This window comes from Ictidomys tridecemlineatus, unplaced genomic scaffold (assembly GCF_052094955.1).
Source record: "Ictidomys tridecemlineatus isolate mIctTri1 unplaced genomic scaffold, mIctTri1.hap1 Scaffold_212, whole genome shotgun sequence".
Taxonomy (NCBI): domain Eukaryota; kingdom Metazoa; phylum Chordata; class Mammalia; order Rodentia; family Sciuridae; genus Ictidomys; species Ictidomys tridecemlineatus.
Window position 1 is genome coordinate 2,377 of NW_027521824.1, and position 140,299 is coordinate 142,675.

Genomic DNA, 140,299 nt, shown 5'->3' on the forward strand with positions numbered 1-140,299 from the left:
GCTCGCTGGGATGGAGTGTGGCCAGCCATTCTATTCAGATATGTCTGTAGCTTCCAGTGTGGCTTAATGACATTTAGCCCTCAAGGCCTTCTGCCTATGCAGCTTCAGAATGCACACTATCCAATTTTAGCATGTCATCCTGAGGGGTCCTTCTCAGCTTCTCCTAAAGTGAGAAGTGCCTCCCTGCAGAAGATCCTTCTTGGAATGGCCCCAGAGGCTGTTTGTGCCACATGCCCATAGAGTCATCATGGGAAACCCTGCAGTACAGCAGCCAGAGTGTCAACCTGAGGCCATCTGCCAGGCCTTCTTCACCAGCCTAGTGATCAGGCCTGCCACATAACCTCACAAGTCTCAGTTTCCCTTTTTAAGCTGGGGAGTGACAGCAATGACCAAATAATGTATGTACTTCACATACATGAATCTGTAGGTAACTGTCACCTGTGGCACATAGCACATCTCACCCTGCATGTTGTTTCCAGCAAGTCAGGGCTGCCTTGGGCTGCAGCCAGAGTCATCTGTGCTTAGGGCACTAGAGTGAGCAAGGATACCCCCTGACTCCTCGGAAGGGCATTTGGTGGGGTCCATCAGATGAGAGAGGTGCACACCCTCTGACTAATGGCTCTGCTTCTAAAAGCACATCCTGGGTTGGATGCTGTGCTGAGTTTTCACACACATGCACACCATGTGGGCCATCACCACACCTGGGACAGGGAACCCCCAAACATTTCCTCTTGCTGGGTTGTAATCCCTCCCCTCCTCTTTGTCTTTCATACTCCCTGACACCTACTGATCAGTTTTCGGTCTCTGTAGATTGATTGACATTGTATAAGCTTCTAGCGGAATGAAACCACATGACGTGTTCTTTTCTGTCTGGCTTCTTTCACTCAGCATGTTTACTTTGCATTAGGACCACATGCACAGACAGTGATTGTTTTTGCTGCTGAGTAGTCTTCTGTTGTGTAGATATACAATTTGTTTATACATTCCTCTGTTGATGGACATTAGATTTCTCCCAGTTTTTGCCTACGCCTCTAAAACAGCTTTATATTACAAATAAAGTCCTTGTACAGAAATACTTTCTTTTCTCTAGTGCAAATATCTAATTGTGCAATGACTATGATTATGTGTTTGACCTGGGAAACTGCCTGCCTCTCGTCCACAGCGGTGTAACCTGTCTCCTTCACACTGGCACTGGGTGGTCCAGTTGCTCCTCACCAGCATCTGGTGTGGTAGGTCTTACTTTCAGTCCTTCCGACAGGTGTGTAGCAGTGTCTCATTGTGGCTTTAACGTCCATTTCCCTAATGACTAATGATGTTGGACACCTTTTCATGGTTTATCTATACATCTTCTTGGTAAAGTGTGTGTGTTCAAATCTTCTATTTCATTCTTGATTACTTGTTTTCTTATTGAGTTAGAGTTTTTTATATATTTTGGGTAGAAGTTCTTTGTAAGATACTTATTTTGCTTTTCAAAGAGTTTTTGTTTTTGATGAGGTCCAGTTTTTTCGGTTGTTTTTGCATTTGTTTGTTTTCGTGCTTTGTTTTGTTTTTGGTACTGGGGATTGAACCCAGGATTGCTTTACCATTGAGGTGCATCCCCAGCCCTTTTTATTTTTTGAGATAAGGTCTTGCTAAGTTGCGGAGGGTCTCACTAGGTTGCTGAGGCTGGCCTCAAACTTGAGATCCTCCTGCCTCAGCTTCCCCAGTCACTGGGATTACAGGTGTGTGTCACCATGCATCACTCAGTTTTGTCTTGTTTTGATTTGTATTTTATTTATAAAAATCTACAGAATTTTTCTTCTGTATTAGCAATTTTCAAATTGTTGGTTTTACATATAGGTTTGTTTACATAAAAAATTTTTTAATATTGTACATGATATGTATGGATTTCAGTTTTTATTTTTCCCTTTAGGAAAACACATTTGTTTCAAATGAAAAGACCATTTTTTTCTACATTGGATTGCCTTCATCTATTTATCAAAAATAGGTTTTGGTGGCTCTGTGGTACAGCATATGCCTAGCATACATGAGGCCATGGGTTTAATTCCTAGTGCTGAAAAACAAAACACAAAAAAAATAGATTGTGTGTGTGTGTGTGTGTGCATGTATTTGTCTCAGGTCAGTGCCACACTATTTTGATGACTTAACTTTAATGTAACTCATTGAAATTAGATAGTCCTCTGCTTTCATTTTCTTTTTGTTTGATTAATCTAAGTTCATTACATTTCTATAGGAATTTTAGAATCAGCTTGTTGATTTGTACAAAGAAACCTGTGAGATTGTGATTGGCATTGATGTGATTCTGTAGATGAATGTCAGAAGAAGTATACTACTAACCACGATGGTTTTCCCAATTGTAAGCAGGGTCTTTCTCTCCAATTCATAGGTGATCGTAGACTCTTGGTAGCACTTGCAGGTGTCAGTGTACATCTTCCATGGCCTGGTCATATTCTCTCTTAGTTTTCATGGATTTGGATGCTGTGTAAGTCATATTTTTCAGATAGCTCTCTGGTACTAGTTTCTGGGGAATTTGAATACAGTCAGAACATACTAGAGCTACTCAATTCCTCCTAAACATGGTGAGCCTTTTTTTATGGTTTAGTATGTAATCTAACTTGGAAAATTTTTAGATAACATTTGATAAGAATGTGTATTCTGCTGTTACAGATGAGTAGGTGTAAATTTTATGAAAGTCAGACTGTTGATAATGTTTTCAAGTGTCTGTTCCCTGATTTGGCTAGTTATGTAGTGACCCTGACTAAGGACGTGTTGATTTCTCCCACTGCCCTGTTGGTTTTGCTCATTTCTTGTGAAGTTGTTTTGTTTGTACTTATGTGCTCCAGATCATATACCCTCTCCTCTCCTTCAGGGATCTTTTCACTTCTGGGAAGCAGCCTACTTGGCAGTAGGTTATACTCTGAAGTGCATTGTCTGCTTGAAGCAGCCTGTTCACTTTCACTTCTTGGTTTCCTAGTGACAGCATTATTTCTTTTTGTGTTTCATATTTTAAGTGTGTTGTAGTCAAAAGTCTATAACTGGTGATACATTTTAATCCAATTTCATGGTCTCTGCCTTTTAGTTGGGGTGGTAGGCGCATTTACATTTAGTACAATTACTGAAATGAGTAGGTTCCATCTTGCCATCTTTTCTTTTTCTTTCTCACTCTTTGTCCCATCGCTTCTTTGTTCCTGTTTTTCTTCCCTTAAAAAAAAAATTCAGTGATTCAAAAAAATTTTTTTCACTGTTACTTCAGAGTTATTTCAGAGTTTTAGTGTACATCTCTGACATGGTGCTGTCCAGGTATACAGCATCCAAGTGATGCTGTATACCTTCACATATTGCATAACCACCACACTGCTGTCATCTTCTCCTTGATGTATGCTACTGTTGTACATTTTACTTCTATTGTCTTAAACTCAGTATGTTTTTGTTAATGATTTAATTTTTTTTTAAAGCTATGAAAACCCCCAATATCTGCCCTGTATCCACTGCTCCTCACTCCTGTGCTTGGATCCTTGTTTTCGTCCACTACCTCCTCCTGCCTGCCCAAGGGCTGCCCTTATCATTTCTTGGAGAGCAGTTTTGCTAGCAAAGAATTCCTCTGTCTTTATATGTTTGAAAATCAACAGTCCTTCTGCATCCCAGTTTCCAACCTCTGCGATCTGTAACAGTTTTTCTATACCGCAGTCTCCAAACTCTGGTCTCTGTCACGTTTCTTCTGCACCCCAATTTCCAACCTCTAGTTTCTGTAACAGTGTTTCTGCACCTCAGTCTCCAAACTCTGCTCTCTGTAGCAGGCCTTCTGCACGCCAGTCTTCAAAATCTGCTCTTTCCAAGGATCCTTCTGCACCCCAGTCTCCAATCTCTGATCTCTGCAACAGTCTTTATGCACCACAGTCTCCAACCTCTGCTCTCTCTAACAGTTTTTTTGCACCCCAGTCTCCAAACTCTGCTCTCTGTGAGCGGTGAGGGGAGCAGGGGCAGGGAAAGGAGCCGTCACCATCTGCCACCTGCTGAACCAGGGACACTGGCTGCCCAGGAGACCAAGCGGACCCGCCGTCTCCAGTGAGCAGAACACCCGGGGGATGGGCATCCCCACGTGGCACAGGAGTCCCACAGAGGGAGCGGCTGTGCTCCCGTGTGCCACTCACTGTGAAGCCTGTCACCTTTGTGGCTGAGGGCTCCGTGGGAGGCAGCGAGCTCGCAGCAGGTGGCGTGGCTGCTGCAGGGTAGGTTCCCTGAGCGTGTGGCTATGTGCTTGCTGCCCAGGCTCCCAGGGTGGCCACCATGATGCCATTTTGGAAGCTAGGAGGAGGAAAGGGCCGGGGAGGCCGAGGGCAAGCTCCAGGTGGCTCAGGGCTGTGCCTAGAGATGCTCCACAGGCCTCTTGGGTGACTCTGGGCGGGGAGAACCCAGGTGGGGCCGCTGAGAAGGGTCAGCGCTTCTTCCTAGCACTGCACCAGCTCCCCGGGGTGCTGGGGTCCAGAATCCACGAGACAGACTCGCTGGAAGGGAGGAGATGACAAACCCACCAGGAATCAGACCAGAGGCGGTGTGCGGAGAGCTTCCCGAGCCCTCTGCTCACGGCCCGTACATCCCGCAGTGTCACCCAGTGCGGGGCTCCTGACTTCTCCAGACCAACGACACTCCAGGTCTTCCGATCTTCCCGTAGGCCAAGCTCTCCTCAAGCGAGCGCACTCGACCCTGACGGCAACCTGGGGGGCTCTTGGGCTGTCCCCAGAGCAGGCCCTGAGTGGCCTATCCCAGAGCACTTGCTTATTTGAGAGGGTAGGAGGAAGGCAGAGGGAAACAGAGCATTTGGAAGGGACATAGCAAGCCAGTCCCCACTGTGGTGTCCAGAGCTTAACCCCACAGGGGGCCCGTGGGAAATGGAGCCAAATGCTGATAAGGTGGTGTACTATGATGGCCAAGAAGACGTGGTGGTGGTGAAGGTGGTGGTGGTGGGAGTGATGGTAGTAATGATGGTGGTAATGGTAATAGTGGTGATTATGGTGGTGATGGTGATGGTAGTGGTGGTGGTGGTGATGATGGTGATGGTGATGATGCTGATGAATGTGGTGGAGATGATGATGGGGTTGTGGTGAACATGGTGATGGTGATGGTGATGACGGTGATGGTGGTGGTGGTTGTGGTGGTGTTGATGGTGGTGGTGGTGGTAATGTTGATGGTGATGGTGGTGGTGGTGATGGTGGTGGTGATGGTGGTGGTGGTGGTGGTGGTGGTGGTGGTGATGGTGATGACGGTGATGGTGATGGTGATGGTGATGGTGGTGGTGATGGTGATGACGGTGATGGTGATGGTGATGATGGTGGTGGTGGTGGTGGTGAATGTGGTGGTGATGATGGTGATGAATGTGGTGGAGATGATGATGGGGTTGTGGTGAACATGGTGATGGTGGTGATGGTGATGATGATGGTGGTGGTGGTGATGGTGGTGGTGATGATGGTGATGGTGATGGTGGTGATGATGGTGATGGTGATGACGGTGATGGTGATGGTGATGATGGTGGTGGTGGTGGTGGTGGTGGTGAATGTGGTGGTGATGATGGTGATGAATGTGGTGGAGATGATGATGGGGTTGTGGTGAACATGGTGATGGTGATGATGGTGATGATGATGGTGGTGGTGGTGATGGTGGTGGTGTTGATGATGGTGGTGGTGGTGGAGGTGGTGGTGGTGGTAATGTTGGTGGTGGTGGTGGTGGTGGAGGTGGTGGTGGTGGTGTAGGTGGTGGTGGTGGTAATGTTGGTGGTGGTGGTGGTGGTGCAGGTGGTGGTGGTGGTAATGTTGTTGGTGGTGGTGGTGGTGGAGGTGGTGGTGGTGGTAATGTTGGTGGTGGTGGTGGTGGTGGAGGTGGTGGTGGTGGTAATGTTGGTGGTGGTAGTGGTGGTGGAGGTGGTGGTGGTGGTAGTGGTGGTGGTGGAGGTGGTGATGGTGGTGGTGATGATGGTGGTGGTGGTGGTGTTGATGATGGTGGTGGTGGTGGAGGTGGTGGTGGTGGTGGTAATGGTGGTGGTGGTGATGATGGTGGTGGTGATGATGGTGATGGTGATAGTGATGGTGATGTTGGTGGTGGTGGTAATGTTGGTGGTGGTGGTGGTGATAATGTTGGTGTTGGTGGTGGTGGTAATGGTGATGATGGTGAGGGTGATAGTGATGATGGTGATGGTGGTGGTGATGGAGGTGGTGGTAATGGTGGTGGTGGTGGTACTAAAAATCTCTCTTGTACGAGTTAAAACATGTGGGTTTAGGTGGGACTGCTGACTCCACAGACTCAATGCTTGGCTATTGAAAGCCCAAACAAGAGACTCTGTGAAACTCTTAAAGAACTGCCAATATGAGAAGACACAAATACATACAAAGATCGGAGCAAATGTTGGTCTTGTGGATGTCCAGCCTCCCTTGATCTACCTGCATGGGCTCTGGGCATGTCTGAAATGTGCTGGTTTTCCCAGAGGCCAGGGTCAGAGTGAGAGATGACGTGGTACCCTCAGGGGACAGGGCTTCCTGGACACAGGCCCTCTGCTCACCAGCACCTTGTGACCCTGAAACCCCTCTCCAGGGCCTTGGGGTGCCCTTTGAAGGGCCCCTGATGTAAATCTCTGCTGACACCCTATTTGCCATCTGCCTGAGGTTTCAAAGTGCCCGGGAGGGCAGTCCTCCCAGGCAGGCGTCCGTCTCCCTGGGTCTGAGTCAGTGGTCGCAGGACAGGCCAGCCAGCACTTGCTCACTGGTGGGAGCTGGGTCATGACCTGGGGCGTGAGCGAGTGTGCTGAGGACCAGGTCAATCCTGTGCTGCTCACCAGCCATGCAGCAACAAGGCCTGGCCACCTGGAGGCCAGGCCAGGCGGGGCCCAGTGTCCCCAGCCAGCCTCCGCTGCCAATGTGGAGCTACCAGTGTGCAGCCACCAGCCCTGGTCAGGGCCAAGCTCCCTGACCTGGGAGTCAAAGGGAAAAGCCTTCAGGGTCTCAGAGGAGATCAGCAGCAATTGCTTCAGGGAGTGCAGAGAAAAACGTCTGCGACTAATAAAGAGAAAACCAGCCGTGAGAGCCCCGGAGAGCGTTCAAGCTGCCCCCGTCTGTCTCCTGGGACCCGGGACAGTGCTGAGTCCAGGCCCATCAGCCAGGATGGTACTCCGAGGAGCAGAGGGACTTGAGACACTGGCCTGGGGGAGGGAAGTGAGGCTGAGGGAAGTGAGCTCTGGGTTTCTTGCAGGACAGGGGCATAGGCTTCCTGGACACAGGCCCTCTGCTCACCTGCACCTTGTGACCCGAAGCCCTTCTCCAGGAAGGCCTGCAGCAGAGTGACCGGCATTCTAGTGTGCCCAGTCCTCAGGGGACTTTAGGCTGTGGGACTTTCAGTTTCAAAGCTGGGGCAGTCACAGGGAAGCCCCAGGCTGCAGGACTTGGGCTACAGCCTGGAGTCCTGGGGCTCAGACAGGCTGGTGGCTGGCAGCTGGCTTTCCCCCACTGTGGCCAAGACTCCTGACGGGAGCAGCTCACAGGAGACAGGCTGACTTGGGGCTCCTGGTTTCTGAGGTCTCCCACCATGCAGGGCCACTCCACGCCGCTGGCCTGAGAGCATGGCAGAGGAAGGCCACCAGCCCCTGGCGGCAGGGAGGCGAGAGCAGGTGCCAGGGACAGGTGCCAACGCCAAAGGCCCCCAGTGACCCTCCTCCTGGGGGCACCTCTCACTCTAACTGAGGACAGAGACTGAGCTCTCCCTCTGCGGGAACCCCATGTCCCCAAGTGGCTCGTCCAGCCCTGCCCATGTCACGTCCACTCGGAGTGTTTGGTTCTGCATGAGCCTGGTGAGCCCTTCGCCTGGGGCTCCGTGTTTGAATCAGCCTCCTACAGGGGGAAGGAAAAAGGCCAGGTGGACCTGCCAGAGGGTGTAAAGCAGCCCTTGCCAGGTCGCTGTGGTCCAGCGGGAGAGTGCCACGTTCCCTGGAGGAGGACCAGGGAAGGGTGCCTCTTCTGTCCCTGCCCCTCGGCCTCCCAGGAGGAAGCTTGTGCAGAGCCGTGCCCTTTGCAGGTCTTCCTGCCGGCATCTGCCTGTGGACGTGTGGGAGGGAGGGCGGCCGCTGGGCTGGCCTCGGTCTGGTTTACTCAGATGTGAGACTGACAAGGAGAAGACTGAGGAGAGAACCCGTCACTCACAGAGACACAGGCAGGGCACCTCGCATAGGGACATGCCGGGAGGGACGAGGACAGAGCCACCTGTGCTGTGGTTAAGGATCCTGTGTGGGACAGGGTTGTTTCTGTATCTGGCCTGGTACGCCCAGGACAGGTGGACCTTGGCTGTAAGTCAGCAGAGCAGGTGGGGGTGGGCTCTTGGGAAAGGCCTCCAGGGGCTCCTGGTTTCTGAGGTCTCCCATCATGCAGGGCCACTCCACTCTGCTGGCCTCAGGGCATGGCAGAGGAAGGCCACCAGCCCCTGGCGGCAGGGAGGAGAGAACAGGTGCCAGGGACAGGTGCCATCGCCAAAGGCCTTCGCTGTCTCTAGGTATTGGCTGCCTGTAGGGCATGTCACATCAGAGAAATAGAAACCTACAATGGAGAAGAGGAAACCTGACTTGCAGACTGATGCTCACTTCCCAGTCCTGGGGCCGCACATGGCTAAGATGGCGCCTGGCGATCAGCCAGAAGGCGTTATCGTGGGTTATGACGAAAAATCGGACCACCTCTAGGATAGGCTCAGAACCCTTCCGCCCTCGTGGGCAGCTCCGTCTCCCTCACTGCCTGTAGGATGGGTGTACACGTGAGCTCTCCCCACCCTGCTGACCTTTATCCTGATTGGCTCCTGGGCCTCATATTAGCTGTGTGTGCTTCCTCAATAAACGAGCTCCAGCCTTGACTGGTCTCCCTGATGCGTCTGATTGTCCTCTGGCGAGGGAGGGCTGAGTGCGGGCGGTCAGTCGGCCCTCTCCTTTCTTGGCTCATCCTGGCCAGGGCGTGTTCTTCCCATCTCTCCCGCAGGTCGGGAGGGAACAAGGGCTAAAACCCCCAACATCTGGCGCCCGAATAGGGACATGGAGAAGTCGGTTCACCAAAGTGAAAGTATCGGGGAGCCAAGCCAAGCAAGTTCCGAGGTCAGGGTCTCCCTGAAGAGACGGGGAAATCTCACACTAAGCATGGTGCTCCGGCTCTTAAAGCGCTGAGATTCAGGCTCAAAAGGCGAGGTTTAGAGATCTCAGATGCCCAGGCCGAAAGGACTGGGAAACCTTGGCACACACTGCACCCAGGTTGGTGGATGCCAGTCTTTTGGATTGGCCACCTGGGACCGAGCAGAACAATTGATGAGGAAGAGGGAGATTACCTTAAAGGACCAACTAATAAAACAAAAAGGCGGAAGCAACCCCCATGAGTGATTAAGGTCAGCCATGCTTACATTATTTCAAATTTTTCCCAAGAGCAACCTCTGACTGCTTTCCAGAGACATTGGTCTAATCAGACACCTTATTTAAAGGTAGAGGTCCGATGGAGGGACCCCTTACTGGATCATAGCACGGTGCTGATCCCCTCATTAGTGTAGGGAGGGGATTTGGATGTGATTCCCGATTGGGGAGCCAAGTCCAATTTGGGTCCCCGCTAGAGATCTAAAATACTGTTTGCCAGAACAAAAGTGATTTCCCAAGAGCACCCCCTCTTGAGGTATGATTCTTTATTTTCTCATTTGAAATGAAAAGACCATTCTGGACGCTTTGCCTGGTTGTGACTGGACTCCTCATTGTCTCCCTCGTGGCATTCATGTTTGTTGGGGGATACATGCTGTGGGGAGGCACACTTTGATGCTGTAAGTGGTGGTAAGCCAATTTGTTGGTCCTTATATGCCCCTGCCCCCAGGAAAGAATGGACCCTTAAAGGCTACTGCCATTCCTGTTTGGTGGAATATAACCTCACCTCTCCCTAGTAGATGCCCTATACTCCCACCCCACTCAGAAGTCCTTTTGCCCTTGGTGACCATGCCTAATGTCATCTGTCTCACTAGAGACAGCACTCTAGATGTGGGGATGTTGAATCCCCTCTGGTATGGAGGCAATAGGTTTTTTGACGGATCAGTAGGTGGTATGCTCTGTCCTCCTAAGGGTACTGCCTTCCTTTGTGGGGATATGGCGCACGGTGTCCTACTGGGTAATTGGAGGGGGTCTGCACTGTGGTCCTCCTCCTCCTGACACTGGGATCCTCCTTAATGACCAGTCCCTGCCTATACTGCTGGTGATGATTCCCTTTCCAGGCCCCAAAGAGCCATTCATGCTGTTCCTTTGCTGTTGGGCCTGCGGGTGGCCACAGGGATGGGTACTTGACCTCTGGCCTCGGTACTTCTTCGCAGATGTACAATAAGCTTTCTCAGCGGATGATAGGTGACATGCACCATGTTGCAGCCCTATCTTGGACCTGCAATCTCAACTCGACTCCTTGGCTGCAGGAGTCCTCCAAAGCCATCATGGCCTGGACCTGCTTATGGCCAGAGAGGGAGGACTGTGCCTGTTCCTTCAGGAGAAGTGCTGCTTCTATGCCAGTCACTCTAGTATTGTTCAAGATAAGATTATAAGGTTAAAAAGACCTTGAAAACTGTCGGAATGAGCTGCAATAAAGCTTTCTGTGGACTGGGCTAAATGGGTGGCCCCTTTACCTTCTCCCCTTGGTAGGCCCCTTGGTCACTATAATGCTTGTGTTTTGACATTTGGACCTTGTGTAATCAACAGGCTCCTCCAGTTGCTCAAGGATCGAGCCAAAGCTGTTCAATTGATGGTGGTCCGGCAGCGATAGGCCGTCTTGCGAGATACTGACTGGGAGCCCTGTGAGGTTGGCCATGGGCCCTACCAGGATGTGCAGGTGTAAGTCAGAGGCAAGAGGGTCTTCTTCATAGGCCTAAGTCACCTCCCCTCCTTGAGGTTTCCCACTGGGTCTGCCGATCCTGCAGGTGAACTGCCTGAAGAGCCAGAGTGGTAGTCAGTGACAGGTAAGAGCCCCAGAGGGGGACAACCTAAGACAGGCACACTCTCCAGTGAAAGGTAGACACTGGCCAATAAAACAAAACGGGGGAGATGTAGGGCATGTCAAATCAGAGATGGAGAAGAGGAAACCTGACTTGCAGACTGATTCTCACTTCCCGGTTCTGAGGCCACACATGGCTAAGATGGCGCCTGGCGATCAGCCAGAAGGCATCATCGTGGGTTGTGACGAAAAATCGGACCACCTCCAGGTTAGGCTCAGAACCCTTCTGCCCTCGTGGGCAGCTCCGTCTCCCTCACTGCCTGTAGGATGGGTGCACACGTGAGGGAACTAGGACTAAAACCCTGGCAGCCACCCTGGCAGGGGCAGCTCCCTAGGCCCCGTCCCTTCCTGGGCACAAGCTGCACTGGGGTCTGCACACGGTGGCTCATGGGGTGTGGGTAGCATTGTGCCCTGTGCCGAGGAAGACGCTGTCAGTGGGCTGTCCACAGTCATATTGCTACAAGTGGCCCCTCAGGTCTATTGTTGGTCCCTATCCCCTGCCTGGAGTCCCCGCCAGTGACCTTCACCAAGGTCCTGGACGGGGAGTCCACCTCCCCCCTTGTTCCACCCCTTCCCATCCCACCAGAGTCGGGGTTGTGCTAAGCTGATTGACAGCTTGGTCCCCTCTGCAGAAGGGCTCCGAGTGGCCCCCAGGTTCAGGCGCTGGGAAGCAGAGCCGGTGCTTGTCGAGTAGGATCTGGGGCTGCCAGTGCCAGCAGGGACCTGGGCTGGGAGAAGCACGAAGCGCGTCCCACAGAAACCAATACCTTGCTGTTAGATAGATGTGGCCTTTTAAGTGCAAGGGAGTGGGACTCGTTGCTCCCGGGGATCCTGGTGTGGATGAGATGCTAATTTTTCCCAGGCTCGCTCGGTTCCTGTGCCTGGAATTGCACAGATGGATGGGCTGCGTCTGGACAAAGGCACAGCAGGGCCTCCAGGGCATGGAGCACCTGAGCCACCACCTGAACTTCATTTCCAGGCTCCTCCATTCACCACCTCCGCAAAAGCGCAGCCTCCTGTGTGGCTGGTGCTCACTGGTTTCTCCATAGGCGCCCCCCACCCTCGGGGAGCAGCAGGGCAGCAGCTGACACTTGTCCAGGAAGCCCAGGGATGTAGGACATGGGGCCGCTTCCCCTCCTGGCCGCATATAGAGCTCTAGCCCTGGCCCCCCACTCCCCGCACTGCAGCCCCACCCTGGAGGAAGGAGGGGTGACCCAGGGACCCGGGGGCCATGAGTCTGCCACCTCCCTGTCCAAGGAGGCAGCTGGAGACTGGCCCCTCTCCTCTGACCACATCTTTGTTGCTTGGGCTTCCCTCTAGGGCCCCAGCCACACAGGACAGGCAGGGTGCCCTCGTGGGATCCCTCTCCACACGAGGCATTTGAAATGACTCCCGTTTCTCTCTAAGCAAAGGCCAGAATCCCCACGTGGCCAGCAGGGCCCCATAGCATGTACCATAGCTGCTGTCACCAGCTGCCACAGGCTGAGGGACTTGAAGTCACGGGGGCTTACTTTACAGTTCTGGAGGGCGGAAGTCCCAGGACCAAAGCGTTGGCAGGGCCAGTGCCTTCTTGAGGTCCAAAGGGGACGCGCCTCCCGCCTGATCTGCAGCCCCCAAGGACACCAGCGCGTCCTCAAGGCCAGCAGTGGCCTGCCCGCGTCTCCCAGGCTGGCTCGGCTCCCATCGAGAGACCAGGAAACAGTCTCTGTCCTCAGGTGTGGTTTCTCTCTTCCTCTGCTGTGCCGGGAGGCCATCACACACACTGTCCCCTCCACAGCTAAACCTCCCCGCCTGGGGCCAGCCATCAGCATCGATGTCCACCTAGGAGTGAGGGTCCCCCTGTGGCCATGCTGGCTTACTCCTGAGTGATGGGCACTAAGTTCTCCTAGACCATCATGGTCCAGGGCAGGGCATGGCCCACAGGCACATGAGGGACAGGGGATTTGCTCTATAGAGTCCACGAGCTGCCAGAGCCGGGGGACATCCGAAGTCCCCCAGGTGGGAGCGCCCAGAGAGAGCTCCAGGGGGTGGGGTGCTATAGCAAGGACAGAGGCAGCCTGCTCGGGGAGGCCAGCTCCAGCAGGTGGACCCAGGCTCAGGCCAACCTCCAGGGACGGATCAGCTCCCCAGGTCTCATGGGCTGAGGGCCTGAGGGTGGTGGGCTACTTCCCCCAGGGTGCCCCCCGAGGTCTGTCTGGAGGTGAGAGCAAAGGCTCATCTCTCCCACACTGCCTGGACGTTGTCACTGGGTTGGCAGATTACAGGGCATAGTGGATTCTCTGCGCCCACCAAGGTGCCCCCTCTCAGGAGGGGGCCCTGGTCCGGGAGCCTGCTGTATGCTGGACCCTCATGGGCTGTTACTTCCTATGTATAGCAAATCCCATGTTCCTGCAGGCATGAGTGTGTGTGTGTGTGTGTGTGTGTGTGTGTGTGTGTGCATGTGCGTGTGTGTGTGCACACATGTGCATGTAGCTCAGTCTGGAATCAGGACATGGGAAGGGCAGTCACAGACTAGAACGGTGACTACCTACATGTCACATGGCTCTGGCTGCGCAACACAAGGGTGACTTTCCCCACAAGATGGAGGTCTGCTGCTCCCTGAGCATGGCCCCACAGTGTCCTGGGCTCTGATCAAAGCCAGGCGTGGAGGACACAGTGGAGCTGGTGAGCTAGGTCTCTCCCTCCCTGACCCCACAGAAGTGCAGTCTCTCCTGGTGGTCATCCTGGCCAGCCCGGCCTGTGGCCTCCATCTCTGGCTCCGGCTTGGAGGGAAGAAGGGGGCTGGATGCATGTCACTCATCATGGTGCCCATGAGTGGTGGCCTGGGCTTCAGTCTGAGCAGGAAAGATAGGCAAGGAAGAGGAGGCGTGGGGGCCTGCTGTGTGTGGACCCAGGGCCAGGCAGGGGCCACAGTTGGCCAAGTGAGTGCTGCCCTGGAGTGCCGCTGGGCTGACCGACAGTAACCCCAACTCTCATTTTGCTAAGGGGTAGAGGCCAGCTGCAGAGAAGGGTCCCTTGACCCAACCAGGGTCAAACAACTTCCAGGATCGCAGGAAGGCTGGCTCCAGGGGGAGCTTCCAGGCCCGTCTGCACAGTCGTACTGCAGAGGGACGGCCAAGCCCACTGCTGTCCAGCATGGTCAGAGTGGGTCCACACCTCCGCTCCCCGGTGTCCCTCTCTGCTGCTGTCTGCAGCAGCCCCTGGCCCTCGGCACTGACTGCAGACCACAGGAGGCCCACCTGAGCTCTCACCTGCAAGGGGTGCTGCATCGCACTAGCCTTCCTGGCTTGTAGGCACAGTGGACTCTGCAGCAGCCAGTAGGCCATGTCCACACAGCAAAGTCTCAGCTCTCAGCACCTGGAACACCCGATGGCATGTGGCCCTTGGGCACAGAGGAGGGCAGAGCAGGCAGCCCTGGTGTCCCTGGACTGGAGTGAGCAACTGAGGCCCAGACAGGCCCCTGAGCCTGCAGTGCCGGGAGGTCTCAGCTGGCCTCCAAGCCACATGCAGAATGCAACCTTCAGGCTCCCTCCTACGGCGGGGAGGGCGAGAGGGACAGAGAATCAAGTGCCATCGGGCGCTCCTGGCCCCCGGGGTGAGCTCCGGAACACAGCACAGACAGCCATCATTACTGTGGCAGAATCCGGCCGCTGGGAGTCTGGGGCAGAGAACGGAGACAGCGCTGGACAGAGCAGACCCAGAATGGGAGTGGACACGGGCGCTCTGCTTCTGCTGGCTCAGGAGCTGCTGCGGGGCTCCGTGCAGCCCGCACCCTCCCAGAGCTGCAGGCCTCCGCGCAGGGCTGCCGGGGGAAGGACCCGGTGCTGGGAGGACAGCGTGGGCCTCAGGTCCTCCAGTGGCGTGGCCGGCTTCTCCAGCTCCCTCCTCGTGCCCTTCCAGGGCTTCCGCCAGCCTTTCTCCAAGTGACGTGCTTCTCTTAAATCTGGTCCTGTTCCTCCATGACCCCTGGTGGCTGTGCCAAGGCCCTTGGGCATCGCTTGTCTGGGGGGTGGTTTAAAGGAGGGCCTTTCTCTGTAGTCTCTTCAAGAGCTGCGAGACCTTGGTAGAACCTACCAGAACCCACTGGAACCTGCGTCTCTCTCACCTTCCCTCCAAGTCCTCTCAGCAACCATCTGGACCTTTCTGTAGAATGTGGACACTGGGCCCCTCTGATGTGGGAGCCAAGGAAGAGCCTCCCTGGCCCTTACAGATGCGGCCCAGGCTGCTTCCTGTCCCCATGGAGGAGGTGACAGGCCTTTGGTGATGGCAGCACGTGGCCTGGGGGTTGAGGGGTGTTCATCTGGTAAAAGGGACCCCACATGCAAGTTGCCTGCTCGGAAGCCAAGTGCCAGCGTCAACCCGGGCCGTGACTGGAGGAGGCAGGGGCCGGTGGGAGCCAGCTGCTCTCCCAGCAGCGTGGGGACCCTTCAGTGGCCCACAGGAGAAAGGTTCCTCCTGCTGCAGCTGCTACAGCGTCTTTAGGGTGGAGGGACAGGGCGACGTGTCCCCAGCCCCTGCTGTCCCCTCTCCTTTGGTGGGGGTGCAGCTTTAGATGGGAGCATCCTGTGTCTCAGGGCAGGTGCGCCTCGGGGAGAGGCTGGGGGGCCTCCCTGGGGAACAACTCCACTTTCTGTGACTTTCCTGGACCTGAGAGACCGTCCTGTGCCTCCCATTGACAGGGTCAGTGCCGGGGAGGGACACAGCGGAGACCACGCCTTTCCCTTCCTGAGTGGAGCCTGCTGCGGGGAGCCGGTGGCAGAGGGGACATGAGCCAGCTGGAGGCCTTTGAAACATGGGCTGGAAAGGCCCCAGCAGACAGGGCCTAGCCAGGCTGTCACCGCCTGGGCAGGTGTCCTCGGGGACAGAGACGCAGCCCTTCCTCAGAGCTCACACCACAAGGGGGCTCGACAGGGAGGGACGGGGAGAGTGTGTCTGACCTTGTCTCTCGCGGTTCAGTACAGAACTAGGGATACAGGTCCCTCTGGGCTTTCTGGACAGGACTCCAGGGCCCTGCCGTCCAATATGGTGGCCACTAGCACAAGAATTTAGATGAATGAATTAAGTCAAAATTAAACTCCTCAGCCACTCTGGTGATGCTCGGGGCTCAGTGGCCGGGTCGTCTGGCAACAGCGCTGCGTCCTAACCTTCCTCCCCACCTGCTTTACAGTCCCTGACCCCCCGCACTGCCCAGCCAGTGTTCAGAAGATTCTCTGATTTCTAAATTCAGGCCTCTGCTCACACACTGATCTGGTTCTAGTTCCGTCTCTCTTTGCACAGTTCTGTGGATTCCAGTGATGAGCCCTACACACCTTTTGCTATGTCTAGTGTTATTATAAATGGTTCATTTTAGTTCATTTCCAGTAACTGCTGTAAGTTATAGAAATGGCAGTTTTTGTATATTAGTCTTATATCTTGCAACTTTACTGAATTTACACCTTGATTTTAGCAAATTCTCTGGGTTCTGCGTATTCCATCAATCATCTGGGCAGGAGGGAAGTTTAGCAAGACATTGCCATTCCTCGTGCCTCGGCTTTGTGGGATGCTGTTGGCAAACCTTCACCCCTCCTCCAGGCACTGAGAGAGAAGAGGACCTCCCTGCCCAGCTGGACTTGGGCTTGGCCACGGGACCTATTCTGGCTGACAGAATAGAGTGGACCTGAGGCAAGCTGAGGCCAGAAATTCACTTGTGCAGTTAGGCCTCTGTGGTCTAGGATCTCAGGAGAAGAGCTTTGAACTTGCACCTGACCCGCAGTCTCCAGCTGCATGAAGCAGAGAAGTGGAGCCATCTCCTGGTTCCTGGCTGGGTCAGCCAGACCAGTCACCCTGTGAGGTCATGAGCTCAGGGTATGTGCTAAGCTGAGAACCCAGGGGGGTTTGTTACACAGCATTTATGTGGCTGTTGCTGACTGATACAGCAAAGCTAGACTTGAGTCTTTAACCTATTATGTGCTCCCGTGAGGCGACTGGTTCCTCTCAGCAGTGTCAAGCTCCGTGCCCTGCGCTGGAGCTAAGGACTGGGGCCTTCCAGAGCTGGTGCAGGCAAGCCAGGGTGCTGCTTGGCAGCTGGCAAGGGTCACGAAATGTGGGGTTGCATCCTGTCCTGTGTCCAGCCCTCAGTGCTGCCCTGGGCAAAGCCGGGGCCTGGTCTTTGGAGGCACTCAGGCCCACCCCTGCTACCCAGAGACACCGTCACTGATGTGCCCCACCTGTGCAGCCTTCTGCTTCCAGGGGCCAAGTGCACCCTCCCCTGGGCACACAGGAGAAAGAAGTCCTCCAGCAGGACACCGAGGTCCCTCTGAGTGAGGCGGCTTGTGCCCACCCACCTCTGCTTGGCTCCCTTGGTGTTTGGAATGGCCCAGCTCTGCAGTCCCGGCTGACGAGACTGTCCATCTCTGTGCCCTGAGAACTGCCCCCTATCTTTCATGGTCCACTCCCAGAGGGGACGTGGAGGGGTCACCCACATGTTGATGGGGATCACAACAGCGTAACGAAGTGGAGGCTGGCGTGTGAGATGCCACCTGGAGACGTGGCTCCCGGGGAGTGGGAGAGCATATGGAACCAACCTCCAGGACAGGCCAGTGTGGTGGGTGGGCGGCCCTGGTGACCACGGGGGGCCTAAACTGAGCACTTCCACCTCAGGAAGGAAAGCGGGTGCTGTGGGACCCTCTGTTTCCAGCCAGACAGAGTTGTCCGACTCAGCGGGAGATAAATACCAGCCTTCACACTCCAAAGTACTAGTCCTGCTCATAACTTTTCAAACAAGGAATAAAGACGAGGAGACACATAAAAATGGTTCTGTCAATTTGGCCCAATTTCAAATTATCTAATTAGAGGAGAGCCAGAGCTTCCTATTTCTAGAAGCGTTTACTGAGGTTGTTTCCCAGCGAGAGGGTGAGATGAACAGAGGGAGGGCCGGTGGCACAGGGTGGGGACAGTCAGGACCAAGGGCCTGGGCAGCCATGGCCCAGCACGTGGAACCACCAAGGCTTGTGACGCCAGTCAGGGGTGATCTGTCCCTCTGCCAGTGAATAGCAGATGGTTGGCTGGGACGATAACGCCCTGCTGGTCTGTTGCACTTAGACAGAACATTCTGGATACCCGGTATTCTGCAGCCTTCTTACTCTTCCACGACACCTGGGCCACTCCCTCTCCAACTGTGCCCTTCTTGGGACAAGGTGACACATGCAGTGAGTAGGAGAGCATTCACCATGCGCAGGTGAAGGGCCTCACCCCCGTTCCCGTTAGGACCCCCTCCAGGCGCCAACCTGTGCCCCATTCCCTCCCGCCATCTTCCAGGCTCTGATTCACCCCAGCAGTTGGGGTGTTGAGGGGCGTGGGGTGACAATGTGTCGGGAAGTGACAGCATCGGTGCGAAGAAGCCCCTTGTCTCAGGAGGCTGTTGGCCATGGCCTGACCACACCGGGCGGCAGGATACTGCCACGTTCCTTCTCCGGAGTCCGTCCAGGCCCACGGGGCGGTGCAGACCCAGGTGGACAAGAGCACCCCTCAGGACCTCTTCCACGGTCCGACAGCAGCTTCCACATGGCACAACTTCAGCCGCCAAGGGGGTCTGTGCTTGTGGTCACCCTCCAGCTCAGGCAGAGCCCCAGCTGCCAGTCCAAGCCACGGTGTGTGCGGTGCCCACCTGTGTGCCCTCTTCCTGGCAGATAGTCCCTCTGGCCTTGGAAGAGGGACCTGAGGCTCCTGGTTGAGCCTGTACTGCTGTCTGGGGGCCCTGCTGGGGGGTGGGGGCACACTCAGAAGGCTGCCCACCCAGACCAGGTCACGTTCATGTGCTGGGACAGGTGCTGAGGCAGAAGCACTGGACACAACGGTTCCAAGGAAAGGCTGCTCCAGCTGGGGCAGGAAACAGGTCAGCGGTTTCCAGGGTGGGTTCCATGTGCGGGAAGCCCTGGGCGTGTGGGAAGGCCTGGTCCCTAACAGAGCAGGTGTGGGGCTGTGCCGAGGGACAGCAGTGGCTCAGGTGGGCGGAGCAGAGGCTCCGAGAGCAAGGCAGACCACAGCTGTTTCCCAGAGGTTGTGGGAGGGGACCCCTGGTGGTGGCCCCCGCCCTCACCTACCTGTCTCATCTGTGCCTAGCAGCTCGCTGCACACCTGGGGGTGTCCTGATGTGAATGTCACCTGTCACACTCCCAGTGGGGTGGAAGGCTGGGATGTTGTTTGGTTAGATAGCTCTGGGCTGCAGGGGTGAGGTCAGAGGAGGGGGCAGGAGATAGCGGCCAGGGCTTTGGGCAGCCCCAGGTGAGCAGGGCGGGGGACATGGAGGTGGGGAAGGACCTGGGAACATCTAAGAGGGAAGACTGGCCTCCTGTAACCAGGGTCCGGGAAGGAGTACTCAGGGAAGCTGAGGAATTAGAAGCCACATCTCCGGTCTGGGGCTGGCCTGAAGCAGGGAGGGAGCCCAGTCGCTGGCCGAGGCCCAGGGTGCCTCTCTGAGGGCCCTGCGGAACCACGGCTCTGGCTCCTGGGGGCCCACGGCTGCCTCTTGTTTCTGACCCTGAGGAGAGCTCCTTCCAGAGGACTGAACCCCACTTTTAGCCTCTGCAGGGATCGTACAGCCCACCCCCAAAGTCCCTTCAGTGGGAAAGACCCTGAGGCCCTCCTGGGCCTGTCCAAGTGACGTGCTTTCTGGGGCTGGATGGACATTCTGCTCTGTGGGGCGGGTGGTGACTCGGGACTGAGCGCGATCTGCCGGCTGCAGGAGCAGGGTCCTGTCATTTCCCTCTGGAGTCTGCGTGTCCACTGTGGGCAGGGCTTAGAGGGGCCCTGCCGCTGTGCTGGGCGGCGGGAGGGCAGTGCCGTCCTTCTCCTTCAACAGGGCTGCTCCACGGCGTTTCCGAGGATCAGTTTTGAAATGTGCAGTGATTAAGGACTGTCCTGGCCACGCGGCTCTTCTGCCAGCAAGACACAGGCTGATAAGGGCCATCTGTGGAGGTGATTCCAGTGGGCCCCACGTTGGCCACCGCAGGGCCAGCCTGGCCTCATCCGGTCTCCAGCCCACTCCTGTGGTCAGCCGAGCCAGCCTGTCCCTGTGGTCTGAAGGCACATCAGCAGAAGTCACCCAGGGGCACGCAGGGAGACTCCTTGTCCCCCTAATGGGGATTTTAATCCTGCAAAGCCAACAGCCCGGGGAGGGGCGGCCACGCAGAGCAGGGGCCTCGCAGCCAGGGCTGAGGCACGTTGTGCAGAGCCTGCCTCTGAGGAGAGAAAACGGGCAGGAAGAGAAGGGGACGAGGATGAGGGGGACAGCAGAGAAACAGGAAGGGGACCGGCTGAGTGGCAGGGTCTGCAAGACCAGCTGAGGAAACAGTGATGCGAAGAGCACCTTATTCCAGATGGGACATGAGACAGGTGACAAGGAGGGCACACGGGGTGGGAGTGGGGGTTCACTCTGCGTGTCCCTGGGGGTGCCATGCATTTGGTAGCACATGGCTTTGGGTGTCTGTGAGGTCTTATTTCAGGGGATCAGCTCTTGAACTCTCTCTTGGTGGGCCTCACCCAATCAGTTGAAAGCCTGAAGAAACCTAAAGGGTGAACCTCTTCTAAATAAGAGGGGATTCTCCTATGCCTAAGAGCCTCCAGACTAGGTCATCAGATGTTTTCCTGCCTCAGACTCGAAATGAACAATAGCTCTTACAGGTTCCGAAGACGCTGGCTGAAAAACACTCACACTATCACTGTCCCTCCTGGATCAGTGATGGCCGAGTCCCTTTCCAGATCCCGGGTGTGCCTGCCTCTGTAACATGGAGCCCAAGGCTCCCGTAGCTCTTTCTGTGAGTACAGTGTATAGGGGAAAGCATTTTAACAACGCGTCTCAACTGAACGCGTGGACATCTTCCGGCCACTGTTTCCCAGACGGCGCGGCAACTCAGCTCTTCACGACCCCCGCTGCGTGGGGTGGTGCAAGTCATCAGAGATGGCCTACTCGTGCGGAGCTTCTAAGCCAGCGCTGTGCCTCTTTACGTGACGGGCCTGCGCCTCGTGGACTTTGGCGTCCGCAGGGGTCCTGGGACCAGCCCTGCAGCCCGCCAAGGGATGGCTGTGCCTGCTCTGCTGTGGGCTCGGTGTCTCTGGGCCATGGCTGCTGAGGGGGGCGGGGGAGCAGGTCCACCCTCAGGCCATGGGGAAGGCCGGACAGGACGGGGAAGCTGCTCTTCTTGGGGAGGAGCCGGCCCCCCAGCACCATTGGAGAAGGAGGGTGAAGCAGGAGAGCAGAACACGGAGCTCCGGAGGAGACAACAAGGACAAGAGCCGTTGTCCCCCCGGCAGCGCAGCGGCCAGCCTGCGGGCAGGGCGGAAACTGGTTTGGGGAGGGTTCTGTTCCTTTGCCTTCCCAGAGAGGAGCCAGCCAGTGGGTAATGGCCACAGGATACAGAGCGCATCCTCCCGTTCCACGAGGGCCTCATAGCTGAGGCTCCCTTCAGTGTGTCTAGTCTCAGTCATCCTTCTGTCAGGAGGAGGGACAGCGCTGGTCGGCAGGCGACGGCCCTGCAGAGGAGCCGGGAGCAGGGCCTCCCGTCCCTTCCGGCCTCCTCCACAGCACACGGCCCCCAGGACTACCCTCTCTGCACCACTCCTCAAGGGCCCAGGTGGCCTTTGGGACTAGGGGGCAGGGGACTTTCCCAGGAGCAGCTGGAGGCCTGGCATGGTGCACCTCCTGCCCAGTCCACATGTCACAGCTGCGGGACCGGCCCAGGCATTGGTGACGACCCCCACAGCAGACCCCCGGCACACGCCTGGAAGAGCCCTGCTGTCTGAGTGGTGGCAGGCTCTGTGGCCAGAGGGACAGGAGCAGCCTGGGGTACTATCCACAGTGACCAGCCCAGGAGGCCATCTGCCTATGATGACCAGCTCTGAAGGCCAGCCTATCCACAGTGACCAGCCCTAGAGGCCAGCCCATCTGCAGTGACCATCCCAGGAGGCCAGACATGCCCAGTGACCATCCCAGGAGGCCAGTCATCCATAGTGACCACCCCAGAAGGCTGATCTGTGACTAGTCCAGTGGCCACTCCAGGAGTGGCTCTGGCAGAGGAAGGAGGGAGGTGGGCCCAGGTGCAGCAGGGGGCAAAGGGTGGGGGAGGTGGACGGAAGCTGTGGGCTTAGGTGCGTGACGGGGTGGCCAACAGGTGGGCCTGGGGCAGCAGCGAGAGTCCGGGATTCCCGGGTCCCTGGTGAGGACCTTTGCCAAACTGAGGCCTGTGGAAGCCAGGCTGCTCCAGGCAGGTGGCTTCAAGACGCCTGAGCTCTCCTGGTGGGGATGGCCTGTCCCTGTCACCCTCGAGGGGTCTGGCATGTACTGGACAACAGTGCTGCAGGAAGCCAACAGTCCTGTGCTGTGAGGGACGAAGCTCCCCGGAGCCGGGCAATGGCTAGCAAACCCGTGTGTAAAGGAGACCGCATCCACCCAGTGGGCTGGGGAGGCATGACACCAAGCAGCCAAAATCGAGCCTGGGGCAGGCTGTGGGCAGCAGGGGCCAGCGCTGCGTCCACTTCTCAGGCGGTCAGGCCTGCTCCAGCCACACAAGGAGCCCAGTTGATTGGACAAGCTCCCAAGAGCGCTAAAGGAGAGGCAGGCCTGGCTGCCCCGCCCACTGCCGCCCTGCGCACAGCCAGGCCTGGGGGCTTCTGCCCGGGCACAGCGGCAGTCCTGTAGGGCCGAGGTCATTTTAGATTAGGAAATTGAGGCTCAAGGGTCCAGACTGTGCCTGAGATTCACTTCCATGGCTTCCCGCAGAAGATCCATGCCTTCAGGGAGGGGGTGCACTCAGCTGGGGACTTGTCACCGGCCTCCCTGGACTCCTGGTTTCCCTGCAGGAAGAGGGAAAGGGCTTTGAGGGGGTGGGGGAGGGCAGACGGGCTGCAGTGTGACCATCCCCAGGAATCTCTGACCACGGCATAGGTCATCCCTCCAAGGCCAAAGGCCTCTCCTTCCCAAGAGCCCCACTTTCTGCTGGCTTCATATGGAGCTCACCCCGATGTGCCTCCCAGGTCTGTCCCCCACGCAGCCTGGCAGTGAGGGGCCGTGGTCTTCTGCCTCGCTGGCACAGAGGGTCCACTGAGCTGTGGGTGAGTTTTGATCTTGGACAGACAACGTCCACTTCCTAGGAGCAGAATCATCTAACGGCTCTAATCTCCGGTCTGTTGGTTTCATTATTTAAACCAAAATGAAATGTGACCCAGAGTGAGAAACAAGACCAAATGTGCGGCCGAGAGCCGCGACGAGGCAATTACAGCCCAGCCGGCGAAGCAGGGCCCCCTCCCGGGACAGGATCAGGAGTCCCCCAGGTGGGAAGGAGACATAAATGGCTATTGCCAAAGCGAGCCTGTGGGAAATCTCACCATAATGGCTCATTTGGGGAGAACAAATCAACTCCCAGGCTGTTCCGACTGCGGCCGTCCAAAGCTGGCGGCCTGGCAGCTGCGCCCTGCCAGCTCATTATCACACGACTCTCATTTCCAGCCCTGGAGGGCTTTGTCGTCACTCTCCAGAAGCCCAGGATGACTCTCTGCCAAGCCAGAGGGTGAGGCCGGAAGTCCTTGGGGGGCATGTGCCTCTGAAAGGGAGGGTCATTGGGGTGCCCGGTGCAGAGGTTGGGACCTCTGCTGTGGTGTCCCACACGTCATTTCCAGGTGGTGGTGGGGGGCCCTGGAGGTAGAGGGTGGCATGGCGGGAGTGTGGGGTCTGAGGAAGAGCAGGGTGGAGGCAGGGAGCCTGGGCGGGGAGGAGGGGCCTCTGTTCTCCTCTAAGGGCAAGTCGACTTCAGCTCACCTTGACCCCAGGGTCTTTATCCAGTTGGTCCCCAGAGTCCTCTGACTGCTACTGTTCTCCACGTCTCTCTCCACCTGCCTCATGGGCCTCCCCATCCCTCTCTCCAATCCCAGTGTAGCCCGTCTCCCAGAGACTAGCTCAATTTCTATCTTCCAGGATACAGCAATTATGATAATGCTGAAGATGATAGTGATGGAGGTGATGATGTCAATCAAAGTGGTGGTCATGAAGATGATGGTGGTGGTGATGGTGGTGGTGGTGGTGATGGTGATGATGAAGATGATGGTGGTGATGATGTCGATCAAAGTGGTGGTCATGAAGATGATGGTGGTGGTGGTGATGCTGATGATAAAGATGATGGTGGTGATGATGGTGGTGGTGGTGATGAAGATGATGGTGATGATGGTGGTGATGATGGTGATGGTGATGATGAAGATGATGGTGGTGATAATGGTGGTGGTGGTGGTGATGAAGATGATGGTGGTGATGATGATGGTGGTGGTGGTGATGCTGATGATGAAGATGATGGTGGTGATGATGGTGCTGGTAATGATGATGGTGGTGGTGGTGGTGATGAAGGAGGTGGTGGTGGTGGTGATGATGATGGTGGTGGTGGTGATGCTGATGATGAAGATGATGGTGGTGATGATGGTGCTGGTAATGATGATGGTGGTGGTGGTGGTGGTGATGAAGGAGGTGGTGATGGTGGTGGTGGTGATGAAGATGATGATGGTGGTGATGGTGAAGAAGATGATAATAATTACACTACTAAATCCCTGACACTGTGCTTACCAGGCGTTCTGTGTAAGACCTCACTTAATCCTCATATTATTCCTGTTTTACAGGTGAGGACACAGAGACCTGTAGAGGTGACTGCCCATATTCATCTGACTCCCTGCTCTGATGGCCTGTCACCACGGGCACTTACTCAGGCTGACCCTGTCCACCTTCTGACACCGGGAAGCATGATGTGTATCTTTGGTGGCCAGATCTTCTTTCTGCTCATCTGGGCTGCCAGTGTCCCGCCCACTCTTGCACCCCGCCAGGCTGTGGGGGTGCCTTCCTGCGTATGTGTCACAGGAACAGGGGCAATCTTGACCAGAGGGGTGGAGCAGAAGGGGGGCGTTGGGGAGCAGAAGATGGTGGCTTGTGCCTGTACAAGAGGGCAGACCGCGAGGCTGAGGCAGCGGGAAGGGCGAGTGCACACGCGGGAACCCAGGGAGGGGAGGGCTCCCTGGGTGGCATGGCGGCAGCAGTAGTGAACTTCACCAGGGGCACCTTTACCCCAGTAGGCCCGGCCCACCCTGCCAGCCTTCCTGGGGCTCCCAGATGCGGGCCTCTGGTTTGTATTTATCTTCCTGTGTCCTGGAGAGGTGACTGAGGGACGCTTTAGCCTCTACGTCCCTGGGGACAGGAGGACTTCTGAGTCGGACAGGAGGAACCATTTATTTTGCTTTGCTAAATGCCATGGGCCCCTTCCCGTGCCCACGTTGACAAGCATGTGTCAAGGTAAGCATCACAACAGTGCTGGGCAGGGAGGGGGGAGGGGAGGGGCTGCCCCCGGACGCTAGAAGCCTCACCGATTTCGGGAAAAACTCACTTGAAACTGTCACCACCAGAAAAGCACTCGTTTTAATTTATTCCTCACCTGAGTTCACTGGCTTGGAGAGCCCTGCTGCGTCAGACTACTCCTGGTGCCTCAGAGCAATCCTGTGAGGGACATGAGCATCACGTCCGCCCTACAGAAGAGGACGCTGGGCCCAGAGAGCTTCAGCAGCTTCCCAGGGCCACAGAGCTGTCGGGGCGGGCTCCTCTGAAGATGTGCCCCCCACCATTCCTCTCCGAGGTGCCTGAATCCAGGCACACGGACTCCTACCTCTAACTGGAGGGACCACACCTTAAAACACAAGGGGAGTCCTGAAGGACAAGCTACGGGGGATGGTTGGTGCCAGCCGTCTGTCCAGGTCAGGAAAGCAGAGCCACCAGCTGGTCCTGCAGGAGCCGAAACCAGGCAGCCCTGCAGAGAGAAGCCTGGGCCTGGGGTCTCCTCCTGGGAATGGAGACAGGAAGCTCAGAGCGTGTGCTCAGGGAGGGCAGGGCAGAGACTGGCCACTCCTGACCTCCAGACACTCCTGCTGTTCCTCTGAGGCCACATGCCAGGGGCCATCTCCTGGGTGAGGTCAGTAGGATGGGTCTCCAGAGACTCTGGGCTGGGGGCCACAGGGCCTTGGAGCTTGACATCCTTGTCTCCCCCCAACTGTGGTCAGGCACTGGCAGGCAGAACTGTGATTCTCCTGAGCCACGTTGCCCCCTCCTCTCTCCATCTCTTCTCTGCCCTCACCCTGAAGGTTCTCCCGAGGCTTCTACCTCTGCCTGCAGGGGGAGTGCTTGTTGGGGCTGGTGGCAAGGGTAAGGAGACTCTGGGCAGATGGGCAGTGGGACGGGTAGGTAGCTGTCCAGGGGGCTCCCTTAGTAGGGACCTGGGGCTGGCAGGGGATGAGAGGGTGCCTGTTGAGAGAGGTATGGGGGGACAGAATTTGGGAGAGCAGGTAAGAGAGGAGGAGCCCGTGCCAGTGACTGTGGAGGAAACTGTGCCACGGGAGCCGGAGGGGAGGGGAAGGGATTGAGTGCCGCTAACCGTCTCCAGAGCCAGAGGCTTTGCTCTTAGCACGTGCTGGGGTTTGAATGTTTCTCTCTCCAAGCTCATGCAGAGCCTAATGCCCACTGAGCTGGTGTTAAGAGGTGGGTCCTGCCTTTGTGAAGGGGATTTATGCCCTCACTGAAGCGGCTCAGAGAGGCACTTGGCCCTTCTAACTCTCCATGTGAGGAACAGTGTTTGCGCCTCCTGCCACGTGAGCACGCAGCAGAGGGGCCACCGTGAAGGAGAGCAGCCCTCAGCAGACGTAGGAATCATGTCTTGATCTTGGGCCTTTAAATTCCAGAACTCTGAGAAATAACTACCTAGATTACAGGATTTTGTTAGGGCAGAAGAAACAGGGTTTGTATTAGACTGAAGGGTGTCCCCCTAGACACTGGAACCTCAGAATGCGGTTTTATTTGGAAAGAAGGTCTTTGCGGAGGCAATTACGGCAAGGCTTGAGATGACATCATGCCAGATTAAGTGGTCCTTAAATCCAATAACTAGTGTCCCCATAAAAGCTAGAGAAGAGACCACAGCGGAAGGCATGAGAGATGAAAGCAGAGGTGGAGGTGCTGTGCCTATAGCACAGGGCGCCGAGGATGGCCAGCATCCTACTTGGGGTACACTGCGTACGAGCTGTGCTTCTCCAGAAGGATACCCAACCCTAACTCTGTGTCTCACTTCCTGCCTGTGAGATGCAGGATCCATATCACTGAGTCATTTTGAGGGTTAAACAGATTTTTTTAAAATCTATGTACAATGCTCAGTGGGCTATCTCAGACTTAGCAAGAGTCCCCCCCCCCATTGTTCCACCTTGTGCCTCAGGAATTATTCATCCTGTTTCACTTTTGATAAATCTGGGACTCGGGCAGGGTACCTGAAAACCCCCACAAGATCCCTTGTTCTTCTCGAGTCTTCTCCTTGGAGTAGAAAACACCTCATGGGTTGGCTCTGACAGGAATCCTGTTGATAAATTTTGAATGCAAAGAAAAACCAACACATTGTCTTCAGTAAGTAGCCAGGTTGAAAGTAGAGACGTGTGGAGCCAGAAAATGCTCAGGGGCCTTTATTGAAATAGATGACTGTTGGGGTTTGCATCTCACATGTATCCCAAAGTGCATGTGTAGAAGGCTTGGTCCTCAACAGAAGGTGCTGTTCACATGTTGGAAACTTGAGGAAATTAGGCCATTGGGAGAGTGCACTTGAAGGGGGTATTGTGTGCCAGTCCCTCTTCCTCTCCTGCTCTCTTTTCTTCCTGCCCGCCATGAGATGAGAAGCCTTTCCCCACCACGTGCTCCCCACAATGATGTCCTGATTCTCCAGAGACCCAAGGCAATGGGGCCAAGTAACCCACAGGACTAAAACTTTGGAAATCATGAGCCAAAATAAACATTTCCTCTTTGTAAGTTAATTTTCTCTGATATTTTATCCGAGTGTTGGAAGCCGACTAACAGAAAATCAGTGCCAGGAGTGGGTCTGTGGCCTGATCACGCGTTTCAGAAAGCGTTGGAAGTGGTTCTCAGGAGGAATTAGGAAATATTGGAAAGTGTCCTAGGAAAAGTCTTAGATGCTGGAAGCAGAGCTTAATGGTCATGTCTGTGGGAGCTCAGAAGACCAGGATGCTGACCGAAATGTGGACAGTAAAGACTGTGCTCATGAGGTCTCCTATGGAAAGGCAGAATCTACTAAGAATTAGATTAGAGGCCATCTTCATTACCTTCTGGCAAAGAACTTGTCTACATGTCGTCCAAACCCTGAGACTTTGGGTGAAGCTAAATTTAAAGGTGATGGACTAGTTTATTTGCTGGATGAAATTTCAAGGCAGCCCGGCATTCAGGCAGCGACATGGATATTGATGATATCATTTGGCCATATTTACAATGAGAATCAGGATCAAAAAGAAAAGCAGAAAGATTTGAAAAACTTTCATTTTTGCACACGTGTGCACACACACACACACAAAGTGTATATATAGTTGCAGATAAGGAGAATGTGGTACTAAGTATATTAGCACCATTAAAAGGAAAGTGATTAATTTACATCAGGACAATAGGAAAGAAGCTTGGAGGGTGTCTCAGGAATCAGCGAGACAAACAGCAGGCTCAAAAACTTGTTTGAACAGAGAGCTCTGGGGCACCCTGCGTGCATGGGGTTACTAGGAAGCCCTTGTGACTCTGGTGTGCTTGGCTTTGCTCAGCCACCTGGGCATTCAGTGTTTGCTGCACCTGTGATCCACAGAGACCTGGCTACTGCTCCCACTGGTGCTGGACATTCGTGTCATCTATTTGATAATTGTTTTGCATGAATGAGGAATGCAGGAGTTGTAGGGTCATGGAGATTTCCACCAAGATTTCAAAGGCAATTCTGGAAAACCAGGCAGTATGTGATGGGGTTGGAGTGCCTGTGGGCAGTTCCAGGCAGGGACATGCATGCAGCCATGGGAGTGAGGCCGAAGCAGGGACCACGAGAAGTTAGAGATGCAGGAACATGTGACATCTGCCAAGGGAGACAGTGGGCACGAGCAGAGCAACCTGAGAAAGAGCCAGCAGGTTGTGGTGGGGGTCTCTAAGCCCCTTGGCGCTCACATGACACCACTGTGTGCCATGGGTGACAGATGTGGAGCGACAGGATTCAACGTTCGCCCGCTGGGTTTCAGTCCCACCCTTTCTCTCTATGCCCCATTCCTCTCTTTGGAATGGGAATGTTCACTTTGTCCCATTGGGCATGTAACTTGTATTTTTTTTAATATTTATTGAGGCTTGTAGCTCAGAGTTTTCCTTGAGTCTCAGAAGAGAAATTGAGTTTGAACTTCAGAGAATGCTGGAACAGTTAATAACGTGGGAACTCTTGGAGGTGGACGGAATGCCTTTTGCATTTTGAAATAGACATGAGTCTTTGGGGGACCAGGGCTGGGAAGTTATGGGTTGGATTTTAAATGTCACCCAAAGGCTCATGAATTAGACTTGGCCTCCAGCCAATGATGTTCTTGGGACGTGCTGGTAATTTCAGGAGGGGAACTTAGTGGCAGAAGTCGTCACTGGAGGTGTGCCCTTGAAGGGACCCTGGATCCTTCTTTTCATTCTCTTTGCTTCCTGGTCACCACGAGGTGACTTTGCTCTACCACTTGCTCCCTGCCATGCTGTTCTGGTTCACCCGAGGCCCAGGGTTACAGACAAGCCACCGGGGTGTGAACCTCAGGGACCAGGGGCCAGAATGACTCTTTCTTCCTTTAAGTGGATTATCTCAGACATCCTGTGATAGAAAGATGACTGACAGGGACCCTCAAGTCAAAGGTGGGCCCTGATATGCCCACCTCCTGCCCCTCCAGGCCTGGGGTAAACTGAGGGGGTAGACCCAGGAAACCCACCCCAGAGGAGACTCCAGCGAATGAGGATGAAATTCTGGCCTCAGTCCTGAACTCACTGGTGGTGAATGTGGGTCTGCTCGTGTGGTCAGCTGGCCCATTGTTTCTCTCCCCCAAGCTTGGGACTTGTGTGACCACGTGCAGGAGTTTGGGGAAGCTGAAAAGACCCAAGAAGATGGAGGCTGAGTAGCGGAGGCTCCCAGGGGCAGCCATGGAGCACGTGGAGACGAGGGTCTTGTCTGGGGCGGGGGAGGGGTTAAGGGAGCCAGGAAACTGCTCTCTCCTGGGGCAAAGGGTGAGCCATGCAGCTGAGCACAGGAGCTGGGGTTTCTCTTCCTCTAGAAGCACCTCTGTGAGCAAGGAAGGGTGTGATGGGGGAGAGGCGTGTCTTTCTCTCCCTGACCTCACCCCCTCCCCGCCCCATGGACCCAGTCTTGCAAATTTTGCCTTCCCACTTGCTGTCAGCCCTGAGCTGCTGCTGAGAGACCTGGCATATGCAGAACTGGGTTCTGGGACCAAAATTTGTGGTGCCAGTGTCATCGTACCAAGCTAAGAGGGAGCTGTGGCTTGATCTATTTCTTTCTGGCTTCTTGTTAGGGCCAATGTGTCCACCAGAGTTCACATGCTGAGTCTGAACCCTGGAGCTCAGACTGGACTGCAGAAGGACCCAACCTCGGAAGGTGCAATTTACACATTAAACTCCGTCATGCTGCAGAGTTGGAATCATTCGGTAGAAGCTGCACTTGGAACGTTGAATCTGATCCTTCCTGGGTTGGTGGCATGGGTGAGGTCCTGTTTTGCACAGCTGGGCAGTTTTCTCAGCCCTGCCACCACCAGGGGAGCAAGTGACCCTCTCCAGCGTGCCGTGCTGCTGAGCAGGCTCTTGGGTGGATCCGGGGCATTTGATGCATTTCGACTCAGTGTATTTTCAACTTACAATGGACTTATTGGGGGTGACCCCTTCATACGTCAAAGGGCTTCTGTATTTGGTGTCTTTCCAGAAATGATTAAGCGGTCACCAGGTGGCCTCACCCTACAAGACTGGTGTCTTAAGAGGGACAGCCACGTGAGGGCTCAGGAGGGGATGTCCACGGAGGGGCCTCAGAGGAAACCAGCCAAACCTTGATCTCAGACTCCCAGCCTCCAGGACTGGGTTGTTGAAGTCATCCAGACGAGGGCACTTGGTCATGTGGCCCAAGCAGATGGGCTTTCCACCCCCCCACCCCCACAGGTTGAGGCCATTAGCTCTCAATCTCTGGTCGACACCATAATCACCTGGAGGCTTACTTAAAGGGCAGATGCAGGGGCCTGGGGCATGGCCGAAACCTGCATGCTCACTGGTGCATGCTACTGATGCTGACACTGGACCTCGAGTGGGATACCCTGACATGGGACGACAGGGACTTGCCGGGCCACCCTCATGTCCCTGGTCCCCACAGTCCTGCCGGCTCCTGCCATCTCAACTTCAAAACGGTGAGGCTGAATGTCTTTAGACTCTGTTGGTTTTGCCTGCAGGGCCCCAGGCAGGGTCAGGGGATGCTGTGGCCAGCAAGCCACGGGCTGAGGATGCGGTGGAGGGAGCAGCTTTCTCTCTCCCTCAGGACACTTTGTAAAGTCAGAAAGCAGGAAGGGGGTGAGAGAGCCACGCTAGGCACAATCCCACACGGAGACCCTTGTTTGTTGACGGAGGGGTCAGACAGGGGACAGGGGGCTGTTATCTCTGGAGACCTTTGACAAAGTTTTCCTTTGAGGAAGCGCTCGGGGGCCGGGCCTGGGTTTAATAATGGAGCCTTCACACAGGAGAGGTGAGGTCTGGACGGCTCTGTCTGCTGAGAGCTGTCTAATCCTAATAAACGGAGCCCTGTCCTTCCCAGTGTGAACAGTCCTGGCGTTAGATTAAACATATCAATCCTGTTTGTTACCTTCTCTGATCCGCCAGCTGGCACCTGGCCGGCCCCTGGGGATCTGTCTTCGATGGCCCTACACAGGAAGTGACAGGGTTCAGCAGCAGAGACCGGGATAATTGCTTGTGGTGCGGCCCCGGGGGGAGGTGGCCACAGAGGGTGGATGCTGTCACAGAGACGAGGTCGGGGAGCTGCAGCTCACTGGGGATCCTGTGATGCTTTGGCAGAAAAATGTTTCTGAAATAGATGCTGCTCCTGCCCCTTCAGGCTGGCAGCTGTCTCCAGGCTGAGCTGTGGGGGCCTGGAGCACTGCTCCTGGGGTGGGAGCTGCCTGGCTGCAGCCCCCCTGCAGGGTACATCCCCGTTGACCGGTGGCTGACTCTGTGGCCTGTGTCAAAGGGCCAGCACTGCACCTCGGGGTGTGGCCAGTGTGGGCAGCTCCCACTCCAGCCTCCAGTCACGGCCTCTTCCTGCTCAGGCCCCTTGCAGCGCCCCTTCCCCTGAGAGAGGGACTTGGTCACAGGCACCCAGATTTCTCTCCTCCCCATGGCAACGGCCCCTCCCTCTTGCATGGCCCCTCCCATGGCAACGGCCCCTCCCACTGCAAAGTTGCCCCTTTCTCTCTTACAATCGTCCTCTGAAGCGAGTTGCTCCTTCCAGGCAAAGATGGTTTCCCTGGGCAGGTGTGTCACGGCAGGTGTGTCCTAGGCTGCTGGCCCCGCCTGGTCACTGTTTATGCTGTACCTCCAGGTGTGCCCTCCCTCAGCCAGGCCCGGCCCCCTGGGAGGTCCACACTGGGACAGAAGCTGGCCGGATGGAGGGGTTGGGCCAGGGGCTCTCCCCATCCAACTGGAACCTGTCAAACCGGGAACGGCACCTGCTGTCCGAGTCTTGATCTCAAATGTGAACACAGAAGCTTGTCCCCAGGGCCTGGCCCCTGGAGGGACCTGGTCATCACAGGAACTTTTAGGTCCTGATCAAAGACACTGAGGGCAGCATGTCCTTGAATTAGCCACCCAATGTGTGCACGGTCCTGGGCGGTTCGTCCTACAGGCCTTGGCCTGGCTTCCTCAGCTGCCCTGTCCCCAGCCCCCTGTTTCCTCCTGACCCACTGACTCCAGCCCAAATCCAGTCTGTGTGGATTCCATCAGGGTCTCCGCTGTGACGGGGGCTGGCCTGGGACAGGGGATGGCCTCCGCTGTGACGGGGGCTGGCCTAGGACAGGGGATGGCCTCCGCTGTGACGGGGGCTGGCCTGGGACAGGGGATGGCCTCTGCTGTGATGGGGGCTGGCCTGAGACAGGGCCTGGCCTCTGAAGCCTCAGGGGCTGGCAGGAGGTGCTTCCTGAGATGAGGGACAGCTGAGGGACACTGCCCTGACCCCAACAGTGGAGCGCTGCAGAGGCCACCTGCTGCTTCCCAGAAGGGCAGTCTGTGCAGGTCTCCTCTGAAACCCATATGGAGACTTGCGCATCCTGTGAGGGGTCCCCAGGGGGGTGGGGGGACAGGGCTTCTGTCACCCAACAGCAGTGGGTGAGGCTCCCTGTTGACACTGGTCATTTTGACTCTCTCATAGCATGGAGGCAGTGAAGATGGCAGTGGACTGGTCATCCAGGAGTGACGTGCACTTGTGATTTCCCTGTGCCTGCCTTGGGGGATGCGGTCACCCTACCCCTTCCCTGGCTCCAGGACCCCACGTAGAAGTCGTGAGTATCTGGCCCCGAGCCCTGGTCTTACTTGAGGCAGACACAGGTCTGAGTTCAACTCCTTCCTCCTTCTGGGTCTGCCTGACCCATCTGGGCTTGTCACGGGCACTGACCGATGGCCAATGGATGGCCACCTTCTCCTGCCTCCCTGGAACGGCTAGAGGTCAGCATCAGCCAACAACTTCCAGGGGCTCTTAGGGCTGAGAAGAGGAGCCTGGGGTCTTTAGTGACCTGCTGGTCCTGTCCCGGCACTACCCGGGCATTGGGGCCCTTCTTCCTTCCCGGACGCTTGGTTCCCTGCGGGTTGTGGCCATCAGAGGGGAGCAATTCCTATTTTTTATTATTATCATTTGCTGCAGACGGACCAGTCACTTCATAAACGTTAACAATGACAGATCACCAGTGCCAGCAACACCACAGTCACATGATGACGGTCATTACCCAAGGGCGGCTCCATGGGCCAAGCAGCAGGAGCCGCCACCTAGCCAAGGCAGGATGGGTGCCTGAGCAAGAGCCCGGGGACGAGGGGGCTTGGCCATGCCAGGAAGGGTCCCTGTCCTCCACCCTCGGGGACAGACGGGGAGTAGGCAGGGGAACGGCCACCAAGGTCCCTATGCAGGTTTCCTGAGCTGCCATGTCAAGTCCCCATGCACTGGGCAGCTCACACCAGCAGAACCCATTCTCAGGACCTGAAGCCCCGGTGTGGGCTGGGGTGGTGCTGCCGAGGCTGGGAGGGAGGATTGAGCCCTTTCCCAGCCTCTCTCCAGGTTTCAGGTGGCTGCTGACATCTTGGAGACCTGGGCTTGAAGAGTGTCACTCCTCCTCTGCTTCTGTCCTCGTGTGGCCTGCTTTCCTGGGTCTCTGTGTCCTTTCTTCTTCTGAGGATGCCAGTCATTGGGCCAAGGGCCACGAAATCCTTTATGGACTCAGCTTGATGACATCCACAAAGACCCTGTTTTCAAATAAAGCCACATCCTGGGATCTGGGTGGACATGATTTTGTGGGACACTGCGCTGCCCACTACCATCACTGAGTTAAAAGACGTTCACCTGTCCACGTGGGCACCATTGCCGGCCACATGAGCTGGTGGTTTGCTCTGTTTGTCACACGGGGTGGACATAGTGGAGGGAGGCCCTCCCAGTGTCCGTCCCTCTTGCCTGAGTCCAGGTCCTCTGGATTTTGAGGAGGCTGGGAACCTCCTCCCTTGAGGATTTCTGGGAAGACCAGACACACAGGCTGGGGAAGGGAGAGGCTGGCCAGCCACCCCTGGGACCACAGGGTCTGCCCCGTGGGGGGACACGCAGGCTGGTGGGGGGGAGGCTGGCCAGCCACCCCTGGGACCACAGGGTCTGCCCCGTGGGGGGACACGCAAGCTGGTGGGGGGGAGGCTGGCCAGCCACCCCTGGGACCACAGGGTCTGCCCCGTGTGGTGACACGCAGGCTGATGGGGAGGAGGCTGGCCAGCCACCCCTGGGACCACAGGGTCGCTGAGCAAGGATCCAAGTCAGAAGCCTATTTAGTGGCTGGGGGACCCTCCAGAGACCCCAGTGACTACAGCAGCAGGGTCTATGGGAGGGAGGGGCCTCGGAGTTCTCCTGCTCTAATGCGTAAACGGTCACTCCATGACCACTTTGAACACAGGTCACAGAAGGACCAGTTGCCCCAGCCTGACCAGTAGGAGTGACAGCACATTCTTCACCAATCAAAGCTCCACCCTCACCCACTGTCCCAACCTTCTACATTCAAACAATGAAGACAGCAGACACCAAATTACCCCCACTCTCCAGCAGCACCCAATCCAGAGCAAAGCCCTGCGTCCCCCAAACCCTCAGATCTCCTAATGTGACCTTAAATCTAGAAGGCGCTCTCCTGACTCTCAGGGACGTGCCATGCCCCAGGGCTCCCCACGGTGTGTGATCCTTCTGTTGCCAGGAGCCATAAGCCCACGCTGACCACGGTGAGTTCCTGCTGGTCTGTGCTGGCAGGACCTAGACCTGGGGAGACGGCCATGTGGGCCCTGCGCTGCCTCGACGCTGACCCGTGTCCTGCATCACCATCTTGCGGGATCCTCCTCCTCGGGCTTCTGGTGAGTGCTGTAGGTGGGAACCCTGTGCAGGTATCTCTACTTACATGTGTGTTTTAGAATTTATCAAATACCTTAGATGGGGACACTGAGGCACAGAACTGTGCCTGGCTCTCCCCAGGGCAAACCGGTCAGCTGTGGGCCTGTGGTCCAGGAGGACAGCCCGGTGTCCACTCTGCCTGTCCTGTGCTGGGCTGCTCAGCACCTGCGGGTCATCTCCTGCTGGTAGGAGTTAAGTAAGCACTTGCTGGACGAGCGGAGGCAGGAAGGCGGGCAGACTCTCCACTGTGGGGCGTGGAGTTGATGCAGCCCCCAGGAGAGTAACTGGATTATGGGCAGTAAAACTGAAACCGCTCACTTACTGCCACCCTTGGCCTCTCTCCTGGGACGGTGACCAGAGGCACATCCACACGCCTGCTTAGAGACCCGCAAAGAGCAGCCTGGCAGCCCCGTCTAGGGAGAGCCGGGGTGCCAGGCCAGGCTGCACCTCTGCAGGCGGGGAGTGGAGACGGTGGGGGCTGGGGGCTGGGCGAGGAGAGGGAGGGGCACGAGAGACAGGAGAGACAGCGCCCGCCCAGGAAAACACATGGACCCATGGACGTTTATCAACGTGGATGGGCCACAGTCAGACCCTGACAACAAAGCAGCTTGCTGAGTAGTCGCAGGATAGGGTGCTGTTTGTGAAACTTGCTGAGTACTCCTGACACCCCACGGGGCAGAGGGAAGAGGCAGGCGGAGTGTGAGAGGTGGAAACAGGGGCAGGAAGGAGGCAGAGGGGGCAGAGGCTGGCCGTAGGGCCTCGGGGCTCCCTGTGCTGCACTGGGGTCCCGGGCAGGGTCTGAGGCAGGGGGTTCTCTTTCATGTGTTTAAGTCTTTCCAAGCTGAAACCCTGTTAGAGAGAAAGGGACAGAGTTGAAGGGGAGTTTGTGGGCAGCGGGGAGGGGAGAGCCATCCAGCAGAGGGGCGGAGTCAGCACTGCCTCCATGGCTGGGGCCAGCGGGAGAGGGACCGGGCTGTGGACAGCAGCCACGCAGGGCCCTGGAGACTCAGCACCTTGAGGATTTGATCTTTATTTTGTGTGTGATGAAAACGGGAGGAGCCTGAGCACAAGGGCCAGGGGGAGATTGGCATTTTAGGGTTTATTCTGCTCGTGTCCTGCAGCTGCTGGAACCAACGTCCACACCAGGGGACTCTGAACCACAGAAGGCTCTTCTTTCAGAGGCCCAGAAGTCCGGAGTCCAGGTGTGCAGGGCCAGCTCCCGCTGCAGGCACTGGAGGGTCCTCCTGCCCTGCCCAGCTTCAGTGGCCAGTCCCTGCTGCTCTTGGTGAGGAGCTGCGCCGCTCTGCTCTCTGCCTCCTCTGTCCTGTGCAGGGCCTCTTCCCTGGGCCTCTTCCCTGTGGGTCTGAATCTTGTGGATCCTTCATCTGCCCAGAAATGACTCAAGTGTGCAGAGCAGGGAGGGGCTCACAGAACCCGGAGGTGACTTAGCTGTCCTTCAGGCCCTCTTGGCCAGCTCTTGAGAAGGACAAGGGGTGTGGAGAGCAGAGAGCAGCTAGAGAGCAAGGAGATGAGGAGGGAGGGAGGGAGGGAGGGAGGGAAGGAGAGGGAGGGAGGGAGGGAGGGAGGGAAGGGGAGGGAGGGAGGGAAGGGGAGGGACGGCTCAGCGCTGGCCGAGGGGCCAGGTTGGGAGCTCCACACAGGAGCCCCCTGCAGCAGGTTGGGTCAGGCTCGGGAGGAGCCGACCAGCCAGCCCCTGGCCTCTCCCACAGGAGGCTCCTCTCAGTCTGGCGCACCCTCCCTCTCCGTGTCCATGACATTTTTGGGTCCTGTTCCTTTCTCCAGGGCCCCCTGAGCTGGGGTACAGTCTGGGCCAGCCACCAAGTGCTCCCTTGGACACGTTGGTCAACTTCCTCCAGTCTCAGGAGAGTTTAAGCACCTGGGGTCAGAGGTGAGCAGGACCAAGGCCCTGGCTGGAACTGGGGTCCAGGTGTGTGTGGGCGCTGGACAGATTAGGGGAGGTGGGCCTCAGCAGGGCAGCCAGTGTGGGCCAGGGCCTTGGGGCCGATGCTGAGAGCGGTGGGTCTGGAGGGGTGGGTAGTTCCCCAGAACTCCACAAGGACAGGAAGGCAGGGATGGTTTACTGGCTACTCTGTGTCCAGCACCTAGAACAGCACCTGGGACACGCGTGGTGAATCATCCTAAATGTCAGCTGACCAAGCCAACGAATGGGTGGAGAAGGGGAGTGACAAGCCGCCCCCACAGGCCAAGCTGGGCTGCTACAGGTGTGCTTGGACCTGGTGGGAGTGGACGGTGTCCAGAGAAGCAGGGAGAGCTAATGCTAGTGGCTGGTACAGGCAGTAGGGAGCTGTGGGAAGTGATGGAGCAGGGGAAGAGCAGAGCTATCCTTTTAGGTGACAAAGGAGTCAGAAACCTGGCCATGAGCTGTTGAGATGGCTTGGATAGAGGCTCTCAAACCTGCGCCCAGGTGACACCGGGAGGCTGGCAAGTAACAGAAAGCCCCATTCCACGCACCATGGCAGCCACCACCTCTGCCTGCCCAGCATCGCTGCCGGGACCTGGAGGAGGACTCTGGAGGCGTTTCTTGGACACCTGAGTTTGCTGGCTACTCTGTGTCTTTGCAAACGTCCTTAGGAAGGGGGGGTCACACTGGATGAGAGGGGCCCTAATCCAGCGACTGGTGCCCCTTTAAGAGAGAGGAAGGGGCGCAGAGGGAGAAGGCGGTATAGAGACGAGGGCAGGGGCTGCAGTGAGGCCCATGGACAGGGCGGGAAGGGTCCTGCCCAGAGCTGTCAGGGGAGCCGGCCCTGCTGGCCCTGGACGTCAGAGGCCCCCCAGGATGCAGGGCGGAGCTTCGCTGTTTTCAGACCCCCCACCCGCCCAGTGCAGGCACTGACAGGGCCACCTGGCTGGTCACAGCCACCGGAGGACCCTGCCCTGTGCTTTGGGTACTGCTGTCGGGCTCTTAGTCTCCTTGGACCTCGCTGGGTCCTGTGCGCAGTCTGCAGGCTGTTTTCTTATCTTCTTCGAGGCTGAGGAGACGCAGGGAGGTGCAGGCGGGCCCCGGCCATCCACCCTGGCCACCAGCTTGGCTTGGCACACAGGCTGCGGGGAGCTGTTGGATCGTCGGCTGCGAGTCCCCCACTGCCACGGGTCACAGGCAGGGCTGTGATTCGACTGTCCGTGAGGATCGGGTGGGCCTACAGAGTCACAGTCTGTTTTGCAGGGATGCCCTGTGAGGTGCCCCAAGGTGGGGGGCCGCATCCTCCCCTGCCAGGTGGCCCAGGCACCCGCTGATAGTGGAGCTTGCGCAGGCTCGGGAGCCTGTGATTATCATTGAAATAGCACTGTGTACTTGGTGGTTGGACACGGCCCCACTGTAAAGAAAACACATGGGGCCGTCAGTCAGCACGCGGGGCAGAAGGTGCCTGCCCAGGACAACCGCGGGGCTTGGAGGAGGTTCCTGCACCCCTGCTCCAGTCTGAGGGTCTTCCTGGCAACCTGGAGGGACGACTCCATATGGGTTGGAGGACCGACAGGGCAAGGTCCACCCAGGAGACTCAGGCCCGGGGCCTCTGGTGGGCGCTAAACAAGGGTGGGCGGTGGAGGGCCCTGGAACCCGGCTGCCCTCCGACCCTGTGGCCCAGGGCCGGGGCCGGAGGGCGAGCCCAGCACCTTCCCAGCAGGCTCCGCGTGCTCACTGCCCTCCGCAGTCCTCTCCTGGTGTCGTTCTGGGGCCCAGCGGCTTGGTTCTCTCAGGAACGGGGGGAGCAATGCAGGCTCCCAGGCCTGCCCTGTCCAAGCCCTGGGTCAGAGTGCTCCTGCAGGGATCGAGTGGCGGGACTCTCCTCACCTGTTCTAGACACACCTGGACCAGATGTGCGGGCTCTTCCTGCCAACGCCACAAGGTCATGGGGACACATCAGAGTCAGGGCCCTGGACATGACCTGGGCTTGTAGCCACGGCTGAGAAGGGCTCTGGGCAGTGCCTGGATGGGCTGTGGCTCCTCCTGGGGCCCCTCAGAGACAAGCTGACCCCTCCTGCTTAATCCCAGTTTGGGCTCATCTAGAACTTTCTTGTAACTGTGTTCGTCAGGGCCTTAGCCGGCCCCCGGCTGGCCTCGTCAGAGCTGTGTCCCAGCTCCTGCGAGCTCTCCATTGCTCTCGGCTCAGGCTCAGACCACCATGTGCCCTGCTGTGGGGGGTCCCTCCGGCTCTCCGCCCCTGCTTCCCCTGCAGAACCGAGTCTGGGTGGAAGTGAGCAGAGGGCACAGTGGATGGCGGGTGTCCTTAAAGAGACAGAAGGGACACAGACACAGAGGAGAGGCCAAGAAGATGGAGGCGGAGACAGAGTGAGGTGGCCACAGGCTACGCCAGGCCTGGACCCCCAGGAGCTGGAAGAGGCAGGGGACGCATCCCTGGAGTGTCTGGAGGGAGCATGGCCCTGTGACACCTTGATTTCAGACTTCCGGCCTCCAGGCACCAGAGGAGGGCTCTGTGCCGTCCAAAGGCTACAGGTTGGTGTGATGTGGTGCAGCAGCCCCAGGACGCTGACGGGGCTCTGTGCTGCTTTGGCCAGGACAAGCCCTGAGTGAAGCTGGGAGGGGCAGGTTTCAGAGGAGGCTCTGGAGAGGGCCTGGAGAGGCATTTCAGCTGCCCCTAACATCACAGGACGGGACAGGAGAGAGGTCTGAACGGAGGTGACCGCCTGTCCCGCCTTTCTCGTCATGGGGCGGTGACACTGTGAGCTCTGGACTAGGACCCTGCCATGCTTTGGAACAAGCATGGGTGGGGGCTTGTGAGCCTGGGTGTCTCTCAGGCTGTGGAGAGCTGCCCTCTGGCCATGTGAGCTGGCCCTGCTCCCGTGGGGTTTTGCTTAGTTAGGGGGTGACTTGGGTGCCAGCTCCCCTTGCAGCTGATGTGGCCCCAGGGCTGTGTTAGAGCCTGTGGAACATTAGTGCATGTGGGTGGAACCTCCCGGGAAGTGACTCTAAGGGAGAGGCACACATTCTTCCTTTGTGCCTTCTTCATGCTGGCTTAGATGCAGCTGAAATGGCTTGAGCTAGAGCAGCCATCTTGAACCACAGGGCTCTCTTGGGAGACAAGACTGTGGCGAGCAGAGCAGCAGCAGGCAAGGAGGGTCACCCCTGGGACTTCATGCAGCAAGGCTGCCAAACAACCTGGGCAGCAGAAGTAAAGCTGTCCCTGTGTAGCCTCTGCTGTTTGTGCTGGACATCAGGGGCTCCCAGGACCTAAAATCATGAGCGTCCTCAGCCCTCAGAGCTAGGCTGCATGCAGTAGGGTCTCAGAATACTTCTTGGATCAGTGAAGGAGTGCACAGCGTCAGGTGCTGCCGTCTAACCACCGGGGATCTTTCCGCTGGGCTCATTTTGCATCTGTGTGTGACAAACAAACACCGGGTCATGGAAGCTGAATCCCCGTGAGCATCGTGAGGGTGGCTTGTGGCCCTGAGAGGGGAACTGACCTCACAGGTCCGTCCAGGGCGGCTCTGGTCAGGACGCATTCTGGACTCTGGGATGCAGCTCCCTGGCCACTGGGGAATGGGGGTATCTCCTGGCCCCTCCCGCCAGCCCATCAGCTGGCCTGTCCCGATCTCCAGGTCCTGGGATAGCTCCCTTCTCTGAGCTGCTCTGGGGGCATCCGCTGCGCGTCCCACGGGCTGTGCTGTGGCTGGACGGTGTTAGCCAAGGCTGGGGCCCCATGACCCCTGTGACCTTCTTCCTCCCACCAGGTCCCCCCTGAAGGTTCTGGCCTCCAGCAGCACCACACTGGGGACCAAGCGGTTCCAGATCAGAACCCAAGAGACAGTGTCCCCCCGGGATTCCGCATCTGGAAGTCCCTGTGACTCTGACCTACTGGGGACACCATACAGAGGTCAGCCAGTCCCCTCTGTGGGAAACTCATCAGGCCCGTGAGGGTGGCCCTCCTCCCACATGAACAAGTGCCAATACAAAGGGACATTTGGACACAGACGACTGGGGAAGAAGGACTTCAGCCATGGCCACTGTCAGGGCCCAGGCCACTACGGCCCCAGATGGACCTCCCCCTGCATCTTGGCCTTGGACCTCTGCCTTCCAGGCTAGGACAGGAGAAGTTCCTGAGGTCAAGCCCCTGGTCTGTGGCACTGGTTTCTGTGGCCCTGGAAACTCACAGGGACACCTGGGAGGGTTCCATCCTCAGCCAGCCGGGAGCCCGCAGGACGTCAGGAAATGCAGGACAGGCCGCTCTGGGCTTCCCCCGTCACGGCCTTTAGTTCAAGGTGAATGACAGGACACAGCGGAAGCTGCCTTTGGTGAGGAAGAGAGGCTCCATGGCCCACGTGTCCCTGTCCCCACCTCCAGTGGCTGCTGAGGCCATCTGCGGTCTCTGGGCTACTGGCCAGCGTGGACAGCTGTGTCTGGGACACTCTGGGAGCCCTGCTCATCTTTTCCAAGCACAGGAGTCACCTGGAGCACCACTGGCAGAAGGAGCGTCCCCTCCCCCCGCCATATGGCACCGTCAGGTGACAGGTCTGGAATATGACGCCAGTTCTCCATGGGACATGGCTTCCCCTCAGCTAGGGACGCCTCTTGCCACACGCCCTGTTGACAGAGGCCCTGGGCAGGGCAGGCGTTGCTGTCCAGCTCTGGGTTCTGCTCCACGCTGATGCTGCGCTGGACGTAGCTGGGGTCTTCAGGGTCTGGTTTCTGCAAATTGAGTTCTGGAACCATCTGCGCCTGCCCAGGCCAGGAGGGCCGCTTGGCCAGTGCGGCTCAGGCTGAGGACTTTGTAAAGTGAGGTTCTAGCAGCTTTCTCCTTGGGACGTGTGGCCAGGTGCTGGCCAGGGGCTGGCACACAGACAGATAAGAGGAGGGCCCAGTGGGTTCCGTCCCCTCCCAGGTACAAGTGGCCAGCAGTTCTCAACTCAGGGCCTGCTGGGACGGCCCACAGGGTGACCCACAGTACGAGGCCCTGCCCAGCTGGTGCCAGGTTCAGGGTCAGTTTTGGCAAACGTGTCTGGCTTTGCCCTGTGGAAGAATTTAAGAATAAACCAGGGACCATTCCAAGAATCCAGGTGGGAGCGGCCATCACCCCACGCCGGGCGAGGAGGACCCAAAGCAGGAGAGAAGGAGGAGAGCTGGGCGGTGGGCAGGACCCACCCATATGTCCCTGAGATTCTGGGACATCACATTCCTCCTCCTGCTTAGTCCCCGAGGATGGCTGTGTCCCTGGGGCTTCTCCAAAGGGCCAGGGAGTGCTCTGGCCTCCCCACCTCTGGGCTTAAAGGCACCGAGGACTCAGCTGTTCTCCTGGGGTTCTTTGGGGTGTTCCAGGGACCCCAGATGCCCAGAGCTGTGTCCAGGACACAGGCATGGCATGCCCCAGGGAACCAGCAGGGTGATCCCCGGGAGGATGTGAGTGGACACAAAGGCCCATATAGAGGTGGCCGCTTGGCTGCCCCGTCCAGGGAAGGGTTCCTGAGGGGGCGGCTCTGCCACAGCTGAGGGCCACAGGCGTGTGGGGGAGGAGGGAAGAGCGGTCCAGGGCCAGCGTGGTGAGACGGCCCATGCTGGGCTCTGGGGGGTGGGAGGGCCGCGGGAGGCAGGAGTCTGTCTCCCTGCAGCCGGTTCCCAGGGCTCTGTGCCGGAGGTTTCTGAGCACCTCCGAGGCCAGCCCCTGCCTCCAGGGTGGAGGACAGACTTCGGGCTCCCTCCCTCCTCAGGGCCGGGGATCCCCTCGATGGGGGATAATGGCTTTCTCTCTCTCCGTCTTCCTCAGCCGCCCAGGCCCTGGCTGCAGTGCCTCTCCACTGTAATCAGAACTTTAATCTGAACTACTTCAGAGCACTTCCCAGCCTGCAGACAGGCTGATTTACAGAGGAGCAAATGCCACCAGAGCCTCGGTGGCTGCTCTTGGAAGGCTGGTCTCGTAGACCACGTAGACCACACTTGCTGGGCAAGCAGCAAGCTGGCCAGGGGGCGGTGATTAGGATACTGGCCGGGAGGCGGGCGGGGAGGGGTGGCGAGAAGTCTCACATTTCCTGGACATGGCCTCGGCAGGCTGGAGAGGAGGATGGGGTTCCCGAAAGGTCAAGCCGTGGGGATCACAGGAGCCTCGCGTAGGGCGTCTGCCACTTCTAGAGCATGGACAGAAACCAGAAGGACATCCTCCTCTCTGAGGTCGCCTGGAACAAGAGCCGGGAGCCAGGTCTTGGTCGTTCGGAAGACGAGCGTCTCCTGTCCTGAGGGCAGCCGCGCCTCGTGCAGTGGTGGGCGGGGGCCGAGCCCTTCCCAGAGGACCCGGAGGGAGGTGCTCGTCCCCGAAGGCCTCAGTGTCCTCGTTAAAACCATCCCAGGGCCTGGCTGACCCGTGTCCAGGACTCACTCTGCCGGGTTCTACTCCAGTTGCTTCATGGGCCCACTCATGGGGTCCTTCCGAATCAGCGAAGCTGGTGCCATTATGTCCCCACGTACAGGGGGGGAAGCTGGGGGACAGGGAGGCCAGTGACTCACCCTCAGGTCCCACGGGTCCTCTGACGGCCATTATGTCCCCACGTACAGGGAGGCAAGCTGGGGGACAGGAGGCCAGTGACTCACCCTCAGGTCCCACAGGTCCTCTGACGGCCAGGAAGCCTATTGCAGAGTTTAGGCAGGTTCACTCGGAGCTGGTGGGACGTGGGTTGTGCAGTCAGGGCAGCAATGTCCTCCTCACAGAGGGGTGCGTGTGTGTGCGTGTGCGCGTGTGCGTGTGCATGTGCACGTGTGCGTGTGCGTGTGTGTGCGTGTGTGCGTGTGTGTGCGTGCGTGTGCATGTTTATGTGTGTGTGCGTGTGCGTGCGTGTTTGCGTGTGCATGTGTGTGTGTGCGTGTGTGTGCGCATGTGCGTGTGTGTATGTGTGTGTGTGTGTGTGTGGCCGGGAGTGGGGGAGTTACATGCGATGGGGAGATGTGTGGAAAGCACCTGTTATGGTTTGGATCTGAGGTGTCCTCCCAAGCTCACGGGTGACACAACCCAAGAAGGTTCAGGAGACATCACTGGGCTGTGGGAGCCTTTCCCCAGTCGGTGACCTCATCCCCGACAGGGATGAGCTGAGTGGTCGCCGAAGGCTGGCGGGTGTGGCTGGAGGAGGCGGGCACTGGGCTGCGGCTGGGGGGTGTCTGACTTTTATCTGGTGAGTGGGTCCCCTCTCTGCTTGTGTCCTGGTCACCATGGGAGCCACTCCTCTCCACCACACTCTTCTGCCATGATGTGCAGCCTCACCTGGAGCCCCGAGGAATGGAGCCTGCTATCCGTGGATTGAGGTCGCGGAAACCATGAGCCCTCAAATGAACTGTTCCTCCTCTGCAGCTGGGCTGGTTGGGTCTCCTAGTCCCAGCAGCAAAAAAGCTGACTCAAGCAGTACCCAGCCCAGAGTCTGGGGCAGGGTCACCCCTTGAGACATGGTGGTGATGGTGGGATGTTTATGGTGATGCTGGTGGTGACAGTGATGATGCTGGTGGTGATGGTAATGATGATGGTGGTGATGGTGACAGTGATGATGGCGGTGATTTTTATGGTGATAAGGTGATGATGGTGATGCTGGTGGTGACAGTGATGATGCTGGTGGTGGTGGTGATCATGATGGTGGTGATGGTGGTGATGGTGATAGTGATGATGGCGGTGATGTTTATGGTGGTAAGGTGATGATGGTGATGCTGGTGGTGACAGTGATGATGCTGGTGGTGACAGTGATGATGCTGGTGGTGATGGTGATGATGACGGTGGTGACACTGATGATGGCGGTGATGTTTATGGTGATAAGGTGATGATGGTGATGCTGGTGGTGACAGTGATGATGCTGGTGATGGTGGTGATGATGATGGTGGTGATGGTGGTGATGGTGACAGTGATGATGGTGGTGATGTTTATGGTGGTAAGGTGATGATGGTAATGCTGGTAGTGACAGTGATGATGCTGGTGGTGACAGTGATGATGATGGTGGTGATGGTGATGATGACGGTGGTGACACTGATGATGGCGGTGATGTTTATGGTGATAATGGTGATGATGGTGATGCTGGTGGTGACAGTAATGATGATGGTGGTAGTGGTAATGATGGTTGTGGTGATGGTGGTGATGATGATGGTGGTGACAGTGATGATGGTGGTGACATTGATGGCAATGATGGTGATGATAGTGATGGTGATGCTGATGATGACAGTGATGATGATGGTGGTGATGGTGATGATGATGGTGATGATGACGATGCTGACAGTGATGATGGCGGTGATGTTTATGGTGATAAGATGATGATGGTGATGCTGGTGGTGACAGTGATGATGATGGTGGTGGTGGTAATGATGATGGTGGTGACAGTGATGATGATGGTGGTGGTGGTAATGATGATGGTGGTGACAGTGATGATGATGGTGGTGGTGGTAATGATGATGGTGGTGACAGTGATGTTGGTGATGATGACGATGGTGATAGTGACAGTGGTGACAGTAATGATGGTGGTGACTATGGTTTGGGGATGAGTTGTGGGGCTGGGGTACATGCTGGAGGTGACCTGTGGTTGTGTTGATGGTCTGGAGTAGGCAGGGCTCTCAACCTCGGCACTGTCCACACTCGGGGCTAGATCTCTGTTGTGGGGGTCTGTCCTGTGCCCTGTGGGCTGTCTAGAAACCCTGGAATCTACCCATTCCCAACCAGTAGCATCCTTTCCTCCCCAGTTATGACAACAAAAATTGTCTGCAGGTCTTACCTAATGTTCCCCAAATGACTAGTCAGCCCTGGTGCCAGGACGAAGGGACAGCAGATGATCCTCAGGCCTTTGACCTGAGGAATGATGGGTGCTGCTGACCACTGCTGGAGGGATGTTGGTCTCTTATTCACTGCAGTGACCACAGCACCTAGAACAGGGCCCAGTCCAGAGGAGGTCCCCAGTGGGTGAGGTCCTCAGTGAGTGGGATCTGGTGGACCAAGGGCTGTGTGTGGCGGGGCCACTGGAGACATCTGTGGGCTATGCGTCTCATTTGTCCCTCAACCTGATGGGAAGCTGTGAGTTCATATGCTCAAGGACACCGTGAGGTCACACTGCAGCAAGTGGCAGGGCTGAAACATAAATCCAGGTCACACAAGGCCCAGGTCTGTCTCAGACACTATGTTTTATCCTGGCCTAAAATCATGGGCATGAGAAGCCGTGTGGACATAGTGGTGTCCCTGGAGGCTGCCCCAGGAGACCACTGAGCTGGCCGTGCCCCTGGCTATATGAATGACACCTGCCCATCTTTCCTTCTAATGGACGGTGGCCTCCTGGAGGAAAACCTGCTTCTTTGAAAGCACCTGGAGCTCTGGCCAGGCTGACCGTCCCCTGTGCCCAGCCTCTTTTGAGTCTCACAACCAGGGCTGGTTTCTGAAAGCTCAGCAGAGCCCTGCTGTTGGACAAAGAGCAGAGAGACTCGATCCCCACCATGTGTGACCAAGGACGTGGAGCCAGGCAAGAGGCCGCAACGGCAGCGAATGGGGCCATTGTCGGGGGTGCCCGCATGCCTGGAAACACCTGGAATCTCCCGTCTTTACTCAGGAGCCAAATGCATTTGCCTCCGGAGAGCGAAGTCTGTCTCCTGGCAGAGAGGAGAGGAGCCAGTGGAGAGAGGAAACGCGTTTCTGTTCACCCGGATCGCGCTTACACACAGCTCTGGACAGCACGGGGGCCGAGGGGTCTCTTCCCAGGGCTGGGTCCAGGTGGGCACTGACCAGGCTGCAGCTGAAGGGCCAGCACAGGCTAGTGAATGGGCTGTCAAGTGCACAGACCCTTCAGATGACCTCCAGAGGTGCAGACGAGGACTGGAGGCGTCCTGAGCCGATCCCCAGCTCTGGCCCTTGGCAGCCGCCCAGGTGTGACTACTTTCAGAGACGAGTGGGAAACTCTCCGGTCTACTGTTACCTTGCTCTAGCCTGGGTCAGTGGGGGGCCCTCCTGGGCACTGCTGCTCTCCGGGAGCAGGGCAGTCTTCCCGCTGAGCAACTGGCCTGAGATTGGTGACTCCCCTTCTGGGGATCTCTCCCGCTGACATGAACCTAGAGGCGAACCAAGCTTTGGATAGGAACAGGGTCAGAGCAGTGTCCCTTAAACCAAGAGCAGAAGTGAGAAGCTGATTCCGTCAACCGGCTCCTTCCTCCTCTTCCTGGCAGAGAGACCTCTCCACAGCACGTCTAGCTCACCAGCTCACCAGCTCACCGTCCTGCACTAGTGCCCTAAGCTCATCTCCGTGAGGGTGGATGGACTTCCCAGCACCCGCCCGTCTCCTGTGAGCCTGCGCGCTGCTTCTGTAGTCAGAGACACTGTGGGGTGCCACCCATCAGGCCGGGCTGCCCGGTCTCCCTGCTGGCCTCTCCGGCCTCCCTGTTTGAGGGCTGAAAACACATGGTCAGTTGAAACAATGATCCTTGGAATGGACGCGATCGCCTCGGTGCCTGATTCTCCAAGTGACGGATGGTCAATTCCTCTCTTTTCCCACTTTTCAGAACCCTCTTCTCTGGGTGGTCCCTGGGCTGGGTGTAGTGATTTCATCATGGCCTCCAGGACTTGGGGTGGGGTGGGCTGCCCAGGTACACCCGGAGTTGGCATTGGTCAAAATGCCAAGATGAGGCTGCGGGCAGAACTCGGGTGAGTGATGCCCCATCTCCTAAATCAACAGGTGGAGCAGAGAGGGTCGGGCCAGGGCCTCTGAGGGCTCACCCTGGATGGGGGCTCAGTGCTCTTTCTGCCAATCTCTCTGGGAGAAGCCAGGTTCGTGCCAACAGGGCGCGGTGTGTTTGTGGGACGTGTTTTCCCTCCACCCGAGGCCAGTGCCCCTGACCCCACTGCCCTGGCACACTGGGGGGCGGCCTGGGCAGTACCGTTTGCTTCCTACCACCTGGAGGCCAAGTCCAGGATGTGGGGGGTGCTTCATCCCTGGGCCTCTCTCCTCAGCCACAGACAGGTGCTCACCCTGAACCCCAGGGCCGTCCCTCCGTGAGCCTGGGTCCTGGTCTCCTCTTCTGATAAGGGCTCCAGGCGGACTGGTGGGGGCCACCCTAGTCCACATGACCTGGCCTAAACTAATCTCCTCTACATGACCCTACACCCAGCAGGGCCTGGGGGTCGGGAACTCAGCCTAAGAATTGGGGGGGGGGCACAATTCAACCTGTAACCCCCGCTGAGCGAGTTTTGATTGTTCAGCAACGGCTCCTGGCGCTTCAGCCCATCTACTTAGGTAGATAACAGCGCCTTTTGAATATTTAAAAATGGATTTTCGAGTCTTCAGGTTCCTGCACAAGGCTGGGGAGGAGGAGCTCTCATCTGGAGCAATGTTTGATAACCGACCCTGGATTCTGAAGGGAAGGGGTCGTCACGAGGCTCGCCCCTCCCTGCAGCCTGCGGCTGCCACTCACCGGGACTGAGAGGCCCAACGCTGCGGGGGTAGCTCTCTGTCGAAGGAGACTGTTGGAGACAGAATGTCTCGGGCAGCCGTGTGTGGTCACCCATGTCCACACCTCCATGATGTCCAATAACTCTGCCACAAATTCTCCCACGCGTCTCCTTAGGTGTCCAGAACACACGCACCCTTCACACGGGGATCGCAAGCTGAGGTCACAGTGTCGCGAAGACTGCGACCCACCTGAACACAGGTCTGCCCGTTGTCCTAGTCCTGGGAAGTGGCCTCGGCCCCTTGTCATGTCCTGTGCTGACAGCCTGACCTGTGGCAGGCCCCTGGCTACTCCATGCTGATGAAAAGACTCAGGAAGGCCGCTGGTCAGGCCAGAAAGACCAGGATGGAGGCTGGGGGTAGGGGACAGGGGCTTCAGCTGACTTCCTGGAGGGGAACAGCAGGAGTCAGAGTGGCCACGTGGCTGGTGACCAGCCCATTGAGTGCTCGGGAACTCTGTGATGCTCAGGCAGGCTTCCCCGATGGGTGGCACTGGTGTGGAGGGTCACACCTTGGTACTGGGGCGAGAAGGCCGGGGGACACAGGGCTTCGCACTGGGCACTCTCCCACCCTCCCTCTCCACCACCTCTCCCCCAAGTGCTTCTAGACGGTATTTTTTGCTGTCACAAAACCCTAAATGCAGGCGTTGCTGTCCTGTGCTTTGAGTGTTCTGGGGAGTTACATGATAGTGCTTTTGGGGACACTTTCACATCTTCAGCCAGGGGTCTGCAGTGAGGGTGCCCAGGGACCCCTGCTTTGTAGCTGGCCTGTGAAGCAAGGTGGCCACGGAGGACTCTTCCCTCAGACTGCGCAGCTGGCCTCAGTCCCTTGAGATGCCTCTTCACAGAATTCATTTTAAAAAATTTATTCACACACTTGTTACCATTCATACTCAGGTTCATAAAACCAAAAACGTTTTAATTATGAAACATAAGAAAAGAATGTTTAATTTAAGGCCAGACTGGCCTCTGATCCGCCTGTGTCGTCCAACAGTATTCAGCAGGTGCCTACTCAGGCACGCTGGTCGGTAGGTGGGGGTCAAGGCCAGTGGGCAGGAGGCAGGGCCCCGCGGGGGACTTGAGAGCACGTTTCTGTCACTCAGTCTCTGAACAGACATTATGGTGTCATTTATTTTGAGCTGCACGGCTTTACCCATCTGTCATGGGCTCCCAATTTATGGTGCTGTGCTCAGATGTGTGGGGGGTGGGGGGACCAGGCTCCTCTCCGAGCTGAGGCGCCCCTCCCTGTCCCGGCCTTGCTGGGCGGCTGGGGGCTGGGGGGGAGGAGCGAATGGAGGAGGGGCAGGTGGGTCTTGAGGGCTGCCAGCAGGAGCCCCAGGGTCAGGGATTCTCCGAGGGCCGGGTGGCTGCTGTCCCTGCACCTGCCTGACCACCAGTGAGGCCATCAGGCTGTGGGTTACCCGGGGGCCTGGGGGCGTGTTCAACTCGGGCCCCACCTTGGCTGTGGCTCTAAGTCAGGATCCTGGTGGACCCCCCTAGCTGCCAGGGCTCCCGTTCTGTTCTTTCTCTCTGACTCGTATTTTCCTGCCAAACCATCCACTTGTTCCTAAGTTGGGGGTGGGAGGGTGTCCCCAGTAAGACAGGTTGTTCCTGACCCCCCATAACCTTCCCTGGAGAAAAAGTCAAGGTGAATTGAAGTCATCAGGGTGGGCCTTCATCCCATGTGACTGTCCTTATGAAAAGGGGAATTTGGACCCAGACCCACGCAGGGACCAGGCTGTGTGAAGCCAAGGGCAGAGGTGGGGGTGAGGGTTCTGCTATCAAATCACCAGTCACCACCAGGAGATGGGGAGGGGCCTGGGCCAGACGATCCCTAGAGCTGTTGCCTGCTGGCCCTTTGTCTTGGACTCCTTGTCTCCAGAGCCGTGGGACAATACCTTCTGTCACCTAAGCCACCCACTCTGCCGTGTTTGCCGGGGCATCCCTACAGGGGTGAAGGAGCGGGTGTGTGTCTTCTGAAAACCTCCCACCCTTCAGGGGACTCCCAGGTCCTGCTGGCACCAAGAGCTGGACCCCTGAGGTGTCCCTGCTGGGCAGCACTGTGGTCCATCTCCCCACCATGGAAGACCAGGAGCCTCCCCAGCCAGAGGGGGAAGCCATGGCTCAGGCTGCTCCTAGGTGACCAAGAAAGATGACGTAGCAGGCACGGTCACCACCTCAGTGTCACTTCTGCGTGGCTGAGAGTTCTAACAGACTCACTCCAGGGTTGCGAGGTGGAGTGGTGGGCTCTGCACCCCGGGGGCCAGGTTCCCCAGAACTGCCGGGCCAGGCTTGGGGTGGGGAGCTGCAGAACAGGACTCGGGGTGAAGAGGGAGGTGACTTCCTGTTTTCCTCCTGCCCCTCCTTAGGGTCTGCTGTGGGCTCTCCCTTGCCCGTAGGTCAGGACCACGGAGAGCGTCCCAGCAGCTCCCTCAGGGCAGGCCTGTCCCCTTTGTGCACCTGGAGGCTGGGAGGCTCTCACTCCTCAGGGAGACCCACTGGGGGAGCACCCAGGACAGGCGCGTCACGTCCCAGGAGCCAGCAGTCAAGGCCGGGTCCAGGGTCTGCCGTTTCAGCATCACCATCGTGTGGTCTAAGGCCCGCAGGCTTCCATTTTCCTTCTTCCACCAACTGCACAGCAGGAATGTCACCATCCAGGGACAGAGGCCACCTGTGGTGTTCCCAGGCAGACCTGGGTCCACGTCCATTCCACCGGGGCGCAGTCCTGTGCCCTAGCTGCAGAGCTTCTGCCCAGGAGGAAACGGGAGTGGCCTGGGGACAGGACACGGCAGTGTGTCTGCCCTGGTGGACGTCTCGGGGGCTGCCTGGGGCCAGAAACCCCGGGAAAGTGCTCAGCTCTGGGAGCCTGCCCTGGCCTTCAGGAGTCCACCGCTGAAGACGAGCCTCATCAAAACGCTCCCACAGTGAGCTCCTGCTGTCCCCTGCCACTTCCACCCTCAGAGGGTGCCCACACCCAGCAGATGGAGAAGGGAGCTGGCCGGACATGAGGGAGTCCAGGGGAGGGCAGGGCTGGTCCCTGGAGCTGTGGGGAAGGGGACAGGATTTGGGGGCCACCAGGGTGCCTGGGCTCCCCCTCAGCACAGCTGGCTGCTCAGTGCTCCAGCTTGAGCTGCACAACTGTCCCTGGCGGCCCCCAGGCCCTGGAGCTTTGGCTCTGCCTGAGCTGCAGGAAGCTGTGCCTGCTCCATGCCAGATGGTGGCTCACAGGCAGCGTCTGCTCTCACCCTCTGGAGGGCAGAGGTGTGAGCGGAGGTGTCGGCAGGGCGCGTTCCCTCGGTGGGAGGAGAGCGCGTCCCGGCTTCTCTCCCAGCTTCTGGCGGTTGGCTGCAGTCCCCAGGATGCCTGGCTGGAGGGACAAGCGGCCTGGCCTCGCCTTGGTCTTCCCCCGGCTTCTCCTGGGTGACAGGCTGTGTTCCGTGAGCCTTTGAGGAAGGAAGTCTGCATCACTCCTCTGTGACCTTGTCCTGGTCAGTGACATCTGTGAGGACCCTATTTCCAAACAGAGGAACATTCAGAGGCGGCAAGGGCGGGCGAGGACGTCAATGGTGGACTTTGGGGGAATGCAGCTCAGTCCCTACCACAGGCCAGATCCCAGGAAGAACTCCAACTGACGTGATGGCTCGCCCTGGTCACCAGGCCCCAGGACTTGAACAAGCAGTGGGAGAGGACAGCAGGCACTTTGCCCCACGCCCCTGTAGGGAGAACCCCCTTCCACTCGGAGAAGCCAGGACTCCCGTGGACAGTCCCCTGGGCCTTCTGGTTGGCAGGCAGGGCTCTCCTGGATGCGTTTTGGCTTTGTCCCCTGAGAGCACCGGGGTTCTGGCCTGGAGGGGGGTCCCCCCTCCCTCATGGCTCCTGGCTTTTCTTCTCTGAACAAGGATGTCACCTGGGGTCCAGATGAAGTTGGTGAACACCCACTGACTCAGCTGGTGACCTCAAACAGGAGGCTGGAAGCCCCGTGCCCAGCCCCTTGGCCTCGACCCTGCCCTTGGGGAGAGAGGAGGGACAGCCCCCTCTGGGTCAAGGCCCTTGGGCAGCGGATCTTCCTTGCTGTGCTGTGGAGCAGCCGCCTGAGCGCCTGTGCTTAGACTGACCCGGGAAGGCTGGTCTGGCCCAGGAGGGCCATCCCCAGGGTCTGACGAGGCCCAGGCTTGAGCAATTTACAGCCGTGGAAACTGAGGCACGGTGAGGTTAGGGACTCGCCTGGGTCACTGGCTGTGTGGGCTGGAGCCTGGTCGGAGCCTGGATCCTCTGTCCCAGGAGTGAGGCTGTGAGCCCCACCTTCCCTTGAGCCTCCTGGGCCTTGGTGTCCTTGTCCTCGTGGGCTTGCTGTGTTGACCACGCGAGTCAAGCTGCCCACAAGCCACCTGCTCCAGTCTGCGGTGCTCCCCTTCACTGGGGCTGGGGGCCGCTCCTGGCCTCTCCAAGTGGACCTGCCTCTGAGAAGGCTGGGGTTGGCTTTGGCTTCCTCGCTCCCCCAGCTAGAAGCCCCTTCTGCCCGGCCACCAGCAGGCCACCTGGAGCCACCAGCTGGTCATGGCTTTGCACCTGGGCTCGGCAGGTCACCGGTACAGCCTGGAACTCAGTGCCAACAGCAAGGCTGGGCAGTCGACTGGCTTCAGAAGAGGCCATCCCCTGCCGACGCTGGAAAGGCCACGTGATCTGGTGGCTCTGGGGCTGCAGGTGGGTGCCTGGGAGGAGGAGGAGAGGGTGGTGGCCTTCCCCATCACCTCCCAGTGCCAGCTGCCCCGGCCTGGGACCCGCCCTGACTGCTTTCTCCTTCTGGTCTCCTTCTCCTCATGACCAAAGCTCGTCTAGAACATTCCATGCTATACCTGCTGCCCCCAAGCCCACCCCTCTCCAGCTGTGTGGTCAGCTAGAGCCGAGGGCTCCCCGTGGGCCCATGAGGGCCACTCCTCTCTCACCACCCCCTTCCCGAAGTGTGCCTTCAGGGGGCTCAGCACCTCACTCCAGGCAGGTGACAGACTGTGGAAAGAGGAGAGTCGCCTGCGCTCCTGCTGGGGCCTGTGCTTGGCCCTCTCTGGGGGGTGGTTGTCTAACAAATCCTCACAAGAGGGTGTGTCCTGCACCCGGGAGCCACAAGGCTCCGTGATGCTGTGGTCCTAACAGATGTGCTGTGACTCCCCAAGTGGACTTCTCGGGGTGCCTTTGGTCACCTGCACTGGCTGTACTTCAAGTGTTCACAACCATGTGTGGCTGGTGCCGCCATGTTGGACAGTGGCCACCTAGGTGGTTCCACACCACAGGAAGTTCCACTGGGCAGCCCAGCCCTGGATGGCCCAACGGTGCCACTGACTTAGCTGCAGAATTCTGTGAGTGTGCATGGGGTAGCCCTCCTGGGTAGCCATCCAGGGAGTCCACGGTCATCTCCAGCTACCCAAGGGCATCCCCAGGTGGAAGATCCAGCACCATCAGAGCTGGCCCCATGCTGTGTGACCCGGAGGCAGGCCGGGAAGGACTCTCCTGGGGACACCTGGGTGTCAGCACCAAGCTACTGGGCCATCTCTGACTCTCACCATGGAGAACGAGAGCAAGGCTTTGGAAAAGTCCTGACTCCTGACAAAGAGGTCAGACTCCTGATGGAAGGCCAGGGGAGCCTGGAGGGGAGTCCCCTATGTCCCTTGGTGATCAAGGGTCTTTCTTGCCAACTCTTGGTGGACTTGAAGGGGTGTCTTCTGGTCCCACAGCCCTCCTGGGAGAAATACAGCCCAGGTGTTGGGGAGCAGAGGCCCCTGTGTGGGGTAAGCCTCTCTCTTCCCTCTCCACCAGAAGAGAGCTCCGGAAGTCCAATAATGGAGAGCTTATCAAGCTCTTGAGGTCGGGCTGGGTGAAGGTCTGCCTGGAGCACAGGATGCTGCTAAGCTGGACGTGAGGTCAGGAGATGCCACAGATGGAGCTGAGACCTCACATGCTCAGCCAAGAGGCGGTGGGGCAGGAGGCACAGTGGGCGGCCCCATCAGCGCTCACAAACGCTGTCCAGGGCTTTCCTCTCAGGGTGCAAACCACCCAGGGGGTCCATGCGGGGGGCCCCTCGCAGCAGCCTCTCTGTGTGAACAGGCCTTCCTCGACCCCTGAGGCTGTGGGTCCCCAGAGCACACGCACACACCCACACGTACACACACGGATGCACACGCCCATATGCACACACACAGAGGGGTGGAATCCCAACTCACAGAGGTGGAAAGGCTCCGATTCCTTCTTCCGGTCCCCACAGCACACGGCTGGCGTCCCACTTTGATTTGGCAATCATCTTTTCTCCTTTCAATAGCTGTCAACTGCCAGCTGGTCCTTTGAAAATAATACTGATAAAAAAATGAAAAAAAAGCACATGAGACTTTTCAGAAAGTTTTCCCTGGACAGCCCAAGCCGATCAGTGGCCCATGAGGGGCCACTCCTCTCTCACCACGCCCTGCCCAAAGTGCACCTTCAGGGCTCATCACCTTACTCCAGGCAGGTGACAGAAGGTGGAGGTTGGACTGTGGTAAAAGGAGAGTCCTACGCGCTCCTGCTGGGGCCTGTGCTTGGCTGGCTGGGGGGAGGGGGGTCCTCTAACACCCTCCTCCTCACCTGCTGCCCCACCTGCCCTGCAGCTGCCCCCCTGAGCCGCCTCCTCCCTGTCTGCACCCCCTGGCACCCTCCGCTCCACCCTAACTTCCTGGATTCCTTTCCCGGGTCCAGTCCACTCCGGACACAGCCCACAGCTGAGAAGCCCCAGTCCTCCCAGTCCTTCCGGGTGAAGTCCAGGAAGGAGCTGGCCTGGTCCCAGAAAAACAACTGCACACCTCACACCTCACACAGCGGCTTACCCGATTCTGACTGAGATGTTAATGGGATCACGGGGGTTTATTTAAATTGTAAATGACAAATAATTGACTGCATTGACTTCGCTGCTCTTCCTGGAGGCCTCCCTGCCGACTATTTTGGGGTCCCCAGGCCTCAGAGGTTAATTATCCAGGATGTTCCTCCTCAATATGCAAGCCCCAACCTCAGTGCCCGGTCAGTGCTGAGTGTCCTTCATAAACACCGCCGCCCATTCAGGTTTCTCAATCAATGTCACTTAGAAGACAAGGGACTGCGGCATGAGGAACGCTTAGCTCACAAAGTCAGTGTGTGGGGAGCCCGTGTTGGAGGAAGGCTGGAGGGAAGCCGGGATGCCCCGACCCTGCAGGGAGCCCCCAGACCCTGCCTCAGGCTCCTCTGTGACCCCCTTTCCGAAGTTCAGCTGCCTCCCCTCCGGGCCTCCTGCTGGTTTTAGGGGAGGAGAAAGAGAACATTTAGAAACAGCACAGTTCTGACCCACACCAAAAATACCCACATCAGAGCCTTACCCGTGACTCGGCTGGTGTGAAAGACGGCCTCCTTGTCACGGCTCAGTCACATGAGCTCAGAGACCAAAATAGAATGTTTGGCAACTAGTCAAGTATCATCCGCCGCTGCACAGGGAAGGAGGGAGCACCAGGAGCCCGGGTGCAGGGGTGGGGGCTGCGGGCTGCCTGCCACCTGCCCTGCGCTGGCCCCGGGGCCTGGGGCAAGGCAAGCCCTGCTTTCGTCAGGACAACGGAGACCGAGGGTGGGTGCCCTCCACGGACCCGCAGAGGAGGCTCACGGTGGGGGATGGCCCACTGCCTCAGAACGTCTCGGGCCAGCATCTTCTACTCCCGTGAAAGAGTCGAGAACCCAGGTCCCACGGAGACAGGGAGCCACCTCAGCTCCCGAGAGCCAGGCCTCTCCTTGCCAACCCTGCACAGCCGTCGTCAGTCCATCAGCCGAGAGGGTTGAAGACCCAAAGCACAATGAGGTGGTCCTGCTTTCCAGAGGGCAGCTCAGCAGCAGGGTGACCACTTCCCCCAGTCCAGCTGCCTTGGCTCCCCTGCCCTGGCACCCAGTCTTGCCTCTGGACACCGTGTGGCCTGTGCAGGGGCCCTGCACCCCAGGGCTCCCTCTTTCCCCTCCGGCACCTCCTGGCTTTCCCCATGGGGCCCTCCGCGTCCACCCCACATGCAAGCGGCCCCCTTTCTTCTTTCTCCGGCTCCCGCTGCCTCCTCACATGGTGCAAAGACGAGGGTCTCTCGGGCCTCTTTTATCAGGGTGCTGAGCCCTCCTGTGAGACTCGTGAGCCACCCCCAGAACCCCACCTGCTTCACCTCTGCGTGGGGTCAGGGCTGCACATGCTGAGGGGCCGTAGCGGCCCTCACACCCGCCCACTGCTGTTCTCCTGGTCTGCTCTTCCCGTATCGTCACCTGTGAAACCTGCCTGCTGGGGTTGGATGAGGTGGCCCCCCGGGTGGATGTGGAACTGGTGGGGGGTCCTCAGGTCGCTGTGGTGTGCTCGACCCTTGCGAGACCAGGTTACTGGTAGAAGCCTGTGCCTGGCCCTACCCAGCCTCCCAGGCCTCCCATTTCCAGATGTGATGGCTCCGCCATTGCCATTGCCGAGAGGTGGCACAGCCAAGAAGGCCCTCCCAGAGCTGGGCCCACGCAGGAACCCCATTTGAACCTCCCAAACTGTGAGCTGAACAATCTCCTTTTATCAGCAGCCTGCCTCAAGTATTTAGTTATAGCAACAAACGCTGATGATACGCTGCCCAACGTCTAGACCCAGTGATGGTCTTTAGCGGTGCTACCGACGGGAGCTCCCTGGTGAGACGTCCAGCCACCGTCTCCACACCCCAAGCACAGAGGCTGAAAGGGGCTCCCGGGTACAGATCACTGCTGCAGCTGTTCACTCACAGACCACGTACGCCCTTGGGAGGGTTCTCATCCCTCAGTGGGTTCTCAATCCCCTCCCGCAGGCCTGGGCACAGGGTCTGTGTAGCTGGGCTCAGCTATGACCCAGGAACCCAGGTCCACTGGCCCAGCCTGAGATGAGCAGAGGGTGAGCCTCCCAGGCCCTGCTCCTGGCCTTGTGATTGGTACCTGCTGACGCAAGGGTCCGCCCCTTTCCCGCTCTCTCCTGCAGTGCGTGAGGGTCCTGCCGCTCCACATCCTCGCTGGCCCTGGAGCGGCGGTGTCTTGGATCTGGTCGCCCTGATGGGGCTGTGCTGGCATCGCATCGGCACTTCCCTGGTGCCCTGCATGTCTGGCGAGGCGTTGTGAGGTTTTTCTTGTTCTCTCCTCATTTTCTTACTGCTGAATTAGAGTCCTGGGCACGACGTGGGTAACGGTCTTTTATCAGATGCATTTTTTTGCAAACATTTTCTCCCGGTCTATAGATGGTTTTCTCTTTTTTTTTGACATGTTTTTAATCTTGCACAGGTTTTTAATCTTGATGAAGTCAGCTTATCGGTTCTCTCTTCCACGGATCGTACCTTCGATATTGCTGTTTAAAAAGTTACCACCAGACGCAAGTCACCTGGGTCTCCTCCTGTTATCTGCGGGGAATTCTGTAGTTTTACATTGCACACCTCGACCCCTGATCCATTTGGGGTTGATTTCTGTGGGGGGAAGGTCTGTGTTCACATCCATCTGTGCCAGCACCATTTTGAAAAGACAATCTTTGCTCCTATTTCAACTCTACCCTTTTGTCAAAGATGAGCTAACTGTATCTATGGGGGGTCCACTGTGGACTCTCTATTCTGTTTCATTTCTCATTTGTCTTTTGTTTTTCCAATCCCACACCGTCTTGTAGCTTTATGGTCAACCTTGGAGCTAGGTATGGACAGTCCTCAGACTGTGTCCCTTTTGCCTCTCCAGCTAAACTCTAGGATCAGTGTGTTGATGACTACAAAATAACTTGCTGAGTGTGCCATCACATTTCCATGACTGTGACAAAAATACGGGAGAAAACCAACTTAAAGGAGAAAGGTTTGTTGGCTCACAGCTCCAGAGGTCTCAGCCCACACTTGGCTCCATGCTGCGGGCCTTTGGGGAAGCGGCACTTCATGGCAGGGAGTGTGCAGCAGAAGAGATGAGCTCACCTCCCAGCAGCTAGGAAACAGAGAGGAAAAGAAGGAGAGATTAAGGGAGTGTCCAGGGACAAAGTGTGGTTCCCAAGGGCACAGTCCCCAGGACTCTCTCCCTTCCACTGAGCCCCACCTCCTATAGCTTCTGTCACCTCCCTGTATCCCATCAGGTTATGGGTCCATCAATGGGTCGATTCATTGATGTTAGAACCCTCACGATGTCATCATTCCCCAAAGCCCCTCTTCTGAACTCTGCTGCACTGGGGACCAAGCCTTTGGGAGTCATTAGAGATTCAAGCCACAACACTGAGATTTGAATTGTGATTGTTCAAATTCGTAGATCAAGTTGGGAAGAACTGATGTCTTGGCCACATCGAATCTTCCTATCCATGAACATGGGATGTCCACTGATTTAGTTCTCAGGAGATGTCCTTCTCTAGAGTCACATAGGTTCCTCATATGGCTCATGTAAAAATGGGCTTAGCTTTATCACAAAATATTTCCCTTTGCGAGTGCTCATATACATGGTAATGTATTTTTAATTTTAAAATCCATTTGTTCTTTGCTGGAATATAGAAAACCAATTGGCTTTTGCAAATTAACTTTGTGTTGTGCAATGTCTCTATATAATCAGGTATTCACTCCAGGAACTTTTGTCAATTCTTTGGGGTTTTCTACATAAATGATCATATCTTCTGTACACAAGGACAGTTTTATTTCTCCCTTTCCAAACTGTGTACCTTTAATCCCTTTCTTGTTTCCTTGCAGTGCGTAGGCCTCCCATGTGATGTTACAGAAGATGTGAGAAGGGGAATCCCCCCCCTCTTGTGTCTGATCTCAAAACCATTCTAGAGTCAAGGCTTCCTGCGGAATGCTGGTTCTTGAAGTCTCAGCAGAGCAGAGGCGAAGAACTGGCTACTGCTGCTTAGTAGGTGAGGTGAGGCACGGCTTGGCTCACCAGTAGCCAGGCTCATGGACAGGGCATGCTGGGCAGCACGGTTAATTAGCCATCCACTTTGCCATAGCCAACTGGAAGCTTAGAAGTGTGAACTGTGTGGACTCAGGGGGAAAACCCAGCTCTTGCTCATGGGAGGGCTAAGCAGGGAGAAGGCGGGCAGGATTGACAAGCTCTTGAGAGGTTGGTGTGACTTCCCGTCCCTGGTTGAATCTGGGAGCTCAGCCCCAAAAGAGATGCTGGCCCCTCTGAGGTGAATGTAGGAATGGTCAATGGGAGGGAGGGGACCCTGGTGGCTCAGGGCACCTTCTCGAGAAGAGATTTGGAGGGGAAGATGTCCAGTCACAGCACCCTCGAGGGCAGCCAGAGGGCAGAACCCAGTAGCTGGGATGCTGAAAGGGTGGACACATGGGGCAGTCCTCAGGCCTGCTCCTTGTGTCCACTCACTGCTCCTCTGGGGAACCCTGGACATGTGCTTGAGATGGGGGGTTCTGTAAATGTGGGGGGCGAGGGATAAGGTGTCAACAGAGCCAACAATTGGAAGGAATAAAATGAGATTCTTTTTTTGAGGTGGGAAAATCAGTGCCCGGCAAGGACCTGACCAGCCCTCCTCAACATTGTCAAGGTCACAAGAGACAAGGAAATTCTGAGAAACTGTCCCAGCCTCAAGAATCCTAAGGAGGTCTGAGAGCCGAAGGTCACGTGGACCTGGGAGGATCAGGTGAGGCCTGAGGAGGTCCCGGTTCAGCCTGGGCCTCAGTGGATGGTATCCCATCTGAAGGGCCCCTTCTGTATCGCAGATCGGCAGCCGACTCCTGATGCTAACGGCAGGGGACACAGGCTGTGAGGTGCAGGGGAACCGCTGGTCACTGTGCAGATTTTCTGTAAGTTCATGACTGCTCCGAAATAAAGCGTTTCTTACAAATCTCCCTCCGTTTATCTAGAGTGTTCTAATTCATAGACGCAGACGTAGGGCAGTGGCTGCCAGGGGCTGGGGAAGGGGCACCGGGAGCTCGGGTCTGATGGGGACGGAGGAGTGCTGTGGGTGGAGTGTGGGGACGGGGCACAGCAGCTGGGCCTGCTGGATGCTGCTGAGCTGTGAAGGCAGCCTTGGCCGAGGTGGCCTGCTGCACTGGTGTGTGTGTGTGTGTGTGTGTGTGTGTGTGTGTGTGTGTGTGTGTGCCATGATTGATGGTTTTTAATTCCCTCCTTCCTCCCGCTGTTGCAGCCCCACCCTGTGTTATGGGCTATTCTGGAAACCCGCTGGCTGGCATCTGTCCTCCAAGCCCTGGGGTCCTTGGGGTGCCCAGCTCAGGAACGAGCGTCTACACCCAGTGCTGTCTTGTGCTGGGAAGGCACGTGCCGGCCAGGCGTCTGCACCCCTGTCTGCAGGTCAGCACCCCATGGACCCAGCCTGGTGCTGCACTGCTGCTGGCCACAGCTTCACAGCCTCCCAGTGTCCTGCGGAGCATCCAATAGGTAGGTATGTGGCCGCCTGTTGTTGATGGTGGCTTCTTCAGGACCTTCATGGGGGGACTCTGCTGGGGGACTCTGCTCTGGGCCTCTCCGTCCCTGCCACAGAGTGTGGAGACCGTTTTCCTCACAGTTTCCCTTTCCTGCTTTCACGGTGTCTTTCCCACCCAACGTCCCCTCCCCTCTGGTGACAGCCGTTCACTGCTGGTGGCAGGCTTCCTCCGGGCGTGATAAGTCGTCCTCATTGTCTTTCCAACAGCCCCACAGCCAATAAAAACCAGCCAAACAGTGAAAGGACACTCAGACTGGTCCCCAGAGGGCCATGCAGACCTGAGATGTTGCTGGTGGTGATCAGGGGTTCTGTGCCTTTAAACAAACAGCCCAGTGACAAGGAGCCTTCAGTGAGCAGGGGCAGCGCCTGGGGGCAGGCGGGGCTGGGGCTGGGTGCACTGGGAGGGGTGGGAGCTGCCTCGGGGATGGCCTAGGACACAGGGCTCACCCAGCCACTGAGGGGCAAGGACTGCTCTTTCTGTCCCTGACTGTGTACCTGTGGTGACTGGGCGTGGCACCCCTAAGTTCCCAGGGAATGTTCACAAAACCCACGTCCAGGTCTTGGTCTCCTCTGCTCTGGGGCAGGTGCTTGGGGTGGGGGGCGGGACTGCCAGGATCTGTGGCTTGAAAGGCAGGGTCACCAAGGGCAGCCAGGTGAGGTCACAGGGCAGCGACCTGGGGCGGTCAAGCTCATCTCCCTTCTCAGGTGCCTGGCTGTCAGCTGCTCCCCATCTTGTCCCCCTCAGCAAGGGACAACAAGCCCTTTCCTGTCTCACCAGACTTGGGAGGGGAAGGAGAAAGTGCAAGCTCTGCCCGATCCCTGTGCCCGTCCAACTCCTCTCTCCTCCCAGTCCTCCCTGGGCCTGGATACAGAGGAGGACCTGGCAGGGCAGCACACCCAGGTCCCTCCTGGCCCTGCAGCCCACACCTGTCCACGCTGGGGTCCAGGATGAGCCCTGCCGGGGTGGGGCCAGCAGAGGCTGCAGCAGTCCGCCAGCCGGGCCTTCCCGGGGTGAGCGGCAGAGAGGGCTGCCGGGGGCAGGCTCAGGGTGGGACCTGAGGTCCTCAGAGCGTCCAGAGAGGGCAGGGTGGGGGAAGGGGCTGGGATGGGCGTGGGGGGAAGAGGAGGGGAGCTCCAGAGGGCTGTAGGGGTTGACGGCAGGCTATCTCGGGGCACGAGGACACCCAGAGAGCTGGTGGAACACTGCTTCCAGGAGCCTCAGTGAGGGCGCGTCCCCAGGAGGGTGGCCCGGAAGTTGTGCCCTGAGCAGGGCCTGGGTCTCGCCCTGCCATCGCTGGGGTCGGGATAGAAGGGAATGGCAGAGTTGGGGCCCTCGTCCTCTCCTGGCCTTGGACATCAGGAGCTGCAGAAGTGTCGTCCCCCTGGGCACGGCCCATCCGAGGTGGCTCAGTGGAGCCACTGCCCAGTCTCTGGCACTAAGGACTGCCTCGTCACCTAGGGCTGCGGGCTGCACAAGTCCATCTCCCTGGGGGGGCGCTGAGCCTGGCTTCCTTCCCCCTCATAGGACTCAGAGGAACAAGCAAGCTCCAAACAGAACCCCGAATAGAGACGGTGGACAGAGGCTGCTGGGCTGCTTCTAGGGCAGGCAGGGCCGCAAGTCCTCATCTTTGTGGCCCTGCCTCTGGCCTGTGCAGGACCCTGGGCCAGCTGCGTCCTGCTTGAGGCCACAGCAGTGGCCCATCGATCCCATCTGTCTCCGGAGTCAGGAAAGGACCTGGGACTTTAAAAATCCCCAGCAGTTGACACAAAAGGCCCTTTCAGGGCATTTCAGCTAACGAGGGACCTGAAGTCCAGGTCCTGAGTGGCCGATCTCTGTCCACACTGCCCTGAGAGAAAACAGACATCAAAGTCAGCCAGGCCCACGCTGCAGGTCTCCCTGGGGGCAATTGCTGAGATTTCCCCCTTCACCACACAAGCTGAGTGTCTGGATGTCAGCCGCCCTGGGCACCCACCTCCATGTAGAGCAGATGTGCAGACTGGTAGCCCAAACGAGGTCAGGTCAGCCACCTCTGACACCGTAAGTGCTGCCTCCAGTCAGGCTGCTTTCTTCTGCGGAATCTTTGGGGCCTCCTTTGACGTGGCTGCGGGCACAGGGCTTCCATCCCGCAGAGACGAGCCAGCATCCAGAACGCAGCTCTTGGAGTCAGTGATGGATGGGGTCATTCCTGGAGCACCCCAGCTGGCCCAGCTTGGCCTGGACACGGGCCCTTCTGCCTCCCCATCAAGGGCATTGGTGGAGGCTGTGGGATCCACTCAGGTATCCAGTCATTGGAGCTCACGGGGCGTGGTGATGCGGTTCACACTACCAGCCCCTGTTGTGCACACGGTGGGCGTGGAAGGAGGTGAGCACAGTCCTGCCCCGCTCCACGTCTGTGCGCAGAAGACCGGAGGCCATTAAAGCACACCAGAGACGAGCCGGCTGTTAATGGAGAGGCTACTCAGTGCTCCGCACTGTAACAGGCAAGTGGCCTGAGGTTTGGACACTTGGCTCCACTTTGTAGGTGGGGTTTGAAGACCCCAGAAGTGGGTCAGGACGTGGCCTCTGCCCTCACTCTCCCATCAGGGGTGGCTGTCGCTGGGCTGTCTCCACCGTCAGCCAAGGGAAGCCCCGGCAGGGATGAGGGCAGGCCCAGGTGGCTCTCGGCGATGAGAAGAGGCTCCTGGCACTGCCAGCACAGGGCACACGCTGGCCCAGGGTGGGTAGGGTTTGGACAAGAGGAGAGGGCCACTGGATAGGAGGCGAGAGCCGAGAGTGGAGACGGGGTGGTGCTGGCCGCCGTCAGAACCACAGGCTTGGAGTCCCCGCTGCGTGCAGAGAGCAGCCCAGGAGACCAGGGAGCCCTGGCTCACACCGCGCAGTGGACGCCCCCACTGGTCACACCTACTGGACCACGTCAGGACTCTGCAGAGCCGGAGGACACAGAGCCCTGGCCCCGGTGGGGACCCACAGCTCAGGTCCCAATTCCCGCTGCTCTGCCCCCAGACTAGAAGGGTGCTCTCCAGGGAGTTTCCCACGGGTGGAGACCCTGCCCAGGGCCTTGGCCACAGCAGCCAGCTCCTTCCTGCCTTTCAGCCTTCTGCCAATCCAAGCCCAGTCCCCGGGTTGCCGTCTGCCACAGCCGGCCTGCTCCCCACTGCAGGCTGCTGGGTGCCAGGCTGTTAGTGCTTTACGTTAGTTTAGTGCAGTTGGAGTCCAAGTGAAAGGAAGCTGGCAAAGCTGAAGCCCCAACTCTGCTTTGGATAAAAGAGGCAAAACAATTAAGTTGTACATAAACGTATCAAAAAAGTGCAAATAAAGAACTTCACAATGATAAACAGTTATTAGATCTGTGGTTAGGAATGACCTTCAATATTGCTACAAATGATGATCTGTTAGAACACATAAAATAAATACTTAACACTTAATATCTATATGCAACACATTTAAGATATTATGCAATATATTAATATATTAATAACATTAATATATTATGCAATATATTATAGTGAATTTAATTTGATCATATAATAAAATACTTTGCATAAGAAATTGCTGTTCTATATGAAATAACTAAATTTGTCTGACTTAAAAAATAAGTTAAGAAAACATCTTCACAAAACAAATATCCTTCAGTTTTTCTTTTTTAAAATATTTCATTGCATATATGACATACTGGGGTAATAATGATGCCTGATACTGACATACCCCTGAAGACTGCAGAATACTATTTGGTCATGATCTTACACAACATATTAGATACGTGATCTCAATTCTAAGATTTTTCTGGCTCACTTTTCTTCAAATTTAACTACTATTTAAATTTAAATTTAAAATTTTAGCTGATAAAACAAAAAGCACCATCAGTCAGAAGTTCACAATGATTTCTGATAATTTTTCATTTTAGGATGGATTTTCCTAGTGGTACAACTGTTACTGGCACTGTGACAACATTGGGATAAGTTTCTGATATTTTATTTCAAAATATAACCTTTAGTATATCTAGAGCCGACGATTCTCACACAATTTTTCTATCAAGATTTAACTCTCCATACAAATCAGTTTTCATTAGATTCAGTGTGAATCCGATTTTAAATATAAATAAACACAGTAGCATTTTCCCTTACAGACACTTATTTTTCTTACAATTATTCAGCCATATTGATTGCACAAATCAGTGGCTTCCACAGCTGTATATGACCCTCCCTCCAGCCCTCTCACCCCCTCCCGTCCCCTCGCTCTTCCCCAAGACTCTCTCTTCTATTTTCCTGTTGTTTTCCCCACATATGAGAGAAAATATGTGATATTTGTCTGTTTCAGGTTAATTTTTCTTAATATGACTTCCTCCAGTCCTATCTGTTTTTCTGAAAAAATGACAGGATTTCATTCTTTGTGGCTGAATCATACTCTATTTTGTACATTTACCATTTTTTTTTGCAAGAGTTAAAGGAGTAAGATTTATTTAAGAATAGAAATAGGAGCAAGACTCTCGCAGGGTGAGAGGGGACCTGAACAGCAGGTTTCCATATATATATAAATGTGAGTGTGTGTGTGACTGTGTGTGTGTGTGTGTGTGTATTCATTCAATTCCCATCATATACATATACATATGATACTGGGAGTTGATGCCAGGTATGCTTAGCCATGGAGTGGCATCCATAACCCTTTTTAAAATTCTATTTACAGACAAGGTCTTGCTGAGCTGCTTAGGGCCTCGCTAAGTTGCTGAGGCTGGCTTTGAACTTTCGATCCTCCTGCATCAGCCTCCTGAGCCTCTGGGATTACAGGTGTGGGTCACTGTGCTCGGCATACCATATTTTTTTAAAGCCATCCATCTGTTGATGGGCATTAGGCTGATTCCATATCTTGGCTATTGTGAATTGTGCTGCAATGGACATGGGTGTGTAAGTGTCTCTTTTGTAAATTTTTTTTTAGTTGTAGATGGACACGATTAATTGATTGATTGATTTATATTTATTGGCCATTTGTACTCCTTTGAGATGGGCGCTCAGATCACTTACACACTCTCATTCTTTTCAGCCTTTTTGAATCCTTTGTATCCTCTGGATAGCAACCCTCTGTCAGACGAAGGGCTGGCGAGATTTCCTCCCTGTGCAGGCTCTCTCTGTACTCTGTGGACTGTCTCCCTGGCTCTGCAGAAGCTTTTTAATTTGACGCGATTCCATTTGTCAATTCTTGCTTTTAGATCCTGAGCTGTTGGAGTCCTAGTCAGGAAATTGTTTACTGTGCCTACATCTTGAAAGGCTACCCCTGTTTTCTTCCAGCAATTTCAAAGTGTCAGGTCTTTGATCCATTTTGAGTTTACTTTTGTACAGGGCGAGAGGTAGAATCCAGTAAGGAGAAGAAATATGTACGTCCCATCACCAAGCTCATCTTTGCCAGTTTGGTTCCTTTTTATTAAGTGAAGGGTTTCACTCTTCTGTTACGGGTTTTCCAGCGGATTCTGGTTCCTGGCTGTTGTCCTGCTTGGCTTCTTACATGTGCTGGACACTGAATCCTGCAGAGGACTTGCCACCTGTATCCTCCTAAAGGCAGATCCTCCTCATCAACAAGAGTCCCAGTGCCCTCAGTTCTCTGTCACCTACCTGGAGAAACAAGCTTGACTCCGGACTTGTTACTACGTTGTGAAATAGGGTTTACCTTTTTTGTCTTTTTGCACCTAGATTATTGGTGAGGTTGGTCTGGGATTTTCTAGTCTCACAGTGTCCTTGTTCAATCCTGATCTCAAATCATGCCAGTGTCGAACCGAGTCAGATATTTTGTTTGTTTTATCTATTCTCAGGTACAAGCTGTGTAAGGGAAACAATTCTCTGTTCATTGAAGCTTTCGTAAAATTCTCTTTGAAAAAATCACCAGAACCTGGCGTCCGAATGATTTTTATAAATTTGGTTTTGCTTACAATGCTGTGTAAGTTTTCAATTTTACTACCAGAAACAGCTACTGATGACGTTCTCGATGCCTAGCGTTCCTGATGCGTCTGTGAACCCTTTCTATACTCCTCCTGTTCCTGCACTTCCTATCTTATTCCCTTGACCTTGACCTTCCTACTCAGTCGATTTTTTTTTCCATTTGTTTCCAAAGAAATAGCTTTGATTTTATGGATCGTCCACAGTTTGTCTGACTTATTGTTTGTTAATTTCTGCCCTTATTTATTATTTCCTTTTTCTCTCTAATGGATCACTCTGTTTTAGAAGGTTCTGAAATCAAATAATTAACTGGTCGGCTTTATAGCCTTATTTTAAAAATGCATCAAGAGCTATGAATTTACTTTTAAGGGCTGCTTTAGCTCTGTCTCAGGAGTTCTAATGCCAAGTGGCACTTCATCCTAGCAGTTTTAGATATTTGGTTATTGACACCCTGATTGGTTCTGTGATCCATGAAGTATGGTTTAGTGAATCTTTTTCTAATTATTGTCAACTTCCTCGGCTACTTGGATTCCAGCATTTCTCCCTCCAGGGGCACATAGAAGGTTCGTGCATTATCTAAGTAGGTAACACAGACTCCAGAGGCTTTGGAAGGTCATTTGGCCGCATTGACCCTGCTCTACCCAGTACTTGCTCATGTTGTCTCCCTGCCGTGGCTCTGGCCGTGGGGATGCAGTTTTAGTGATCCTGTCTGGCTCTGGTTTGGGAGCCATTGAACTACCTCTCCCCGTGTATTCAGTCAACTACAACACAGGGTTCTACCCAGCGTTTTCACGACTGTGACTGAGAATCCTGACAAGGGCCATTTTAGAGGAGGAAACACCTATTTGAGGCTGCCTTTTCAGAGGTTCCACCCACAGGTGGCCGGCACTGCTCCTCAGGGCTTGGGCACGTCATGACGGAGAGCGGGGCGGAGGGAAGTGCTCCCAGGGTGATGGGGAAACAGAGACTGAGCTCAGCTCACCCATATAGAAACCCCAAAGCCACCCCCAGGGACCCACCTCGCTCAGCCACACCCAGTCCATCCTATGGGGGATCAACCACTGACGGGTCAAGGCTCTCCTGACCCAGTCATCTCACCTGGGAACCGGCCTCACTGTCTCTTCCATGAGCTTTTGGGGGGCACCTCTTACCTAAACCACAATAAACACAAGCTGTTGATATAACAATGTTTTATTTTCCTAATTCAGTCTCAAGTTATTTCATCTTTACCTCCTTCTCTTGCTGCTCTCACCCCATATTTTGATTCAATTTTCTTAAATAAATAATTCTCGTCAGGGGTTCAATAGATTGGCCACAACCCTTTTCTCCATTCCTCTGCCTGGGATTGTCTGTAGTGGGCTGCTCTGTCCCCTGCGGTCACTTATCTTCTGGCTGGACTATGTCCCCTAGCAGCTTTCTCCTTAATGATCTCCAAGGGGGAAGCTTGTTCCCCTCTCTGAACTCTGAGGACCTCCTCTGCCCTTGCCCCTGAACAGCAGTTTCAGGGAACTCCGAGGACCATATCCACAGTCCTCCTGGCACGTCGAGGCTGCTCACTCCTTGTCCTCACACACACATCGCAGCTGAGGACGCTGCGTTGCAGTCTCGTTGCTCTTCTTTTGGAATGCCTTTTCTTCCTCCTTTCTGCACTGTAACTGTCATCGTGACCGACACACTTCCTGCCTAGCACTTGGTCTGCTCATTAACTCAGAGCTCCTGATTCTTTGTCCAACCTCGAGGATTTCTGGCCACCTGTCTTCAAATGTCGCTCCTTTGCTATGTTCTTATTCTTTTCCGTGTGTACGTTGGAAGCTCATTTCATTTTCTGTATCTCTTCTCTATTTGAAGTAAAAAAAAAATCATCAATTAGATATGAACTAAAAATAGATCCATTATTTTAAGAAGCCAAATTAAGGATCCTAGGAATAAAAAATAGAATCATTGGAAAATCATTTTTTAAACCCCAAGTGGAAGTGAAAGAATTTGTGAACTGGAAAGCGGCCCCTGAAGCTCATTCTGAATAAAATACCTGGAGGCAAACCTCAAGACGTGGGGGGTGAAGAGATCCAGAAAGCGCACTGGGCGGTCAGTCCCTGGCCCTCACTCCTGGTGCTGGGTCACTCTCGGCTTCAGGTGGACTTTTGTCGGAGCCCTTGTCTCCTCTCCACCACGTGCTTCTTTTTCCGGTCCGGGGAGGGCCGTCTTCGCCGTCTGAGTGTCGATAATCCCTGATATGTGTAAATGATATACATGTAACATATGGCAAAGGAAAGGTGTTCCAAAGGGCAGCGACGGGCGTGCGGACGAGGAGGGAGCAGCGTTGGAGAGGAGGCACAGTTCCAAGTCTGAACTGGATGCCGAGTGTCCAGGAGTCCAGCCCCATGACCCTAGGCCTGCTCACTGGAGGTGTCTGGGCTGAATGAATGTGGAGGAGCCACTTCTCCAAGCCCCTGACTCCAGGGGCTCTGGGTCGACTCCCTTTGAGGTTGAGGCTGCAGAGAGCCAGCCTCCGGTGCCAGAGGGGACCAGGGCATGGTGCATGTCCAACCCCGAGGCCACCATGAGTACAGGACGGGGTTTCCTGCCTGCGTCTTGAGAGCAGGCTGCTGGGCAGCCTAATGAAGATGGAGTGCGAGGCTCTGCTGCAGTGGGACCCAGCGAGGCTGCATGGACAGGCCAGCCAGGCCGCCTTTCCCATGGGGCACAGTGAAGCTGACCAGACCGACTGCACTGACCTGAAGAGGTGGTCAGCCAATTCCCGTCTTGAAGTCCACGAATCAGCTGCTGCCTGGTAAAGAAACACTTGATCTGTCAGTGCTGTGGGCTGGCCAGAAGCGGCCGGACTGCTGAGGGTGTCCGCCATGGCAGGGAGAGGTGGATCCCCAAGCCGGGCATGCTGCCCCTCTTGGTAGAGGTTGCAGTTACAGATCAGCGTGTCCCACCTACTTAGAGCCAAACCCAGGACTTCGTGGAAATTGGTGAAATATTTGTGCCAAGGGGCCCCTGCTGAGTGCCCTATGGAGACAATCTGCAATGGGGCAGTGCTGCCCTGACTTCAGGGGATGTGGGAGGGGGGATAGCAGCATGGCACCAGGTACCTGCACCATGCATGCTCAGCACAGTGTGACATTCGTTCTCCATGCCAAGGGGACTGACGGGCATACGTGCAGCAAGCGGAGGCTGAATCAGTGGCCAGTGAAACAGTGGCCACACCTTGGCCTTCTAAAAATCCCATCAGTTTAATCTCATTTAACCCAAACCCCATCCTGGGAGGATCTGCAGGCAACTGAAAGGCGTTAGGCTGTGCTGAGCCGGGAATCTGACTTAGGGAAAAAGGTAGAGGCTGCCTCAGCCAAAGCCCAGCCACTTGCCCCCTGCGAAGTCCTACCTGCACCGACTCTGGTGGACGAGGACCCGTCCCCTGGAGCATACCTGCAGCTGGAGCTCATCCTCTCAGGAAATGATGCTGAACCTGGGTTCTGTGTTTTAAGATATGCTGGACAGGCCTGACGCGCTGGTGCTCTGGTCACTTGGCATCAAGCCTGGCCCCAGCAGGTCACATCTGCAAATGAGCAAATCGATGAATCAGGGGGTTGTCAACTGCCTGGTTTGGTGGTGACTTTGAAATGACCTCAGCCATTACCCTGGGGAATCGACCTGCAATGTCCCCTGCTCCTTTCATGTACCCTGGGGACCTGCCCCGCGGGGGCCACTTCCCGAGGGCGGGTTGTCTTGTGGGTCACCGTCCACTGCAATGCCCTGGACGCCCACGTCAGCACAGGCTGCCGTTGTCTTGGAAGTGCGTTGCTCCCTCTGCAGTGAGATAGCGGCTTCTGTGTGGGTGCCTGAAACCCCCAGCCCCGGGCAGTGCCACCTCGGGTGGGGGTGGGCAAGCCAGGACGGCTTCCTCATCTGGGGTTCCCTCCCTGCTCTCGCTCCTGCAGGTGCCATCAGAAAATCTGGGCCCCTGGGAAAGCAGGAGGAGAAGGCTTCTCTCTGTCTCCCAGGAAGCCCAGCCGTTGTTCTCATCAGGCTCAGAAGAACAGGACCCAAAGGCGCAGTGCAGCTCCTGCTCAGCCCTCTCCTTCCCCCTCCCCCCCCCCCGGGGGGATGATCAGCCCCCAATGGAACAATGCAGGAGAGGACGCCCCAGGTTGCACTCTGACCTCCATCTGTACCTGCAGTCACTGACCTCCACTGGCATGTCAGGGCCCCAGGCCTGGAGGGACTTTCTACAGCACTTTCCAGTAGATGGGGTCTCATCAGTGGACGTGAGATAAAGCGTGCGGCAGCTGCGGGCCGTGTCAAGGAGTGACTTAGAGACAGCACAGGGGACAGAGGGTGGGAATTCTTGAGTCCGCACCCTCTGTCCCCATGGGTAACTCCTTTGGCCTTTCTTTGCACGATGCCCTTCTATGGGCCGCCAATGTGCCAGAGCTGCTGCTCTTACCTGCAGACTTTGAGTCCGGGTCAGGCAGCACGAGGTGGCTGACCTCCTCTCGGAGCCCCGGGAGCTTCTGGCCGAGCGGGAGCGGCTTTCCCTGTAGATCATGTGACACACCGTGGCAATTGAGGGTAGAGCTCGACTGTGTGCCTCAGGTCTTTGACCTTCCATTTTCTCTTCTGCAAAAGGGAAAACGGACCCCGAAGCTCACGGTTGCAGAGCACCTTGCGGGTTTGACATTCAGGGACATGGCAGCTCTGGTGGCGGCTACCACGGTGGGTCACTGGGATGACACAGTGCTGTCACTTTGTGCAGGTCCTGTTGGTGAGGAAGGCTCCGTCACAAACATTTATTGATCAAATACCTGCTTCGTGGGGACAGCACAGGGTGCCCACGCCACCAAGCCAACATTGTCCTCTTCTTCTTTCTCTCAAAAATCTCCAGTTGGGTCTGATGATAGAAATTTGCTCGGTAGATAATGATCCTCCAAAGACGCCCAAGTCCTAATTCTAGGACTACCTTGCCTCATGCAGCAACTGGAGATGATCCAGGATTCTCTGGGTGGTCCGGCGGAACCTCAGGGTGCTCACAGTGAAATAGGGAACCGGGGAAAGTCTCAGAAAGAGGGCGGCAGGAGAGACGGGCGGGTGTGCTGCCTTTGGATGGAGGAAGGGCCCTGAGCCCAGGGTGTGGGCACCACTGGACGTTGCAAGGGCTGGGGGCTGTGTCCTGCCCCAGAGCCCCCAGGAGAGGCTGCCTGCCCCACCCTAATGTAGCCCACCAGGACCCACCTCTGACCTCTGACCTCCAGAGCTTTGGGCTGCTTTGTGCCATTGTTATGGGGCACTTGGTTACAGCAGCCATAGACACGAACCCACTGGGAATCTGACACAAGTTCCCTATGTCCAGCCAAAACTGGCCAAGTGCTTGCTATAGCAGCCGCCGTAGCAGCTGCTGAATTCGTGGGAGGAAGGGGCCGGGGCCAGGCTCTGAGCCCCCGCCTGTGTGGAGCTCACGGTGCCACGGGAAGACCGTGTCCAGCACGTAGTGGGACATCTGGGAGGGATGTGTGCTGGATTAGGGCGTGGGGAGTCTTCTGTGGTCCCAGCCATGCAGCGGTCACTGAGACACTGTGGCCCCACCCGGCCACCTTCCCTTGCTGGCCACAGTAGGTGGGCAGAGTCGGGGCTGGAGGCCACGGGTCCCGGGTGCTGGGAGCTGAGCAGGGGCAGTGCTCCATGGAGCCCAGCACCTGGCCGGTCGCCCCTGACTGGAACCCCTTCCTTCTTCTCCCTGCGCTGTCAATCAGTAGAGAAGACACAGAGACATCTAGGGAGCGCGGCTAATCAGCCAGGCACTCCATTAATGAGGCACCATTTTCTGCACTTGATTCTCATTACAGTGAGTTTATTTTCGTTTCTTGTGTAGGAGAGAAAGAAACAGGTGTTCACATTTAGCCTCATCAGCTTCCTGTTACTGTTTGATTCACTTATTATTTTTAAAATAGGTCTATTTTGGAGGAAATGTGACCTGGAAGAGACCCACGGTATTTACTCCGGCGGTTGCTGGGCTGCTGCGGGAGGGCGTGTTCCCGGCGGAGGTAGGAGGAACCAGGGAGCCAGCTGCAGCTGGCCACACACACTGGCCGCCGCTGGTGTCCTTTGTCTGTCTGCACAAGTTCCTTCTCTTCCTTTCTCAGAGGGAAGGGCCTGCGTTGACATCTCCAGGTCAGGTGACCAGGGCAGGCCCAGGGCAGGCTGCTGTGTGTGGGGGGGTTGCACCAGTTCCTAAAACGGGACCCTCTGTTCCCAGTCAGCTGGGCACCCTCCCTGAGGGCTCTGAGCCCACAACTAACCTCCTGCCCTCACCTGTCCCTGTCCGCAGTCAGGGTCCCTGTCCACCTGCAGATCCCAGTTTGGAGGTGCAGCTTAGGGACTGCGGTCCTCGCTGAGGGGCATTGGCACACAGTGACCACCGCTCAGAGTCTTCTTGCAAACAGAAGGGACGCCCCGTCTGCCTGCCCATGCGGGATCCACGACGCTGGCCTCTCGTTGGAGCGCAGATGCGCCATCTTTCAGCCTCATCCCAGGGTCGTCCCGGCCTCCCGCCTGCCCTGTCCGTTTCCTTCGTGAAGGGCGGGCTTCATATAAAAATAGCCCTCCTGGGCATCGTGGGGCTCCTCGCAGGTTCCCATAGAAACCAGGCAGTGCAAACATGTGGAGAATTTTTTCTCAAGTGAGCCCAAAATTTTATCCTCCAAAGATTCATGGTCATTCTGTCTCACAATTTGGAAGAACCCTTGGCTGCTTACAGAAGGTCTTTAAAAAGGAATTGATAAAGTGCCCTCGTCCTCTCCGTTTCTCCTGCACTCTCACACACTGGTTTTGTTCCATTTTAGAGGAGCCACAAAATGTCACTTCCTGAGGTTTCCAACTCACCCCTCAGGAGCTGGGAAAAAGCCCTTTTGAGATAGAACTCTCCCTCCCCAGACTCGGAAGGCAGAATGGGAAGAGATGCGTCACTCCTCCCGTTTCAGAGCTTGGCCTCGCCCGGGTTAGGTCACTGGGAAACTGTCCATCAAGGAAAGGAACCTGGCCTCCAGCTCTGAACGGGTCGTGGGAGGCAGGTGACACAGAGAAGCAGGGGCTCCCTCACGGCCCGGGGCACCCTGCCTTGCGCAGCCCAGTTCAGTTGAGGTCAACTGCGCTTGGTCAGCGGAGGCCTCTTCAGGGCGTCGAGCTGGAGGGTCAGGAAGACGTGGAGCCAGGGCTTTCGTCCCTGTTCCTTGGTTTCCTTGGAGCTCGTGCTTGGCACAGGCGTGGGGGGCCGGGCCGGCAGACAGGAGCAGAGCCCAGCAGCCAGGCCATGAGGTCATCCCTCCAGGCCCAGCCGTCACTGGTGGAAGCCGCTCCTTGCAGGGAGGACAGCCCTGCAGAGGTGTGCTCCGGCTTCGCCCTGGGACCAGGCCAGGGCCACGCTCCTCTGAGTCCCCCTGGCCCAGGACAAGGGCATGGCTTCCCTGGACAGCAGCCCCTGACTGAGTCCAGCCCTGACCTGCAGAGGTCCTCCCCATGGGTATTTTAAAGGTAAAGGAGCTCTCTCTTGGGTGGGGTGGCTTGCAGCCCCCGTGAGGCGGAAGTCCTGGCTCCCTGGACCTGCAGCTGTTCGGAGAAGGAAACAGGGTCTTGGTAATGTCAGGTTGGGCCCATCCAGGGCGGCCTCAGCCCAGGAGGACCCGGTGTCTTGGTCAAGGCCTCCATCCTCCACTAGCCGCCAGTCACACTCCTTCCCTGAGTCCTGGTCACCCTGACCTTGACCGTGGCTCTGCCTTGCCTGCAGCCTGCCTGCCCACACTGCCATGTGCTTTCTAGAAGTCTCCATCCACCAACCCCCTGAGCTTCTCGCTCCCCCTCCCTGAAGGGCTCTGCTGCCCTGGATGGGGCGCAGCCCCTCTGTGTGGGCACCTGGGGTCCTCTTCTCTCCTGTCCACAATTCTTCTCTGACACGGAAAGGGCACAGAGGGAGAAGGACCCTCACACACCCGGGGAGGACACCATGTAAAGACAGCCATGACCGGGTGGCGGCCCTACAGGTAGCAGGGCCAGCAACACGCAGAGCTGGGGGGCTCGGGGACAGGCGCTTTCTCGTGGGCTCACAGGGCCCAGCCTGCCTACACCTTGACCAGGGACCACAGGGCTCCAGAGCCTGGCGAGGACCCATTCTGCTGGTGAAGCCCCCAGCCTGGGGTACCTTTGATATGGAGCAGGGCTTGCCTGCTGCCCAAGGCACCAGACGCCTGCAGGACGACTGCAGCACTCGGTTCTGCACAAAGAAAGTACTTTCATTGAAGGCTGACCCAGGAGGGGGGCACACTGGGGCCTCCTCCCTCTCGGCTGGTGGTGGAGGAACTGACACATGGGGAGGGGAGTGAGTGGTTTGAACAGGAGTCCTGGGAGCCGTCCATCCCCGCAGCAGGAGGTCGGTGCCCAGTGTGCCACTGTGGTGGGACTGGGGCTACTTAGGGTCCCTCTGCAGCTGTTGACGACACCCCCTTCTTATCCCCCCGGGGACCCGCGCTCTGGCCTCGGGTCCCATTCGTCAGAGACCTCAGGTTCCACCCAACTCTCACGTCACCCCAGGCCAGGCCTGGGTCTGAGTCTGGTCCTGAAGATGCTTCTCTGGGCGTCGACATTGCCGTTTCTAGCTCGAGCCTGGGACTGTGTCTTTCATCTGGCCTGTGCATCCCGGACATCGTGCCTGGCCCCCAACCTTGGCCCTTCTTGGGTAACTCTGAGCCCCGGGTCATCAGTGCCCAGAGCTGCATCCCTGCAGGATGTGGGTGGGGGGCAGCAGGGTGCTCAGGGAGCCCAGGCTGGTGGAGCCCTCCACTGGGAAGAAGGGGCTGCCGGCTGTGTGCAGAGGGGCCTCGTTATAAAGCCCATCTCCCCCTCTGCAGGTGTGCGAGGAGCACTCACCTGGGGAGACCTTGAGAAACCATGTGCAGCCCGAGTCTGTCTGGAAGGAAGGGCGGGAGAGTGCCTTCCCCGCCAGCTGCTCCTCAAGGCACTTCCCCGACTTGAAAGAGACAGAGCCCAGTGCTGCACCGCGTTGCCCGCCCTTGGAGGCACTTCTCCAGCGGAACCGCGGCGATGCTCAGCTGGCTGTCAGTAGCGGCCCGTGATGGGCCGGGGAAAGCGCTACGCTGTGAATTAAGCTGACTGATGGGGACGCCAGTTTTATTAGCCTTCTTCCTTGGATGATAATTTCCATCTAGGAGGATGAGTTACTAAAGAGGTCCTGCAGGCGCCTGTTTGGATGATGGAGGCGTTTTAATAAAGCCTGCCTTTCCTCCTTCGCTCTGGTTTTGAATATTTGATCTTTGTTGGGGGAATTGTTTCCATGCTGCTGGCCCAGGATTGGGCAAGAAGTCGACAGCGCGGGCTGTTGGGCATCTGGCCACCTCAGCGTCAAGACTCATGGCTGAGGGGCCATGGTCCTGGGCGGGGTGCCTCTGGAAGAGGGTTACGGGAAGTCACAGGAAAACGGAGAAGTGGCGCTCAGACATCAGCGGTTGGCCGCAGGGACTCAAGCCCAGCCAGGAGTGTCCTGTGTAGTGAGAATATTTCAACGTGTGCGTCTACCCCCCATTTCCTGTGTGTCCCAAGCCAGGAACCCACTGAAGGCTCCGTGGACCCCTCCCAACCCCTGCAGGGACCCCTTGCTGAGCAGACCCCACACCTTCCCCTCCAGAGCCGTCCGCTCCAGTGTTGGGCTGTGCTGGTGACCGTGACTAGAGCCTCTAGTAGTTACCAATCCCCCGGTGATCACTCAAGTTGCCCCCAGCCGGCCAGAGGCTTCACCTGCCCCCTTCCAGCGTGGTATCTCCTGAGGTCTGCCCCTGGGCCTTTTCCCTTGCTCTACCCTCCTCCCTGTGCACCATCCCCGGAAGGCTCCATGGCTCCTCCCTTGTTGGCTTGGTCAGTGTCCATTGTCCCTCAGAGGCAGCCTCCCTGAGCTCCATCCCACAGCTCTCTGCTGTCGGGAGTCACCCCAGAGGTGGTTTGCACCCGTCTCCTGTGCACTGATTTCCTGCACATGCTGGAACACCCTGGAGGGGTGGGGGGACTTGGCCCTGGGTCAAGGACTGGAGCAGGGCTGGCACCCACGGGAGCCGCTCATAGGTCCTCTGCAGGCAAAGCCATCCTGGGGGCCTCAGTGGAGGACAGGACCCTGTGACGATGTGACCTGGCTGCTCCGGAGGACTTAGGTCTTACCAAGAGCCCTAAGCTTCATCCACGAGAAGAGCAGATGCCCTGCTATCAGAAGGGCAGCCGGCCCGCTCTGGTCCCGGGTCTGTCCCCTGACCAGCCCTAGGAACGAGGGCACAGGGATCGACACTCTGGGCTCCTGAACCAAAAGGCCTCTACCCAATTGGCCTCTGGCATCATTGTCCCCCCAAACCGAAGCCTAGACAGTGCATGTCCCCTGCTCAGGGTGACCCTGTTCACCTGACCCCGTCCATCAGCCATGATCACTCCTTTGATCTGCACACACGGCTCAGCTCTGCACGTGTGATGGTGAGAGGCCGTGAGCATGTGTGAGAGCCGGCGTGAGTGTGTGCAGCAGGGATGGGAGGAGAGGAGAGTGCCAGGTGTGAGGGCTGTGGGTGAGCAGGCGGGTGTGCGGGCCCTCTGGGTCTCGGCAGTCTCGGGAAGTGTCAATGAGGGCGTGTGTGGAGTGAAGTGTGGGTGGGTGTGAGGCAGTGTATGTGTGTGTGACAGCCTGGTGTGTCGGTAGGAGTGAGAGATGCTGGGTGTGATAACGGAGGGGTGAGGAAGGTGTGAAAGTGCGTGTAAGGTGGGTGTGTGCACTGTGCCAACGTGCACGGTGAGTGTTCACCCAGCATGGTGTGCATCCTGCCATGATGTGTGTGTGTAAAACAATACCCTGCAGTGTGAGTGTGCACATGGTGTGGGTGTTGTTGTGTGTGCATTGTGTTACACACGTGTGTGCACAGGTGCGTACAGTGCGTGTGGCCATGGGTAGGATATACAGGTATGCATATGTGGTCTGTGGATAAACGTGGGGTGTATGTGCAGTGTGAGTATAAACATGCCTTATGCATGTGTGGGCACATGCTGTGTGTGAATGTACATGTGTGACATGTGTGCACATATCAGTATGTGTGCAACCCACGTGTTATCTAGGTGTGCACACGTGGTGTGTATGAGCATAAACTTGTATTTTAATACACATGGTGTGTAAGTATGTGTGACTGCACACGTGTAAACACCACATGATACACTTGTGCACACACCTGGTGTGTGCGGGAGACCCTGCTGCTCGATGCACAGACGTCTCACTCCTACCCCTGCAGAGGAGCAGTGGTGCCCGGAGAGCCTTGTGCCTGGAGTTCCGTGCTGTGTGCCCAGTGCTGGGCCCATGGCGGGGCGGGCTGGGCAGTCCTGATGTGGCTTCTCTGGCTGCTGAGAGAGCCGCGGGCTGTCGTGTGCCTTTGTTTCCAGGAACTTCACCGTAGACACAGCAATTGTGCCTTGTGAGCAAAACCAACTGTCCACATTCGGTACTATTTAGTTATGTTGAAAAAGTCCAGCCTTTTGCACTGGTGCACTGCCGAGTGCCCTGTGATCCTTGCCCGGTCCCCACGCTGCAGAGCAGGGGCTGCCCCTTGACATGCTGTGCTCTCTGCAGTCAGGATGTGCACGGCGCAGCTCTGCAGACAGGGCCACCTCTGCACCCTCTGTGCCCTCTGAGCCCTCTGAGTCCTCTGAGCCCTCTGTGCCCTCTGTGCTGGGTGCACCCTTTAGAGGAGCAGGTCCTGCCTGTATCGTGCAGCCTGGGGACGACTGAAGACGTTCCAGGGCTCATCTCTGGCAGAGAATTGTGACACCAGCCAGGAAGGGACTGGGAGCTTTGCAGTCTGGTGTCGAGTTGGGTTTTCAGCTTTTAATCTCACAAGATCTCTGTGAAATAAGAAATGCATCTGTGCATACATCTCTGTCCCCAGTTCCTGTCACACTGCACCTCACTTGTCACTCCCTGAGTGTCAGGGGCCAGGCGAGCCTTTTGTTGGATAGTTGGTCTCTGCCCTGGTTCCTGCAGCAGAGCTCCCGACCCCGTGCTGGTTGCCGAGTGCAGGGAACATTTTCCATCCCCGTGAAACAGGGCTCCTGGGCTCCTGGACTTTGGCCGGCCCTCCCGGGCGTAGCGGGCCACCACAAGAGCCCAGCCGTGGCTAGAAGTCTGGAGCCATCAGGGGCCCACTGGATCAAGGGGAAGGAACATTCTGGTGGGTTCCCAGGTCACTGGCGGGTGACATGTGGGTTTCCAGGCTGAGGTGGCGACAGGCGCTCGGCTCACTTTGGGAGAACTGGGGGGGCAGGCCAGTTCCTGCCTTCTCCCCCAAGGGTCCTGTCTTAGGACAGGTCTCCGGGACTCCAGGCGGCCAGCAAGGGTGGTGCCCCAGGTCCTGGCGTGATGGGACCAGTCTGCGCCACCCAGATTTATGGGAAAGCCTCACCCCGGGAAAGGCTCTGGCTGTCGCCAGGGAGGAAATTACAGAAGGAGCAGCCCAATAACTCAGAGCGCATGAAGGGTGACCTATCGAAATTTGTGCTCCTTCTACCCGCCACTCCCTGGCCTTTCCCCCCCTCTGGCTTCCAGGGGGCCATTTTTCAAATATTCCAAGCACCTTCAGACTTGCTGCATCTGCAGTCTCTGGGGTTAGAGGACGGAGGGGAAGAGAAATGGCTGAGCTGCCCCTTAGCCCCAGCCCCGGGAGAGGCGCACGCAGGCCGGCCCCACCGCAGCGTGTCTTCAGTCATTGACGTGGAGGGGCCGGGCAGGGTATGGGGAGGAGGACGAGAGGCCCGAGTCCCTGGTTCTGAGAGCAGCTCTGACCCGGGCAGCTGGTCCCCATAGCGCCCTCTCCTTGTCCTCAGAACGTGACTGTGTTTGGAGGCCAGGGCCACAAACGGTAAGGAGGTCTGTGGTGTGGCCCTCTCCTGCAGGACCGATGACCTTAAAAGATGGGATTAGCACACACGGGAAAGACCACGTGAGGACCCAGGAAGAAGACGGCACCGCAAGCCCAGGAGGGACCCCGGAGACGCCCGTCTGCTGCACCTCGATACCAAACCTCCAGCCCCCAGATGCGTGGTCGAAGTCCCCTGGACTGTGGCTTCTGTGGCACCAGCCGTAACCAAACCAGGTGGAGAAGTGGCTGTAATTGTGGAATCGCCCATTAACACAAGAGTGAGCCCAGGCTCAGCTTCCTTCTGGCCGGGTCCCCAGGGCCTGTGGCCTCTCCACCAACCCCCAGGCCCAGTGGCCTCCTCCACCAACCCCCAGGCCCAGGGTCAAGGTTCTGTTGACAGAAGACTCAGTGGAAGAGGCCAGCTGTGAGGACGCCCAGCTTCATTTCCATGGACGTCCTGGTGAGTCCAGCCTTCAGCCAGCCCAGCCCGGGGCCAGCTGGGCCGCCGTGGTTTTGTAAGGCCCCGATGACGGGAGGGTCCTGAGCAGCTGGCCCCCGTGGGAGTCGGCTTCTTTGCCAGACATCCAGCCAGCTGGAGGCTGAGGGGGACGCGTCAGTGCCCCCCGTTCTGCTGCATTGTCCTGGATCCCACCACCCATTTGCTCAGAAGCTCCGGGATCCTCCACCAAGCCCCAGTCTAATACCCACACCGTCTGCGGGATGATGGACGGTATGAGAGCTCTGGTGGAATACAGAATCCAGTGACCGTGGGGTCTGCACACCGAGGGAGGAGCAAAGGATGGTGTCCACAGAATGGTGTGAGAAAGAGGTCAGAAATCTGAGAGCCCCGGGATAAAATCACCACAACAGCTCGCGGGTCTGCATTTTACAAGGCACTCGCTGGCCCAGGTGTAGACAGGTGCCAACAGCTCTGCCTCAGTCCCTTAGGGCTGTGAGGCCTGGAGTGCCATCCTCACCCGGGGCCTCCCCTCTCAGGCCCAGGGAGATCCCTGCCCCCAGCAGGCGCTCATATGGAGGCTGAGCCCCGGACAGGGTCAGCCTTTCACTGCCCGTGTCCTCCCGTGTTTCACAGCAGCCTCGGGAGGTCTGCGGGGCAGGGAGCAGAGGGGGAAGGCCTGTGACCAACTGTGCCCAACGTCACCCAGAACAGAGCCAAGTGGGCCGAGGCGGAGTCCTAGGGGGTGCACCTGGAGCCTGGAGCCAGGGAAGCACAGGGAACAAGAGCCACTGCCCGGGGCTCCAGCCCACAGGGACTCCTGGCCAGCGGTCACATGGCTGGGGGACAAAGGAATCCCTGCCAGCTGCCTGGGCCTCAGAGTCCCTCCACCTCTTTCCTGGACGGTTTCATATACCCGGAGGCCGACCATCCCTGACCTCAGCTCCAAAGCACTGGGTGGGCTTCTGGCCCCCAGCGACTCTGTGGCCTGTCCCTAACCTCTCCAGGGTGACCCACAGATACTCTGTGTCTCAACATGTCACCACGTCCAAAACAGTCAGCGTCCCCCACCCCCACAGGAGGCCTGCCTCTGTCCCTAGGGAGGGGAAAGGTGTGTGTGGCCATGTGCAGGACATACATGTGGACTGTGGGTCAACATGGGGTGTGTGGAGGGCGAGTATAAACATGCCTTATGAGTGTGTGGACACGCACTGTGAGTGAATGCACATGTGTGACATGTACGCACATATCGGTGTGCGTGCAACCCACGTGTTATCTAGGTGTGCACATGTGGTGCACATGTGAGTGTAAACGTGTATTTTAATATACATGGTGTGTAAGAGCGTGTGACTGCACACGTGGGGGGAAGGGCACCTCCGTCCACGGTGGCTTGTGCCAGAGACCTGGGGTTTCCCTTGACCCCGTATCTCCCTTGCCCCATAGTTGACCCCTCTTCAGGCCTTGCCAACGTGGCCTCGGGACATGGCGTGGTCTTCCTCTCCCGTCTTCGAGGCCCTTGCTACAGCCCAAGTCCTGGACCCCACCGCTCTTGATGGACAGCTAGTGGGCTGCCAGGTCCCTGCACCGAAGCTGCTTCCAGGGGGAGATCTCCCACACACCTGCAGGCAGGACCGCAGCCAAACTCCGGAGACCCCGTCTCTGCCTGGGTGGCGGGTGTGGGGGCCTCTTCTCTGCGGCTTGGTTTGTCTTTCTGACGGTACAAACTCCTACTCAGCCTGGATATTGGCTGGGAGATGGTTACCTGTGTCATGGACCGAGTGCCCCTGTCCCCAAGGCCACATGGTGAAGCTGGGACCTCCAGGATGGCGGTGTTTGGAGATGAGGCCTCTGAGGAAAGACTGAAGTGGAATGAGGATGTGACAGTGGGCCTGCGTGACAGCACTGTGTCCTTACGAGAGGGACTTCCTGTCTCCCCAGGTCAAGCACAGAGAAGAGACAGGACTGTGACCGCCTGAGGTCTGGGCATGGGTCCGCAGCCCCGGTCATGGCAGTTGGAGTGGACAGACAGAGACAAAGGTCAAGCTGTGGTTTTTTTATTACACTGTCTCGTTTTGTAAGAGAATCTTTCCAGAAGCCTCGTATTCTAATGTCGTCAACGTATCCATTTCTTCTCAATGATTTTCCTCTTGCGTCTCATTTAAAAACACTTCTTCTCTGTGTGAAATGACCCTCTGTGTTTCACTAGAGATTCTGCTACCAACTCTCATACCTCTGGGATCTGCCTGAGGGGTGTGTGTGTGTGTGTGTGTGTGTGTGTGTGTGTGCGCGCGCGTGTGTGTGTGTGCGCTCACATGTGCATGTGACAGAGGGGCTCTTCTCCCACTGTTTCTGCCCACTGCCCCCTGGGTTGGGTCGCTTTGCCACCCCTGTCCCCTCTGTAAGTTTGGGGCCGTCCGATCGCAGGTTTGGAGAGCAGCCCTGTCTGGTAACTTTCTTTGCTCTCAGGAGCGGCTCTCTGAGCACTCCCTGGTCCTCCAGGGTGGTCCATGCTCTACCAGAGGGAGGCTGCCTGCCAGCGTATCTGGGACTGGACAAGAGGCCCGGCCACCTTGAGGAGGCCGTTAGAGGATTGCTCATTCCTGCGCTGGCTTAGCCCATTTCCTGCAGCTGTAACAAAGTATCAGAGAAGAAAGTCTATTCCATTCTCAGGTTTGGAGGAGGAAAGCCCAAGGCTGGGCAGTCCATCAGGTGGCTTAGGAGTGCGTGACTTCATGGGGGTAGCGTGTGTCAGAGGGACATCCCATGGCACGAGAGGAAGCCAGAGTCCAGGACCTGGGGTCCTGGGGACACCCTCAGGCCACGCCAGCCGGCCCTCCAGCTCCGTGCTCCCCAGAAATAAAGTGACGTTTGGCTTTTGCAGAGCTTTGTTCTGCGGCTGTTTTCCTGATCCACGTGAGTCAGGGCAGTGAAGGGCTCACTGTCTCGTTCTGTCCCCAGGAGGTGACATGCAGCAGTGACCGGTCAATGAAATTCCATCATTTTCTCCATTGTCGCCATTCACCCTGACCTTGTGGGTCCGTGGCCTCCTCGCTGCTCCGTGGCAGTCCCTGTCCTGGGGGTGGCGGTCTGCGTTCCTTCTGTGCCTGAGGACTGGACCACCCGTCCACCTGTCCCAGGGAGCACCCCTCTTCGTTGCCTGGTGTTCAGAGGCCCTCCGTGTTCCCAACTCTCCCTTCTTCCTCGTGGCTCTCAGAGCAGGATCGTTGATTCCGTGAAGAGCCCTGTTTGGGTCTTTACTGAAGTGCGTGGGCTCTGGCCATGCACGCGGCGGGTGATGCCCAGAGACCGCGCCTTTGTCTCTGTGGATCTCTGTGCATGGCCCCGTCGCGGTCTCTGGGGGCTTACTGTCCGCACCTGGGCTTGTCCCCTGTTGCCGAGGATGGGTGTTCCAAGCGCTGGGTTTGGTGTCCTTCATCTCTGGACAGAAGGCATCGGTGCTGGGCTTGGGTCGCTGCCTGGACAGGCCCTCTCATCTGGGCCAGAGTTGACCGCCATTTCCCTGGGCTTTCCCTGTGGCTGCCAGGCCTCCATGGACAGCGCTGACCTTCGCTGCTGCCTCTCCAACGCTGCATTGGTGGTCTGCTTCTCCGTGCGCAGTCTGGGCAGACCTCCAGCCAGGGCTTGGGACGAAAGCACATCCCTCTCCGTCCTGACTCGACCATGACCATGGCCCCCAGAACGTCGTGCTTGACGCGTGTTCTGAGCAGAGACATGACCACAGTGGCCTTCACCGCAGCAAGACACGGTGCCGCATGACAGCAGCAGACGCTGCCGCGTGTCCTGACAGGAGCCACAGGAGAGGTGTCTGGCCGACTGCCCTCCCCCCCCCCCCCCCCCCCGCCCCAGCCCGCCGGCTCTGCTGCGAAATGTGCTGAGTTCTGTGAGGTCCCCTCTCTTGGCCCCAGGTGCAGGATCTGAGGACCCAGCAACTGGGCTTCGCGGTCTGGGGAAGTCCTTCTGCCAGGGAGTGTGTTGTGATTCAGTCACGAGTGGACCCGCTGGGAAGGCTGGGAGGCCGGGTGGGGGACTCCGGGTCCCTGGGTCGGGGTTGGGGGCTCCAGAGCTTGAGATTCCCGCCAGGCCCCCGGGGGGTGCAGGAGAGGCCCAGATCAGCTATTTCCCGTCAGCCCTGACTTTAACCCGCTGGGCTGCCTGGCGCCTCCCGTGGCTCCGCTGGTCCTGTCTGTCCTGAGCCCTCACGGTCCTCGTCCTCTCCTGCCTTGGTGGGGACGACTGGACACTCCTGCTCCATGGGAGGGCCCTGATGGGTAGGGCAGGCCTGGGTCTGTGGCCATCACATCCAAAGGAGTCCCTCGGCCAGGAGGACAGCAGGGGCCCCGCTGTGCGCCTGCAGGACATGAGGTGCGCTTTGGGCACCTGTTGCCAAGGCAGATGCTTCTCTCCCAGACCCAGCATGGCGCTGGGCATCCTCCTCCCACCCCAGGTGCGCCACGTCAGGGCCACACTCTATCCACTGGGTGGGTTCTGTCACTCCTGCTGTTGTCTCGCAAAGTCCAGCTCCCTGCCACCTCCCTGCCAGCTCCCTGCCTCCTCACCACTCACCTCCCCTGCCAGCCTCCCCTGCCAGCCTCACTCACCTCCCTGCCAGCTCCCTGCCTCCTCACCACTGCCCTCACCCACTCACTCACCTGCCTGCCTCCCCTGCCTCCCTTAGCTGCCCACCTCACCCGCCCACCTCACCAAGCCTCGGCTCTGGCAGCCCCAGTTCTCTCTCGTGGTCAGGCCAGGGCCTGCCTCCCTCCCTCCCTGGGAGCTGAGTGCCTGCCACAGCCTTTGGTGGCACCGTGTCTGGCAGGTCAGGGACGATTTGGGGGAGCCAGGCCTTCCAGGACTATGGGTCCAGCACAGTCCGACTGTGCCCTTCTCCTGCCAGCAGCGTCCCGTGGCTCTGCCCTCAGACTGCCCAGGCCTGCGAGCTGTCCCGTCGCCCTGGCCCCGGCCCACCCGGCCTTCTCCCAGCTCTGCCCCTGCTGCCCTGGCCTCCACGTCCCCAGGGCCCAGGTCGGGCCTTTGTGAGGAGTCCGGGAGCAGGAGGAAGGGCTGTATGATGCATATTTCTCCCTGGAGGGGCCCTGCTCCCCAGCGCCTGGGCAAGCTGGCACTGTGTGCGCTGCTTCCCACACTGTCACTGCCGTCCCCTGCCGGCAAGGGCTGTCCTGACCTGTTCCCTCTCCTCACCGCCTCTTCGGCACCCGTAAGGCTCTGTCCAGAGGCTGCTTCCTCCAATGACCCGCTCTCCTGCCCCAGGAGCCTTCCTGCCCAGGGCTGTGACCTCCACTCTGGGCCAGAGGCAGAGACAACCGCACCCCGCACGGTGCACCTCTGCCTGGCCCTGCGTCTCCGGAGCCTGGCGCTGCGGGTGGCACACAGTGCAGAGGCTGGCACGGGAAGCTGGGCGGTGCGGTGTCCACAACTGGGGCGCTATGTGACTGGGTTCTGGGTTCTGGGTTCTGTGTGACTGGGTTCTGGGTTCTGGGTGACTAGGTTCTGGTGACTGGGGTTCTACGTGGCTGGGTTCTGGGTGACTGGGTTCTGGATGACTGGGTTCTGGGTGACTGGGTTCTGGGTGACTGGGTTCTGGGTTCTGTGGACTGGGTTCTGGGTGACTGGGTTCTGGGTGACTGGGTTCTGGGTTCTGTGGACTGGGATTCTGGGTGACTGGGTTCTTGTGACTGGGTTCTGTGGACTGGGTTCTGGGTTCTGGGTGACTGGGTTCTGGGTTTTGGGTTCTGGTGACTGGGTTCTGGGTTCTGGGTGACTGGGTTCTGGGTGACTGGGATTCTGGGTGACTGGGTTCTGGGTGACTGGGTTCTGGGTTCTGGGTTCTGGGTGACTGGGTTCTGGGTTCTGGGTTCTGGGTGACTGGGTTCTGGGTTCTGGGTTCTGGGTGACTGGGTTCTGGGTGACTGGGTTCTGGGTGCCTGGGTTCTAGGTTCTGTGTGACTGGGTTCTGGGTGACTGGGTTCTGGTGACTGGGTTCTGGTGACTGGGTTCTGGGTTCTGTGTGACTGGGTTCTGGTGACTGGGTTCTGGGTTCTGGGTGACTGGGTTCTGGGTGACTGGGTTCTGGGTGCCTGGGTTCTGGGTGACTGGGTTCTGGGTGACTGGGTGACTGGGTGACTGGGTTCTGTGTGACTGGGTTCTATGTGACTGGGTTCTGGGTTCTGGGTGCCTGGGTTCTGGGTGACTGGGTTCTGGGTGACTGGGTGACTGGGTTCTGGGTGACTGGGTTCTGGGTGACTGGGTGACTGGGTGACTGGGTTCTGTGTGACTGGGGTTCTGGGTGACTGGGTTCTGGGTGACTGGGTGACTGGGTGACTGGGTTCTGGGTTCTGGTGACTGGGTTCTGGGTGACTGGGTTCTAGGTTCTGGGTGACTAGGTTCTGGGTTCTGGGTGACTGGGGTTCTGGGTGACTGGGTTCTGGTGACTGAGGTTCTGGGTGACTGGGTTCTGGTGACTGAGGTTCTGGGTGACTGGGTTCTGGGTGACTGGGGTTCTACGTGGCTTGGTTCTGGGTTCCAGGTGACTGGGTTCTGGTGGCTGGGTTCTGGGTTCTGAGTTCTGGGTGACTGGGTTCTAGGTGACTGGGTTCTGTGGACTGGGATTCTGGGTGACTGGGTTCTGGGTGATTGGGTTCTGGGTGACTGGGTTCTGGGTGACTGGGGTTCTAGGTGGCTGGGTTCTGGGTGACTGGGTTCTGGGTGACTGGGTTCTGGTGACTGGGGTTCTACATGGCTGGGTTCTGTGTGACTGGGTTCTGGTGACTGGGTTCTGGGTTCTGGGTGACTGGGTTCTGGGTTCTGGGTGACTGGGTTCTGGGTTCTGGGTGACTGGGGTTCTGGGTGACTGGGGTTCTGGGTGACTGAGGTTCTGGGTGACTGGGTTCTGGGTGACTGGGTTCTGGGTGACTGGGGTTCTACATAGCTTGGTTCTGGGTTCCGAGTGACTGGGTTCTGGTGGCTGGGTTCTGGGTTCTGGGTTCTGGGTTCTGGGTTCTGGGTGACTGGGTTCTAGGTGACTGGGTTCTGTGGACTGGGGTTCTGGGTGACTGGGGTTCTGGGTGACTGGGTTCTGGTGACTGGGGTTCTACATGGCTGGGTTCTGGGTTCTGGATGACTGAGTTCTGGTGACTGGGGCTCTGGGTGACAATTCCAGACATGTGTACAGTGTGCACTAATCAAAGCCAGCCACACTCTTTCCACCCCACCCTAGCACCCTTCCCAGGCCCTGGCCACCACTTTCCCACTTGGAGGCCGACGCTTCTTCAGTGTTCACCTTTCTGTTCTGGCTCACTTCACTTAATGTCCTCCAGCTCCATCGAGTTTGCTGTAAATGACAGGACTTTGTTCTTCTTTGTGGCTGAATAGTACTCCATTGTGCATGTATCCCCTGAATTTTCCTGTCTATCCATCTGTTGACGGGGACCTGGACCAGTTCCTTAACTTAGCAACCGCGGATGAGGCTGCCATAAACACAGGCAAGTGTTTCTTTTGCATTCTGATTTTTCTTTCCTTTAGATTCCCACCCAGGCGTGGGTTGGCTGGACCAGGAGGCAGGCTGTCTTAGAGTTCCCAGGAAACTCCAGGCTGTGCCGACTGCCACTCCTATCAGCAGTGCCCAAGGGTCCCTCTTCTCCACACCCTTGCCAGTATTTGTTGTTTTTTGTGTTTTTTTTTAAATTCACATTTTAAAATGCATTCATTTACTTGTTCCAGCTGGTTCTACATGAGGACAGGATGTCTTTCAACTCGTAGTACACAAACGGAGCCCAAGTTTTCATTTCTCTGGTTGGACACGAAGTCCAGCCACACCATTCATGCCTTCATACATGGACCCAGGGGCTTTTCGGGTGCTGTATTTCCATGGCCCTGTCCTGGTTGGAATTTCATTTTGCATTCCCTGTGGACAACCACACCCATCACTTTTCTGTGCACAAGTCGCTGTTTGTGTTTCTTCTTTGGAGAAGAGGTCCACTCAGATCATTTCCCCTTTTTTTAAATGGGACTGCCTGGGTTTCTGTCATGAGGCCCTGGGTTCCTTGCAGATTCTGTCACTGACCCGCTGGCCGATCATGGCAGGCAAGACTTCCTCTCGTTTTCCAGGTCATTTCTTCTCACTGCTGACTGTGTCCTGGGTGGTGCGGGAGCCTTTTAGTTGGACGTAGCACCATTTGTCGAGTTTTGCTTGTTGCCTGTGCTTTGGTCCTACCCAGAAGGTCTCTTTCTGCACCGGCGTCTGGAAGCATGGCCCCCTTTTCCTCCGGTTCTTTCCTCCTTCACACCACCAGCCCCTGGCTGCTGAGCTGGAGGCCAGGGTGTGCCTGCTTTCCCAGGTTCTGCAGCACAGCCCTGCGGGGCCCAGGGAGGGGGCGCTCAGCCTCCCAAGAGCTGGGTCCAAACTGGAATCTTTCAGCAGCGCTTAGGAGCCTGGTGAGTCCGCTGCCTCGCTAAAAGGAAAGTTTTCCGGAACTCTTTGTTCAGGAAGTGGGTTTGACTTTACTGATGGCTGATTCCCTGCGGGTAACAGGGAATTGCAAAAAGGCTCTGGAGTTAAGTGTCCACTTACTCTCAAAGACGAGGCAGATATGCATATAAAATGTACAGTCTCGTGCTTGAGCACTCTTGGGGAGGTGGCTTTTAAGCCTCTGTGGCTCTTGGTGCCATCTCCCGCAATTTCCTACCCTGCCACCATGGTCATGCTGGGGCTGGGGGGACGCCATGTCTGGCATCCCAGGGTCCTGGGCAGGTCTAAAGGGAATTCTTGATTCAGAAATGGATGAAATAAATCCAGACCAAAAATACTGCAGTGCGGGGGTGTGCACGTGAGCTATTTGTGAGAAATTTCAAGTCTTTTGAGGTAAAAATCGATTTACAAAGAAAACAAGCCCAGCCACGGAAAGTCACCGGTTCTGTTCACTCTGGGTCCTATTTGCATAGAAAGCAAGCTGCCGATGATGCTTTAGCCGAGCGCAGATTAACACTGGATTTGCATACTCTCGTGCCTTCCATTTCTGGAGAGGTTGAAATGAGTTGCTTGATTAAGCCTTGGTCCATCTCTTTTAATTTATTCGATTTTTTTAAAGTTATCAGCTGTTTAAGGTGGAGCACCTCGGAACCTTGGAATGAAGCACTGGCTGGTGGGGTGCTTTGTCCCCTTCCATAACCAGGTGTGACCCACTCCCACTCCTACAAAGGTGTAAGGGTCTGGCGAACGATGGAGGAAGAGACCACCAAGAGACCGACTCATGCAACAGCAAAAGGGGGTTTATTGAGGATCCAGTGCACTGGGGCTCCAGGCTCACTCAAGAAGGGACAGCGACCAAGAGCCCGGAGCAGGGGTTGAGCAGTGCTTAAGTACACTTTTTGGGGAGGGTGGGGGCTTTGCATACATCAGAGCAAATCATCATGAGGTGCGGGAAAATCAAACAACGTCTCTCAAACATGATTAGTACATTCATTGGCGGGAACAGGTCGGGCGGGAGTGATAGGTCACTCCTAAGGAGGGGGATACATTCAAACTGATTGGTTTGGGCCCTGAGGTGCCTACGTGCCTAGCTGCACAGGGTCCAAGTTGTTAAACAACTAAGTGGTCAAGGAGGATTATTTAATGGGCAGTCCCGGGAATTGTCCTAACAGCTACAGGAATTTCAGGCTTTGAGTGTAGCATAGAAACTTAACAATACCTGGTCCTTTACATTTTAACTCAGGCTTTGCAGCTTAGAAACTCTACAATACCTGTTCCTTTACATTTTAACTTCAGTTTCTTTTATCCTTTCAAAGGGACCTGTAAATGTTGAGGTGGGATTGCAATAAATCACTCAGTCAATCTCTAAGCCGGGAATGGAAACTTTATTCACCAGCCTGTGGTCCAGATCCACCAGCAGGCAGGCCAAGGGCAGGCTGCAGGTCTACACCCTTCGACCCTCTCGGGGTCTGAGTACACCTTTTATAGTCCAAAACCATCTTAAAGTAGAAGTGGCTGTTGATATGATTCAAAACCATAAACAAACGTCATGAGATCTAAAATCATAAGCAGAAAAGGGAGTGGCCAAAAGGTCCCTAGTTGTGTACAAGTTACAGAATGGTCACCAACGTCTAGAGAGTCAGTCTCTGCCAGGGCACATGGTCCAGGGAAGACGGGAACCCAAGAGAAAACACTTTTACATTGTGTAAGAATCGCCATTTTGTGTTGGCAAACATGCTATGCTAGGCAACTGTTGACAGGAGCAGAGGCAGGGCTTTCCCTGGGAGAAGGCTTTCCAACATGACGTGGAGGCTCAGGGCAAAATGGAGTCTGTTTGGTCACTGCCCACATAGCCTGGGCCATGACATAATAGGGCCTCACAAGTTCTTTTGTTGTTGTTGTTTATTTATTGTAATTTGTTATACCTGACAGCAGAGTGCATTATAATTCATATTACCCATATAAAGCACAACTTTTCACGTCTCTGGTTGTACACATCGCAGAGTCACCAACCATGTCTTCATGCATGTACTCGGGGTAATGATGGCCATCTCATTCCACCATCTTTCCTACCACCCTGTCCTCTCCCTTACCCTCCCTACCCTTTGCCCTATCTGAAGCTCCTCCATCCCCCCATGCTCTCCACTCATCCCCTTAATGGATCAGCATCTTTTGGTTTTTTGGGGATTGACTTTCTTCTCTTAGCATAATATTCTCCAACTCCATCCATTTACCTGCGAATGCCTGGATTTTATTCTCTTTAAATGCTGAGTAATTTTCCATTGTGTATATGTACCACATTTTCTTTATGCATTCAACTATTGAGGTGTATCTAGGTTGGTTCCACAGGTTAGCTATTATGAATGGTGCTGCTATAAACATTGATGTGGCTGTGTCCCTGTAGGAGGCTGTTCTTAAGTCCTTTGGGTATAAACCGAGGAGAGGGATAGCTGGGTCAGATGGTGGTTCCATTCCCAGTTTTCCAAGGAATCTCCTTACTGCTTTCCATATTGGCTGCACCAATTTGCGGTCCCACCACACCCTCGCCAACACTTACTGTTGTTTGTCCTCACAATAGCTGCCATTCTGACTGGAGTGAGATGATGTCTTAGAGTAGTTTTGATTTGCATTTCTCTAATTGCCACAGATGATGAACATTTTTTCATGTATTTGTTGGTTGATTGTATATCCTCTTCTGAGAAGTGTCTGTTCAGGTCCTTGGTCCATTTGTTGATTGGGTTGTTTGTTTTTGTGGCATTAAGATTTTTGAGTTCTTTATAGACCCTGGAGATTGGTGCTCTGTGTGATGTGTGTTGGTAAAACTTTGCTCCCATCCTTAGGCTCTCTATTCACCTTACTGGTGGTTTCTTTTGCTTAGAAGAAGATTTTAAGTTTGAATCCATCCCATTTATTGATTTTTGTTTTTAATTCTTGAGCTATAGGAGTCTTATTGAAGAAGTCAGGGTCTAATCCTACCTAATGGAGACTTGGGCCTATTTTTCCTTTGTTAGGTGCAGGGTCTCTGGTCTAATTCCTAGGTCCTTGATCCACTTTGAGTTGAGTTTTGTGCATGGTGAGAGACAGGGGTTTAATTTCATTTTATTGCATGTGGATTTCCAGTTTTCCAAGCACCATTTGTTGAAGAGGTTGTCTTTTCCCCAATGTATGTTTTTGGCTCCTTTGTCTAATATAAGATAACTGTAATTATATTGGTTAGTCTCTGTGTCCTCTATTCTGAACCCCTGGTCTATAAGTCTATTTTGGTGCCAATACCTGCCAAGGCCAATGTCTCGGCTTGGCACAAGATTCAGGAGGCACTCACAGCTTTGTAGGTTCAAACAGCAATTCTTTATTCCAGCTCTCACACCACCTCCACACAGGTCCAGGGACAATCGCGTTCTGCCGTCTCCCGCACCAACAACCTACTCCACGAGGCTCTCTCCAAATCCCATTTTAATCTCACGAGAATTCAACGGGAACAAGCAGCAGGAACACCCTAATCCCGGCAATAATCTTCAACCGCCAACTTCCCTAAAACCCATTATCTTAAACTGGCAACGCCTTAAACTCAAGGAGCCGGTTACTTCCTCAAACCTGATCAGCTCTAAACCCGAATCTGCCTTGGTCCTTGAGCAAGGTCACCTTATTAAAGCATGCATGCAATGTTCCATCAAATGTCCTCTAAGCAGCATGGGGTACGCTTGGCAAGGAAATTTCGATGCGTCATTCCTACTTGGTAATGGCCCTCAGCAAATACCATGCTGTTTTTGGAACTAACAGATCCACCCCAAGGCATATCATAATGAAAATGCAAGACATACAGGATGAGGAGAGATCTGTTGTGATTTTGTACATTTGGCATCCTATAAGCGTCTTGTATTGGATTTTCCAATTTATTCTTCATGTTTGGAAATTTTCTAATATTATTTCATCGAATAGATGACTCCTTCCTTTGGTTTGGATCTCTATGCCTTCCTCTATCCCAATGATTCTTAACTTTGGTCTTTTCATGTTACCCCACAATTCTTGAGTGTTCTGCTCGTGGTTTCTTACCGTCCTCTCTGTGTGGTCAACGTTCTTGTCAAGATGATATATTTTGACAAGAATTGTCTGAGCTCCTGTCTTCCAAGTGATCTAATCTGTTGGTGGTGTTGTGTATTGAGCTTTTAATTTGGTTTATTGTTTCTTTCATTTCAAAGATTTGTCTGTTTTTTGTTTTTTCAGAACCTTTGTCTCCTTATTGAAGTAATCTTTTGCTTCCTGTATTTGCTTATGTAGCTCTTTATTAAAATGGTCTTTTGCTGCCTGGATTCGCTCTCTTATGTCATCCTTTAATTCACAGAACATTTTAATCACGTAACCCTGCACTCCTTCTCTGTAATTCCTTCTGCTGTAGTGGCCTGGAGTCTAATAATGTAGAACCTTGGTTGATTTGGGGACACTTTCTTCCCTTGTTTTTTTTTTTATGTTGTTTGTGTGCCTTCCCTTCTAGTACTGCAATCTGAGGGTTTATCGTTTTCACCCTACAGGCTTATAGTGTCCTTGCAGGGTTTAATACCTGTCCTTTGAGGGGGAGGATAATCTTAACAGACCCCAATACAACCAGTACAACCTGAAACCAAATAGCTGCTATGAAGACGTATACAGTTTGGTCACAATGTTCGGAAATAGTTCAATTATTATCTTCAATATAAACAGTAGGTTTGCAAAAGGGTCTACAGTTTCTGATGTGAACAAAGAACTGGGGGTGGGGGTTAGGATGAGATGTTGAGGGGGAAGGAGGTGAGGATAGAGTTATTACATCTTAGAAAGCCTGAAAAAGAAATCTAAGGGAGTTGGTTAGTAGCAGGAGAAGAGAGCGGAAGTGATTGGGGTAGACAAGTGAGCAGGAGGTTAGTAGAGCACATGAATCAAACACACACCAATATCAAGAAGAATAAAAATGTAAAAATAGGAGATAAAAGAAGAGACAACACCACCGGAATGCACTATTCAGACCTCCCAGTCCTCGGTAGCCTGGTTCATGAAAAGCAGTTGGTTTCACAAATGTTGGGGACGTGAGGGCAGGAGAAGAAAGAGCAAGAGGAAAAACCTCGAATGAGGAAACCAGGATTATTTTTGTTGGAAATCAGTATCTCTCCTGCTTCCCTTCTCATCCTGCAGGGGGGTTGTCTGTCCTTAGCTGGTTTCTCCACCCTCAGGATGGTGCAGGTTATTCGGGTGGGAGAGCTGGTCTCAGGTGCGGGGCTCCTGGAGGTGGGGGATGGCACTTGCCCTTTCTGATGGGAGACGGCACCCCAAGTATCTCCTCTGGGGCCCGCTGGTCTGATGTGGGCGCCTGGTCTTTCTCCTTATATCACCTGTAGACCTCATGGTTCCCGGTCTCTAGTTTAGTCTCTAATCTGTATCCCACTCACCCCTCCCTCTCTACTTCCTAACTGGGGACCTTTCTCTCCTAGAGGTCTTGTGGGATGAGCCCTGGGGACTGTGCACCTGTCACCGGAGAGCTGTTTTGTATTGGGCAGTCACTGTGCCAGGTGGCAGGTGCCGGGCAGACGGGGAGGCTGGATACTGTCAGGACCTGCCCAGCCAGAGTTCCAAGCTGGGAGTTGTCCCAACTAAAGATGGTGATGAAGGTGTCCCAAGATGGAGGTGGCTGCTTTCAGCGATGAGGAGAGGGTTGTGGTTGACATGGTGTTGGGCAATGTGTCATAGACGTGGCTCTGTGGCATGCAGTGTTGTGACTGTCGGCTGTCTCCAGATGTGGGTGCCTGTGCGATGCAGGCAACCTATAGCGTGTAGGGGACTATGGTAGTGGCTGCAGAGTCCCAAGATGGAGGTGACCAGAGGAGCCCCACTCTGGTGGATGGGGGTCCACATGGGGGTGGCAGCCAGGGTTCCTGCACAGGGGCAGTGGCGGGTGTCCTGTGTGGGAGTCGTGCCGGGATTCCTGCTCCGGTGGGTGGCCGGGAGCCCTGCTCAGATGCTGATCCTGGTAGTCCTGCTGGGGCACCCGGAGTCCTGCACTGTCGCTGAGGCCTGGACCCCTGTCCGCACGGCAGCCATGGTTCCTGCCCAGGAGCAGCTGTGGGGGTCCTCGATCACTCGCAGAGTGGAGCCACACAGAACATCGTTTCCCTTCAGCCGGGTCTTGCGGCTCCTCCTCGATAGGTTCTTTGAAGCCCGTGGACTACACTTCCCTCCCACGGCCCCCGAGGGCCAGCGCCATGGGTGAACCGGTGTGCCCGACTAGGGGTGCCCGACTAGGGGTGCCCGACATGGACTTGAACCCACTTCCTGGTAACGAGAGCTTTGTGAGTTACCAGCTGCCCTGTGCCTGTTCCCTCCCTCGCACAACATGAGAGGGTGTGGGGGGCGGGGGGGCGCCCTGCAGCCTGGGTCCCTGGAGCCCTGAGCCTCGCCCCCGCAGGCCTTCAGGAAGCTCGGTGATGACCTTGCAGTGCCGCTGTTGGGCCGGCCACCCTATTGGCCTTCTGGTCATTTGCTTTTATCCTACGTCTCCACGGGATCAAAGTGGCTTTGAGAGGCACTGGTTGGTTCCTGTGAATCCAAGTGGCATTATTTCTCTTTTCTAAATTTCTTTTGTAAAGTGACAAATAAAAATTATATATGTTTATGGTACGTGGAGCCAAGTTTGAAATACGAGGGACGGCCCAGTGAGCTGATGACTAGGTGCATGGTGGTGAGCAGCGTTGACTCTGCATCTGAGGCTTCAGTTAAGGACACATTGTGGTCCCCACATGCTGTTGAACCTGCTATTCTAACTACAATGACCCACACTCCCCACCATTCTCCAACCTCAACTGGCACAGGCGGCCCTGACTCTGAACCCTCCAAAGACTGAAATGGATGCTCCCTGGGCACGTTTGTTTCAATCAAGAAAGACTCATTGTTCCCAGCTGTCCAGAGTACAGAGAGAGGCCACTGGCCCTTGGTGAGGGGAGGACATGGTCTTTAGTCCTGTGTTTTTGCCTGGACCCTGTCTATCTGGGCACCAAGCACATGCTTGAAGGGCGATTATTAAATTAGGTTCACATCATCAGTGTGCAGTGGGGATGGGTGTGGGCAGAGAATGGGGGCTCCCTCAGGTCAGTGCCCAGCTGGGCACTGACCCTGGAGCTGCCAGCAACCTCCACCAGCTGCCATGTGGCTTGACAAGGCCTCCGAGGTGCAGAGTGGGAGGGCCCCAGCCACATGCCCTCCATGGCCCAGGCCTCCCCCCAGAGTCTGATCTTCCTTCCTTTGGACCTTCACCACCTTCTCAGGGTCAGGGGTCCCCGGAGTTCCAGCCTGGGGCTCTGACCTACAGGATTCTCCGTGACACGCTGCCCATGGCCCCCACCACTCCCAGGCTTCAGTCCTACCTTGGACACGGCCCCGTGTGGACGTTGACAGACTGAGTGAGGCAGAGGCCATTTGCTCAGAGCTTGCAGGGAGGGGCCACTGGCCTCACTGGCATTTGGAGACACCCAGGGGTGGCAGGGGAGGAGCCCCGTGGGAGACTGCTGCCCTGGGCCACTGGAGGTGACACAGGAAGACAGGGTGTCCTGAGGGGCTGGCTGACAGCATGACTGTCTCTGGGGTTCCTGAGTTGGAAGCAGGAACAAAGGGGCAGGTGTCAGCGATGAGGATGTCCCGGCTGCTGGAGGCTGCTTGCCACAGAGGGTGAAGCTGGTGACCTGGGCACTGAGTGGGTCGGAACTCTCCCTCCACGAGCGGACTGGTCTTTGCACCTTTAGCCACACTGCTAAGCCTCGGAGTCCACGGCGCAGTAAGAGGCTTGCCACCTGTCCCCTGCCCAGGGCAAGTCCCCTTCCTCCCTCCCAGGCCTCCCCCAGCCAGGCCATCCAACCCCGGGCCCTGCTGACCCCTCCTCCCAAGTATCTCCTAACCACAGCCCCTTGCCCCTGCCTCTCACTGTTCAGAAACCCAAATCACCTTTCTGGGGCTGCTGCTCTCCCTGCCCGGACCCCTCCCCTCCAGACTTGTCACCCAGCTGTGGGTGGGGGATCCCCCTGAAGCACATCCTGGTCAGGTGACTGCCCTGTTTCCCTGGTGGCACCTTGGCTCCTCTTGAAAGGCCCATGGCATGCAGCAGGGACATGGCGGCTGGGGGCAGAGGCTGGCCTGGCCTGCAGGCTCCACTCCTCACTGGTCTCCTGGAGCACTCCAGCGGGTGGCATAGACCTGCGAGAGCTCCAGTGCTGGCTTCCGGCTCCCCAGTGTCCACTCTCCAGCTCAGGGCCTTCACCCACATGTGGATTGAGGGCTAGGGAAGGACAAAGGGCCCTTCCCCTCATGTCTTGGTGTGGATGACTTGGACGAGGTGGGCGGTGAGGGCTCTGTCCTCCTTCAAGTGGCAGCCTGGCAGGTAGCCCTGTGGGAAGCCCTCCCCTCAGGGACGCCCCAGCTCTGCTCAGGGATCCCCAGGAAGTGGCTCTGGGATGACCTCATTCTGCAGTTAGGCTACACCTGGCCTCAGGTGACTCTCCTCCCCTCTGAAGCCCCAGTGTGCAGCATGGAGTCGGCCCAGCAGCTGCAGTAGGTGCTCAGAGATCACCTGTTGCACGAGCAGAGCCCATTTCCCCCAGCCCCCTGCATCCTGGGACAGACACCTGCCTTCTGCAGGGCTCCACAAACAATGAACAGGAATCTTCTAGAAATCCAGACAAGAAACCCAGTCCGCCACCACCGCACACGGGCCCCATCACCACCGCCCCTGCTCTGCTCATCCCAAAGGGCTCAGTGCACTTAAAGCCCGGTGTGCCTCAGAGGCGCCCCCTCATGGAGAGCCACAGGAGGCGCCCAGGCCCCATGCAGGAGGTGTCGGGGTGGAGGTCCTGCACCCCGGAAGTTGTGCCATGTGTGAGCAGGGGGCGGGGTTTGGCCTGGAGCCCCTAAGGAGGGCAGTGTCAGAGTCCATGCTCTGCAAAGGCACAAACGGAGGCAGGAAGTCCTGTGGCCAGGGCCCTAGGCGGGGAGCCAGGCTGAGCAGGGGTGGAATCTTGGCTTCAGAGCCACATTCTTCACCGACAGTGGTGATCCCCCCACAGACCACGGTTACAATTTCACACACGGTTCTGAAATTTGCGTTTTCATTTAACAGATACATCACGACTACTTTTCCATATATTTGAATATTCTTCGACAACATAATTTTTAAGCCATATAGTATTTCATGGCATGGATGGAGTGTAATTCATCTTACCAGGTCTCCATTCTTCAACATTTAGGTTGTTTCCAATTTTTCAATGGTTATAAATATCACTGTGAGAAGCACCCTCACAGATAAATTTCCTTCCTTCTCTGTGGTTATTTCCTCTGCAGAAAAATCTCAAAAGCAACTTGGTTGGAACACAGAGTTTGCCATTTTAAAACTATACACACATTTGCAAATGTGAATTTGTGAATTTCGATGATCAAAACTGTTTTTAAAACCTGTGAGAATTAATGTATCAAAATACCATTTGCCAACCCCCGTGGAACAAGGAGTTAGGTTCTATTCACACTGGAATTCTGAACACAAATGGAGGGTACGGCAGGTCATAAAACAAACCAGCGGCAGGACTCACAGGTTAGCCAGAGTCCAGAGGGGATTATCTGAGAGTAAGATGGTGACGATGACGAAGGTGGTGGTGATGGCAGTACATCTGTGTGGACAGTAAGGCAGCCTGACACGCTCAGCACTTTACTGTGCTCCTCATTTGCTCCTCCCAGGAAGCAGGGGGGTGGCAGAATGGCCTTCAACACAGACCGCCTGTCCCTTCTGCCTGCCTTGCCCAGCAGAGCCCAGCCTTGTTGTGTGTGGACAGTGCCTGTGCTGGTCAGAGACCCTTGTCCCAGTCTCCCTTGCTGGTGGAAGTGGCTGCTGGACTAAGTGGTCACCAACCCTTCTGGAAAGGGGATGTGAGTTCTCGAGACCCTCTACTCCCCCCCTTGCCCTCCATTCTCTGGATTGTGAGGAGGACATGGCGGGCTGGCCTCCACCATGCAGAGGGGACAGTTCCCGGTGATGGGACACTACAAAAACCAGCATGTGAGAAACCCTGGTCTCATTGAGCTCACAGAATGAGGCCACCTGCGTGTGTGTGGTTAGGTGAGAAGAGGCAAGCATTCATCTCGGTGCAGTTTTGGGTCTTGCTGAGCAAAATAATGTGCCTCCGAGACCAGTAACTGAGGCCAAGAGCCCGTGACCAAGCAGGGGCGGGCAGAGCCCCTCCAGACTCCGGGAGGGGCTTGCTCACCCCCAGCCTCATGCCCAGAACTTCAGAGAGAAACAGATGCGAAGGCTGGCCAAACCCTGGCCACTTTAGAACAGTCCTTCTGGAATACTCCTTGGGGAGGGAAGCAGGACCCAGATGCCAAAAGCCTGTGCCTGAGTTCTGTTGCCATCACCTGCCAGGGACACTGGGGGCTCCTCAGGGCATCACCAAATGTGGCCCCTTTGAAAAGTCTCCTCTCTATGGAGGGTGAACACGGAAGACAGCTCCGAGGTTTGGAGCAAAACCTGAGATACAGATATGGTTCTCCAATGGACATTTTAATTTTGTGAGACCTTCACCCTCGGTATCCCTGGGGGATCAGACTGCAGGACCCTCAAGGACACCACGTCAACCGAGCTCTGGCCCCTCGTTAGCCATGTTTGCGTGGCACCTGCAGACAGACCCCCTGCTGTGCATTTCAAAACCTCCCAGAGTTGGTTACCGTGTCTGATTCAAAGTGATGGCAGGGTCGACAGCTGCAGGGCCTCCTGGTCTGGGTGACATGCGTGTTCACTGCCGATGCTACGTTTCCACAATGTGTTGGATTCAAGTTGGGTGAAGCCACACAGATGGGGCCTGGGGACACTTTTCCATCAAGCAGACACCCAGCCTGGTGCTCCCCACAGCTAAGCCCTGGGTGCTCCCCATACCTCCTAGGGTGGGTCTTGGCGCCTGGCCCTGGGCCCCCACTGCCTTGCACTGGGCAGGAGCTGGCCCTGTGGGCGGCCTGAGCTGGCCTGAGCTGGCCTGAGAAGAGGCGTGGGTGTGCAGAGCTCAGGAGCCAGGGCCAAGTAAGCCCCTGCCCACAGATCAGCAGGGAGACGTCGCTGTCCTGGGTTCTCACCCACCACACCCCTGCCTGGGGACACTGTGGCCAGCAAAGCGGGTTCAGCAAGGTCCCTCCAGTCTGCCGCCTGGCCTTGTGCTTGCATTGAAGTCCTCAGGACACTTGGCAACACGATGAAGAGAAATGAGGCGAGGAGGAGGAGAAGGCCGAGGGCGAGGCCACACGATCACCCTGTCACTATTTATTACGGAGTGTAAAGCAGGAAAATTAAAATGTGCTTGCAGCTAGTAGCTTAATGTGATTGAGCACTTCAGAAAAATGAAACCAGGGGAAGGACAGGTGGTGAACCTGACTGAGGGGCAGGAATTACCTTCCTCTCCCAAGGAGAGCGGCCCTCACCGGTGTGGTCCGCCGTCTCCGCATCCTGCATGCAGGGGAAGTCTCTTCCAGACCTGGGGAGCCAGGGGCAGGTGCTGCCGCCCCACTTGGCCTGTGGTCCTCACCCTGCTGAGCCTGAGGGAGCCTCGGGGGGTGTGGGAGGCAAAGCAGACTGCGGCAAGCACAGAGGCCTGTTCCCAGGAAGGGCAGAATGTTCCCGAGGGCAGGCACCAGATGCCGGGAAGTTCTGTTGCTGAGAGCCAGCCCTCTGCAGTCAGCCGGCCTGAAGGAGGAAGGAGGGGGAGGCAGGAGGAGGCTGTGGGTCAGCCAGGCTGAGACCACAGACACACGGCGAGCGAGGGTTTGCACGTTGACACCTGGGAGAAAATGCATCGCTCCACCTGGGACAGAGAAAACTACCAAATCGATATTAATAGACTTTTAAAAGAAATAAGAAATTTCTTTTCCCCAAGAAGGGGAAAAACAACCCAGATGTACGGGAGACGTGTGTTTGTCATAGACTTGGCAACAGTGACCACAGCCTGGGACAGCAGGAGTGGCCCAGCCTACAGTCCCCCTGGGGGCAGGCACGGGACAGGGCTCATGAGCGCAGGAGCGGGACATGCTGGGTATTTTAACTCTCTGGCCCCCAGCACCCTCCTTCTCCTATGGCCAGGGAGAGCGCCAGGGTCCCCTACACATTCCTGCCACAGGGCACAGTCCAGCCACCTCCATCTTCTCCTGGAAGTCTCTGGAAAGGGTGTCTTTGGTGGCTGGGGCACCACCTCTCCTGAGCCCAACTGCAAAGGGCAGAGGACTCACCGTCCTGTGGCGGGCAGGACCACAGGGCTCTGCTCCTTCGGCCTCCAGGGCTCCTGTGAGAAGCCCCTCCTGGGGTTCTGCCTGGGCTGGCCTCCAGGATGGCAGCACCCACCCCACCTCCCTCACCTTTGTCCCTAGCACCTTTTAAACATGACATTCTCTAGCCATTTACTCTGCTGTGGTCTGTCTCCCTGACAAAATGTCAGCTCTGAGTGAACAGCAGTTCCCCTCCCCTCCCCGTCTTTTCGTGAACTCTTTCTTCCCGGGACCTAGGACCGTGCCTGGCACACACTAGGTGCTGAGAGAAACTCCCCCAGAGTCCTGAACGCCCTGGGACTTGCGCTCCCAACACTAACCTTGCTCTTCTTCACCTTTGGTAGGTGCAGGATGACCGCGACGTGAGCGCTTGCTCCCCTGTGTCCTGGGTTCCCACACCCGCCTGCCTCTCAGGGACCCACCCCCAGCTCCCAGATGGCGCCTTGGAAAGGTGGAGTCTGGAGCTGGTTGACCTGAGCTCTCTGGAAAAGCCCGAGCCTCAGCCTCAAGCAACTTGGCCCGAACGTGGCGGGTTTGTGCAGGAAGGGACGCAGGGGCCCCCTTTTCCTGATGAGTGACCGTGTGTAGGAGCCCATGGGTGACCCAGAGCTTGCACTGGGCAGCAGGCAGACTCAGGACGGCTCTGGGGACTGCGCCCTGGCCTAGTGGGAAGGGGAGCCCTCTTCTTGCACCCGGTTCTCCCCTTCTAGCCCAGGTCCCTGCTGTGACTCAGCTGGGCACCTCCTGCACATCCAGGGCTACTAGGGCCATGTTGGGTGGTGATCAGAAAGGCCAAGCCAGCCCCGTGGGTGGGACAGCCAGATCTGGGGCTTGGTGCTGACTTCAGGGTGGAAGAGGCCAGCTGGGGATTTCGGAGGTGCACATGAGCACCGTGGGCGAAGCCCACGGCAAGCCGAACGCAGAGGCTGCAAAACCAATGTCCAAGCAAGGGGGACTCGAGGGCTGGATGGAATGCCCACCACCAGCTGCCCGGAGCTCTGGTGTACCTGCAGGGAGTGAGATCTTCAGGTTTTGGGTCTCCTTGGTCCTGTCTCCCACCCATCGGCCACATCAATCAGGCCCTCCCTGGCAGGCTGGGGTGGGGGCTGGACTGTCCCCAGTAGGTGCCTGGTAGGCTGAGCCCATGGTCTGACCTTGAGCTCCCCTCCCACCCAGCTGGTCCCCTGGTCAGCTGACCAGCTACACCTCCCTGGTCCTCAGCCAGGGAGCTTCCCCCTCCCCTCGAGCCCTCAAGGTTGATCAACAAGCCAATCACATGCTCCCCCAGGACCAGGGACATCCTACCTCCCTGTCACTGTGAGGCCTGCCTCCCATGCCCTGCCTGGTCACTCTGCCCCAACTTCACCCCGTGTGGCTCTGCATGGCCAGCCCGTGCTCCTCCCTGGCTGTGAGTCTGGTGACTCACAAGCTGCTGATCCCACTGCCACTCCAGCATCAGGTGGGAGTCCTGCCCCCACCAACAGCTTGGAGCGGAGGCGGTGGTCAGATCCGTTGCACAGGAAGAGAGTCTGTCCAGGACAGGAAGGAGATGGACAGCAAGCCTGTGCCCACCAGCTGTCCTCCAGGACAGGGAGGAAGGCCGGGGTGAGGGACCCAGCTCACCCATGAGATTCAAGGACACAAGCCCGCGTTCCCAAGCCCACTGTGACAGCCCCTCAAGGCTTCTCCTGCCCACTGGGCAACCAGGCTTGGAGGAGGGACTGGGCTGTTCATAGCTGTGTCCTTGACCCTGGCCCGGGGCCTGTGAGGACAGAATGATGAACAGGGAGGAATGCGGGGTCTGCCATGACGCTACTGTCCCAGCCCGCAGGGAAGGAGGGAGCCAGGGGAGAACCTGTTGGTGACAGAAAGGGCAGGGAGCTTGCGAGTCCTTGTGCCCAGTGTGCACTGTGGACTGTCACTTGGCCATCCAGAGAAGGAGTCCTGGCCCAGTGCAGGGGGGAAGCTAGAGGAAACAGGGGCCTGGACGGCAGCCTGGTGTGCGGCTGTGTGTACGTGAAGTGGCCGGAATAGGCAGGTCTACACGGCCAGAAATGGACCGAAGGCTGCCTGGGCTGGGGCCGGAGATGGGATGGAGAAGTGGCCACCAGGGTGCCAGGCTGGTTTGGGAGTGAGCGTTCAAGATGGGGAGATGGTTGAACTACTCTGCGTTGTGTGCACGTGGGGGTGTTGGGCTGTGGGGATTGCACCCCGGTAACGTGTGTAAAATGTAAAAGAAAAGAAAAGCAGTCGGCAGAGTCAGGACACAGGGAGAAGATGCTGCTGTGTTAGCCGTGGTCTGTCCCTGGGACCACAGGTTCGGATGAGGGCGACTCAGAGAAGTTTGTTCTGCGTCAAGGTTTCAGAGATCCAGTTAGTAGCAGGGCAGCCCCATTGCCCTGGGCTCGGTGAGGCAGCCCATCATGGGGGATGGCAGGCTGAGGAGCTCTTCTCTGCTCAGGGCAACTGGGAAGCAGAGAGGGGAAGGGGCGGAGGACAATTCCAAGGCAGCCCCCGCGAGCCTCCTCCTCCAGCCCCTCCCACCTGCCCCAGTCAGGCCCTTCAGACTGGGTGGAAAGATCAGAGTGCAGCCCGCACAGTCCCGTCACTTTGCCTCTGAATGTTCCTGCACTCACAGGATGGGGACCCCACAACAGACAGGAGCTGCGGGAGAACCAGCCTGTGATCCTGAGGTTCAGCCTCTGGAACTGTGAGGCCCTAAGTCTCTGCTGCTCCAACCACCCCGTCTGGCTGCCGTGCTAACAAAGGCTGCGGGGGAGCCCACCTGGCCCTCCGCGGTGCTCTGAGATGGTGAGCCTGGGGCTCGAGGTCAGCCGGCCCAGCGCACAGCCAGGAGATGCTGCGGTAAGGGCTCGGCTCCTCTGTCCTCTGGGCTCACCTGACAGCACCCGGGCAAGGAGTTCTGAGCAAAACCTGACCAAAGCCTCATTTCATGCAGAAAGGATCCTTTTTTTTTAAAAAAAAAGTAATTTTTCTTGAAGTTTTCTTCCAAACCTGCACATTCTGGACTGCTGGGGGGACTTATCCAAAGACTCCTCTGTGGTGGTTTCCAAGAGGAGCTTGGGCAGTATCAAGGTCTGGAGAGACCACAACGCTCTCTGCTCACCAAGGAACCGCAGGTGTGGGCTAATGCTTGTGGGGGATTAAATATGACCACCAGTCTCCTTTAAGAGGTGCAGTCCCTTTCCCCTCACCTTGAACCTGGGGGGTGTGGGGAAATGACAAGTGGATTTAGGAGCTACCTAAGTCGGGGATCCACAGAAAAACAACCCACAGGACACGCGCACACATACACGCACACGCGCACACACACGTACACACACGCACGCACACACATACACACACGCACACGTACACGCACACGTACACACACACATGCACGCGCGCGCATGCAGAGGTCATGGTCCCTGCAGCCCTGGAGCCGTGGACATGAGCCATGGGGATAGAGCCCCTCTGTCTGCGAGCTGGTGCCTGGGTCTAGGGGGGCAGCTGCAGTCTGGGTCTTGGCAGTCCAAGGCCAGGAGAAGACTGATGTCCAGCTCCAGCCCTCGAGAGAGCGATGGCGCCTTCCCCCGTTCAGGGCAGGTCATCTGGAAACACCCACAGGTTCACCCAGAAAGAAGGCTTAGCCAGACCCCTGGCCACTGCGGCCTAGCCCCACTGACCAGTGACGTGACCACGAGGAAGGAGCCTCGGCCTTCGCCCTGAGTGCTTCCTGAGACCACCTTGCCCAGGAGGACTGGAGAAAGAAGCCCTGGTGGTGCTGCCCAGCCCAGCCCAGCCCTGCTGACCCTGGAGGAGCCACCCCGCAGGAGGCCAGCAAGGCCAGCCCAGGATGCCTGGTCAGCCCAGAGTGCCCCAGGGACATACAGCCACCACAGCTTCACGCCACTCCCTGGGGCTGGTGTGCACACAGATGGCTACAGTGGATCCACAGACGTCCCCCCAGGCCCATGTGTGGAGGCCGGAGTCCCAGCTGGTGGTTGGTCCAAGGAGGTGGGGACCGGCAGGAGGGAGGAGCGAGGCTCTGGGGTGCGCCTCTCTGGGGGCTTGGGGGCCCCAGCCGCTCCCTCTGTCTCTTGGCTTCCTGGCCCCTGTGAGGCCAGCAGCCTTGCTCCACGGAACATTCCAGCCACGATGTTCTGCCCCACGCAGCAGAAACCCGCAGGCCCAACCGGCCACAGCAGAACCTCGGAAGCCAGGAGCCGTGGTAAGTTTTGGTGAGCCGTCTCTGCCGCTTATGCAGATTATGGTCGCCATTACAAGATGGCGCTGGCTCCGCTGTGGTTTGTGACAAACAACTCCTTATTTGGGAGAGTTGGCGCATGGCTTTTCAGCACCCTATGAGAAAGTTCCACGTGGCAGCTTCGCATTGGGGCTTGAGATGCTATAATAAGGCTGGGAGGGGCATCCGAGGGATCAGTAGAAGAAATATCAAGGGCCTGAATAAACCGCTGAAAGAAGATTCCCGAGTTGCGTCTTCCTTGCGGGTAAGGGGTCGCGACAGTAAGTAAACCTTTCCTCCTTTCACTTTGTTCTCTCAGGCTCTTTGTCCCAGCAGCGGAGAGCTGACAGAGGTGGGAGCTCTTCCAGTCAGTCGATGAAGACGGAGAGCAGACCTCACCTGAGGAAAGTTGAACTTCCAGGATTCAAATAAAAAATTCTAGTTATATTCTTTTTATCCCCAAACTAATGGAACAAAGACATCGTCCAACAAAATTGCTCAGGAACACGGGGCCCTGCAGTAATGGTGTGGAATAATTTGTGATGTCTTATTAATCATATCCAAATGGTGCTTCCAGGGCTGGGAAACAATCGATTCTTTTAATAATTTAAACAATGCTCCTGAAATTCTTTGCAACATGGTTTACTTAGCAAAATACTTTCTCTTAAATCATTTAAGGAAAGTCTTTGGTCTCCCACAAATTGGTAACATCACCAATTCCCTCATTGCTCCTGCCTGCAGAGCTCCCTTCCCCTGTGGGGACCCGCCCTCTCTGAGGAACGAGGGGTTTGGTGGCACTTCCTGAAGATGCTGCTGGCACCTAATCCATGGTGGGTGCACATGTGTGTGGGGCGTCTGTATACGTGTGTCACTGGGTGTGTGTGTACCTCTGTGCAAATATCCACGTACACATGTCTGTGTGTGTGTCTGTGTGTGTGTGTGTGTGTGTGTGCACAGTACATATGCATGTCCCAAGTGTACGTGTGTATGCCTGTCCCATGTATATGCATGTCCTGTGTGTATGTGTGTCCCATGTGTGCGCTCCCTCTAAACAGCCTGAGCTCTGTCTGTTGGGCAGCAGGCTCAGACCGATGAGGTGACATAGCATGGGGGCTGGGCTAATGTCCCAGACCAGATGGTGTGGCTGTGGGGCCGTTTGTGACCTGTTGGTTGTCCACTGTGTCATCCCCCCAGGAATGCAGGTGCCTGCAACAGGATGCAGGGAGCTGATTTAAAATAGGAAAATCCTTAATTACCCTGATCTGACCTTTACGCATCAAACATGCGAATGGCATTATCACACCGAGCCTCAGACACACGCACAATTAGTGCATGTCAATGAGAAGCACTTTTAAAAATTGTAAAAGGAACCCTTCTGGCCCTGCAAAATCAGGACCAGAGCTATTGGGGACCTTCACCCCTGGATGCCTGGCCCTCTCTGGGGAGTCCTGGGCTGGGAGACCTGAGGGGGCACAAAGAGCACTTCATCTGTGAGACTCGCAAGGACGGGCAGATGGTGGGGGCTGGCCTCGCCCCCGTCAGAAGGGCTCCCCTGAGCTGTTGTGGGGTCAGGAGGCTCCCCGCCCCCAGCCAGCAGGCCATCCCTTCCCTAATTAGCCCGAGGGGTGATGGGATTCATGGCTGAACGGCGCAGCCCCTCGGCTGGTTCTGGGGAGAATGATCAAAGAGGGATTTAATTAAAGTTTCATATTTAAATTTCTTCTTCCATTTTCACTGCCTCCTTTTACTCACAAGATGCTATTCTCTAGGAGCTGAAGAGTCGCCCAGGAGAGCAGAACTCTGTCGGAGGGAGGGAAACGGGGACTTTATGGGTTTTCTTTAAAGGGCTCCCATCTCCCATCTCACTCAGCTCAGAAGGTGCACCTAATTTAGGGCAGCAGCGTCTGAATTATGAATCGACTGCTCGCGCTCGCACTGTGAATTAAACATGCAGCCCACGACCTCCCCCTCGGCCTCCTCAGGCGGTGCAGGTGGAGTCATTCACACCCAAACCAGGCTAGAGCCGCGTAGGAGAGTGCAGGGGGTACAGGAGGGCACAGCCCACCACCTTCACCCAGCCAGGCCCGGGGGCAGGGGTGCCTCCATTCACGACCCTCACAGTCCACAACGCGGTGTGAAAATGCACGCAGGCTTCCAAGGAAAGCGTGATGCTTTATGGGGTGCTATGGGGGTCTGCGGGGGGGTCGAGGGCCTGCCTTGCATCAAGGAGATGGATGTGGTGGACAGAGGGTCCGTGCTGGGGAAGGGTGTGCCTCTGTAGCTCCCTCGTGGAGAGGGTCTGTCCTGAGACCCGCCATACTCTGTCGGCAGCAAGAGCCCGCCCAAGCCAAGGCGTGCAGCAGGTCAGGTCAGCGGGGGAAACTTCCTCCAGCCTGGGGAGACCGCGTGCTCGCTCATGATCCCTGTACTTATTGCACATCATTCTCATCTGCCCGTTAGACCAGCTGTCCCTGGGGACAGCCTCCTGCTACGCACTCGTGTCACCTAATTGGAGCTGTGTTTCAAGTGCAGGAAGGGCCTGTGGGGTCAGGGGAGGCACAGGTCCCTTAATTCTGAGCCTCCAGGTGTTGCAGACCCAGTGCTGAGACCGAGTGACTGGCACACCTGCAGCCAGGTGAGCTCTTGCTCCAGGGTGCTGGTGAGGCCACCTTGCTGCTGTGGTTCAACTGTAACTGCCGAATCCATGAATGTGGTTTCACTTAGGGCCTCCGCAGATGTGACGAAGTGAAGATGGGGTCATCCTGGACCAGGGAGCACCCCAAATCTTGTCCTTGTAAAAGGAGGAGAGGACACAGGGAGGGAGGAGGCTGTGATAAGACAGAGCAGAGATGAGAGCAAGGCAGCCAACCCCAGGAACACGGGATGGCAGAGCCACCGGGAACCGGCAGAGACCAGGAAGACCCCTCCCCAGAGCCTTGAACAGTGCATGGCCGCCTGCTGACAGCTCGACCTTGGACTCCTGGCCTCCTACAGGGAGAGAAAAATGCCAGCTGCCAAGCTTCAGCTCAGGACGCTTTGTTGAGGAAGACTGTTAGTCAGCTGGTCCCCACTGTGACCAAGTCACCTGCAAGAAGAGCCGAGAGCAGGAAAAGTTAACTTGGGCTCATGGCTTCGGAGTCCATGGTCAGCTGGCTCCCTTGCCCAGGGTCTGAGGGGAGCAGACCAGCATGGTGGAGGGGCCTGATGGAGGGCGCGCTCAACTCCAGGCAGCTGGAAGGAGAGAGAGAGAGAGAGAGAGAGAGAGAGAGAGAGAGCGCGCGAGTGCACCAGGGAACAAGACATGACCCTCAAGGGAGGCCTGGCCCCCAGTGACCTATCTTCCATCCACACCCACCACCCACAGTTACAACCCAGGTGTCCATTCAGACTATTAACTCATGTACTGGATTAATCCACTTATGAGGTGAGTCATTCCACCTGAACCTTGCTGTGTCACCTGACACATGAGCCTCTGGGGACAGTCCACATCCAGCCACACACAGTCCCTTTCCTCCTCCAAAATCAAGACCTCCCAGACGGCAGCACCCTCCTCAGACCCCGGTCACCTCCCACAGTCCCTGTGAAGTGTGGGGACCATTCACTCTTCCCTCTTAGAGAGTAGACCCAAAGCCAAGAGGCCAGATGACTACCCAGGAGGGAGGTCGTTGGGGACAAGTGGGAAACGGGGTTCAACTCAAACCTGGGTGTCGTTACCTGCTCCAGGAAGAGAGGACCCCGGCTCTCAGTCCAGGTGAAGCGTCCTTGGAAGAACTGGGCGGGGGAACAGTGCCTGTGAGGTTCAGGGCCAGCTGGATTTGGAGTCAACTGCGGAAGGGACCCCAGGCCGAGTGCCCTCAATGTCTGTCTTGTGACCTGCCTTCTAGGGTTGTCTGGCCACGAAAGACCCAACTGACTCTACATGTAACTTAGAAACTGAATTCAAGGTGATGGTGGTGACGTCAAAAGCACAGTGACAAGGGCAGGCAGCCTGACAGGCTCATTTTACAGTTAGATCAGCCCCCGGGGTTTGGGGAGGAACTGGCCCGACACAGGAAGCCAGTCTTCTCCTGTCCCAAGGCTCCCTCTGCGGTGGCAGGGCACCTCCTCTCCCTTCAGGACACTCTGTTTCCAGCCTAGGACCAGGGGCCACAGGCAGCCGCTGCAGGGACCTCTTCAGAGGTCTAGGCTCTTCCACGGGACCGTGATGCTGGCTTTAAGGCTCCGGCAGTGCAGTGGCCCTGCTTGGCCTGCGTCTCCGCTGTCCCCAACCTTCCCCTGTGGGGGTGCTGTGTCTGTGTCTCCCTGGGAGCTCTTGCCCTCATCTCGGCAGGAGGGTAGGAGCGGGAAACCAGTCCCACACTCCACTGGGGCCTGTGAGAAAACCCTGACAGCCTCTCTGAGCCTCAGCCTCCCGTCAGCATGAAGGGGCACCGTGGGGTCTCCCTCCAGCACAGTTGGGGGATTAATGGGCAGGAGGCGCTGTGCAGGGCCTGCGCTGCTCTAGAGGCCCACAGTGGCCGGCCCTTCTCTCCCCACTGGTGCTGCAGGCTGGGTCTTCTGGACTCTGCTCTTCAGCAACCGGAGAGGGCAGGGCTCCCCCAGGACACTCACACTGACTGCTGTTTTGTGGTATGGACATGGTCCAGTGCAGGGGCTGAGATGTGGCTGCCAGGGCAGGCTCTCTGGCCTTGGATGGCCCATGCTGGCCTCTCCCCAGTCTGTGGCCTCGGTGTCTCCATAGCTGAGTGTCCACCTCGGAGGCAGAGAAGGCGAGGGAGTGGCTGAGTGTCCACCTGGGAGGCAGAGAAGGCGAGGGAGTGGCTGAGTGTCCACCTGGGAGGCAGAGAAGGCGAGGGAGTGACGCAGCCTCACTGGGAGGAATCTAAAGCTGCCCCTAGTGTGAAGTAGGAGCCCAGCAGTCCTATCAGGGCCACTTAGAGGGAAGAAGTGCGCTCAGCTGCCCGTGTTCCCACCAGCAAGTTCCGGGCACCTTCCTGGCTGTGGGTTAACTGTGAGCCTGGTCCTGCCCTGAATGCCGGGCCCAGCAGAGGAAGCAAGAGACACACGGTCCTCGTCCTCCAAAATGGATCCAAATGACCCAAAGGCCCATGTGCTAGACTTGGTACCTGGGCGGTGCTGTTGGAGGTGGAGCATTGGAGGTGGTGGGACCTGGGGGCGGCGGGGCCCAGGGGGTCTCCGGGTCTTTGGGGTGTGCCCTGGGGTGCACTGTGGACACTATCCCCCTCTTCTCTTGCTTCCTGTCTGTGAGGTGAGTGGCCTCGCTCTATCACAGGCCTGGAAACAAGGGGGCCAACAGACCACAGCCTGGAACCCCCAAACCCCTGTGGAGGTGGGGCAGGGCAGGGCCTGCCGCAGATGAAAGCCGTGGACACTGGGCAAAGGCTGAGCAGTTGCTGCCCATCCGCTACCTCGTCTCAGCTACTTCTGACTCCGTTGGATGGTTGTGGTCCACCCTCTGCTGGCATTCCCTCCTGTTCATTCAGCTGTCTACTTTCTATCAAGCACAAGCCTGTGACCAGGGCATCGTTCAAGCCTGACCTTCCCACAGCACTAGTGTCCACAGCGCCGACGTCTGGGGCCTTCTTCTGTTGACTCCTTTACCTCTTGACAACAGATTGCCTTATTCTCACTCTGTATGTGGTTCACGGCCCTGTAAATTAAATGCCAGAGAGGAAGTAGGAACAGAGTAAACAGGGTCGACACTCAGAAATGGTGATCTTCCTTATCTGTCTGTGAGGTGAGTGGCAGAGACAGAGGAAGCCCCATCTGGTGTGGAGGGGTGGGGGCCACCAAGGTCATCACAGTGCACCAGAGACTCCACACCCCATCCCCGGGCTCCAGCCACCTCAGCAGCCTCTGTCCCCTGTGTCATGGTCTGGGGTGTCTCTTTCCCTACTCTGGCTGCCCCCCAAGACACAGGGCGGTTGCTGCCCTAACCCCTAACTCTGACCCTGACCCTGACCTTAACCGTGACCCTAACCCTGATCCTGACCCTAACCCTAACCCCTGACTCTGACCCTAACCCTAACCCTGACTCTAACCCCTGACCCTGACCCTGACCGTGACCCTGACCCTGATCCTGACCCTAACCCTAAACATAACCCCTGACCCTGACCCTAACCCTAACCCTAACCCCTGACCCTAACCCTAACCCTGACCCTGACCCTGACCCTGACCCTATCCCTATGAAAGTGTGGGCATGGGAGATGCCTCGTCTCCTGCTGTGGCCTCGTCCAAGGCCCCCTGAGCCTGGTCCCGAGCAGGTTTAGCTCAGTCCCTGCACAGCATGTCCCTCCATGGGGACCTGGGACAGGAGAGCGTCCCCACTCCCTAGGGGCAGCAGGCCTCTGTTCATTACCTCTTCTGGACCCTGGGTCCAGCCTGAGGCCTCTCTGCCTCCGCCCAGGGTGGACAGCTTCAGTCCCCCGACCCCCATGCTGTTCTGCACTTCCCTGGACTGGCTGGGGGAGTTTGCCTCCTGGGAGTGGAGTGGGGGCTGGGTGCCACCAAGGGGGCCCTCCTGGTCTCTGGCCTGCCCTGGTGTTTGTTGTGTCTTGTGACTGTCCTCCCTGAGGACCTGGGAAGAGCTGGTGACTGTGGGTGGACACAGCGCCCTGCCACACTGCCCTCGTGCCGTCTTCAGAACTTGCTAAAAGTTCAGGGCTTTTCTGCTCCCTTCTATGCCTGGGGCCACCTTATCCTCCGGTGCGTCTCCAGACAGGCAGCTCACAGGTCCTCTCTCTTAGCAGAGGAGCTTTCACCCTTGGGGACCCAGCTCCCTGGCTGTCTGGCTGCCTCACCCCCATGGCCACTGGGAAGGGTGGGACCTTGCTGGATTCCCCACCTTGCCTGGTCTCTAGGGTGCCAGCAAGGCTGGCCCCACTGTTACACGGAGCTTCTCCAGGATGAGTGTGTTCAGCCTCCTGAGAGATGTGCGAGGCCGCCGTCCTAATGACTTCTGTCTTACAGATGGCAAGACCCAGGCACAGGGAAGCACACTCACTTGCCCCAGATGAGCAGCTCCTGGGAGGTAGAGCCCAGTTTGGCTCCAGAGGGTCTCACGGCCCCACGACACTCCACCTGGCGGACAGAAGCTGATGTGCTGCTCGGTGACAGAGAGGGTGTAGACAGGAGGCAGAAGCCGGGGGGAAGAGGCCCTGCACCCAGTCCTGCTCCATGCCGGGTGTCCGAGCTCTGCAGGCTGCAGATTCCAGAGAGTCCCATTCCTGTCCCTTAGCATCTGCGTGACACTGGGTGAGGTGTGACCTCTCACGCTCTCGTCACCTCATCCACAGAACAGACACCACCACAATCCCACCCTGGAGGTGACTAACTTCTCAGACAAACCTGGTGAACAAGAGCCCGCAGCAAGTGGGGCTGTGCCGTTGTCACAATGGTGTGTGCGAGGACAGCGGGAGGCCTGTCCTCCAGGCCCGAAGATGAACACCCACGTGCTAAATCCTCCCCAGCTGCAGCAGACCCCCAGTGTCCATGGTGTCTGCTCCCTGCCGTCACCTGTGGTCAGCATGACACAGTGAAGGAGGGACAGAGGAAGTGCCACCTCGGAGCGTCACGGCTGTCTCCTGTCCCAGCTGTTCTATTTTATGATCAGCCGTCCTCGCTCATCTCTTCCTGTGCCTATTTTATAACTCAACGTCACCACAGCCAGGCGCAGGCAGGAAAAGAAAACCACAGCACTTATAGGGTTTGGTCCCATCTGCAGTTCCTGGCGTCCCTGGAGAGCTTGGAACGAAGTCCCCGAGGGCGAGGTGGCTCATGTGGGTGAGTCGCTCACTCAGCCACTCAGCGGTGACTCCTTGGGCACCCACCGTGCTCCGGGAGCAGCAGGAGGCATGGGCTGTGCCCTGAAGGCAGAGACCACCCTTCCCCACTGCGCTCCTGCAGGGGACGTGGCCAGCAGACGGAGCTGAGGGACTAGAGGCCTAGAAAGCTGCTTAGACACAGAAAGGTGCCCAGTGGGAGCCACCTCTTAGCAGAGCGGTCGGGGGGAGCTGGCCTCCGATGGCGCGGGGGCTGATGGAGGGTGAGGGCCACCCTGCGCTTTCCGTCCTGACCTCCTGGTGCTCCTCGACGCTCCGAGGTCCTTGCTTCCTGGTCCTTGCCCTTGCTGTCCCTCTGCCTGGATTTCCAGGTCCCTCCTTGTCCCAGCAGAGCCTTCCCCACCTCCCCATCCGGAGGCCCTGGCCCACGCACGGCACCCTGTCACCCCGTCTCCTCTTGTCACTCTCAGTACCTGCACTTACCTGCCTGTAGGTTGATGGCTTTGGGCTGTCTGGCCTAGGACTTAAGCCACACGGGAGGGTGACCTCCTCTCTTTCCCCACCAGCGCAAGCCCCGGCGATGCCCGTGGATCTCATCTGGAAAACCCCTGACCAGCGGGCTGCTGGAGATGCCGCGCGTGGATGGGGACCCCAAGCAGGTTTGCTCCCAATGGCTTCCTGGGCGGCGGGGCAGCACCTGGGTGGACATGGAGCATCCGAAGGCCAGTCACACTCCCTCTGCATGGGGATCCTGAGAGCCCCGTGTGAGGAAGGAAGAGGTAATACCAAGGAGCCTGCTCCTAAAAACAACAGCAACGCCCAAACGGCCACCAGCAGAGGGCCAGGCCTCAGTGTGCAGCCCACCTGGCCCCCGAGGCTGAGCAAGCAGCCCTGCCAGGGAGAGGCTGAGCCGCACAACAGGGGCAGGGGCCACCTGCTGGCACTGACCAAGACAGGAGGGTGTCTGCCAAGGTGGAAGGTGGTAGTCCTGCCCCTGACCAGGCCTTGCCGCCCCTTGGACAGAGCAGGGCCTCCCAGGGGCTCCCAAGGATCCTGAAAGTGACATGTGACTGAAGTGACAGCCCCCATTGGCTCCCAGAGGTGACATGTGACAGAAGAGAGTGCTCACTGAATCCCAGAGTGGCATGTGACTGGGGAGGCAATCCCTTGCTCTCTAGAGACCTTGAAGAAAATGGCGCACTTGCTGGGGGGCAGGTGTGGGGCCATCTGGGCTGTGCCCCAGCCAGAGCCAGGGGAGTTTCTGACGGAGCCAAGCTCCTGGGCTCATGAAAAGGGACCCATTAATGAGACGCTTGGTCCTGGAGGTGGACGGGCCCCGTGTCTGCGTGTCTGCAGCGTGACTCAGTGTGGTGAAGGAGCAGCTCAGGTATTTGCATCCTTGGTGCTAATCAGGGCAACACAGAACCTACCTTTGAACACTCACCAACAAAAGGAACTAAATATACCCATCAGGGCCTTCATCATCTGCCTTCATATCACAATAAAATGTCAAAAGAGAAAAAAGGAAGCAGATTTCTGATATTATTACTTTGAACTTTCCTTGGTTATTCTCCCTTGGAGCATGACATTTACTGGAAAAAAAATGGAGACTAAGTGGGGGGTTTGTGGAGCTGGTGCTAATCATGCTTGTCTTCAAGACTCAGGCTCGAATCCTTCTGAACTCGGTGGGAGTCTGGGCTCTCGCTCTGGGGATCTCTTGCTGTAGCACAGACCACTCTGAAGCTCACGGGCTGGGAACAGCCAGGTTCTTGTGCTCACGATCTCGTTGGTTTTGCATTTGAGACGTGAGGAAGACTCGACATTGGGGTTTGTTCCTGGATGATGGCTTCCTGGCTGGCTCGGGCACTGGGCCCCAGCTCTGGGATCTGCATGTGCTCTCTCTGCAGGGTCAGCATCCTCCCCGGGCTTGGCTTTCACGGTGTGGCTGAACCTGGGTGTCAGGTCTGTTACAGGGTGTCTGACTCCCTGCCCAGCAGGAATCCCAAGAGCCCATCTTCCACAAGGCCCAGGTGGCTGCTGTGAGCTTCTCATGACCCTGCCTTGGAAGACCCAAAGTATCCCTGGGGCTGTGTCAACCACCACGTGGGGCAGCAGGGCCTGCCCAGAGCCAAGGGCAGGGACCAGATTGCGGTCAGCCGAAGCCACCGAAGTCCTCGGTCAGCTTCAGTCTATCGGGACGTGAACACTACTTTCCACCACAGAGGGGCGGCTCCCAGAGGTTCCTGCAGACCACGGCCATGTGTGGAGGGCAGAGTGGGGCCTGCCCTCACGTGCCACCTCCCGTCACCTGCCACCTGCGAGAACCCCTGGGCCTGCCTTCTCATTTCCACGCTGGCAGGTAGCTTTAAAACCATTGCACGACCTGCTGATTGGCCACGCAATGCTGGCTGCAGAGGGCACCCTGCCTTTGATACGGCTTTTGATGGGATTCTGCACGTGAGAACTTGGTAAGCTCCCCCTGGGAATGCCACATCAGACCTTCTCCGACCCCCACCTGAGCTCCCGACACTAACCACTGGGCTTCGGAGCTGGTGTAGACTCCCCAGTGTTGACCGTGGCAGGCCCCCACCCTGTGATGCCCGGAGAGCTTCCTCCCACTGCCACGGTCCCCAGAGGCACTCCCAGGAGACTCCCCAGCCTGGCCCCTGCTCCGGCCCTCCTGGGAACCCCAGCACCGTCCAAGGCAATGGTGCTTCCCCCTCCTGCAAAAGGTGCCAGGTGCCCGTAGGGGTCAGAGGGACACTGTGGAGTCAGGTCGGAGCCTCGGGCGCTGGCTCTGGAGAGCACGTGGGCCAGTGTCGATGAGGCCCGAGTCCAGCCGAGCACACACCGTGCGCCCCCAGGGAGAAGGCCGCTCGGAGAGGACAGACAGTCTTGGGGACACTGCTGAGGAACAACCACCACACCTGTGGCTGAGGTCCTGCCTGAGCCGTGTGTCCAGGCCTCGCAGCTGACACACACACAGTCCTGCTGTGCAACCACCTGCAGATGCCCAAACGGAGGCGCCTGCCTCCAGGGCTGGAGTCGCAGGCAGGGAGACAGGCTGCTCAAATGGAACGATGGAGCTACGAGGGGCAGAGGGCAAGGACTTGTTGAGCACAGAGGAGAACCCTGAACCCAGGGCTCTGGGGCAGTGTCCAACCTGAGCCCCAAAGGCTGAGGACAGGGCTGAGGAGCAGGGAGTCCTGGGATGGACGAGGGATGGCTCCAGGGCGCTGGAGCTCCGAGTGTGGGGTGGATGGGTGTGGGGACTGGCATCCGGACGGTGGGCTAGACCAGGACTTGGACACTCAGGCCAAGCCACGTCTAGACTAGTAACAATCGGGTGGCTTGATTGAATTCTCTTCCGTTGGAGGAGGCCCCTGTTTACAGAGGGCCTGGAAGCCTTTCAGCCTCTGCACTTCAATTAGCAGAACTGGGACGACGGAACTTGCTTCCCCCCACCCCGCTCTGCTCGGGGAGCATCAGAGGAGATAATATACGAAAAGAGGCTTGGAAATGGCCTAGCGGGGAGGGAGGGCACCCAAAACTGCCCATGTGCCTGGCACACCCCCCAGGTCTCCCCGTCGACCCCGGCAGCCCCTTCCTCACTTTGTGAGAACTTGTCAGGCTGCAGGGTCAGAACCGGCCGACCCTGAAGGCTGGAGCTTAGTCCTCAGACCTCCCCTCCTTCTCCACCCAATCAAGACCCACCCAAGAACCAATTCCTCCCTGGCTGCACTTAGGGCCTCTGGCTCCCAGTTGGGCTCAGCGTTTGATCTATATAAGTGAATTCAATTTAGCTGATTCATCTCTCGTGTTTAATTTTTATGTTAACAAGGTTATGTAACCGAACATGAGAGGCCAGGGACAGAATCTATAATTTATGAGTGGCGGTTACGGTTTTAAAAGAGTTTCTGAAAGAAACCGGTTGAAAAGCCAAGTCCTCTGACCAGCGTTTTCTCTTAGGAGCCTGGAAAGCTTTCAACTGGGTTTAAATGTAAAATCAAAGCGATTGGCATTTAACAGCCCCTGTTTGAAAGTCAGGGTTGACTAGACCCAGCTGCCAAAAGAGGGTTTCCAAGAGTAAATGTATTTCCGGGGCCTTATCCCTGGGGCAGGAAGGCTACATGCGTGGAGAGAGACTTCTGTGTCCCTGGGATTGTCCAGAGTTATGCGTCCTGTCCACAGGATTCTGCAGGACAAGGAAGCCCGAGCATCGTCCCCTGTTTTCTGGGGCTTTGAGCTGCGGCAGGGGAGGGTCCTCCGGGGCCCCTCCTGACCTAGACCCAGTCTTTCTCACACCCTGAGCCTCCCCCGGCATATGGCGGACGTGTGAGCTTCTCCCAGCGATCCCGGGTTCTGGGAGCTGGATGGCTGTGGCCCCTGGAGAGCTGAGCTGGTCATCACCGTTTCCTGGGTGAGTCACCCTGGCAGGCGGAGGTCGCGACGAATCAAGCTTCATTTCGCTCCTGGATCTGGAGGTTCCGCATCCGAGATGGAGTGGGGGGCACCAGTTGGGCCTCTGGGGAGGAGCCAGTGGCAGACGGTGGCACGACAGGGGCCATGTAAGAGAGGAAGAGGCTGCCTCCTGAGACGGGGTCAGAGGACCTTCAGGGGACTGGCTGCCCTACCACCAGGGGCTCACTGGACAGCGGCCTTGCTTCTTCCTGTCATTGTCCTTGGTTTGTCCCCCACAGATCCCACCTCCCAACATCCCCATGCTGAGGGCCACTCCTGACACATGAGCCCTTGGGGACATGCTCAAGTCACATCTAATCCACGGGCAGGGTGCCCACCCAAGATCCGAGGACCACCACCAAGAGCAGGCCTGGGTCCACACCCCAGGGCCACGAACCCACCCTGGGGGGCTTTGGGCTCCCAGGAGAAAGGGCCCTGGGCTCGCTTCTCTCCCCCAGGCTTTATGGCGCAATGTCCTGAGTGGACGTGCAGATGCCTGAGCCCAGCGCCAGTGGCCCAGCTGAGTGCTGACAAGTGCCCAGAAGGCCCAGGGCACTGCTGGCCCTCTCTCGGGTGGACAGGGGCTCCACACCCCAAGAACAGAGGGCAGGGTCTGGCCTCCAGTCTCCTTCACGGAAGCCACTTCGCAGAGTCCCCAGAGGAGAGCTGCACAGGGACCTCCTTGAGCGGGAGGGTTGTTATGGCAACACATGGCCCTGCGTCTCCAGAGGGGGTCAGCCCAGGCGGCGAGGGAGGTGCTGGGAGGCAGAGGTCACCCTGCAGAGAGCTCAGACCACACGGATCTGCACGTGTGCAACTGGTCAATGGCTGGTGGGGGACCCTTACCCACGGCAGCACCAGGCAGGCTCAAGGACAGTGAGGGGACGGGGTCTTGGCCTGGACTCAAATGGGAACTTACAGTTGCTCCTGCCAGCCTCTGAGCAGGGCTGTGGGCCAGGTGTGGGGACCTCTGCATTCCCTGTTCCCACAGTGGGGAGTTGTGTGGTGCAGGAGGGGGGTGTAAGTGGGGTGCTGTGGGGTGCAGGCGGGGAGCTGCACAGTGGGGAGCTGTGTGGTGCAGGAGGGGGGTGCAAGTGGGGAGCTGTGGGGTGCAGGAGGGGGTGCACAGTGGGGAGCTGTAGGGTGCAGGAGGGGTGCACAGTGGGGAGCTTTGGGGTGCAGGAGGAGGGACCACATGGTAGGGAGCTGTGGGGTCAGGAATGGGCCAGCATGGAGGCGGGGGACGCTGCCGAGGGCATCACAGGAGAGCGGGCACAGGGATGCCACCCAGCACCCAGTGCAATGGGGCAGGTCTGAGAGCCCTAGGGGGATGTCCACTGGACTCCGTGTGGATGGAGGGAGGATGATGCTGGGGTCCCCGGGGTGAAGGGCCAGCTTTGGGTCCCTGGGGACAGGCAGGAAGAAGGTCTCAGTAGGAGGACCTGGAGCTGCAGGAGCCTTGGACTGACCCTTCCCTGCGACACTCCTGTCCCCCCAACACATCTGTGTGTGGGGTCTTTTCCCAAGGCCACCTCTGCCCCAGCCCCCTGGGCACACAAAGTGGGCAAGGCCTGGTGGCAACGCAGGCTGTCCAGGAGATGTGGCCCCTGGAGCTGGCGTCCACCCTCACGGGCTCATGTGGGTGAGGACCAGGGCCACCGAGCGCTCACCCCAGCCGAGGATGCCCCTGCCACCTCTGGTGTCCTTCAGCACTCAAGGTCATGTCGCATCCACTGATCCTTCCAGCAGCTGCCAGGACGGGGCAGGAGCAGCCAGGTGGCCCTCAGACCTCCTCCCTCTGTGTCCTCGCCCAGCTCCTCACACCCAGGGGTCACGGGAGCACAGCAGCGAGCTGGAGGGGTCCAGTGCCCAGCGCGTGTGGCTGCCAGGAGCTCTCCCGCCTCCTTTCTGGGCACAGGCAGCAGGACGAGGCAGGACAAGGCAGGACGAGGGGTCCCCAGGCCAGCTGGGGACAGGGCAGCTGCTGGGTGGGGCGTGAGGCGCAGGTTCTCTTGCCTGCGGGTGCTGGGGCGCGGGGACCACCCTGGCTCTGTGTTGGGTGAAGACCTCGGGGACTCCTGGGCCGTGGCCTTGGAACCTCGGCTGCCTGGGTCCTCACCCATGTTCACGTGCCCAGGTGCTGTCTGCTGCGGCCTCTGGGGGGCCAGCCTGGGGCCATGCTCCTGGCTCTGGGAACAGGGAGAACCAGGTGCCAGAGCAGGTGGTCACTTGGCCTCAGAGGTGCAGCACGGAGCCAGGAGGCAGAGGCAGGCTGGCCACCAGCCTGGAAGGCTGAGGGCCTCGGCAAGGCCAGTGGACAGCTTGGTGGCCCCCAACCCCTGGTGTCCTCAGTGGGGAGGAAGCAGAGCCCAGCAAGACCCTGGGAGGACCAGGAGTCCCTGTGGCCATGGCATGTTGTGTCAAGTGGAAGAACCTCAGAGACCAGGCCGACCCTGGGCCAGGGGCCATGGAGCCGCAGCTGACAAGGGGCCTTGGGACGTGCTGTGTCGAAGTCCATGAGTTCACCAGCATCCCATCCCTCCTCCCCTCTGCCCAACGCTCCTTGGTCTTTAACTTGTTTTAACTTTTTGAATTTGTTTGTATTTATTATCTATCTGTAATGCAAAAAATAAACGCCAGGCGGCCAGGGCTTGTGTTCTTATTGACCCCTGTAGCCCGGATCAGTTTCTGGCACTTAGTAGGTGCACTTTGTTTGTTGAATGAATGAATGAGAGTCTTTCTGTCTGTAAAGCATCAGTGTCCCCTTCACCTGGTCATGTTTGGGGGCCCCGCGGCCTGTTTCTCTCCCTCTGTCTCCCTGACAGTCAAGACTCATCTGCAAAACGGTCCCTCTGCCTCACCTCCCCCTCCACGTTTCCCGCTCCTCCCCGCACCTTCCATTCCACACACACCTCCCGCAGGGTCATCTGTATAAACATGACCAGACACCAGGTGGCTTCATATAGACACGTTTGTCCCCTCCCAGCTCTGCGGCCACAGGTCACCCTGGCTGAGAGAGCTCATCCTCCCCGCAGCTCCCCGTGGCCCAGGTAGCCCTGGGCTTGTGGCCACCTCGCCCCAGTCTCTGTGTCGGTCTCCACAGGCCACCTCCTCCCTGTGTGTCCCTCCTTTTCTCATAGGACGGCAGTGAGAACAGCTGCGTCCCCCGATATCAAAGATGACTCCATTTTGACTAATCCACCTGCAAAGAACCTATTTCCCAATGAGGCCCATTCTGAGGTGTGAGGTAGAGCTGTCGGCCCACTCTGTCCAGGACGGCCAGCAGCTCCAGCCCAGGCACCCCTTGCCAGGATCCTAGGCCCCTCCCCTCCTCCTCTGTATTGCTTCTCTCTTTTCTGTGGCCTCACCCTCTCCTTCCCCATTGTGACAGGTCCCCTGGCCTCTCTCCTGAACTATTTCCATCAAGGGCTGCACCAGTCCTGTGTCAGTGTCCTCTTGGTCCACTGCCTGCCCCTCTGTGGGAGGCCCTGAGAGCATTTCTGTAGAGTGAGCATTTCTCGGCTGCACTCTCTCAGGCTCGCCTCCTTCCCACAGCATCAGCCCCAGCCAGAGCCCCAGGAGGGGAACTGCCCACCAGCTTTTCCTGGGGACCGGCTGGCACACTGCTGTCACCTTGATTTGCTGGTCCAGTCCCTGCTAAGGCTCACCCTGGAAGTGGCCCTCTCTGTGGCACGGCAATGTGCTGATTCCTCCTGGGACCGTCTGAACGGAGGTCCCCCTCCCACGTCCAGGGAGGTGGTTTCTGACCAAGATGAGACCCACACAGGCAGCTGGGAAGGGGCCCGGGCAGCGGGCAGAGGTGGACAAGAAAGCACAGGACAGCGCTGGGCACCCAGACCAGGGCTCAAGGGGAGGGTCTGCTTGGAGCCTGGAAGTGTCCCTGGGGTGTGGGCTCCTGTGGGTGGGGTAGGGGGCTCAGGCCTCATGCTGGTGGGAGGGGACCCAGTGCCCTGTGACCACTGACCAGGGGTCGTGTTCCTGTACAGGTTTGTTCCAATGCCAATTGGTGGCATTTGCTGCCCTCGATGACCTCTGCATGGTGGTCTGCTGGCTTGTTGAGGATGGCCACAGAATGCCCCACAGAGGCAGCCCGGCCGGTGCCTGGGGCCACCCAGTCTGCCACCAACACAGGTAACGTGGGGTTGCAGGGGTCGGGGGTCATGACATCTCATGCTGGGAGTCCCCGCGTCCTGGTGGGCTGGGGGTGGGGGACATTGCAGGTCCCACCCTGGTGGTGGGCCTCCAGCAGCCCTGGCCTTTGTGACAGCTCCCCCCGTCCTCCGTGTCCAGGGTCTGACATCCAGAGGATGGGATGTCTGTCCTCTCAGGCCCAACACTGGCCTCCTTGTCCAACAGGCAGGAGAACTCTCCTGGGCCTCTGGGGCAGTCAGAACTGCGCCAGGGGGAGCACCCAGCACCAGGTGGCGATGGAGCCCTTGGGGTGCCCCATCCGCCCCTCCCCAGCGTCTCATTCCTTCTCTGCTCAGTTTGGGGACACAGCAGGCGTGACACCAAGATGGGTGACTCGGGTTTCCTGCTCCCTTCCTTGCCTCTGCCACGGGAGACACCTCAACTCCAAGGATGAAGGTGGGAGGCTGGGGGCAGGAGCGGGGGGCAGCACCCGCGCACGCTGTCTCTGCTCGGAGCTCCTTCTCGCCTCCCGCTTGGGCAGCCCCATCCCTGGGCTCCTGCCCCTCTCCAGTCTTCCAGTGAGAGTGGGTGACCCTTGCCTGCTTCTGCCCACTGTGAATGAACGCCTGTCCATGCACAAAGCCCAAGAGAGTCCCTGCCGCTCCCTGCTCGGGCTCCTCGCGGGGCAGGCAGGGCGAGGCCGTAGGCACCTTTTCCTCCTCCTGCCCTGGTGGTGGGGTGCTCCATGATGGTGGGAGAAACCAGGGGAAAGGAGAGGGTGTGGTCAGTGGGTGTGCCCCTAACCACCCAGCTCCCTGAGAGGGATGCCCGTGGTCCCTGGCAGCCCCTCTCCACCTCTGCAGGTCCTCTTCCATGGACTTCAAAACTGCAGACGGAAAGTACTCAGAAAAACATCTTGTCTCTCCCTAAGCAGAACCCGGGGCAGGGACTATTTACGTAGCGTTTACACACATTGGGCCTTGTAAAAAATCCAGAGAAGGTTCAAAGCATCGGGAGGCCATGCACGGCCATCTGCAAATCACCACTATTTTATGAGCGACTCAACCCCAGATTAGTGCTCTATCACTGAACCACATCTCCAACCTGAATACTGAACACTTTTAATAATTTTCTGGTGTCCCCCTTCCTGGCCCCCAAATCTCCACAGTGCAGGGTGGATTTTCAACAGAGAACTGAGTAAGCACCTGATCCTCCATGAAGCCTAGAGCTGGGGGCACTGACCTGACTGAATGGTGGCATCAGCCACCGTGGCCATCAGGCTGCGATTATGATCAGTGTGTCAAACCTAATGGCAAAAGCAAAGTCCATTAAGAATCAAGTGAGAGGCATGTCAAGCTCAGGCTCTGATGGGTCCCCAGAAAACTGAACCAACAGCTTATGTGAGATAACTAGCCAGTGCTAAAATTCATTTCTGGAACTTTTAGGTCACTGCATGGGAAGCAAGAAACACTAGGCTTGAACCATCCCATGATCATCCATTGGCTGCTCTGAGTCACCTGCAGAGATGCAGGAATCACTAACCCACATCACTTCGCCTTCCACAAAAGTCTATACTCGTGAAGAACATTTTTATTTTTCTATTTTTTGGGCACCAGAAATTAAACCAGGGGTGCTTTACCACTGAGCCACATCCTCAGCCTCTTTTTTTTTCTCCATATTTTATTTAGAGACAGGGTCTCGCTGAGTTTCTTAGGGCCTTGCTAAGTTGCTGAGGTTGGCTTTGAACTCACCATCCTCCTGCCTCGGCTTCCCAAGACACTGGGACCACAGGCGTGCACCACTGTGCCCATCCGGTGAAGAATACTTGCAGAATGCACAGTAGGTCTTTCCTGGTATTAATTTTACTATGTGCATTATGACTTAATGGAAGTAGAATTCATCGTGCCATGACTTTCCTGACAGTGGTGCTAAAGGAGAAGAAAACACCGACCAGGTCCCCCCCCCAGCCACGTGCACTTCAGGAGAAGTTTCCTGGCACTAAGAGCAGTGGTCACTGGGGTCAGACCCCGCCTAGCTGTGCACCACCAAAGTCAGCCTGCGGCTTGCATCTCTGTGCCCTGCAGAGCTCGACACACAGCAGCTCAAGACGCACCGGCTGGCACATAGCACCAGGGCTGAGGGTGGAGATCAGCGGCCTGGAGAAGGGAAGGCTCATTGGAGACATGTCCACCGCCCAGGGGAGGGCTGGCCAACAGCCCGCTGGCCAGCCACACAGGCTGAGTTTCTGACAGTGAGGTTAGGGAGCGGGCCAAGGAAGCTGCCAAAGGAAATGCCTCCTTGGCCATGATGTTCTAGGATGCCTGGCCTTCATCCCTAGTCTCATGACCTGAACGCCTAAGAGCCCTGTCCCTCCAGTGATAAATGACAGAGGTGGAAGGAGCATCCTTTGCTATTCATCACAAGCCCTTTTTCAACCCCACCTGAGCTTAATGAGGTTGCCCTGGGAAAGCCCCTCAGGATGGGTATGTGAATCCACAGGGGAACCTACCAGGGAATCAGAGAGCTAGAACTTCCAGCCCCACCCTCATCCTTGCCCCCCTACCTCTGGGGAGGGCAGAGGGGCTGAAGATTGGGTCGATGACCAATGGCCAATGTGTAATCCGTCATGCACACATAACGAAGCCTCCACAAAAATAACAATAGTGTTGGGGGAGCTTCTGGGTTACTGAGGGGCATGGAAGGGCACACCTGGAGAGGGTATGGGAGCTGCGCACCCCTTTTCCTGCACCCTGTACCTCTCAGTCTGGCTGACCTGAGCTGTACCCTTGTACAACAACCAGAAATCTAGTAACCGAAGTGTTTTTCTGGTCACCTCTGATTTATAGGCGATCAGTCAGCAGCACAGGTGTTAATGTGGACATGCAGTTGGTGTCTGGAGAGAGGACAGTCTTGGGGACTGTCCTCAGTCTTGGCTCAGCCCTCAACCTGTGGTATTTGATGCTAACTGTGGACAAATTGTGTCCAAATTTAATTGAATTGCAGGACACAAAATTGACGACCAGAGAGTTGGTAGGTGTGAGAAAAAATAACCCACACTTGGTGTCAGAAGTATTGTGAGTGACCATAGGTGGGATAGGGGTGAATCACCAGGTTGGACAGGGCAGAGTGGGGGGAAGGGAGGGGCTGGGAATGGGAAAGACAGTAGAAGGAATCGGACGTAACTTTCCTAAGTTCATATATGCATACATGACCAGTGGAACTCCATACCACTAAGTTCAACCACAAGAATGGGAGATTATACTCCATGTATGTATAGGTCCAAATACACTGTACTGTCATTTATAACTAAAAAGAACAAAATTTTTTTTTAAAAAAAGAAGTATTGTGAGAAAGTAGAGAAAAACATTGGGCTTCCTTCTTTTAAAGATCCTTCCCAACCAGGATGTCAAGGTCTGTGGTTCTCATTTTAATTAGACAGTTCAAATTGACTTTGGGAAGTTCGGCCTTTACCCACACAGAGGGTTCCCCTCCAAGAGCTCGTTATAAGATGCCTCTACACAGGTGGAGCTTGGAGACCTGCAGCCATGTCTCTGAACTGTGACAGGAAGTCCCCTGTCCCCTCCCTAGGACACACACTCACCAGTTCCAGAACTGCTTCCTTTCAAAATAGGCTCTGGGCTCATGCGTGTAGAACTTCAGGAGGATCTCAAGAACTACAGAGAAAGGAAAAGCCACTCTGCTAGGAGATGAAGGGGTTCTTCTCATCCAGGGCAATTAACATGGCGTTGATTAGAATGACGACATCATAAACCCAGACAAAGATCCTGCCTTGGGGGGAGAGAGAGACCCTGTCACCCGCATTTCAGCGAAACGAGTGCGATCCTCTTTAGGGCCTCACCGGAGAGACTTTATTTCTCAGCATCCCCATCACACACCACTCCTCACCCAGGAAGGTTCTAGCAGAGCTGGAATTCATCTGCCTCTGCTACCCTGGTGCAGCCTTCCTTTCCCAAGAGGAACCAAGGAGGGAGAGAGGTGCAGCTTCCCCAGGCTCCCCTAGGGGGCAGCACCTGGGTCAGATGAAAGCTGAGGCAGAATCAGGGGGCAGGGAGGTGGTTAGGGTTCAGTCCAGGATGTCCCCAGGAAAAATCGCAGCCTTAAATAAGAGAGCTTCAGAAAACCTACTCCCCATGCACACCTTCCAGGTCTAGCTTCCTAAGTTTGGAGACAAAGTGGGTGAACAAGCCAGCCTGCCAGCCCCGCTTCAGCTCCCCCTCCCAGCTCCTGCACAGCTGCCCCAGGTGTTCAGGTGCCCCAGGGAGCCTGCCATACGCACAGGTAGGGGACAGCATGGAGAGGCCACCCTAGTGTCCTCCCCTGTGAGGAGCACTTCTGTGATTCAAGATTGGAATTGACAGAAAAGAGTCTCCGTGTAAAGATCTTTGATAAATTCCAAATGCAGGCAGCTAACAGGGACATTCACCTGTCTCAGGGGCTTCGGAGCCATTTGCTTTTATGAAACATTAAATGTAAAGAAAACAAGAGGCCACTATGGCTGAGAATAGGCCGCACACGTTAAAAGTAAGGCCTTAAACCAGGATAAATGGCTCTTTCCAGAGGCCATCGGCTAGAAAATTAAGGGATACACAGTCCTCCTTTAGCAGTTATCCCAACAAAGCTGACTCATCAGTCCTGACCATAATTCACAGAATCAAAGTGCCAGGTTTGTGTCAACTTCGTGTTTATGCTGGTGGGGCCAGGACCTCCTGAATTCAGAGAAGGGTCAGCTTCCCTGGCTCAGGGGAAGGTTGTGGTTGCATGTTGCCTAATGCAAGTTATTGAGTTGAAGTTGCATTTGTTAATTCTAAAATATGGAAGGAAGTATGGTGTTTGGTCCACTTGAGGATTCACTCAATAGAGTATCAGACTTTGTTTCTTTTTTGTGGCACTGTGGAAATGTGAATGAGAACAAGTTGGTGACATCTTTCAGGTGGAAGCATTGTCCGAGGACGCACTCATCAAGTTGGCCAAGAAGCCATTTTGTGAAGCCCCTGTTGTCTCAAGGCTTTTGACGATGAATTCATGTGTAGAGACGGTAATTCTTCATGGACCTCTGCATTTGGTGAGTCACCGAACGTATCTGAGTAGATCATCATTTACCAACATGTCCACAATAATCTCACATATTATGCATAACAGGTCATGGCTGGGTAAATATTACCATTTCCTTATTTGCTTTTAAGAAAAGTAATAATGACATTATATTTTCTCCTTTTTTTGCCTTGAAGTATGTCAGTGTCTTAACCAAGCATGATTGTTGGTAGGTAGGCTAGCAAGAACTTGAACTCAGGGATTTTACTGTCATGTAAATCTATTGTTTTTCATTGATTTCTATTAATATATCCAGGTTGGCATCCATTACCTTTTAAGCATTTCACTTTCCCAATTGTGGGCATCCTGACAGCCCTCAACCTTCTGTAAGCACAGACAACTCTATAAGGAACCTGAGGATAAATTTCCCTGTGCATGTCCCCTTGTGAAACTGCTTAAGCACCACCTGGTTTACACACAGGTGGCATTTTTAGATCAAAGTGTGCATGTTTACTTCTTTGACTAAGCACTGCCAGGTGGCTCTTCTGAATAGCTCTACCTGTGGCCAGGATTCTATTATCTAGCTTTCTAACTTTTGCATGTGGAGTAGATACATAGTGGGAGCACACTGTTTTTGTTGGTATTTTTCTTGGTATCTATTCTGATGCTTTTCACTGGGGGATTTTCTCCTGTGAAAATGGGCTTCCTCTGGATGCCTCTGCCCGTTCCTCTACTTGACCTTATTTTCTTCTTCTTTTTAAAAATTTTTCAATGTGACTTTTTAATTTTAGTTTTATTAAAGACATTGTCCTTTGCTTGCATAGTCTATACCTAAACACTAATCCTTGCTCCAAGGCCCAGCTTGCTCTCAGCTGCCCCGGGAGGGGAACGGTCTTTGGTGATAGCCAAGAGACACCCCTGTAGGGGGCACAAGTGCTCTGGCCCTCTGGTGTCTTGTCAGCAGTGCTTCCCATGCTCACAGAGGGTTTCAGACATTATAAAATTGAATGAGTTCATTCAGAAATTAGAAGTTCTATTGAAAGATATTTGCATGAGCCAAATAAAACCTATTTCTAGGCATCCTGGTGAAGACAAGGTTTTATCTTTATGTCTATGTTTTTTTCTATGTTTTGTTGTTGTTGTTAGAATGAAATTCATATGTTGCCAGACCATTCTAGCAGATGTGTAACTAGATGCCATTTAAATTACCCACTTTTAAATGGTAGACTTTTTTTAATGAACACTGCCCGTCTGCACCTTTTTTAAAAACAGGACTGGGCTGAGAAGCCCAAATACCAATGGTTAGCTGGAACATATTTTTCATTTAGCCTGTCAGTATTCCCTGAGGTCATCTGTGCAATCAGCTTCATTACTCCTGCTCCCTCACTGGATTTCATAGAAACCATATGCTATGTATGAATCAGAGACACCAATCCCTGATTAGATGCTACCCTACTTTCCAGAAAAGACTGGGCACACCATGAGTTGCACAATGATGGGACCAGGGTCCAAAGGCTGCTGAGAGGGAAGGACTGGTTGTGAATGCATTTTTGAAGGCTCCAAGCTGGAACTCTAGAGGCACCAAGCAGGGCAGATGCTGGTGGGGGTATTTGGGTACTTGTTGGTGAACACATGCACACCTGAGATGGGTAGGCATGGAGGAGAAATCAGCAGCCCATAGGGCTTTTGAAAGTGATCTTATGTGAAAAGAGGCTCAGGTATAGGCACAGGAAATGACATCATTGCCTTGACAATGGATCAAACAGAACATAGAACCCTGGTATCCAGGCACCCACTTAACTGACCAAGCTCATTTGGTTGGAGAAACTGGAGTGAGAAGGATGTTCCCCTGTCCTTGCAAACAATGCCGAGCCTCAGGCTCCCAGGAATCTCAGGGGGGCCAACTAGCCCTTTTGTGGATGCACTGGATGAGGCTTCAACTTAGACGCCAGATCCTCTGGCAATTGTCGCAGAGGAGCTCAAGAGTAACAGTGAGTAGCACAGGGCAGGTGAGCCCAGCAGGCCCTCTAGTCTGATCCCTGATGAATGGCCCAGGACTTTTATTCTGACTGTGTGTGTGTGTGTGTGTGTGTGTGTGTGTGTGTGTGTACTGATGGGAACTGTCCCATTGTGCTTTGACTCTAGTGTATTGGCACAAGTCATTTTTCTGTTTGTCACCATTTCCATTTTGAACCCACCATTCTTGGTCCCAACCCAGGGTGAAAATGATGAGAACATGGAGGAGCCTTTCAGGGTACCGAGCCTTGAACCTTACAGGCAGGACCAGCTTAGGAATGAGCTCCTGCCTGTCATTTGTGGGAGAAACCTACATTTCAGCAGCAACATGGGGTTAATCTCCTGGGATTCCATCCCCACCCAGCAGGTGCTGGATCTCTTGTTCCCAAGGTAAGCACCAGACCACCAAGCCCAAGTGTGTAGCCCCCTCATGCCTGGGTCTTGGGGCTGCCATGTACCTCTCAGGGACCCAAAGGTTTGTGATACCTAATGAGATAGAGGACCACACTCATAGTGGAATTTCAGCCCCGAATGGGACGAGTCCTGGAGGTGTCTGCCACAGCCTTGCAAGGGGAGTGAACTTTCCCTCTTAGGCAGAGAAACCATCCTGACTCCAGCTGATCCACAGAGGTCTGTGGAGCAGTCCCCACACACCTGGCACCACAGCTCAATGGTGTGCACTGAGCTCATTCCCAGGTGGACTCAGCGAGGCCAGGTGGTCTTTCTGGTGTGATATTGGCTTCTTGAAGAACGTAGATCTGTGCCAGAGGTGTCTCAAAACTCAGGCCTTGGGAAAAGCACTTTTGGGTTAATAAAGACATGTTAGTATACATAGTGGGACAGAGCGTCCTAGCTGGGACATAGCTGGACAGGGGCTTTGGACATGGCAGCTCCCACACCCAGAGAGATGTGGGAATCAGCAGTTTGGGCTCATTCACTGATGAACATGGAGAAAGCACCCACTGTGTGAAAACACGTTTCCAGTCACATTTCATAATTCAGTGAAAAATGGAGTGCAAATGACCACCATTGTGTCCCTTTTCATGGGGGTCAGCCTCAAACCGCAGGTGCCATGAGTACATATCCTACATGGGACTGCATCCCTGACTCCATGAGGCATAACTGCACGTTGTCCTCTTCAGTGACTATGGTGGACCCCTGGAACAACTTCAACATAGAATGGGCTTGGGGTCAAGAGGGTGGGCTCCTGTTTCCAGAATAGGGACCTGCAAGGTGATTTGACTTGGGAAGGCTGAGGAAAGACTGCTCTCCCCAATTATGTGTTCTGCCTGCAGTGTAAGGTGTGGGGCTTCAACAGTAGGAGGGGTAAGGCGGGGAGTTGTAGGTAGTCATGGTCCACTGGGGAAGCCCCTGGGACAATGGATCCCCCCACACCACACCTCCCTGTTCTCCCCCAGGGCCACAGAGATGTGGTCTGCACTCATGGGAAAAGAGAGGTCCACCGCTACTCAGGGGGACTCAGTGAGAGCTCACAGAGAATGAGGTAGCATTGCAGCCCATGCCAGGGGAGGAGGTGTCTCTTGAGCCCTGAGAAGAGTGGGCAGGAGGACAGACACTCCTGGAAGGTGCATTCCAGGTTGGAGAGCATGTAGCCAAGAGGAAGAAGAGTGTCAGGCCTGCCCAGAGGAGGGGAGAGCTGGTCATATCATGGATCTAACGCTCCTTCGTTGAAGGTTCTTTGCCTGTGGCAACCTGTCCTGTCCCTGCCTGTACAGCCACTGTGTCTGGTCTGAGGTGGACTGGTGTGTTCAGAACCAGGGACAGTTCAGAAGTGTAGGGTCAGAGGTTTTCTCTGGAGGCCATGGCGAAGGCAAGGCCAGGGTTTTGCTGACTCCACACCTGCCTCCCCACAGTGCCTCACCTTCCTTCCTGGGGACCTGGATTAACTTCTACACCGAGGCTTCCCATCAGCCTCCAGGCTCTCTGAGTCTGCAGCAGCTGCTGCCATATATGGGGCTCTTGCTGGTTGGTTTGTACCTGGAGCATCAAACATACCACCTCCTGGCCACAACTGAAGATGGCATATCAAGCCAGGCAGCGCCTGAGAGCCAGGCGGACCGGGGTGAGTACCTAAGGGTATATGAGGAGAGGTCCGACTCTTGTCCCACTGCAGGGAGTCTGTATGCATGGTGTTGGGCTGGAAATTAGGATAAGCCTTTGTCCATTCAGGAAGTGACCCCAGTCTGCAAAGAGGTCCTGTGTGGGCTAAGGGCCTGAGTTCTTCCTGGCAGCAGGGGTATTGTCTGTCTGTGGGAAGGTCAGGGCAAGGCAGTCATGTTGGCATCTTTTCTCCTCTAGCTACAAGCTCAGTTCCTGTATCAGCTCCTCAGCCAACCCCAGAGCCAGAGCCTTCTCCCTGTGAAGGGGCAGAGCCGGAGTCCAGGACATCAGGGGTCTCCACTCGGTACTCCCCACGGCCCCAGTACAACAGGCGGGTGAGAGGCAGGTGCCTCATTCACGTCTACCTGTAAAATGAAATGACAACACAGTATAGGAGCATCCTGGTGAGTCTTCGAGCAGGGGAGTCTCCTGGGAGCCCACAGTGGGGAAGACCGAGTCCACAGCAAACACCTTGGACTAGGCCTGTCTTCTTGAACTAGAGCTTCTGGAAGGTCAGGAAGGAGAGCATAAAATGAGGAAGAGGGAGGCGGGAGAGCAGCAGCATGCCAGGTCTGGGTGCGAGTGGGCCGGCGTGTTTTGGGGTGTGCAGGTCAGAAGAGCAGGAGTGAGTGCTGGGTTCAGAGGAGGTCAGAGAAATATCGAGGGTACAGGCCATCCTCTACTGACCTCGGTATTGAGGAGGAGTATATTGAACCGTGGAGGTTGAAGCACAGGAGTTGGCAGTCATTTTCTTGTGTGTGGGAGGGGATATGTTGCTGGTTGAAGGGAAGGGAGCCATTGTAGAATGATTAGGGTGGATAGGTGTGGGTCACAGACAACTGGGGGCCTTGGAGGGGCCCATTAGTGTCCTAGTTTGCATGTATGTGAATAGAGATTTAGCGGCTCTCTCTGCAGAATTTTCCTGGGTGTGGAGTATCCATCATGAGACTCTGGTGTCCACCTCCAGGGGAGCCATGTTGAACCACGGCACCTGCTGAGTCCAAACCTCCTGACACCCCAGCAAGCACTGACACTCTCGAGCCCAGCAGCTTCCATGCCTATCATTAAAGAGTCCTAGTGTGTGTTGTGCCCTGGCTGTCAGGACCAAAACACCTAGGGTTTGTGCCTGGTCCACACAAAAATACAGCTGCATCCCAGACCAGAGCAGGGATATGGAAGTCCACTGGACCATTCCTCCCATCTTGATGGGAGTAGAGTGTGTCTGTACAAAGCCTTTTGGTCCTTATTCCCTTGTCCCTGTAGGGCATAGCAGGTTGAAGCAAACTCTTGTACCAAGATTGGACTAGAGGCTCATAGGAAGACCCCACATGATCACATGAAGGCCTCAGGTAGCAGGGTAACAAGATGGTGCCCTTGTGTTGAGAGCTCTCTTGTCTCTGATTGTCCTTGAGCACTGTCCTCTGGGTAGCTACTCCCAAATTCCCTCTCTGATGAGCCTTCTCCAACCCTGCTCAGGTGACCTGCCAGGACAGCACTCAAGTCATCATCCGCAGGGCCTTAGATGCACACTTGCTCCAGCAGGAGGATCCAGAAAACTACGAACTTCTGCAAATTGTCTCGAACCATCAGAGTAAGTGGAACCATCAGAGGGTAGGGAGCAGTGAGTCACAGTGGGCTCAGGATAACTGGGAGCCAAAACACAGTGTGCATTGACCCAATGCCCAGGAAGAGTATGGTGGGACTTGTGCACAAAACAAAGTGTAATGATGGGGCATAAATCTGCAGGTTCTTCATGTTCTCCAGGGGCTGTGGACCTGCCTATCATGTGTTCTTTCCTTGGCCTGAGGAGGCATTGCAAAGCTATTATCCACAAGGGGCCAAGAACACAGGCTTCTTTGTCTTGTGTTAAAGAAGACAGACAACCACAGGATGCCTACTTTGGCAGCCTTTCCTGACCTAGACGAGTACATGAGAAAAGCAGTTCAATGAACAATCATTTCTGGCTTCCAATCTTTCTATTCCTTGCAAACTGAGTCCACTTAGGACCAGAGGCCATTTCTAGAGAGAAGTGTGTGGTATAATAGAACCCTTCACAGCTTGTAAACCCTTCTTGGAGAGAGAGGGGGGGAGGGAGGGAGGAAAGAAGAAGGAGGAGGAGGAGGATGAGGAGGGGGAGGAAGAGGAGGACGAGGAGGAGGACGAGGAGGAGGACGAGGAGGAGGACGAGGAGGAGGAGAAGGAGGAATAGAAAAATGAAAATAAGTTGAAGGAAGAGACCATGAATAAGAAGGTCAAGATGACTATAAGAAGAAGCATGAGGAGAAGATGAAGAAGAACAAGAACAAGAAGGAGTAACACAAGCCAAACAAGAAGTATAACAATAAATTGATTAAAAATGTGAATGAGAATTATACTCATGAGGAGGAAATGCAGAAGTGGGGAACTCAAGAGAAATATATTGCTCTGGATGGCACAGCCCTGCTGTGGACATCCTCCACCCACGCTCAACACACCTGCAAACCACACCCTCAAATTAGTGTAGCTTTGTATGAGTGGATGAATCCACTGGCAAGGTGGAGGCACCCACCATCAAGTGCTTTTCCCCAAACCCACCTGTGAACATTGCTGCAGTGGGGAGAAAACCTTGAACACATGAGTCTTTGGCGACCAATCCAGATACAAAGTCTAGCTGTTTGTCTTTGGTGGGTCCAACATGAACTAAGAGGGTCTGGGGTACAAGGGGCTATTTCCTTGAAAGGTGTTCCTGTAGTGGACCTCCTGTGCATAGAGGGTCCTCAGGGAGGAATCAGTGGGGAGTCTTTGGTGGAACAGTAGCTGGATTCGGGGGCTCTCAGGTCTGTGTGTGAGACCTGAGCTGGCAGAGGTTCTCAGTTGTGGGGGATGTTGGGTAGTATATTCCTTGATTGTCACCTACCACGCCTCTGCCCCTGCCTCTCCAGAGCTGAGGATCCCTGCTGATGGGAAAGTATATTACGACCTCGATGGAGGAGTGGATTATAACTTTATTCTTCGGGAAACAGCTGCCAGCAAGTCGTTGACGGTCAAGCCAAATGAGGTAAACAGCCACCTTCTTCAGTCTTTATTCCTGGTGCCACTCCACATCCTTCCAGGGGACAAGAACCTCAGGTTCTGGATGGATGTTGTAGAATGCCCACAGAACCAACTGCCAGGCTGGGTGGGGTGCAGTTGCTGGGCTTTGCTGATGTTGTCATCCCCCACAGTTCTTGGAGCCTTCTGTGGCAGTGGCATCCAGGACCCCAGCAGCTGTGAGCAGCAGCTCTGCGGTGGCTGCAGGACCATTGCCCCAGGCCACCCAAAGCAATGAGTGCTGCATGAGAAAAGTCACCAGTAGCAGCTCCTCACTGCTTCACTCCAGCGAGCAGGTGGAAGACAGCCACTTTGTTCACGTCCTCCTAGAGGGACAGAGCCTGAGGGAGACAAAGTGCATCCTGGTAAGCCCGACAGCAGGGCTGCCTCTGGGTGTCCACACAACGGAAGGCAGGAGACACAGCCAACTCTGGGGCTATGGTGGGAAATAAAGAAGAGAGAGGTCTGTCTTAAGGGCTTGACCTGAGGAGGGAGAGCCTCAGCATGCCCAGCTCCAGTGGTGAGTGGGCCTGTGTATTGTGGGTTTTGCATTTGCAGGCCAGAAGTGCAGACGGAAGTGCTGTGGACAGATGAAGGCACAGATATGTCTAGGGTGTAGGCTGCAGTGCCTAGAACTTGGTATTCTCAATGAGTGAGGTTGGAGCAGAGGAGGTGGCAGTGATTTGTCAAATGTGTAGGAGGGGATGTGTTCCTGGTGGCAGGGAAGAGAACCTCCTTAGCATGACTAGGTGTAGGAATTTGGGGTCGGGATCACCTGGGGGGTCATGCCAAAGCTTCGGAATGTTAGCCTTTGCATGTATGTAAATATGGAGCTAAAGGGGTTCTGGGCAGAATTTCTATGGATGTGCAGTAGACACACTAATGCTGCAGGTGTCCAGCTGCAGAGGAGACATGTTCAGTGACTGCCAGTGCTGAGTCCAGTTCATCATTACAACCAGACCCGCACCGAGCTTCCAGAGGCCAGGGCCTCTCAAAGCTGTCATGAAGCACACAAGTGCACACTCTTGTATCTGAGTCTGTTTTGTGTAGTGGCAGTCAGGACCAAAATTTTCAGTGCATCTGCCTCTTTTTCTCCTGAATGTTTGACCACAGTCTTCTGGGTAGCTCCTCTAAAAGCCATTCTCTGATGACATTTGTCCCACCCTGATCCAGGTGACCTGTAAGGAGACGGTGACAAGCCTCATCCGCAGGGCCTTGGACCAAAATTTGTTGCAGCATGAGGATGTGGACAACTTTGAGCTGCTGAGTATGATGTCTGAGGATGAGAGTAAGTAGGACAATCAGACAGTGGGGAGACATGATGCACAGTGGGCTCAGGATAACTCACAGCCAAGAGAAAGTGGGCCTTGTCCCCAAAATACCAAAGTGTGGTGGGCCTGGCAGAGACTCTCAGGGGTTGTGGGTGTTTTGTTGTATAATCCTTGAGTGCCACCTAACAATTCTCTCCACTTCGCTCTGCAGAAATCAAGGTCTCTGACCACTCACTGGTGTGTCTGTCCATGAATCCGGGAATAAAATATTTTATCGTGAGGAAACGCCCTCAGGTCAAGGGAAAGGAGGTAAACACCTACCTTATTCAAGCTGTACTTGTGCTGCCATTCCACTCCCACCTGGGGAAATAAGAAGCCTGAGCACCTGGACATATGTGCTAGAAGCCCATAGAGCCAACTGACAGGCTGGGGTGGCTTTCTGTTTCTGGGTTTGCTGATGTTCCATCCCCCACAGTTCTCAGAATCAACCTGCAAGTCCTCCAGGCCGCTTTCCCACAAGCAGGTGGGAGACACCTGCTTAATTCGTGTCCACTTAGAAACACAAAGTCCAAAGATGGCCAAGACTGTTTTGGTAAGCCTGGGAGCAGGGGTGTCCCCTGGTGCTTACACCTGGGTGGGGAACAGACACTAGTCCAATACCATGGACTACTCATACCCTCTTGAATTTGGAGCTTCTGGATGATCAGGAGGATAGAGGGGAATCAAGAAGGGAGAGGTCAGTGTGAAGGGCTGGAGCTGAGATGAGGGAGAGCAGCAGCTTGTCCACTGCCATATCTGAGGGAGTCTGTGTGTCAGGTGGCAGCATGCAGTCCAGAAGGGCAGGGGCAGGTATGGGTGACAGATGAGAATAGGATAGGACCTAGGTTGCAGGTTCCCTTGTATGGGATGCTGACGTCTATGGAGGAGGACAGCAGTGTGAGGTTCTGCATGTTCCTTGAACAAGGAGCTGAGAGAGTCTCTCTGCAGAGTCGATATGGATTTGGAGCAAGCACACTAAATGTCCAGGTAACCCAATGACCACGCTTGCCGGATGAGGTGCCCTCCTACATCCCAGCCAGCACTGAGCCTCTGGAGGCCAGGAGCTCTTGTGGCTATGTTTCAGCACTCCTGTGTGTGGTCATGTTCCTGGGTCTGTTTTTGGCCCTGGCAATCCAGACCAAAGCCTCTAGGTTTTGTGCCTAGGCCATTCCCAATGCCGCCTGCATCCTCGGGCAGACCTGGGATCTTGGAGGCTATTGTCCCATTCCTCCCAACTTGTGGGATGAGATTGCATCTGTATGCAAGTAGTTGAGTCCTTTCACTTCGAGAGGAGTGCAGCTCCACAAAAAGCAATGGCAAGCCCAGGAAGTCCTATGTACAAGGATTGGGCTAGTAGCCTATGGGAAGAGCCTACACGATGCGCAGGAGGTCACCCTCAGGTAGTAGGGTCATGGATGTTGCCCTTGTATTTAGAGTGGAGGTGCCTCCAGAATGCCCCTGCCCACTGCCCTTGAGTAGTCACTTCAAGGCCCATTTCCTGAAGGCCTGTCTCCCATGCTGCTCCAGGTGACCTGCCAGGATAGGGCTCCTGTTGTCATCCGCAGCGCCCTCGACCTACACTTGCTTACTCAGGAGAAACCGGAGGATTATGAGCTGGGCCAAATCATCTCTCACCGTCAGAGTAAGTGAGACAATCAGATGTCAGAGAGCAAGGGTCAGGATGTGGACTCAGGTCAACTCTTAGCACCAAAGAGTAGTCTCTGACCCCCAAGAACACTCCAACAGGGTGTGTTGGGTTCTTGCACAAAGACAACTGCACTTCTGCTGGTGGAAGTTCTTGAGGTCTAATAGTGTACCCCAGTGGATATTGTGGCTCCACACCAGGTGACCTGCCCAGGACATGAACAGGCATACAAAGCTGACATCATTGAGGAGTGAGGAGGAAAGCCTCTTTCCAGGAGCAGTATGCTTTCATGGTCTTGGATAGGAGTGGTTTCAAAGAAACGTGGGAATGCATGGGCTAACGATGGAACTGGCATTTTGTGGACTGAAGCAGTACTATTGAAAGCCTTTTGTGTGACCAGAAATCCACTGCCTGGGCAGAGCATTGCCAGGATTCTAGCAAGCAGTAACAGGATGAAATTGGGAAGAAAACACAGCTTGGGAGACAGCCTGAATCATTTGTTTTTGCATAAATTCCATGGTCTTCCGCACCTGAGTCCACTTGCCAAGGAGTGATCACAATAGCCAGGTTGTGATCCCTAACTAAAGTCAGATGAGGGCTTCCTGAGCACGTAGCCACAGAGCTCATCTGATAATAATGCCAGTGCTTTTTTGTTGGTTGGTTGGTTGGTTTTTGTGAGCCAAACACCACAGCATCCATTATCCCAGCCTATGTACACTGAAGACCACCATCCCAATGAGTTCTGGGATCACTTGTCTCCTATCTTAACCTTCTGTTAGGTTAGTAGAGTCTATGGAAGAGGAAGTCTGTGTGGGGCCTTGGTAGCCTAAGAAATTCATGGCAGAGATCCCCACATCCAACCCATAAGGGATGGAGAACAGGCTCTAGGTTAGAGGAGGGTGACAGGAAACAGGTGTTCAGAGGAAGGAGAAGCAGGCTGTTGTATTCCCCCACTCGGGGTCATGGCACCACTGGGCCATACACCATGTTGGAGGGAAGCAGTCCCTTTGCTGGTCTTTGGAACCATTGTTCTCAGTAGGGCAGCATTTGGAATGTGGCCTCCATTCTCAGAAGCCTGGTTCACATGGAGGCAGGCTCCACCAACACAGAAGCATGGCTCTAATGTGGTATCCGTGCTGGTCAGCCTGTCCTCACTGTGGCCATACTTGAGGAAAATAACTCAGAGGAGGAATCCTAGGCCTTTTCTCTGGGTTTCATAGCTTTCTCTTTGGTTGTGCACTGAGGCTGTCCATAAAGCTCTAGTGTGTGGCAGTGGAGAGCTCCTCAGCCCTTGCCACACAGGCATAGACTGGGAGAGAGAGAACGAGGGTGGCAGAGAGGGAGAGAGAGAAAGATGGAGAGGAGGAGGAGGATCTCTACTTGGAGAATGAGGATTCAGTGGAGCCAACAGGAACAAGGTACTGTTGCCCAGGGCGCAACCATGTTTAGGTCTTCCTCCAACCATGCTCAACCTTTCTTCCAGTCCCTCCCACCTCCCAGTAGTGTATTCATCTTGAATGAGAATTTCATGTTGACATCAGAGCACTCACCATCCAATGCTTCCCTCCAAACCCACCTATGAAGATGGCTCATGTGGGGACTGAATCTTCGGCACAGGAGCCTTTTGTGGGAGATTTCAGATGTAAATCTAGTGGTGTGCTTTGGCAGATGCAAGAGGACCTGAGATGTTCTGGATTCCAAAGCCTTTGGTAGGACAGACATTAGGTGTGTTGAAGTGCTCTGCTTAGTTCTTCCTCAGGGAGGACTGTGGAGGCTGTCTTGTTGGTATTGGTGCTGAATTGGAGAGCTCTCAGGTGTGTGGCTCTGGCCTTTTCTGGCACAGGCTCTCAGATGTTGGGGTGTCCTAGGGAGCACCTCCTGAGTGCCACCTTCTTTTTGTACACCCCTCTCTCCCCAGAGCTGAGGATTCCAGCGCAGGCCAACGTATTTTACGCAAAGAACCCTCACAAAAAATCCAACTTCGTGCTAAGGAAAAGGAGCCTCTCCCAAAAGAATGATGAGTGGATCCAGCCTCAACCTCCCTCTCGTCCTGCAAAGAAGGTTCCAGCCCTCCTGAGGATGCTTGCAAAAATCTGCTGCTGTGTGCCTGGGCGGGGCTGAGGCAGCCCAGGAATATTTACATTGATTACTATTTGCTTCAAAGTTTGAATCTATAGTTTGCCATTGTCTTTGACCTTGTTAGTAACACAGTTGTTACTCTATCCTATATTTTTTGTTTCCATTAATATATTATTATTTTAAAATATATATGTTTTTGTTACCTGATCTACTCTGATTATTTGAGTATACTAAATGTAGCAGTGTTTCCTAACAGACACATCCAAACCAACAGGAAGGAATGTTTCATTCTATCAGCAAGAACTTCGGTATTTAGGAGTTTGGCAGATGGCATTATCTGAGTCAGTTTTCCAATGGGGGCAATGAAGTATCAAGTATCATGGTACAAACACAAACAAAGACACACAAACACACACAAGAGCGCACACACTCACTGAGAGATAGATAGACAGATGGAGTTGGTCCCTGCTGAAATACTTTGGAGACGTGGTTCTGATTTCTCCCATTTTGGGGTATTTTCAATTGCACAAGGTATCTTGCAAATGAACCCATGTCTGAGGAAGACATGCATGTGTACTTCACATGCCACTTTTCACATAGCAGGAAGGTCATGTCATGTAATATTTTTCATGCAGCTGTGTTTTGACTGTGAACCATCCCATGAGGTCAGCTGTGGAATTTTCCACTGGTAGCATCACAATGGGGATCCACTCTTTGGATTTGGAGATATTTCCGATTTTCTTGATTCAGATTGGAATGATATATATATAGTTTTTGATGAAAATTCTGCATTTGATGGTAATGAATGC

The 140,299-nt window shown here is 56.1% G+C and overlaps 1 protein-coding gene and 2 long non-coding RNA genes across 3 annotated transcripts; all 3 read left to right on the forward strand.

Annotated features, from left to right (window-relative positions):
- The first annotated feature begins 21,162 nt into the window (after positions 1-21,162).
- Positions 21,163-76,626, forward strand: LOC144373023 (uncharacterized). The gene is made up of 15 exons (XM_078036155.1): positions 21,163-21,397; positions 23,968-24,878; positions 33,296-33,425; positions 35,358-35,511; positions 36,670-36,833; positions 37,352-37,457; positions 37,921-40,043; positions 41,279-58,824; positions 59,691-59,854; positions 60,448-60,598; positions 60,678-60,761; positions 61,106-61,356; positions 62,928-73,172; positions 73,279-76,055; positions 76,228-76,626. Exons 1-3 carry the CDS (start codon positions 21,163-21,165, stop codon positions 33,338-33,340), a joined length of 1,191 nt encoding a protein of 396 aa, XP_077892281.1. The 3' UTR covers positions 33,341-33,425; positions 35,358-35,511; positions 36,670-36,833; positions 37,352-37,457; positions 37,921-40,043; positions 41,279-58,824; positions 59,691-59,854; positions 60,448-60,598; positions 60,678-60,761; positions 61,106-61,356; positions 62,928-73,172; positions 73,279-76,055; positions 76,228-76,626.
- A 3,101-nt stretch (positions 76,627-79,727) lies between these two features.
- LOC144373021 (uncharacterized) lies at positions 79,728-83,605 on the forward strand. The gene is made up of 2 exons (XR_013432825.1): positions 79,728-80,728; positions 82,664-83,605. It is a non-coding gene; the product is annotated as an uncharacterized LOC144373021 (long non-coding RNA).
- Positions 83,606-137,325: 53,720 nt separating this feature from the next.
- LOC144373020 (uncharacterized) lies at positions 137,326-139,692 on the forward strand. Its single transcript, XR_013432824.1, has 2 exons — positions 137,326-137,408; positions 139,330-139,692. It is a non-coding gene; the product is annotated as an uncharacterized LOC144373020 (long non-coding RNA).
- Positions 139,693-140,299: the final 607 nt, after the last annotated feature.

Excerpts from the sequence above, each read along its gene's own strand:
- LOC144373023 (XM_078036155.1), top strand. The coding sequence starts at position 21,163 with ATGGGGAAGGCCGGACAGGACGGGGAAGCTGCTCTTCTTGGGGAGGAG. Across the intron at positions 21,398-23,967 it reads AGAGAGGAGCCAGCCAGTGG|GATACAGCAATTATGATAAT; the intron begins GTAATGGCCACA and ends TCTATCTTCCAG. Across the intron at positions 24,879-33,295 it reads CTGTGGGGGTGCCTTCCTGC|CATGGAGGCAGTGAAGATGG; the intron begins GTATGTGTCACA and ends ACTCTCTCATAG.